Source organism: Gastrolobium bilobum, unplaced genomic scaffold (genome assembly GCF_033153095.1).
Source record: "Gastrolobium bilobum isolate Gb01-03AN ecotype WA unplaced genomic scaffold, APGP_CSIRO_Gbil_v1 utg5420, whole genome shotgun sequence".
In the NCBI taxonomy this organism is placed as follows: Eukaryota; Viridiplantae; Streptophyta; class Magnoliopsida; order Fabales; family Fabaceae; genus Gastrolobium; species Gastrolobium bilobum.
The window spans coordinates 1-134,579 of record NW_026898652.1 but is presented as its reverse complement, the minus strand read 5'-3'; the positions used below and the strand labels follow the sequence as shown (position 1 = coordinate 134,579).

Here is a 134,579-nt window from a genome sequence, read left to right as displayed (position 1 = left end):
CGTGATCCACATTGCAATATAAAGAAAATCAAAGGAAGCTGTGACAAAAGAAAAATCATATAAAACTGAACTTGGTTCATTCTGTAACGTCGGAATTTTATTTTTTCGGTTCAGTCTAATTTTCGTTATTTCTAGGACAAGATAATCATATATTTGTCCACATATCATATATCTGGGCAGTGGGCACTATTAATAAATCAAAATTTTAACAGAACCCCATGTTTAAACATTGAAATACTTAAATTAGAATGCTTACATTCGAATCACTTTTTTTTTTTTTGGTAGGCAGATTTGAAGCACTTCATCAAACCAAAAAATATCACTTTCTCTTACTTTTATATTATTTTCATTTCATTTATAGTAATTGGCCCACAATCACGTGCATTTTCATTACAGCTAGCTAGAGTCAGATGTGAATGTGATATCAACTTTATTCACAGTGTATTAAAAAATTATTATTTAAAATCAAATTTGAAATTGAATATACGATATGTCATTTGCATCCCAGCGTTAGTGATGTCCTTTTTTTTTTGTTCGAACATAATTGCAAATATTAAGAAATTATAGTTTTCAAGTATTGTAGAGGTAACATTATTTTTCTATATCGTGCCGCTTTATTTTTAAAAAAAAAAAAATTATGTATTTTGTAAAGTGAAAAAAAAAATCAATTAGTTTATTTTATATTTAAAATCATTGATGCACTAGATAACAAAACTCACTCGTTGTACTTTGGAGGACGAATGCACGAGTTAGTAGTCGAAAAAATGTGAAAAATATTAGTCAAGACTTCGATCCGCGTGTCTTAATTGCTGGCCGAAAAGACTCAACACGGTCTTGTTTTTTCTTTTTGTGTGTGTGAATCACGCATTTGACTTTTTTATATGTTCGTATGACTTGTAAAGTATCTATATGTATTGCAGTAGTTTAAATCTCTCATTTAGATTACCAAAATCATGCAAGACTGGAGTGTTTAATAATGTAAAGTAAAGTTTCCATATTATTGAGAACATTGTGTATGCTGTAAGCTTTAGGAAAAACTTCAAAAATTCTTCTATAATTTTTCTCATAATCATTTTTTTCTTTTTTAAAATTTTAAATCATTTATCTTCTGAATTTAATTTTTTTTTATCATTTATCCCCTTTATTTAAGGGGATAAGAGGATGTGATAAAAAATTTAAATAAAAGTATAACTAATTCAAAAAAATTGTGAAGGAGATAAGTGATAATTGAAAGAACCATCGGGAAGATTTGTGAAGTTTTCGTAAGTTTTATGTCAATTGGCCTAATTGTTGGAGTTACTTGCAATAAAAGCAAACGCATTATCTTTAATGGTGATAAAAAAAATGTATAAAAGATCATTTTATATAGGGTTTGTTTTTTCTGCAATAAGTCCAATACGACGTCGTTTTGAGGCGAAAATCATGGTGTTTATGTAATTTTAATTTATTTCAGGGTTATAATGATTTTTATATTTATAATTTTTTAAGATTTCAATACCAAAACGACGTCGTTTTGAAAATAAATGTAGATAATTTATCTGCAGTAACTGCAGAAATATTTTTCCCTTTTATGTAATCTTAACGATAAAGTATTTCTACGGTCAGTTCCAGCGACCTTTAAAACTACATTATTTTGAATTAATGAACGATATTTTTGTAATTTTATTTATTTTTTATCATATAAATTTTATTGAAACATCTTTTATTAATTCTCTTAAAATTAAGAAAACACCCTCTATTAATTTAAAATGAGGTGATTTTAGAAGTCGTTGGAGATAACTTATTTATTGTAATTGGAGAAATGTTTTACACTTAGTTTAAATGATAAGAAATTATTTCCCTACCCAGTGGGTGCAGCTCAGTTGGTAATTTGGCGCTGAGTTAGTGGGGTTGGATATGTGTTCGATTCCCGCTGAATGCATTCTTGGGGAGGGGGCTGAACCTTTAGCCATTACTGTTCCCCCGCACTCCGGATTAGTCCCATAGCCAGCTCAAAGAGTCGAAGCTCGTGGGGATACCGGAGGGAGCCAACTCGTCTCAAAGAGATAATTAGGGTTGAGTAACTCCAAAAAAAAAAAAAAAAATTATTTCCCTTAACATGTTTTAAGTTTGATAATCTTGAAATTAAGAACTATTCTCTGAATTTAAGTCATGACAATGAAAAAAATAATATTTGAAGAATTGCGCTGAGTGTGCTTGAACTGGATTAAATACACTGGTTAAAAAAGTAACAAATGTACAATAGATTGCTGAGAGAAATAAGATACTGTTTATTATAATCACAGCCAAATTACTGCAATTTCTAAGCAGTAATCACCGACTGATGCTCAAAAGTCAAAATTCAAGAATTCAGATCTTTGTAAATACATGGGCCCTGGGATACCCCAATGAGTCATAATGTTGTAAATTGATTTGATAGCGTGGCCCAGTGCCAAGTTCTAGCAACAGTTGAACTGTATCATGAGACCAAAAATATTAAGAAATTATTGATTACAAAAAACTAAAAAAAATTGATTCATGAGTTGCACGAGAAGCACTGTTACATATATGAAAGTCATCATCTCGTGGCATAGTGTATATGGGCTATTACTAATTCTTTCTGAAAGAACTACAAGCGCGCGATAAAAAATGATTTCGTCCCCCTCAAACATTGCATTCCTTGCACATCTTTGATATTCACAGCCCATTGACCGTGATTTGAATCACTGCCCTAGCTTAAAGATTACTCATTGGATTACCTGCGATTTCAACATCACAAATCCTCAAAAATCAATATACTTTTGAATCATTGTACACTGCCATGAAAGTATTAAATAAAACATAGAGGTCCATCACTTAACACAGGTTACTAAGGCGAATAGCTAAGTATAAAAGTTCAGATAGCAAAGTTTACGAGAAAAGTGTGTATCATTTTAAAGATGTAAAGTTGTGTCATTTTAAGTGAGAGAAAGAGATAGATAAAGGAGGAGAGAGAGTGGACAACAAAATATAACGATGTGGATATCATCACTTTGTGAGAGTGAAAGAATATAAATTGTGTCATCTGAAAGGATAAACACTTTTCTCAAAGTTTATTTAGACATTAAATTTGTACGTCACTACATGCATTTGCAGCAGGTTGCCACGGAAAGAAAATGGGAATACATTTTTGTGAACTAAGGTGGTGTTTGGTTGGGAGCTTTTTAGCGGATATCTATCTTTCTCAAGTATGGCTTTTAGAAATACCATGTTTGTTTCAACGTTTTTTCACCAAAAACCCATCTATCCAATTTGTCTGGATTTATGAGAAACATAGATATCCGCACTGTTTAGAAACCCAATTTGAAGGTGGGATTTTTCGGAAAACCGGTTATCTGGCTTTTAATGAACTGTTGATTTCATAAAGTTACCTAATTTTTCCAGTAAAGTTTTTCCCCACCAAACAACTTTTTTTTACATTTTTCTACCTATCTCACTTTATCTATCTTTCCAATCATTTCTCTATCTATCTCATTTCCCTACTATTCCAAAAAATTTCCTGAACCAAACGCCCCCAAAGCCTTAATGTTGTAAATTTTTCTTTAGTTGGATAACATTAATTAATTAGTTTTGTGTTTTAAATTAATTGAGTTAATGGGTATTCTACTTTCAAGAATTTTGATTAGTCTATTGTGATAAAATTGAGTTGGGTTTTATAATATAAGTTGGTATTAGGTTTAATTGGGTAGCCGTATAGGTTTTAGTATAACCTTAGTTTCTATGATAGATGGACTTAATGGACACAAACTCCTTCTTGGATAAATAGTTAGGTCTCTCTTTAGCTTATTTATATTAGGGTTAAGCTTCATGAGTCAAAATGCTCTCATCACAAAAGGACTATCATTTTCGAAATACGCAATAAAAAGAAAGGCGAAAAAGAAAAAGATATTATTATCTACTTCTCGAGCTTGTTTGCTACGGGCCCGACACACAACTCCTTTTCTAAATATAGAATAAAAAAAGGATGGAGGGAGAATATGGGAAAAAGAGAAGAGTATAAATGAGATAAAATTTTACCCAAAATGACAAAGGACCATAAAATAGTGATATGGGTCTGGATCATTGTAAAAAAATCCCTAGTTCTCCCCTTTCTTTCGGCTAATGGAGGGACATGTCCGACAATTACGTGCTTCATGTCCGACAATTTCCTCATGTCCCTCCATTAGCTAACCTCACTCCATCAGAGCTCCCATCCTATTGCTGTTTACCGCTGGAGTAATCATTTTGTTCTTCAATTTCCTTTTTCAATCAAGCACCTTACCATATTATTATAATATTTTTTTCCTCTCTTTGTTCTCTATCATTTACCGGTTAATATTGTACAGGTCATTAGTTGGGACTAGGCTGAAAATATCGTGGACTTTATGTTGCTTTATTCTTATTTTATTTTCTTTAAAAGATTAAATAAAATAAAAAAGAATAAGTGGAGTAGGACTTTTCAAGATGAAATTTGGCGCTCCACACAAGAGATAGAGTGGGGTGGAGGAGAGAGAGTGAAACAGAGATTGAGAGAGAGAGGAGAGAAGGAAAAGAAAAGAAAAATCCGTATGTCACTCCCTTAACGGAGGACCATCATAGTCCTGGAGTATGTTAAAAATTTTCGTCTTTTCCTTCTTGTCTTGGTTCTTTTGGTTAGATTTAGTGTGTAGGGTATAGACTAGTGTAAGGTTACGAAACACCGACTCTTCAAAAACTCTGACGTGTCGTATCCGACACTTTCCGACACTCTTCGATACTCTAACACGCGTTGTAGAGACTCAAAAAAATATTATAAGGATGCGTTGTGTTGTATTGCATTTTTAGTTCCAACTATTAGATTCGTTGGATTACGATTATCATTTTATTGAGTTTAATATAAATATTTAAGATATCTTATGTTTCTTTACAAAATTGATAGCTTTATAAGTTTTGCTTCATTTTTTTTAAATTATTGAATATTAAATATAATATACACAACATAAATTAAAAATATTATTTAATATCAAAACGTGTCCTCACGTGTCAAAATCTAACATTTTTTAGAATTAACGTGTCAGAGTGTCGTGTCGTGTCCCGTATCAGTATTGGTGCTACATAGGTGTAAGGAATAGTCTTATCAATTTGCATAACGTTAAAGTAATATATATATATATATATATATATATATATATATATATATATATATATAAAGATAAGGGGGAAAATAGGAATAATAGGTTAATTCAATTTCTAAGTTGTGCTAAGAGAGAAAAATCAAATTTCTATCATTTGATTGATAGGTTAATTCATCTTATCTTAACACTACTAGTTTCAATAATAAATACTGAATATGTATTCTCAGCAATGAAAATTATAAAAACAAAGCTTCGAAACAAAATAAACGATAACTTTCTTGCAAAATATATTAGAAATATAATAGAGGCAATGATAAACTTATATCAGTGTAGAAATAATAAATCTTATATTACTAAATTTTAATTATTGATTTTCGCATATCTAACCATTATAACAGTTAAATACACAAAAATTTACTGTTAAAATTTAATGTAAGATTTATTATTCTTATACTGATATAAATTATTCCTATTCCAATATAATATATCAAACTATTAATTTAAATTAATGTTTTACATATTCCAAAATTAAATTTGAAGGTTGAATTGACGATTTACAAATTTCATAGTTAACATCCTTATACTTCTTATCTGGTTTCCAAAAGCATATCCAAAAAATACAAGAAATAAAAAGGGTCATAACGGGGTTTTGTACAAAATGAGATTTATGTAATTGACTATCGCACTTTCTTTCTCTGTTTGTCCTTTTATCTCTTTGGATAACAAGGCTTTCACAAAATGATTAAGGAAATTACTTCAATTCCTATTAAACTCTCATATTGAGATCTTCAACATATCGATCACCAAATTCTCCATCATCAGCATAGCTTCTTCTGTAGAGCAGTACATCTTCCAGGTTTCTTCTCCTGCAAAACCGAAATTATCCAAATTGAGAACAATCACTTCCATTACTTGCTTAATAAGTCCCTGAAATATTCCTCTAGTTTTATTAGGTGGGGGGAAATGGGGGAGGGTAGAAGAAAGCATACCATAGAAAGATGGTGCTTGATCATTTGCATAGTTGGTACTAGGCAGCTTTAGAGGGCACGAGGAAATTGGAAGCACAGGTAGATTTTGACAATTGCATATTTCAATCATATATCCATCTGGGTCATGGAAGAATAGCTGATCAACTTGAATTCCACCCTCTTCTACAATTGCTGTCACATACTTAATATTCATTGCATCAAGTTTCTGCATTATAAGCTTCATGTCTGAGCATTGAAAGGAGATATGATTTTCTTTGGGGTTGATCTCTCCTCTTTTCGCCGGAACCTTGTCTGACTCAAGTAGGTGAATGCCAATGCCATAATTGAATAACCTGAATAATATTCATGTTATTAACCATAAAAGCTATCTTATGCACCGATAAGCAGAACAATAGTTCATCTCTAAGCTTGTGAGTGTTGGTGTGCAAAATTTCCCCCCATGAAATAGTCACCCCCATAGGCAAAAAAAATAAATAAAAATACACTGAGCTTTGGAATATCTTTAACAAAAATTTAATGTATTTTTCTTCTTATTAGTATAGAATTTTATTAATGTCATGTTAAATGAAATAGTTATCTCATGTCATAGAGATAAATTTTTGGGCTCCACCACTTGAAAAGAGAAAAAAAAAAAGTGGTACAATTATCAAAAGGTGTATAGGAGAGAAAACTTATCTCATGTAACATGAAAATAGTTTTTTTTTATTATTATAATGATATAAAGTATAGTGGGTGGGGAAAAAAAAGAAGGATGAAAAAGTAGGTAACGGTGAAGGTGCATTGGATGGATAGAAGGACAGAAATGATGAGGACCATTCGGATCAGAATTTGGGAGGGCATGGCCCAAATCCAGTGCATCAGTGGGCCATCGTACTACTGCGTGTTAATAATTGTACCATATGCATACGAATTATAAGCAGCACAACTTCTCAGTCTAGTCCTGCACAGAGTTTCTATCTATTTTTCTTTGTAATATATATGACTAATATTTTAGACTAGATCTATCTATATGTACTTATACTGGTATTCACCGCCCTGAATAGTAGTATGGGTAATTTTTTTAAATATATTTTTAGTTTCTATTTATAACCTTCGTATATAATTTAGTTATTATGTAAAAATAATTTTCAATTTTTTCATTATATATACAATAATAATAATTATTATTATTATTTTAAAGTTTTTTGTTTAACTATGCAAGAGGGGGAATAGTTTTTTTCCCTATAAGAGGAGAAAATTATTATCCTTGGCAGTAAAAGGGGGTTAAAGTTAAACTCATCAGTGTTGCCTTGGCTTGGCACTTGGCAGCAGTAGCAGTAGAACAATAAGATTGTACTTATGTAAATGGTAAGATTGAAGGGCTCATATGAAGGTAAAGGTAGCGAAAATTTAACATTGTAGTAAAACATGCATTTTATCTAATGTAAAATCTCACTCATTCATCTCTTAGTCCTTCCATTCTCAATCATATGAAGCAAATGGTAGATAATAAGTTAGATGTGATCCACCATCTAAAGAAACTGTTCGAAATATGTGGGCAAACTAGAGAAAGCAGAACACTCAGTTCAGGACATGAGACACCACACACAATATGAAAAATTTAACAAAGAGTAGTTGAGAACTTACCAAGCCCCTTCAAATTTGAAAGAAGAAGGCCTCTTGATGAGCACAAATCCCAAGACATTTTCATAGAATTTCAGAGACTCGCTCACACTCTTACATATAAAAGAGACGTGATTCAATGAAAGCAGAGGTAGAGGCATCGCTTTTGATGAAGCTGCTGCTAAAGCCAATGACTCTTTTTCTACATGCCCCATCTATGTTTCTTTCTCTGAACTTATCACTCTCTCTTTCTCTCAAGAAACACTCACAATGCAAAGGGAAAAACTTGTGTATGTGTAATTGTGCTGCTGAGGAAGCAATATCACAATGAGCTTATATAAAGGCAAAAAATTGTGGCTTAGAGAATTAAAAGATGTTAATTTTCTACACCTTGTAAATGATCTGTTCACATGTCATCAACTTTATTCACAACAACCACCTGTATCTGATGATATATACACTTGTCTTACAAAACGTGGTACACGTTTTAGAATTTCATTTTTTAGAGTAAATTATCTTTTGTTTTGTAAATTCTAAAATATTAGAGTGCTACTACATTTTTTTTAAATGTTGTTACTAAATTATTTTTTGAAAAAAATATAATGTCATTGAATTTTTTTCTTATCAAACAATCATTGAATGACCAATTTAATAACAAAGGTTTTTTAAAAACTAATGCGATGAGAGCTTTATTTTTAGAGGATCTAGAAAAGTTTTAATTTTTTTTTTTTTTGCTTCAGAAAACATGTAAATATAAAAAAAAAAAATCAAATACCATTATATATTTGATTTCTGCTATCATTGGACTATCTGTAAAGTGTTACTGTAATTCCTAGTAGGCTTCGACCTTTTTCCTCTTAGTTTTGATTACTTTTTATTTTTATTTTATATTTTATTATAGTTGGCCTACAAATTACTCATGTTCATTACAGCTAGCTGGGGTCGGATCTGATCTGAATATCAACTTTATATTCATTTCTAAAGGGTTCATTCAAAAAGTTCAACAAAATTTAAACTGACCTCAATTTTGATTTTTTTTTTTGTTAGTTCAAAATTGAAATTTAACCTACGACCTAATTTGCATAAGTGTTCTTGTATTAATGAATTCATATTTTATTAAACATCACATCAGTTTAAACTATGGTATGACGACATTATAGCCTTTATTCACGGTGATAAATTAAGAAAAAGTCAAAAGATATGGTCCAGCAACCGTGCCCAACCACATTCATATTTTTTTAGCAACAGTCATCTAGGTTAAAAAAATCTTAAACGAGAGAAATTTTCACTACCAAAATTTTTCACTACCTATCTAATCACCATTAGATTAATATTTTTTCTCTCTTCAAATTTTTTTTAACATTCTCTCTCTTTGATCCAATGATAATTTGATGAGTAGTAATATAATAGTGAAGTTTTTTGGTAATTAGAATATCCACACCTAAAATCCTAATAGCTCACATTTTATGTATATCACTATTAAATGACACGCTAATTGTAAGGGTTTTTATATATGGTATTACTTCAGATTTTTGGTATCTCCAAACTCACTCTTGAATTATTGTTATATGTCGTGAGTTTATTTTTTCTGTAGTTACTACAGATAAGTTATCTACAACAAATTCAATATGATGTCATTTTAGGACGAAAATTATGGTATTTTTGTAATTTTAATTTATTTCAGAGTTATTATAGTCTTTATAATTATAATTATAATTTTTTAATATTTTAATTCCAAAATGATATTATTTCGAAAGTAAATGCAGATAATTTATCTGCAGTAACTGCAGAAATATTTTTCTGATATATTATTTGTGCCTGACTCGCAAAAATTCACAAAGTACTTAACTCACGGACTACTTTAACTTATTTTCGGAGCAAGAAAAGCAACGAGGAAATATATTTATGACATACTTTTTTTTTTTTTTGTACATTGCCAGGAGGTATCCCCATTCAACCTTCTCCGGGCACCATGCCCTAGGGATACGGCCCGTTTGGGCTAGCCCCTCATTGTAACAGTGGGTATGACATACTTTTTTTCACATTTGATCTAAGAGAGAAGGAATATATTGTAATTTTTTTTTTCTAAACTTATGTCTTACCAGTAAGACTTTACTCAAGAATGTTTTATCGATAAAATATAATGTAGTTTGTAAGGTCAACATGTGGAAATTAAAGAGTCGCTCAATATTATTAAACTCTACCCGATCGAGGTACTAAGTCACTAGTGCAACCAGTGATCCACTGATTGAACTGCATAACCTGGTAAGTATATGCAATCTATAATTTATATTAAAAAACTATAAATATAATCAAATACTTGTAAAAAATGATATTAGTTCTAAATATTTTAATATGAAAAAATAATAAATCACACAATATTGTCCAACAAACAAAGAAACACACAATACTTTACTTATCTTCAAATATTTAATATCTATCATAAGTGACAGATGAAATCTTCACATTCATTAATTTATCATGTTAATTATAATTTTACCTTATTTTATAAGCTTCTTAAACTTTAAAAAAATGCTTGAAATGTTCTTTTTCAATTTATAAGCATTTTATTGATTTTTTTTTTTGTATCAATCGGGTCGAATCATCACTTTTCACCAAAATCAGCCAGATTTGACCAGTCGCACCGGTTTCATTGGATCAATCATACGCTGACTTTATCGGTTCCGACGGGACCCATCCGGGTTTGTGAACATTGGAGTCTCTCCTTGACAAGGGACATTGACCAAACTGACATCCTTTTGATAAAAATTTACCGGATTGCCACGCCAGGAAATTTTTTTGCCAAAATGCCACGTCACGATCACTGGTCTGACAAGCAGAAATGAATTGGACAAGTGGCAGTGTCTGAATGGTCAACCATTCTAGCTAAGTAGCCCAGCACGAATGACATAATGCTGACACGTGGCAAAAGTACAGGCATTCTCTGCAAAAGTACAGAATACCTGTATTTTTACCACGTGTCAGCATTCTGTCATTCGCATTGGGCTGCTCAGCTAGAATGATTGACCATTTAGAAGCTGCCACGTGTCCAATTCATTCCCGCTTGTCAGACCAGCGAAATTGTGACGTGACATTTTGGCAAAAAAAATTTCTAGCGTGGCAATCCGGTAAAAGATGGCAATATGATCATTGTCCCCCTTGACAAATGGGAGCATATCTTTGGTGCTACTGTAGTATATACTCCTTTACTAAAAGTAGAAAATGGTGATGGTTTTAGGAAAAATAATCATACAAGGAAGGGTAAAATGGTAAAGAAAATATATTATATTTTCTAAATTGAGTAAATGATGCACCGAGTCTTCAGTACTACTGTAATACTGAAGATATTTCCGACAAACGGGTGGGACATCCACACTAGCATTAGTCTTGCATCGTTGATTTAGATCAACGTATAGAATTGACCACATTAGTTTAAAATAATTTTAAAAAAATAATATTTGTTTATGAAACACAATTATTTAATTAAAAGCCAGAATATGAGATATAGGCATATAGCAATAGGGAAATGCTTTTCATCAGTTGCAGTGGAGAAACTATGCTTTCCTACTGAGTCATTAACAAGTGGGGGCCATCATTTAAAATAAAAAAATAAAAAAGAAAAGCTGGTGCAAAATCCTATGTATGTGTAGGAAAGAAGAATAGTGTTGCTGCAACATAAGAAAACAAAATCCCATAGCAATAAGACGTAGCCAAAGGTAACCATCTATGATAGAAAAAAGAAATCTAGTGTCTTCATGTCGTGAAGAAAGTACCTGTCAATTTGGTCGCCAATTGTTGACTAACGTTGGTATGTTCATATTATGAATTTCACTGTTTCAAAGCCATTTTTTTCATTTAAAAAAAAAAGAGATATTGTTATGAGCCCACAACTTGAGGAATCTTTGGGCCAGGAGGCTGTAAGCGTGGCCCATATAGGTGAAGACAGAGACGAGGTTGTTCCAGAAGATGGGCTGGATCAACAGGTTACCCCACGAGCTAGGTGGGCCAAACGTCAGAAGAATAAGCCAAAGTGGATGCGTGACTATTATGTGGCTTAGGATGAGGGATGCTGAATGTTCAAGAAAGATTGCATAGTTGTAATAGTTAGTTAGCGAGGATATCACTGCATTGTTAGTAGCTGGCCATTGTTTATTTTCCTTGCATTCTGTTATGCTTGTTGAAAGAGGTGGTGATCACCTGACTGTGTATAAAGGCAACATAGTTCTTCCATTAATGAATAAGCAATTTTCAGTATTTCTTTGTTAGTTTTTCTTTGTATTTGAAGGAGGTCCCTCACCCTCGAAGTGAGGTTTATCGTCTGGTGCTTTCATTGAGAGCACATCCTACTGCCATGACTGGCACACCAAATTCCAACGAAAACTTAGAAATTACTCTCAATCGTTTGCTTGAGGCCCATCTCTCAATGCAGACCGATTTGCAGAACATGACACAATGAATGGTGGCGTTAGAGACCTGAACCTTAGCTCTCACGAACACAATTCATCACACCAACTCCGAGGCCGGTACATCCGCGACTGGAGTCTGTACCACCATGAAATTGGATGTTCCCCGTTTTGATGGATCTGACCCATTAGGGTGGTCTTTCAAAATTTCCCAATTCTTTGAGTTTCACAGAACGCCCGAAGAACGACGCTTACGAATTGCTTCCTTTTATATTGAGGGGGAAGCCCTGGGGTGGTATCAGTGGATGCATGCAAATGGCCAACTCAACACTTGGGCTCAATTTCTACAAGCTTTAGATCTACGTTTTGCTCCTTCTTAGTATGAAGATCTTAGGGGGGCTTTGTTCAAACTTTGTCAGAATGCTTCTGTCCGGGAATACCAAACCCAATTCGAGTCTTTGGCTAACCGAATCGTCGGCCTACCACCGCCGTTTTTGTTGAGTTGCTTTATTTCAGGCTTGAGAGCTGACATTCGCAGGGAGGTTAAAGCCTTGACCCCAACTTCCCTAACCCAAGCTATTGGTCTCTCACGATTGCAAGAAGAAAAGGTGAACGATGTGGTCAAAACCTTACCCCACGGTGCGCTCAATCCCAAACAGCAAATTGTAACGGCTCCCAACACCAATGGGACTTGTGGAAATACGGGTTTTAAACCGAATAATCAAACCAAAGGTCGGCCACTGATCAAAAGACTGTCACCTGAGCAGATGGCAGAGAGGCGTGAAAGGGGGCTATGCTACAACTGTGACGAGAAATTTCATCTGGGACACAAATGCAAGCGACTATTCATGCTCTTGATTGTAGATCCAGATTCTGAAGCCGAGTACCAGCAATCTGGATTGGAGTTAACCTTAGATCCGAGCACGGTGGAGCCAGTAAGCCTAGAGAACCCAAAGGACGACACAGGTCAGATCAGCTACCATGCATTGGTGGGACACGGCGTACCATAAACCCTCCGAGTTAAAGGGCGGATTGCAAAGACGAAGATCTCATTTCTAATAGACGGAGGAAGTACGCACAATTTTATTCAAGACCGAATAGCTAAATTCTTGGGGTTAGAGACTCAACAAACCCAGGGATTCAAGGTTAGAGTGGGAAATGGAGATGAGCTTGATTGTTCTATGATGTGTAAGGTTGTGCCTTTGTTGTATGGGCCTCATCGATTTGAAGTGAATCTATTTGTTTTGCCCATCAGCGAAGCGGACTTAGTGCTTGGGGTCCAGTGGCTAAAGACCCTAGGGCCCGTGTTGACTGATTATGGGGATCTGATCATGAAGTTTGTCAAAAATGGTGAGATAGTGTTGTTATATGGAACCAAACTGAGTGGGCTCCAAGAGGTGTCCTTGGCCCAAATCAGAAGAATGACCACAACCCAATCCATTTTGGAGCTTTTTCATTTGCAGGTGGTCCCAACTACTGCTCCGCATTCAGAAAGCTTAGAACCTTCTTCCCCTTTGCTGATACAGCTGCTTGATGACTACGCTCAGCTGTTTGACACGCCAAGCGAACTCCCACCATCACGAGACATCGTCCATAAAATCAGAGGGATCCTCTCCAGTAAACGTCTGCCCTTACCGATATTTGTTCTTCCAAAAGAGGGAAATCGAGAAACAAGTTAATGACATGCTAGCCACCGGAATCATTCAGGGAAGTACTAGTCTGTTTTCCTCTCCGGTGTTACTGGTTCGAAAGAAGGACGACTCGTGGAGATTTTGCGTAGATTATCGCGCGCTGAATGCCATAACGTTGAAGGATCGATTCCTCATTCCAACCATCGACGAGCTCTTAGATGAACTCCACGGCGCACGGTGGTTCTCGAAGCTGGATTTGCGCTCTGGGTACCATCAGATTCGCATGGACCCATCCGACATTGACAAAACGGCTTTCAGAACGCACGATGGGCACTACGAGTTTTTGGTCATGCCTTTCGGCCTTTGTAACACGCCGGCAACATTCTAATCAACCATGAATAGGTTGTTTCGTCCCTTTCTTCGTCAGTTTGTGATTGTTTTTTTGATGATATTTTGGTTTACAGCAAAACAGAGGATGAACATGTGATACACTTACGAAAAACTCTTGAGTGTTTACTGCAGAATCAATTTTTTCTCAAGAAGTCTAAGTGTTCCTTCGCACAATGCTCTATTGATTACTTGGGCCACATAATTTCCAAAGGGATCGTCGGACCTGACCCAGAAAAAATTAGAGTCATGGTAGAATGGCCTTTACTTACTACCTTGAAGCAGCTGCGCGGGTTTTTGGGTTTAACTGGGTTCTATCGAAAGTTCGTCCAAAGTTATGCTGCCATTGCTGCCCCTCTCACTGACATGTTAAAAAAAGATGCATTTGAATGGACTGAAGAAGGCCGCCAGACATTTGATAACCTCAAGGTGGCAATGACATAGGCCCGTTTTACGTCTCCCTGACTTTGAGTCGGAATTTGTACTGGAGACAGACGCGTCTGGTTTGGGAATGGGTGCTGTTCTTTTACAAGATGGACACCCGATTTGTTTTTTCAGCAAGAAATTTTGTAACCGGTTGTCAACGACGTCTACGTACGTCCGAGAGCTGCACGTCATAACTGAAGCGGTGCGAAAATGGAGGCCTTATTTGCTGGGAAGAAACTTCACAATACATACTGATCAACGAAGCCTTAGGGAACTCATGACGCAGATCATTCAGACTCCAGAACAACAGTACTACTTGTCCAAAATCTTAGGGTATGATTATACCATTGCTTATAAGCCAGGTGCATTCAATCGTGTGGCTGATGCCCTCTCTCACGTGGATGTTCCGTCTGCAGAGTAGCTGGTCATCACGGTGCCCAATTCGAGTTCATTTCCAAGCTGAAGGATTCCTATCACAGTGAGCCTGATGTGCAACGAATTTTGCAACAGTTGGAAACTGACCCTCATTCTCATCCTCACTTGAGAGTCGTGCATGGTGTGCTGTTAGACAAAGATAATATTTTCATTCCATCCAATTCTCCACTTAAATAGTTGCTCTTACTGGAGTTCCATGCTTCTTCTTTAGCTGGGCATATGGGGATCAGCAAGACCATGGGGCGTTTACAAGAGAATTTCTACTGGCAAGGTATGAAATATGATGTAGTTACATTTGTTAAATAGTGTCTGGTGTGCCAACAGGTAAAATCTTCTACTCAAGCACCAATTGGATTGCTGCAACCAATTGAGATCCCAACACGCGTATGGGAAGACGTGTCCCTGGACTTCATAGTGGGGCTTCCTTTTTTCCAAAATCACACAGTGATCTTAGTGGTGGTCGATCGCTTCTCTATGGCGACACATTTTGGGATGCTTTCTACCCATTTTACAGCGGCCAAGGTGGCTAATATGTTTGCTCAGCAGCTTTGTAAACTACACGGTATGCCGAAGAGCATGATTTCAGACCGCGATCCCATAGTTTTGAGTCATTTTTAGCAAGAGCTCTTTAGATTCAGTGGCACCAAGCTACGCTTATCAACTGCATACCACCCCCAAAGCGATGGACAGACGGAGGTAGTTAATCGCACGGTCCAGCAATACCTTCGATTTTTTGTTCATGAGCAGCCTCGCCTGTGGGGAAAGTTTCTTCATTGGGCGGAATGGTGCTACAACACCACTGTCCATTCATCGACTGGTATGACACCCTTTCAGGTTGTCTACGGAAGGGAACCCCCAACTATCCCAGCCTATACTTTGGGTAGCAGTTCATTAGAAGCTGTGGAGGCTGAGCTCGAAACAAGGGAGATGATCCTAACCAAGATTAAACACCGTTTGTTGAAAGCTCAAGAAAGCGTGAAAAAGTCTGCTGATCAACACCGCCGGCATCATGAGTTCCAAGAGGGGGATTGGGTTGTGGTGCGACTCAAATCGTATCGTCAGACGTCGGTGGCAAGAATTCGTTCCCAAAAGCTAGCTAAACGTTTCTATGGCCCATTTCAAATTGTGCGTTGTATTAACCCAATGGCTTTCGAGCTGGGCTTACCACCAGGGTCTAAGATTCACCATGTTTTTCACGCATCTATGCTTAAGCCTTTTCACGCTGCTAATGCAAGTATCCTTGATCAGCCGCTGCCTCTCCCGAATGATGCCATTGACAATAAACCCATTGTGCAACCCTTGATCGTGTTAGGTGTGCAACCGGGATCTGAACCTACTATGACTAAGGTCTTAATCCAATGGTCCAATGGCAAGGCTTGTAACTGGAAGATGCTTCTTTGGAGCTGTTGTCTGATGTGCAGCACGCATACCCTGACTTCCACCTTGAGGACAAGGATTGTCTTGATGGGGGTAGGGGATGTTATGAGCCCACAACTTGAGGAATCTTTGGGCCAGGAGGCTGTAAGCGTGGCCCATGCAGGTGAAGACAGAGACGAGGTTGTTCCAGAAGATGGGCTGGATGAACAGGTTACCACGAGCTAGGTGGGCCAAACGTCAGAAGAATAAGCCAAAGTGGATGCGTGACTATCATGTGGCTTAAGACGAGGGATGTTGAATGTTCTAGAAAGATTGCATAGCTATAATAGTTAGTTAGCGAGGATATCGTTGCATTGTTAGCAGCTAGCCGTTGTTTATTTTCCTTGCATTCTGTTATGCTTGTTGAAAGAGGTGGTGATCACCTGACTGTGTATAAAGGCACCATAGTTCTTCCATTAATGAATAAGCAATCTTCAGTATTTCTTTGTTAGTTTTTCTTTGTATTTGAAGGAGGTCCCTCACCCTCGAAGTGAGATTTTATCAGATATTTTTTTTATATTTATGGTAATCTTCAAAAGGCATATTTACATTGCTAAATTCTTGACTAACTTAGAAATGGCATAGACTTGATTCTTATGAAAGAACAATTTTTAAAGAAAGTGAATTAAAATTTTGTAAATAAAGAAATATATATATATATATATATATAAAATTAAAATAAAAAATATATAACTTTGTAAAGAAACTAAAATTATATATATTTTAAAATTTACCATCAAAGTGTGATTATATACTAAAGTGAAATTTGGATTTAAAATTTGAGATATACCCTAATTCCTGATTCGGTCCATCCCTGATTTTAAGCAATATGCGCTTAATTATGTCCAAATCCAACCGATAGGTGATCGAGAGTCAGTCCTGCTAAGTGCTAATAGTGTTATAGGCCTTGATTAATTAAAATTTGAATTTAATTTGCAATTTTTATGCATTTAATTCATGTATTTTTTGCATTATTTTTATTTTTATTTAATATTTGCACCGAAAGAAATTAATATTATCTCCCCAAAATATGCTCAAAAATCCCATGTGATCAATCTTTTATAATTTCACCAGCCAAACTTATTTCTACCGATGTCTATCTATATGTCAATAGTTTGAAGATGAATCTGCTGCCACTGACTCAATGGCAAAGTGGCAATGCTATGGATCGATAAGAATGGTTAACTTCATAACCAGTTATGCACATAATTGCAAAATTATACAGGAACAGGAGTATATACTGTTCATCATCATAGTCTAATTTATCTTAAGCATGCTAGTCTTTGTACATCTGGCAGATATATTAAATAAGGATATAGATAGCAAAGATAAAGCTTTTGGCATTAGAACAATTAGTACACTACTATATTTGAAAATACCAATCATGATTTATAGCCTGGAAAGGATCTATTGGATACCCTCTTCTAATTGAATGCTCTGGAATCTTGATAGTGGATACCAAAAAGTAAAAGCTTATTAATTTTTGCTCCGAACTAATCAAAATTAATTGAGCTGAACCTAATTGAGTGTCATTGCTGTTTTTTATAAATGAATATCCATGTGCTACTACTCTTCATGATAATATCACGCAGCCTGGACCAGAAGCTAGAATGAAAATTGGAATTTTTCAAATACAGCATATACTAATTGTTTTTCAATTCAATTAAGTTAGACTCAAAATTGGAATTTTAATTCTAATATACACAACAATTTAAATTTCATGCGTAAAAAAAAATGGCACATACTTTGAGAGGATAACCATGCATGAATGAAAATAAGTCGTAACGCTGCTTGTTCCTCCTATGCAACTGATGATAGAATTTGTAAGTTGGAAGAACTTAGCGCTAATATGCCATGGAATACAAATTGAGTCATTTAGTATTTTCATATGCTATATACAACATATCATATACTGATGATATAATTAAGATTTTAATGTTTATTATTTTTTATGCCTATATACTCTGTAAGTGTAAACCATTATCGTTGTCATATTTCGTTCACCAATTTTGTAAACAGACACCTCTGATCAGTGTCGTTGCTGGCATTGCTACCGTACGTCTTTCAACCACTGTTGCCATTGGCGTTGTTCCACCACATTTGTTTCTATGTTCCAATTAAATTCAAAATTATGATTCTATATTGTTCTAAACATGAAAATCAGTATTTTAACCAATTTCAATCATGACAAAATTAAAAATCAAATTAAATTATAATTATATGCAAAAATTCCTAAATAGTAGAGGTGTAAATGGTCCGCAGGTCTCACCAATCATTATATTTAATTTGAACTAATATATTTAATAAAATAAAATAAGCTTAGACCTAAAAATTAACTTATTTAAAAAATCGGCTTTAAAAGTTCTAACCTACAAGCTTATAAACCAGCGTATATTGTATTTTATTATTTTACTTTAAATAAAAAATAAAAATACTATTTAAATAATAAAATATTTTTTTTTTCTTAATAGGCTAGTCCAAGTTTTAAATTTTTTAAAAATAAATAACGTCAAACCGGTTATTTAACTTACATCAAATCAATAAACTACGTTGGACTCAAAATATTCTGAACCCATGGCAATAAAAAAAAAAAAAAAAAAAAAAACATAGTCATGGTCCATGGAGCAAAGTTTAATATGAGTAGTTGTATGAACTTAAAAATAAAAATATTTGTAATAAGAATAAATGTGTTACTCTTATTATCTTTGAAAAATAACATGCATTGCAAAAAGAAGCAACCTGCAGTTCATTTTGATTTTTGGCACCAGAAATCAACTTTTTTATTTTAGCTTCAGCAATCAACATCATCAATTACGTTGATGTTTTAGCTAGAGTTTGGTCTCTCCATAAAATTTAATCAGTGAAAACTAGCAGTGAAAAAAGAAAAAAGACATTTTCTTCTTCCAGCAAACTACTGTGATTAGTCTAAAATAAAATCAAAATGACCACCTAACAGAGGTTACTAGTGGAATTAGCTAGTAAAACAATAAAAAACAAGTTGATAAGGCATTTGTCACTGCATGCATGTTAACAAAAAGAAAATGGGAATACAACATTGTCAACTAGAAACTAGGATGACTAGATTGAGGTTTTTATCAGGAACTAACTTATAAATAATGTCTCTAAAATCGGGATTTTGGTACATTCAAAATCCACCAATACGTGGCCACGCCTATCTAGCTAACAAAAGTACTTTGCCATAATTCTACAAAAGGCAAGGACCCAACTACAACGTAAGCTGGGGTGGAGAGGGCCTTCGATTCTTCTCACGAGTCATCAAACTTGAGAACATTAAAGAATTAGGCACCACGGGACATTTTCATCCTTGGCATTGCCTTTTTCATTTGACGAGCACGCTCTTTTGCTTCTTTCTTTCTAATAGCCTCTGCACCGAGCTTTGCCTCAGCCTCCTCCATCATTTTTTTCCTCTCTGCCTTTCTTCTCTGCATGGCCTCTTGTTGGGCATTTCGGAGTTCTTTTTGTGCCTCTTGAGCAGCCTTTTGTCTGGCAGCCTCTGTCTTAGACCGAGCCTGAATTATGCACACCAGTCAATCAAGGACCAAAGCATAACATGCTCATAAATCACAACCCAAGCAATCATTGGTAATATATCATACAGCAATTTCACGCACCTGGGAACTTAATTTATATCTTCCGATCAAGTCAATATAATACGGAACAAGGGCCACGAGTCGAGTCATATCAGCCATGTTTTTAGCAGCTGGAAGCACAAACTTGAACAACAATACCTTCTTGTGTATGCCAGGGTGCTGGTCTGAGAAATGCAATGAAATCAAACCTTTTCCAAATTTCTCAAAAGCTTTGTCACCAAAAACCTGCAGTATATCAATAATATCTCATTTTGAGTCCAATGAATAAAACTTTAACTATGACGGAATGAAAATTGTGTCAATGATCCAAGACATGCATTTTGCATAACAAACTTTAAACTTGACAAAATCCGGAATATGATTGCATGTATTAAGTGAATCCAAGTGTAATAAGTACTTGACAGCAAATTGAAAAACCTGTGCATGGCCAGTTCATAGATATGGCATCAAGAGAATATAGAAGGATTCCAAGTTACATCAGAGAAACAACCATATGAAGTGTTGAACAAGATACATAATATTCTTCATAAAATCATAGGATATATAATTATAGTTAGTAGCAGTCCTGTTTTAGCAATCTCATCTCAACAAGTAACACAATAGACCAAAATAAATACAAAGATAACAATTACACATAATAAATTTGAATAGCTTAAATAAGGTTTAAAGCTTCAACTCAGACTTTCACCTTGGCCTATAGGATATATTATGCATTAGGGTGTTTCATGTGTTTTGCAACCTAGCAAAAAAGCTAATGATTGCTCTGCCTCTTCAAATAAATGACAGCAGTCAACAAAGAGAAATAGAATACAGACAATAAGAACAATGACTAATGGGTATCCTGAGGGGGACAAAGGATAACATAAAAAGGTCATCTGATGGATTGAATAAATAGTATTGATCAATAAATATCATAACTTTTCTATCAAAGAATAAATATCATAAAACATTTTCCAGAATGAATAATGCTCTATAAGCTTTTGGACCTTAGCTTTCAGGGAGAATGCATGTATCAATTAGAATCTGAATAGAGAATTCATTTTACATCAAGTGAATAAAGATAGGTCAAGACAAAACTTGTAGAAAACTATTTCTCTTCTGTTCTCTCTCCTTATGCAACAAATTAGTACTTATTTCATTTATATATGAAGGTATTAGGAGTGTGCAAAAAAACCCAAATGAATCGAACTGAACTGTGAACTGATCCAAATTGCACCAAAAGAATTACATTTTTTTGAACTGGTCCAAGAACTGAACCATTTTATTCAAACTGTTTAAGAAAAAACAGTTTCATTCAAGAACCAAACCACTTTAGAAATTCGGTTTGGACTAAAATCTGAACCGAACTGAACCATAACCATTTTTAGGAGTGTTAGAAAAACCAAATGAACTTGAACTAAACCACGAATGTAATTGAACTGCACCATATTTTTCCAAACTGGTTTAAGAACCAAACCATTTTTCAAAGTCGGTTTGATTCGCCCAAACGAGCCACTTTTCTAATTCGGTGTAGAAAACCGAACCGAACCGTGAGTAGAAGGTATTAGTTTCTGTCCTTTATACAGACATGATATCAACTATGACCTTCTTACATAGCTAAAACTTCTAATTATGATCAATGCAATACGGATACCGTGTCGGAACTAAAGCAATCATATATCATCATCACCCTTCAAAGCAGATTAGCAAGGACAATGTTGTAATATGGAGTTCAGAAATTCATAATATAGATGTGAAGTGATTGACTAAAGAGGTGGCAGTGATTCCGGACCTCATGAAATTGCTTCTTTTTTGTTTTGATATACTTTAGTATCCATTGCTCATCATAACAATGAAATTGCTAGCATTTTAAAAAAGTAATAAAAAAGAAGAAGAAGAATAGAATGAATTATATTCACCTGGTCAATAACGGCATCTGTGATCAAATCAGCACCGACTTCTTTGGACTCAGAAATAACAGCCAGGTCGTCAGCAACCCACTTCTTCCCATTGGGAGGGGAGATAATATTCGCAAACTTCTGCAAATCCTTCACATCCTTGTGCATAGCTTTCGCAGCCTTCTTCTTCGCCATGGCAAATACCACGTGATCCATGGCGTCATCGTTCATGTAAACCTCAAAGCTAATCTCATCCCTCGCGGGAACGATCATATTGTAAATCCTAGCAATCAGATCGTGCCTGCTCTTCAACTCCAACGTCGCCAACAAACCCTGGCAATGTCTTCTGCCGCTCGCGTAAAACTTGAAGGTGGTTTGGCCTTCTTTCAACAACAAAGGGGCATCATCGCCACCGTCCCCGATCCCCAAAAGGCTGAAATTCTTCTCAAAGATGGAGTCTTTGGAGGCGAATTGCGCTGCCCAGGAAAGGGCTAAGCTCTCATTCTCGCGCTTTCCGGTGAAGTAATTGATAGCGAACATAATCAGAAAACTCCCGCAAATGATCTCCACAGTAAAGGAACGCGGAGAAGCCTTAACGTTTTGGGGTTTGTGAGGGGTAGTGGGATCCGAAGAATTATCGAGGGATTTGGGATCAGTGGGAAGCTCAGGGTGAGGTTGAGGTTGAGGGTGTTCGATGGGTAGGCCTTCGAATTCTTCGTCGTCCCAGAAATCGAAGGTGGTGGTGGTGGGGATGGGGGTCGATGAAGGATTCGGAAGATCCGAAGGAGGGGATTGGGGATTGGGATCGGATTTTGGGGTGGTGGTGGTGGTGGTGGTGGTGGTGGTTGTTGTGGTGGTGAGGGGTTGGGAGGGCGGTGATCGGAGAGAAGTGGGATCGATAGATGGGTCTTCGAAATCATCGTCTTCGGCTTCGAAACCTTCAAAATGGGAATCGGAGTGAACGAAAGCGACAAAGCATAACAGAACGAAGAAGACGCACCACAGATTCAGATTCAGATTAAGATTTGGATTTGCCATTGACGAATTAGGAGAGGTGCTGCGCTGAGCTTAGCTTTCGAGAGAGAGAGAGAGAGAGAGAAAGAGAGAGAGAGAGAAAAATAAAAGATAATAAATTAATAATTGGATTATCACTTACCAGAGAGTCGGAGTTCATAATACCGGTTAATAGGAATAAATCTTTCTTATACCTTGTTATATTGATGTTTCAGGTTCGGTAACTATCAAATCAAAATTTTCTGTATAGTGTATAATTGAGATAATATTAAGATTGTAGGTACATAACTTATGTAAGTCAATAAGTAAGTAACAGATCACTCAAATATATCAATTATGTTTTTTTTAAAAACCCAATCCAGGTCACTTTTTTCACCAAAATCAGCCGAGAAGCACCGGATCGCATCAAGTCTAATAGCTAACCGATTCAATGTAATAACCGAATCAGTCAAATGACGAGCTTATTGGTTTCAGGTCGACCTAACCGGTCGGTTTGATCCGGTCCAATTTTCACAAGAATAATTTTGTGCTTCCATCCTACCATGCCTTTCTTTTCTTTCTGACTAATGCTGGCAAATGTACTCTCTTTCAAACTTTTTTCAACACTTTTTTTATCTTTTTGATAAATTTTATAATAAAAATACATTAATAGGAGTGTGTAAAAGATTTTTTTTTTGCCTTTTTTTTGGTGAGGGAGCTATAAATGAAATAGAATAGAATAAAATAAAATTATAATTATAATGGTATACCATTTATTATTAAATTACATGTGAACTTATATATATCAAACAAAAAAAGTTATGGTTTCGTTTATGGGAAAAATATATCTTTTTAAAAGACACACATTTATATATTAATTCAAGAGAAATGGAACAGAGAAAATGAAGAAAAAAAATTATAATTTATAATTTAAAAAATACACCACATTTATCTAAGAGAACTATCTTTTAAAATGACAAATATTAAACATTTGGTTTATACTCAGATATACAAGTAAAATTTGCAAGTTAAGAAGGAAAGAAGAAATGCAATTAGTTAGGGTTGAAATGAAAAGTAGGAGTTCAAAGGTGTCAACAGACATATGTGGCCTTTGCTGGGCAAACCGAGACGGATATCTTGGATGTGGAAGAGGAAGATGGACATCATTGTTACCGTTGAGTTTAGTATAAACTATGGGAAAATGGTTTGTGATGTTACATAACAAGAATCTAATTTTCCTACACACACAAGCTGAATTTCACCTTTAATTTTTTTTTTCTCACTTCACTATTTAATGGACCCTACATATATTATAAGTGTGTAGGAAAATAGCCTCTTGTCATGTAACATGACAAAAACAAAACCCATAAACTATTAGCTTCGTCAACGTTAAATTTTGTTTATTTTTTGAAGAAAGAAAGTAGTGATACTTTAGTTTATTAGTGTATGAAGTTTTTCTAGGTCTATTAATAATTAGAAAAAATACATTTTATTATTCAAAATTATTTGAATTTAGTTTAGCCACCAATCATCAATATTGATAATTAACTTAAAATTTAATTTTTTAAAAATTTATATGATAAGAACATATTTTTTATTTTTAAAATTATTTATGGATTTTAATATAATTTATATAAATTTGTAACATATTAAAAAAATTAATACTTTAAAATAAAAAATAATATGTAAATAAGTAAAAAAAAAAGTAATTTCAAAATATAATATGAAATTTTGTTGAAAAATAATATTTTTTATCTATTTATATTATATCATGATATCATATGATCACATTATCTTTTCTGATTATCTGATTATTTATCTCATATCCTCTTCAATAAATGGACCCTTAAATTTATTAAGCTGATCAACGCTAATTTAGGTACATGTTAAAAAAATAATTATGCTCATATAATATCAATTGAAAAGAAAAATAGTAAAAGTAGTTAAGATTTTGATATAACGATATTAGAGAATAATAGAAAAAATAAATAAATGAAATAACATATTGCTTAAAATAAAACCATATGATAAAGGCTGATTAATAAATTTGGGTAATATTTATCTCATTTTACATGAGATAAATAACTCTCCTACACACTCAAAAAGGGGTTGGGTCTCACCACTTTTTTTTCCTCTCTCCTCTTACCTGTGAGTCTCACTTATACTTTTATTTCTACAACATGAGGTAATTTTTTTCCTACAACATAAGAAAAATATATCTCAATAAATTTATAGACTAGGTTTTAAAAAAAAAAAAAAAAAAAAAAAAAAAAATTAAGATGTAAATTTTATTAAGAAAAGATTAGGTGGTCAACTTCATGAATCATTGGTTCATTGGTTTGGCCGTTCGTTGGGTGGTCAACTTCATGCACACCAACACAATCTGATCATTTATGTCTTAGCCTTCAAAAAACAACCTGCGTGTCATGATGTCTGTCTTTCACTCTATCTTATATATGTCTTTCTTCCAATATCAACTTTGAAGTACAAGCAAAGAAAACAAAAATGGACCTAACCCAATATTTCCTCAAATTTCAAATACTATACCTCTCTTTCACATCCCCGCATTCCATTCTCATCCTTCAACAATGGAACCTCAAACCTCCCCTGCCCTTAATTTTAGCTCCACCGTCGACACTTCTCGTCCTTTCAGTTCCGTCAAAGAAGCCGTAGCCATCTTTGGTGAACGTCTTCTTCTTGGAGAAATTTACTCTCCAAAGCCATTCTCAGACACTAGTGCATATTCTCCTATTAAGCGAGAAGCATCATGGAGGTTCTCATCACCATCAACCCCACCAAGTCCCATGAAGCCTAAAGAAGACGAAGGTGTGAATGGCAATGCCCTTTATGAGACACTAAAGAAGCTGGAGTCAGAGCTTGAGAAAACCAAGGTTGAACTGAAGCTGCTGAAGGAAAGAGGGAGTGAAACAGAGGTGGCATTGGCTACGCTCAACGCCGAGCTTCACAAAAACATGTCCAAGTTGGCTCAAGCTGAGGCTGTAGCGGCGGGGAAGGCTGCGGTGGCCACAAAGTCGGTGAGGTTTGAGATTGAGAGAGAAAAAGAAGAAGGCAAAGGGGGAATTATTATAAGAGAAGATGAGAAGAAAAGGGACCATATAAGAAGGATGGAAGACTCTCAAACCTTGGCTAAGATACTGAGTCTTGGAGAAAACGACCACCTTTTCGGAGGGAAAAAAGTGAGGAAGAACATGAAGCATAAACCTATCATCCCTCTTGTGGGGGATTTTTTTTTCAAGAGAAAGAGTTCTTCAACTAATCACCATAATCCTCTTTATGCTTCTCCCTTTTAGTGTATGTGTTTCATTGTTAATTTCTTATTCATGTTTGGGGTTGGACTTAATTAGTTGGGGAGAACAAGTTCAAGAATTTGTATTACTTTGGGGAAGTGTGTCCTTTTTTTCTTTTTCTTTTTGTTTCCTGGGTCTTTGGGATGTGTCGTGCTTGTAAAAATTGAAGTTTGTATCTATCCACATGAAGTTAATGATCAGGCCCTTCAATTCTGCTACCCATTGAAAATTCTGCATATGTAAAAGGGGACCGAAAATATAAGAACATAAACAAAACAAAGGAATCTCTCGCGTTTCAATCAGATTTAAAGGAACACACTAAAGGAATTGGATTATTTCATCAGTAAGTCATTAATTAGGATATCTGTTAAGTTCTTCCTTTTTTAACTTTTTCTCATAAATAAATAAAAAGATTTCAATATTATTATTATTATTATTATTATATCTAAAAAATAATTTTGATAAATAGTCAATTTATCGTACCATAATTACAAAGTAATTGAAAAAAATTAGATTATTAAATCAAAATTGATCATTGGAATATATAAAATATGGAAAGGTAACTTATAATGAAGGATAAAACCAAACAGTTGTTAATCCGTTTAAAATGAAAGTAATCGAGTCCAATCTATTTTAAGTTGCCACGTAAAGTAACAGGCCGAAAAGCTTGGGCTTAAAGAAAAGGCCCAAAACGAAGGAAATGATTCGAATGGCTGGTGGTGGTGTCGTGTTTGGGTGGTGAGAAAGAGAAAGAGAAAGAGAAAAAGAAAGCAAGACCAACGAAACCGTGATTAGCTTTGTTAGGTCATAGAATTTCAGAAACACCACACCGATGCAAGCTGTGGTGCTCAATACACAGTCCTACTGCAGAGGCCTTGAACCTCCTTCATGTTCTCCTTCGTCTACCTTCAAAAAGGTTTCTTTCTTTTTCATTTTTTTCTTGGGGTTTTCGCGTTCTATTGAAATAACCCTTTTCTAATCTAATTTTGCAATTTTTTTGGCTTCGCAGTGTACAAGGTTTTTGGGCAGCCATGTTCCTCTCAGGAGGAGAGGTAACCTGTTCCGTCCTTCTGTTCGGATTCATTTACCGCACTCTACACGTGGGTTTGGTCAGTCACTCTCCATTTTTTCATTTCAACTTTTCTACTTTTTCTCAATTCTTGTTTCAACTGAATTTGAGAGTTTCAAAGCTCAATACTTGGATTCGAATTTTTCACCATTTTAATTTGTACAGAATATGCACATAGTTAACTCACTATTTCGCATTGTCCTAGTATTTTAACATTTATATATATGATTATGATAATCTTTTAATCATTCATGAGGCCTTAGTTTGTCAAAAAAAAAAAAAAAAAAACTATTTTAATTCCGAATTCAGCTTGAAATTTTCTTTCTTTTTGTTTTTTAACAATTGGGACCCGAATGTTATCTTCATTGTTATGCTTGCACAGTTGTAAAGGCCGTTGCTACTCCAAATCCAGCTGTGGAATTGCCATTAACGGCTGAAAACGTGGAAAGCGTACTGGATGAAATTCGACCATACCTCATTGCAGACGGTGGAAATGTGGCTTTGCATGAAATTGATGGCAATGTTGTACGATTGAAGTTACAGGGTGCATGTGGCTCGTGCCCAAGTTCTGTTATGACTATGAAAATGGGCATTGAGCGTCGATTAATGGAAAAGATCCCTGAAATAGTGGCAGTTGAACCAATCGCTGATGGAGAAACTGGTCTTGAGCTAAATGAAGAAAATATAGAGAAGGTTAGTTCTGTGTAACATTATGACTATGTATATGCTTCACTATTTGTTCTGCATGATTCATATTTTGAATAGAATATTCAGGATTTTTTTTGTCTATTGAGTAACCTTACTAGAATAATCTCTTTTCTAATATAGCATTGCAACACACGTTCAGGCTTTGAGACCAATATAACACATAATGAAGGTGGTACTCGAGTCTGAGTGTACTTAATTGAACAAAGAATCAAACATAGAGTGTGAAAAAGATAGTTATTCAAGTTTCTTTGGATTTCTTTGAAACATTATTGCTGATGTACTTCTATGAACCAAAAAAACAAAAATGAATGATAAATACTACTAACTATTATATAATTTTATCATAATTATAGAAGTTGACGGAGATCATTTGTGAAATTCAACCATTTGGGAAATAGATACCCTTTTTTGTTATAATAAAACTTACATTTAAATTTTTTGTTATCCGAGTTTAGATCCCTGGGCTGTTACTCATATTCGTAAACTGTTTAATTGAAGGGACGGGATTTGAGATTGAGTACTAGCTGTTAATATGGGGTTTAGACCTCAATATCAAGCCCTGCATTTCAGTAAAAGAAAGATGCATTGTCCCTTTATATTGTTTAACTTTGAATGTTGCTCTTCATATTGTTGTATGTATAGGATTATGGTTACTGAGACTGGTCTAAGATCTAAATTAGCTTATTTTTCTTTTCATTGGTATACTGAAATTGTAGTGTATCTGCCCGTATCTGACATTCTTATATAATATGGCAAGAAATGGGACAAAAATGGACTTTATTCTGTCTTTATTAATCATTATGTCAAGGTTAATATCATTCTCAGCTGGTTTAATTACTGTCGCCATTGAGAATACCAGGACCTGTTCAGTTCTTGTCTTGATGAGTACATATTTGTGTAAAGTTCAGTAATTTTAGTATGAAATGTTCGCAGACTTTAATATTTAGTGACTGCTTCAGGTTCTAGAGGAAATAAGGCCGTACCTGGTTGGGGCTGCTGATGGATCTCTTGAATTGGTTGCCATTGATGAGCCAATAGCAAAGGTTCGAATCACAGGTCCAGCTGCTGGTGTCATGACTGTACGTGTTGCTGTTACACAAAAATTGCGAGAAAAAATACCCGCCATTGCAGCAGTTCAGCTTCTATGAAATTTTGGTTCAAAACAAGAATAGAACTATCATGGCATTCTTGTAATTTTTCGTGAACAACACTAATAGAAATAAAGTGTTACATGTGATGTATAGTATATATGTAGCCACAGGATGAAATTTTCTTTTCTTGGGTAAATTCCATATATAAATGCTTTTACACAGTGAAAGAAGGCTTCTCAAGCTACTCTTTATTTCATTGTTATGTCTGTAGCTCGGTAATGTCGTGATAATTTTGATATGGCTGCCTGCTTTACATTGACCAGATTTAAGGAAATTCGTAAATATATACTGAGATCATGAACATAATGTCACATATCAACACGCATCATGAATACCTTGATAAAGGTACTCTAGATTCTGGACTGCCTAATTTTTTTTAGAAATGAAAGAATTTTAATGTATCTGAGCAATTATTTGGTTTTTTTATCTATCTTTTCTTTTAAACAGTCAAGTGGCTGGAAACATATATAGATTAGATGAAAGAGAGATTTTTTCTTTTAATATTACCTTGCAAGTTTTGTTTTTCTCCTTTTACGTCACCTTGTTTCAATTTACGTAAACGAGTGTGTTTTAACAGTTGCGCTCAATTCCCTGCATAATACACTCGAGCAGAATCATTGGTTCAAATACAGTCGAGCAAGAATATAAACTCTAACTGGGAAGAGATTCCTTTTCTGCCAACGATTGTATCTTAATCGTAAAGCTTATCAGGCTATCATTCTATGAGAAGAGTAAGAAAAAAGTACGTTAAAATATCTGAGCTGTAGTCAAGTGGCACTACAACTCTATGAGATTACTTGAAAACGAAATGATTGCATGTTTTAGACAACTATCCAGGTCCCATGTTCGAATCAAGAGTTTTTTGTTTTTTTTCTTTGGACGGGAGAACGGGGAAGCTTCAGTACAAAGTCAAAACTGCAAAATGCTTTACATAGAGTCAATTTTAGTACAACAAACAGTAATGTCACATTCAATCTCACAAAAATAAGGCATTCATTAGATGCCCTAAAATAATTGGCCCCTAATAGGCATACATAAATTGCATCAAAATTACACTTCCATTTCAATCGCATCGAAGTTTTTAAAATATAAATCCCAGCAAAGATAAATGAGAAACGAGGAATACAAATTTTCACACTGTATTATATATCGAGCGATTTCCCACAAGCATTTCAGAAAACTAGAGCCATAAACACGCTCACCAGGTGCCTTCATTCGGGCCAGCAGCGCTTTCTATTTAATGGAGGAACAAATTTGGTAATGAAGTTACGAGCTTCCCTACTGTATGTTATCCGCCTATCACATCCATGTGTTTAGTAGAATATCCATATTTATCTTAATGACAGTAAAGTTTAATCAGTTTATCGGCACCAGACGTAAATAACCAGGGTTGTCTCGGGTGAAATTTACAGTCCAATATTCCTGCAATGCAGACAACTTCCAAGTAAGATTAAGAAAGATCTTTTTCAAATGTTAGCATATAGCTAATTATTTTCAAATACTTTGTCAAGTAAGAAGGACAAGATGCATAATGTAACAGAAAAATGAAGAGGACAATACATCAAACATAAATACTCAAGGTTGGTTGATCAAACCTTTGATAATTATTTCAACAATTACACCTAGAAAGACCATATATCTTACAAGCTGAACTCAACTTAGCCTCGAAAGCTGATTCAATTACTTGGCAAGATTGGACTATTTAATCAAACTCTATGTATATCTCTTTTTTGTGGTATTTTTACACATAGTCCAATCATCTGCAGGATTTTTTTCATCTTTCTTTACTTTGGCTATCCCAATGAATCAATCATCTATACAGCAATTTATAAGGACAGAAATAAATGTACACGAAAGCAGCAAGTAGCATTATATCTATCCTGAGGACAAGGCTACGCCAATAATAACAAATCCTACTGATATTGTAGTTAAAATACCTAACTGATTTTTTTTTCTAACGTTGACTTGAAACAAGATTTGCACAAAACTGAATCTCAACTTAACACTCAAAACATAACAAACTCATAAACAGCAGGTCTCACCTCTGCCATTTGAATGGGTATGGCCTCGTAGAATTTCCAAAGGAACAATAAGAGGGTTTTGATTGAGATCAGAATAAACCATTCCGTGAAAAATATATGCAGAGCAATCATCTGAGCATGAAGCAAACAAGGGGTATGAACGATGAAAGACCACATTGTTGATATCTTTTGGGTGACACCTGCATTGTTACCAAATTATTAACTACAGTCTGTATCATGGCAATAAAAAAATACATAAAGTGAGGTTTCTTATCCAAAATGTTGCAATCAAATAACTAATAGGTCATTCAGGCATTGAAGACGTTCACCAAGAATCTACAAACAAAACACGGTAACCCTTTCTGTTCTCTACTAGTTGTTAGTTTAGCCTTTTCAAATAACATTTGTTCTTCCCCAGACACGAGTCTTGCTAATGCTAAAGCACTGGTTACGGTGTCATAAATCCAAAATTCAATCAATAATTGACTGAAAAAGTAAGCAGACAGCACTATTTTCAACATAAACTAAATGCAAAGAAACCAATATAGAAGTCAAACTTCCATTTTTAATATATAAAAAATTATTACCAGAATGTAATATCAACAGTTAACACAAAAGTTAACGCATTCATCATAGTTTACTAACCAGCACATACATGCCCACACAAAAATTGGTAATCGACAGAAATAATAAACTCAAGTTCTACAGTGCATAAAGAATTTCTCACAGGTCCCTCTTTCAAGCAATTTCCTATTGTTTCAGCCTTAACGCAAATTATTTCCTCCTTGCATTCAAAAAACCTTGTAGCACACACAAACTGTATGATATAATCTGCATTAGGAAGCAAAGAACCACTCTGGCACAGAGGAGTGCCATGTAATGGGTTTGGTGTTGCTTTCAATTAACTAATACAAAAAAGACTTACTTAAGAATTTTATACGGTTTAGATGAAAGGTCCATGTCAAACCAACACATCTTCCCTTCTTTGCTCCCTACAATCAAATTATCACCTGCATGGAATGCAAACAGACAAACAATTATGATGATTAATATTCTGTATTTATGACAAGAAAACAGAATAATAATATAACTTTTTCATAACAATAACCATACCTCCAGGATGAACTGCAATAGATGAGGCTTCACGGAGCCCAGTATCAAGCTTTTTTATGAACTTGGTCTTCAATAAATCATACACACGAACACTCCTTTTTGTACAAATAAAGAAGATGGAACGGGATGGATGGAAGGTTGTTCTAACAGCCAGTCCATGTAACTTAAATGGAAGTTTTTGTGTAAGCTTCTTGGATAGCTGGTGGATCAGAACTGCTCTTGATTCACGTAAAGAACGAGTCAAGGTAAAAAAAATAAAAATGAGCCAAGCCCTATTTTATTATCAATACTAGGTTTCCGTTCATCCACTTAACACAATAAATCAGCTAAAAACTTGATACTCAAGAACCAGTTAATATAGTTTGTTTTCTATAAGGTCCATGGATCAAGTATCCACACAATCATGAATGGTTGAAGATATGACATGGGATGGGTGGAATGTCATTACAAATAACACCTCTAAGTCTAAACGGTTCTATTTATGCTAATTAGATGGTCAAAAGCCAGCCATGCATCATGCTGTACTGAACAAGATAAGACTACTGACTAGGTATATTGCAATAACATACATGTGCAATGAAAAGCATGTGCACCTTCATGTGCACTATTGTCATTTCAAATTATAAAGAGAAGTCAGATGGACACCCAACAATAAGCTTATGAAAATTTCAAAAGCATAACGATTATAAAAAAAAGGAAAAAATGTGTGTCCTTTTAAAGGACAATAATTTAGGTCCTTTTAAGAGAGAGATAGACGGGACTCACACCTCTTTGTGTCTATCTCTCTCTTAAAAAGACCTAAGTTTGTGTCCTCTAAAAGGACACACACTTTTCCCATAAAAAAATTGCACAAACAATCATCATCACTTTAAAATATGTTTTTGCAATTTTACAGCATTCGAAAAGGATATCTGCTGGCATTACTGTCGAGAAGTAGTCACCTTTCCGGTGCCATTCAACTGCAGTAACAGTCTGCATGATCACATCCACTAATGTTTAATACAATTATACTCAAGAACTTCAATCAATAAGCAAACCAAAATGAAAATGAAGACAAGTATGGAAATACCTTTAAATGCCTTAACCTTATACCCGCATGTTTATCATCTTTAAGCCAGCTTACACTAGGTACTTTGGTGCCTGTAAACACAAGTGTGGTCAGAAAAAAAAAAAAGAACAACCAGAATGGGACATCAGAAATCATGAGCATTTCTGCAAATATCAAGTCAATATCATCCCACAGTGACTAGTTAGCTTTAAATTCTGAGCTGACCTTTTTTTTCTTTAATCAGAAGTTTAGTTAGGGTACATAGGTCAATTTGAGAGTTGGGACCCCTTGGATGGAGTTTTCTTTTGAATACATGTTTATACTAAAACCAAAGAAATAAGTCACAACAACACTAACCAGAGTCATCTGATGCTATTGATGAGTCAATCCAGAGAAGCTCCTTAATCCTTTTCTGTTCTTCTTCATCCCCCAAACAAGTGTTCAATAGAAGTACATCTTGTCCCCTAAAAGGATGATTTTCCATTGATTTATTTTTACAATCAAGCCATATGTAGATTAAAGAGGAAAATTCTAAGATATTCATAAATAAATAAAAAATAAACATGAACTTTTACACTTATAGACAATGAAACCAGACTTACAGAGAAACAGCCAGAATATGAATATCAGGCAGAGGATTCCAAGCAACACAATTAACAGCTTCACCAACCTCCCACCGCCTAAGACATCTGCCAGTTTCAACCTCCCAGATACGAACAGTTCCGTCACTTGAACCTTTGCAGACAACAAAAAGTGAGGAGATCCACCTCCATCCCTTCTTAATTGAAGCCAAAATATATATTATCAACATCCATACCTGAAGCCATCCACTGTCCTGAAGCTTCAACAGAAATTGATGTAACTGCATCTTCATGGCCTTTATATTCGATATAACAAGTTGTGGGATAAGGCTTAAGCTCCTTTCGACTAGGAAGCTTTGGCTTTAAAGATTCAGGATCAATATTAAGCTAGAACACAGAAAGAAAGAAAAAATTAAATGAATTGTGCCTATTTGAAAAAATAAAAATAAAAACAAAAAATCAGTTAATTAGTTCTTCAATATGGTATTTGACTCACACGTTTTTTCCGAACTCGAGGGCACAAGTACAAATCCAAACAGCGTTCAAAACAGTCCTTCATAGCATTATCATATGCAGGGATGCTTCTCATAGAAGTAAAGCTGACCAAATTGATATTTATTAGTTCAACAGTAGAAAGAGGGGAGGAAGCAAAAATGCTTACTGTGAAAGCACAGTACCTCTTTGGAATAAACTTAGGTCGGTCTTCCTCATACATCAATTGATAAGCATTAATCTCTTCTTGGGTTGGAATGTACTCTAAAGGAGGATTATATGACTCCTCATGGCCTAAGAAGAACCATGAAATTATTAACACTGAAGATTTATTGGTAAAATTTTTAACTCCAACATTTATGTCACATTTAATACCAGGGAATTTCTGCTTTGGTGCAGGAATGTAAGCCAAATGATTTGCTTTTTCTGCTGAACCAGAATCATCCCCCCACAAGAGATATGGACCATCTTCCTCCTTTGGCTTGTCAAAAGTTATTAATCCCTTGCGAATTGCTCTAACATACTGCACAACCTGTAGAATCATGGAAGTATACAAATGATAAGAGAAACAAATTTGCTTTCTGTATCTAACCAGAACCATCTCCACACTAGTTGACTCATTTCACATTATGTGCCAACATTGAATAAAGGAATACCTTTTTAGCTTCCCACTTCGAAGGAATAAACCTTCTTTTTGGTTCAGGTGCATTAGACAATGGATGCTTGGCATCATCCCATTTAAACCAGTCTACGTAATTCTGTACATTAGAAAGGAGAGATGAAATTAAGGAACAAAATTATGCATACTGATTGTGTTTAAAACCTTAGCCAAGAGCCTAAAGAAAAAGATAAAAACAGATTGAAAGTAACTACACACTGGATATGGGTCAAAGTCAGGATGTGGTGCCCGATTCTTGAGCAGTCTACGGACAATTTTGATTTCATCTTTTGTCAGCTCCACTTCCTCATCATTGTACTCATCATAGATCTTCCGCCTTAAATGTTTAAGAATGCAGACAAATCAAATATGTTTTCTGTATAGGAGATAACATCAATAAAACTAGCAAGATTTTCCCCACAGAAGTATATGTAACAACAGAAAGAAAAGGAAACCATTGTGAAATAACATCACAACAGGAATCATGCAAAAACAAACTAAGTAGATCTATCTTTGTAACCCAACCAAAAAATATTGCCTTGACTATCTATCCAGAGAAAGAAAAATGAAACATTTAGAAAATTAAATACAGAAAAAATTGTCTGTTCATAAATTTTAAGTTGTGAATTTTTTATTAAAAATATTGTTAGATTGAACTTTCTATAACAACAAAGAGAAGCAAAGCCTTTTACCACTTGCTGGGGTTTGCTACATGAATCAAACAGCATCATGTGTTCTATCCAAAATCACGTATTCAGCATTTCAGAGAGGCCATTTAATTCTAGATCCTTTTTAATAGTTTCACTAAGAGTCTTTCTTGGTCTACCTCTGCCGCTACACCTCTACCTCTAATTATTGAACTATCCTCCACCTGATCAACTCTTCTAACTGGAGCCTCTATTGATCTTCTTTTCACACATTCAAACCAACTTAGGACTCCACCAACTTTTCCATTATTGGTCTTTGATAGACATATTAATTATATTGAAAAATATCCAGCTTAACTTTTTATATATTATAAGGCATTTTTATCGTAACATACCAAATCGAAGTATTCAAAGAATATATTGTACATATCGCTGTGCGTGTACTGTGCTGGTGGATGGCAAGTTGCGTCATAAACATTAGGAGAAGAAAAGAATGCGATAATGAAAATCAAAATGAAGAAAATAAGTTGACGTAGAAATATGAAACTAACCAATTCTTAGAATCATCAACATTTGCAAGAAAGTAACCCAATTTGTCTTGCTTTTCTTTTTTCTTAATCTTCTTGCCTTTGAGGTCGTATCCAATATGGGGTTCATCCTCATACCACTTCAAGGGGACATCTCCAATGGTATTTCGGGGAGCCACCTATGAAAAGGAAAAACAAAGTACGCAATCTCATCTTCATACATAGTATGGAAGCTGAATCAAGTATAACAGAAGGAGATGATGACCACCTCATCCTCAGAGGAATCACTCTCAACTCCTTCCTGATGGAGGTCAGAGATGTCACTTCCACCATGTTCATCGTCTGCGTTGACAACGTCCTGCCATGATTACTTTTGAGCATATCAATTATGGCCGAGTTAAGAGAAGAAGCATTTCAACACCAAAGACCTAAGTAAAATGCTAGGTTATTAAGAACAATATCGATGTACCTCATCCTGAGATGATCCAGATTCTGCAGGTTCAAAATCACCGGAGCTATCGTCGCCAGATGAACCATCTTCTGACTCGGATTCGGATTGAGAATCCAGTGTGTCAGAAGAGTTATCGTCATCTGCAGAAGAGTCCTGCAACCAGAAGAGACAAGTGTGTGTCTAGCATTATAATAGCTAAAATTATACATACTCTTCATGAATTGAAGACAATGAATGAAGAAACTGCGAAACTCATAATACCCTGAGGACAGAATACCTCGTAACTAGAGTCGGAATCGGACACCGATGATGAATGATCCTTCTCAGATGGAAATACGGCTCCCTCGTCGTCGTTTTGCTTCATCTCTGTCTTCTCCTTCATCGGTTAGAGAATTAGGGTTTACGAATACTGTGATGTGAAGAGTGTGGAGGGAAAGGGTTTTGCAGTTGCAAAACTAATTCAGCCGCAAATACTTTGGGCTCCATTCATCAGGCCCAATACATACTTCTTTTTTATTTTAGTTTTTGCTATAAATGTATTTTTTATTCTAAGTACCAATGTAATGTGTTTAAATATTAATATTAGCTACTTACCAAAAAAGTATATTGATATTGGCTGTAATAGGTTGGGTTTGGTAGAGTTTTTTTAACCGGTCAAATTTATATAAAAAAAAATTGAGTCTCACCTATTAGAAAAATAACTAACATAGTATTGTTTTATTGTTTAAAATTATAGAATAAATATTTAATTTTATTCTATTTAAAATAAATAATATGATGTAAGTCTTTATCATATTATTTATCTATTTGTCTTAGTTATAGGTGAACTAATAAAAGATATTCAAGAGGAAGTGTTATGGTATATGCTTTACGCAGATGATACTATGTCTTTTGATGGGACCAAAGACGGTGTTAATGTAAAACTTGAATTGTGAAGAATCACGTTGGAGTCTAAATAATTCACGTTAAGCCGGAACAGGACTGGGTGTGAGTTTTCTCTTGTAAGAGATTTAGATCAAGATCTCGTGCATCTACTTGGTCATAGGTACTCAAGAAATATGCTTTTAGATACCTGAGATCCATTTTACAAAAAAATGGGGAGATTTATAAGGATGTAAATCATAGAATTAAAAGATTTTTATGTAATCACACAAATTCCCAGTTAAAATGAAAATTTTATAGAACAACAGTAAGACATGTAATGTTAAATGGAGCTGAATGTCAACCATCACATAGGCAACGTGAGTATAAAATAGGAGAAGCAGAAATGAGAATGTTAAGGTAAATATGTAATTATACGAGAATAAATAAAATAATAAATGAAGATATTTGATGAAAGGTAGAAATAGTATTTGTGGCTGAAAAGATGAGAGAACATAGATTGAGGTGGTTTGGGATTTAATGAGAAGGCATCTGGATGTTTCCGTAAGAACAAAAGTTTGATACCAAGAACTCGACACAAAGAAAGGTAAAGGTAAACTGAAACTTGCTTAGGAGAAGATAGTAAAACAAGACTTGATGGAGTGGTATACAGATTGGCAGACGATGTGTCTTAGGACAGAATGAAAAAAAAAATATAAGAATATTGGAAGGTTAGACCCGTTAGTGTTCCTATATTTCATATCGTCCCTTTTTAGTCATTTTCCTCTTTATCCCCTTCATATCCTTTTTTTGGTAACAATGGATCTCTCCCCTCCTTATTTTCCCATTTTCCATTTTTTTTAAAAAATTGTTTTTTCCACACATTTTTTATTTTTACTTATATATACATATGAGATAGGTTATTCTACCTACTATTATTTTCTGCCTACCTTTGCCTACCACTCTAAAAGACCGTTAGATAATAATCTAAAGAGGAGAGAGAAAAATAAATATTAATTATAATTATAATCTAATGGTCTTTTAGAGTGGCAGGCAAAGGTAGGCAGAAAAATGATAGGTAGAATAACATATCTCTCTCTCTATATATATATATAGACACACACACACTTAAATTTCATTTTTATATTTTTTTTCAATCTCTTCGTATCTTTCATTTGGATTCATCTACCACCGAGCCCAATTAGTTTGGAATAAAGGTATTGTTGATGTTGAAATAATATGATATAGGTCCACAAATAAACTTATAGGTTAGACCTTATAAAAAAAGACATGACATACTTTTTAAATAGATATATTAGGTCAGATTTGATTTGACATAGGTTAAACAGTACTCTCTTAATCCATGGTCTAATCTATTTACGTCCTTATAATAATTATTATTCAAGAAAAATAAATAAAAAAATTAGCTTTACCTTTAAAGTTATTCACAAAATATTATCATTCACACCTCAATTCAATAAAATGTGTAGTCCTTCGTAGATATTTTAAATAACAAAAATTTAATGGATTTGTTAATGTATGAGAAAAAGTGTGTAACAATTAATAAATGTTCGACAATAGGTTCAAAAATCATAAATCGAATTTACTTCATCCAATGATAATTTGGTTCTCGGTACTGTAATATATCATTCTAGAGGGGCCATAGAAATTCTTGAGGAGTGGGCTGAACCTTTAGCCATCACTGATTCCCCGCATTCCGGATTAGCCCCATAACCGGCTCAAAGAGTCGAAGCTCGTGGGGATACCGGAGGGAGCCAACTCGCCTCAAAGAAGTAATTAGGGTTGGGTAACTCAAAAAAAAAAAGGCCAGAGAACATAGTAAAAAAAAATGAATTGACATATACCTTTTTATGAGAAGCATATGTTTCATCCACCAATGATACCATACCAACACATTCATAGCATTAACTTACTCAACAACTACATTCAAAAATAGATTGGCAGACGATTAGAAAAGACATTGAAATCACGAATATGCTTATAATATTTACAATTTTATTTTAATGTTTTCATTTGATTTCATGCAAAGAGAATTTTAAGTCGCACATCATATAAATTAAATATTGAAGCCTTCTAGAGCATACTTGCTCACAGGTTTGTCTAGCATGGACAAAATAGGCGAATCCAAATCTTTTGAAATTAAAATTATGGATTTGGTATTTGTCATTTTAAATGACATAAGTTATGTCATTTTAGGAGAGAGATAGATACAGAAAAACGGAAATCATGGAAGAGAGAAAGTAGGTGATTTTTTTAATTTAAAATTCAAATTTTCTGTGTCTGTATCTCTCTTAAAATAACATAATTTTTTATCATTTAAAATGACAAACACTTTTCCTTAAAATTATTACATAATAATAACACAAAATTATATACTATAGAAATTAAAATTAGATGAGTGTTATTGTATTCACGAAAACTAAAATGTCTTCTGAACTGATTAAACTGATACCAGTCTCAAAGACAAATATTAGAAGTTATATATCCCTCGCCCTCACACTCACTCTATGTGATTGTAGAAAATAGAAAGACATGTTCTTCGAGTAAGGAATATGAGGGATGGGTGGGAGGGGCTACCTAAGCAAAGGAACGAGCATTACGAACCTGAAGGTTCTCACGACAGGATGAAAGTAAGTCATATTTATATGCTCACGCTAAACAGAATGTTTTCTGGGATTTTCTATGCTTGGCTTCGTTATCATGGTTAATTAGTTTAAGGAAATATTATTTTTCATGTTACATGAAATAAATTATATCATGTAACACATAAAAAATGGGTAAAACCCTTTTATTTTTTTTCTCTCTATTCTTTTTAGTGGGTATCACATTTTTCTTTTTGTATATTATATAAAATAAATTGTTTCATGCAATATGAGAAATAATATCTCCTTGATTTAATATGGCTCATCAACATTAAATGGCGTTTGGTAAAAGAGAAATTTTGTATACCCGGAAATCATAATTTTTAGGAATATGCTGGGAAAATAAATTTTCCGAAAATGTTACCGAAAACTGTTTGATAAGCTAAAATATTACCGAAAATGTTAGGACAATTTTCCTGAGGTTGTTTGGTTGATTTTAAAATATTAATTAAAATAATGACAAAATTTACAAAATTAATCTTAATACCAAAAATTTATTCTTTTTTATTTTTGATATCAAAGGAAAGGATAAAAACAAAACAAAAACAATAAAACCAAACTGAGGTCAAAGAGCAATGTAATATAATCTCTGTGAGGAACAAAACAAAACAAAGCGCAATGTAATCTTGGGGAACAAAACTGGGGTCTGTGCGAGTAACAAACACAATATTTCAATGCGCAATGTAACCTAAACTGCAAGTAGTGAAAATATTTGAAACAAAACTGGAGGAACAAAAATGGGGTCTGCTGCAATTTTAAAATGGGAAAAATCAAACAAGAGAAAAGTGGTTTGTAAAGAGGCTGTGGTCGGTGCAAGTAAAACATTTCGATGGAATCGTTGTAGGAAGTTTGATGTTGAATCGTTGATGCCCACAAATGTTTCCATGTAATCACTACAAAAGATAAGCATGTCCATTTTGTATGTGAAGGTGGGATTGAAATGGCTGAGAGAAGAGAGAGAGACGAGGGTATTTTGATTCAAAAATATTTGAGAAATTTTCCCATTACTTGAGAATCCAAATGATTCATTAGCCATATTTCTATGATGGGCGTTCTCACAAGTTCATATAAGCATATGCATCAAACTTCATTTCAAAGATGTCCAAGTCATTGAGGTACATTAATAAAATCCACTAAAAAGATAAAAATTACAAATCCGAATACAAATCCAAGTATCCATCAGCAATTGAACTTAAAATTTCAACCCCCAGTTACAAAAAAAAAAAATTAAAATAAAATAAAATTTCAACCCCTATGTAATAATAATAATTTATTCAGCAAGTTGTTGAATGAAATGTGTTGTTTAGATATACTATTATAAAAAACTTTAACATAAATAATACATAGTTAAATGATATGATTATGTTATGAGTTACATATAGCACTTATTTATAAAATTACGTTCACCAATTAAGTAACAATATGACCATAATTGATTATTTAATAGGGTATAAATTTCACAAAAATTGAACCTAGAACTTGAACCCGTAGTTTGCAAACAATAAAAAAATAAAAGACTAAGAAAACATAAGAGCCTGGTTAATTATTCTTTTGGTTTTTAAAATATTTTTCATAGATAAAATTATTTCACAAAATAAAAGCTTCAAAAAAAACATTTTTGATAAGCTTTGTTCTAAAAATAAATTTTAAAAGTTTAAAGCTGCTCCAGTAATAATTGTGTCAAAAGAGAATCCATGAAAACAAGTTAAAAGAAAACGAAAGATAGCTAAAATATTTCTTATTTATTCTAAAAATAAGAACAAAATTTTAAACTAATCATATTAAAAATAAATAACCAAGTTTTTCTTTTCTTTTCGAGTCTTAATTCTTGAAAACAAAAGACCGTTTGTTTGTTCTCTCTATTGTCAAGAACACAAATCAAATAAATCCAAAGTCACTTTTCTAGCCACTACTAGTCTTCCGGAGAGAACCAGAGGAAGTAAATACAGGCTTGCTACAAAATTTTCTATAATAAAGCAATGCAAAAGAAGCAGCAGCACCTTCTCTACCCACAGTTTTGGTATCCTTGTCTTTTCCAGATTTCCCCATACACTCAAAGCTCTTCTGCGTTAGGGAGCAGGGGGCAGCAAAAGACTCTATAAATTGATCATAAATGGCTATAGCCCAAGTTCAGATAGGAGTTGACGCCATCGTGGAGTTTCTTCATCAAAAATATAAGTTAAGGGTGATATAAGAACTCCACTGCCTCCAATCTGCATCATATGATAGTCAACACGAATCCAAGTATGAGAATGATAGATGAATATGAAAGAAATATGGTCACTGTTTTTCATGCAGTTCAAAATAGCCGGCATAGATTTAGCTAGAATTTTATATGCAATATGAGAAGCAGAAATTTTCAAAAAATAAATCCACTAATTCCATGGAGAAACTCAGTCACATTTGCCACTAGCTGGTGACTACTGGAATCATATAGATGAATAATTTACCCAGAACCGATACAATTGGGTTATCTCCACTCTGTTTAATCAAACAATTATACCTTCCTCCCGTGTTTCCCCACAAGCTCTCGAATATCTTCACCAGATTGATAGAAATTCAAAAAACAACTGCATAGACATTAGTTCAAAAAACTTACCGCTCTCAGTTGTTGTATAGACTTGTATAGTGCTTTCTTGGGCACACATATGACCATGGCATAGTATTCTACTGTTATCTTACCATCACGTTTGCAGAAAACAGGACTTATAGTGGGTCCCTGCAGATAAACAATCAAGTATGACTCTTAAAATTAGAAAACAGTTGTATAAAAATGATAATACTATTCATAATTACAATGTGTAGTATCAATCAATTTTGCCAGTGCAGAAAGCAAATGCTGAAAGGGTGAAGTTCCTCCCCCAAACTGGATTAGGACAGGGGCAAATACTTCATTCCATATCTCACCTGCAACCCAGCTAACGATGGTTGACTCAGTACTCTCTCAGCCACTTCTTCTGCACTGCTTCCCCTCATGTTTGCAGTAACCTGCCAAGTCGGGCATTAGAAAATGAAATACAAAGAACAGCAGACATTGAAGTTAGGGGGTGGGGAATTATAAATTCTATATATGCACCGTGAACTGCCCAATGGCCCTCAGATGTGCTTCCAATCTTTCCAGCATCTCATGTGTCGTTTCAAGTACTCCTTTCCGTTGGATCATCGATTTCCTGCTTGCAACAAGAACAGCCTGAAGAGCATTCAATTGTCAGACAGACAAAATCTGACCAAGCATAATGAGGAAGCAGTTGTCTGATGCTTTTTTTCTTTATTTCTTTCCAATTGTAAAACCAACAAATCATCTTAGTAAAGGTCAGAAAAGTCAATAGTTGCTAACCTGGCTTTCCAAAACAACTCCGCCTTCAATTTCCTTCAAGTTGTTTTCCTTCAGCGTGGTGCCGCTACTTACAAGATCCAAGATAGCATCAGCTATCCCCATCTAAACAGAGCAAAGACAAACAGTTACCTAGATAAATATCATGTTCGCATATGGTGGCAGCATCACTAAAATGGATATGACAGCAATTTATCACTTCATTTTATGTGCAAAATCCAAAAGTTATAAGCAAAACAATAAAATGGGAAAGACTTTGTATGGAAAGAGGATATAATTTCTAACAAAGGGTTCATTATTTGCACCATGAATTCATTAAAATCCTAATGGAAAATCAGACTATAGATGTCGTCACAGACAGAACTCAAGTCTGTTTTGTCATTTCACTAAGACCAGAGTGCAAAGCCAACAGGCCTTGGGCCCAATAGTCAACCACAGGTTCCATCTCGTATCCCTACACTCCTTCCCATGGAGTAAAACAGAAAAAAGAGCACAATGCAAAAACAGAGTTTCAAATGCCGACTAGAAATTTGTAATTCAATCAAACTTCTCAATTCAATAAGGCACCGTGGAATTTTTTTAAAATTTCCTCATTCTCCTGCAACAGAATAAATAGAAAAACAATCTACTTATGCTAGCAGTGACATCACCCATGATCTCATTTTTTACTTAACAAAGTAATGATATCATCAAATCTGAAAACTTTAATAAATGCAGGTCACCATGTCTCTTGCATGAAAAAAACACATTTATAAAGAACATTCAAGGAACATATAATATGCAACTCTTGACACCATATTTGCCAACATTGAACGCAAAACATTGACTGATCTATGCATATCTAGCAACTAATTAATCAACCAGACAGAGTGTATCTGCAGTTCAACAATCTTTAATCCTAGAGATGAAATTTGAACATCATCTGTTTCAGATCCCAGACATTCACAAAATGTTTATCTAAATTTTGGGGATCAAGATAATATTCAACCATGATGATGACTATGGTTGGATGAATCAATTGAGTTGAAGAAACAGAATGAGAAATAGACATAAAGAACGGAATTAATATAAGTAAAAGTATTATTGCTGAATGAGAGATGCATACTAGAGGTAATCCTCTTACAAGGGAAAATCATCACTTGCACAGAGTAAGTCTCAGGAACCAATCAATAACCAAAAGAAACCCTTCAAACAGTAAGATTCCCTCCTAAATACGAAAATATCTTCTGTACTCCCATATTACTGAAGACTAAGTACATCATAGCAAAAAAAAAAAAAAATACACCTAACTTTACTTATTTCACCCACCCTTTATGGTTAATGACACCTAAGTCCTATTTTTTCCTATTTTTAGGTAAGGAGTACTACTCCTGTAGCACTGAAGATATGCTCCCTAAATACATTGACTAACTGCCTCTATAGCAGTTACAATCATTTAGAAACTAAATCCTAAATCCTAAGTGCCTCTATAGCAGTTACAATTATTAGAAACTGAATCCTAACTGCCTTTGTAGAAGTTACAATTATTAGAAGCTGAATCCTAACTACCTCTGGCAGTTGTAACTTCTCACACTATTTTCTTAGTCTATCTATTCCTTGGAGAGTACGAATTCTATGCTACTGGTATATTAAAATACTGGTGGTATCACATGACTAGTATATTAAGATATACCACAAAGATATAACACATATGAACAACTATAGCAAGCAACCTCCTCCCAAACTCCAGCCGTGACGGGGGCAAAAAACAATTGTTATAACACACAGTAGTCAATTATATGTTTGATAATTAGAAAACTTAAATGAACAGCTTATAATAAAATAAACAGTGTCTCTTACCGCAGGAGCTGCCTCCAATGCTCCGTCAGCAGTTGAAAATACCACGTGTTTAAGACCATTCTCTTTCATAAATTTAGGACCAAGCTGAACATTAAGAATGAAATTCAAATCAAATATTCTTTTTATAAAAGCTAACAATAGAGATCCTTCCACGGAGATAAAGATTAGAGACATTAATTGAACTTGAAAACATACATAGGTGAATCCTGTAGCAACTCGCAGAGGCTTATCTTCTGTCCATTGAGGCATTTTTGCTAGCTCCTCCAGTGAATTTATATTTTCAAATATTCCATATTGGGGAATCTGAAACAACAGAGATTACTCTAAGACAATTGATTACACAAAACAAAGACGGCGGCAGAATCTAGTAGTTTCACAAAAATGAAATTTTAACTCACCGCAAGGGATAAATGGCAATCTCCATACTCCAGAGCCTCATGGACAAGGATAAGATCTTTATTACTCTGATAAAGGAAAATTAAAAGATAAAAATTGTGATTCTCGTGTATACCTTAGAGAATTAATCTGCAATCACAATTAAGCTCGGGGAAAGATAAATTTTCATGCTGGAAAATTGTGATATAAGTTAGTTAGGCCACATACAACAATGAAAAAAAAATGTACACGAAACACTCAAGGAAAATGTCAGAAGAACAGTGAAGTTTTATTACTCTAATAGGCGAGAAATAAAAGTCGCTATTAGATGTAAGCACCAATAAACACAAGGGAACCTTTGCTTATATTGTGCAACAAATAAATCATTTATTGAATATAAATTGGGAAAAACTATTCTTATGTCACATGACATAAGTTTTCTCTCCTACACACCCTTCGATAACTGTGCCATCTTTTTCTTTTCTTTTCTTTTATTTTTTCAGGTGGTGGAGCCCACTAGTTTGTCTCTATAACATGAGATAACTATCTCCTTTAACATGAGATTAATAAAACCCATATAAATTATTAGTGAAAAATCAGGAGTCCTCGTTTTAATCAGCCAGATAAAGTTCGTATACATGCTCACCTGGCCATATTCACTGACAGTATCAAGTCCCACGATACCAAGGTCTAGATCTCCGGATAACAATTTTCTTACAATGTCTTTAGGCCTTTGAAACCAAACTTCCAAGTTGGACAGCTGCAATGTAAGAAAATTGATTTCTGATCATGTAATTGTAGAGCACGAGGGCAAATAATTAAATCTACATGTGCTAATCAACACGACAGGTATGAATAACTTTTTAGGTTTCTTATACCAAAACAGCTTCAGATAGCATGACATGAAGTGGCACAGTGGGATAGGAAACAGCCACATCAAAAGCCTACGCTTAATTTAGTAACATATAAGGAGGATTTGTAAATCACACGTGGGCTCTCACATGATAGGTGTGCTCTTAAACTATGCAAAACATATTTGTTGGTGTAACATTAAGTTATTAAGCTCGAAACTATGGAATCTTGAAAAGTGAAGGGAAAAGGAGAACGCACCTGAGGAATTTCGGCAACATACTGTCTGGGATTGACATGCTTCACTGACAATTGACAATCCTTCAAAGGCAAAAGCAGTTAAGAGTGAGTTACAATTAGTGTAGAAGATAGAAACTGCGGAACTGAATAGAAAAACTCAAATTCTGAAAATTGTAATTGCACAATAAAAGGCGCCAAGTCAACCCTAAACATGCTCTAATTAATTAGTTGTACCTGATCCCCGATTTCATAGTAAAATTTGGAAATGTAAACAGTTAGGGTTAAAAAGAAGAGTACCTTGAGAAGTTCAAGGGTGTCAGAAGACATGCGACCTTTGCTGGGCAAACCAAGACGGATCTCTTGGCGGTGGGGGATTCTATCAGTACCATTAAGGACTTGAGCCTCAGGCATAGAGAGTGAGGCATAGCAGCACCAAGTGGCAGACTTCACGGACGCGTGGAGAGGAAGAAGAAGGTGGCTCATCGTCAACATTGCCACTGATTACAATAATGCCACCAAACGCCGCCACAAACCTTTGTTATGATATGATGTTAGTGAACAATAATGCCACAGTGCCAACATGTGGATATCCCTCTCCATCTTGTAATTTTTTTTATTATTATTATTATTACGAGAAATAATTACGAGAAATAATTATCTCATGCAAAAGAGATAAAATAGAAGAGTTCATATTGTTTTTTTTTTTACAAATAATGGACTCCATTATTTTATTTTTGTTTTATGAAGTAATTATATCATGCAACATGAGATTAATAGATAGTGTACTTTTGGCATCTTGTTAAATGAACTATTCACTCACACTCCATTAGGTTAATTAATTTTTTATTTTTCTTTTGGACGGAACGTTGGGATTCTTCGTGCAGTATATTCGCCGTTTGAAAAGCATCACATATTTCACCTGTGGCCTACTGTTCATTTCTTGGATTGTGGAATTATAAATAATTTGGTTATCCTGAATAATAATCCAATCAATACTTAATTTTTAGTTTTGAAATTATTAAAATTTTATTTCACCTGATCCTTGGAATATGATGGTGTGTAATGTGTACTCATTTTTATTTCTATAATATATTCTACTGAGTTCAAAAAATATATACATTATTTCACTTATTTTAAATATCTCTGTTTTTTAATAGATTCTCTCATGTTGCGTAACATTCTTAAGATGATATGAATCAAGGAAGCACGGACACTTGTAAAAACAGAAGAGTCGGGTCCGACACGCTCTGACACAGCGACACGGTGTCGGACACGCGGTTGACTTTTTCCGACACGTTGACCATTCCGACACGCGAATTTGACCGTGTCCGACACGGTCAAATGGCATTTTCGTAAAATTTTTATTTTTTTTTAAATTTTTTTTTAAATTTTTTTTAAAAGTTAAAATATATTAATAAAGCTTTCACCTGATCATATCAATTTTTTCCTTTTTTATTTTTTCCCCTTAAGTAGATAAGAGATCATCTCAGCATCATTGTTGTCAATTCCTATCACGCTCTTGTTGTATCTTCTTCTCTCTGATCTCTCTCTAATATGATTTGATCTCTCTATCTGATATTATATCTCTCTCATCCCAGTTCTTATTTTTTTTATTAAAGCTTCCATCTTTATAACGTGTTGATGGGTATTATTAATTTGGTTTCATTTGTTTGTTAAATTATTAAATATTAAATGAAATATACACTATATAAATTAAAAATATTATTTAATATTAAAACGTGTCCCAACGTGTTGAAATCCATAATTTTTTAGGATTGACGTGTCGGAGTGTCGTGTCGTGTCGTGTCGTATCACGTGTCGCGTGTCGTATCGGTGCTACATAGATATGAATTATCCATTAACAAATTAACTGTAAATATATGAGAGAAAAAATATTAAAACAACGCGTCACTATTAATTTATTTATGGGATTATGGGAAATCGAGTTTTATATTAGAAAAAATATTTATCATTTTAAATTGTCATTTGGATATGTTTTAGATTTTCTCTCATCCACCAAATCAAGGGGAGAGAGTAAGAGAGAATATTATGAAGGAGTGAGAGCATGTGTTCAAATCTTTCCAGTATCATTTTTAGGAACGGTTTAAAGTCTTAATCTTGGACTCGCCCTTAATCGAATTAGTTGTGAAGTAATGAACCGATTGAAATATTTCAAAAAAAAAGAATGAAAGTAAAAGCTCACAAAATATAATTGTTTCACTTAAAATAATATAAAATGATGTCATTTTAAATAATAAATATTTTTCCACACATATTTTCTTAAATATTAAAGAGGAATTTTTAACTAATTGATAAATAATTGATTTTTCTTTTAAAAAAATAAATAGAATTATAGAAACACTAAACCAAGCCCTTCAAAGTGGAGTTCAAGCCCCTAGGGTGTATGGACTGTATGCAACATTTTTTCAATCACAATAGCACTTAAAGGGGACTCGGTGGAGAAGTTGGTAAATAGGATATTCCAAAGCCCAGCATCAATAAGTGATATCAACCAAACATTGATTTGCCTAATCCCGAAGGTTGACATACCGGAGAAGATAAAACATTTTAGGCCGATAAGTCTATGTAATGTAGCTTACAAGATTATCACAAAGCTTATAGCTGACAGGATAAAGGAGCACATGGTCAATCTCGTGATGCCCAATTAGTGTAGCTTTATCAAAGGAAGACATGGTTCAGACAATATTATTATTACTTAGGAGACTGTTCACTCCATGAGAAACAAAAAAGGGCATAAAGGATGGATTCCTATTAAGCTCGACCTGGAGAATGCCTATGACATAATTAACTGAGAGTTCCTTGAGGAGACATTGAGGGACATTGAACTGCATGAGAATGTAATTTCATTGATAATGTGTTGTGTCTCCACATGCACTATGAACGTACTATGGAATGGAGCCATAACGAAAGAGTTCAAGCCTACAAGAGGATTACGACAGGGGACCCACTGTCTCCATATTTATTTGTGTTGTGTGTGGAAAGATTAGCGCAAATGATAAACTTGGCGGTGAATCATAAAGCTTGGAAACCGATCTATTTAAGAAAGACTTGTCCACCCATATCACATTTGTTCTTTGCGGGTGATATTCTCCTCTGTGGATAAGCATATGTTGAACAAGCTGAAATTATCACCAGGATCCTGGATTGCTTTTGCTCTTCCTCTGGACAGAAGGTTAGTCATGAGAAAAGTATAGTGTTCTTCTCAAAAAATGTTAATCATATCAGAGCCAATGAGATTTGTCGAGCCCATGGAGTCAACATTACAATTGATCTCGGTAAATATCTCGGAATTCCCTTGCATCACCGACGTGTTGGGAGAGCAACCTTTAATTATATAGTTGAAAGTGTGAGAAATAGGATATCTAGCTGGACAAAATCCTCCTTGTCCATGGCTGGAAGAATAACACTAGCAAGGTCAATGCTGACAATGATCCCAATGTATCCTATGCAGACCTATCTTCTGCCTATCTCTACATGTGATGAGATTGACAAAATTACAAGGATTTTTGTGTGGGGTTCGTCATCTTCTAGTAGGAAGCCCCATCTCGTCGCTTGGAATCATATTTGCCAACCTAAGGAGGAAGGTGGCCTGGGGATGAGAAGCATGCGCGGAACTAATAGAGCACTCCTCATGAAGGTGGGCCATGATCTCTTGACATATAACGATACTATTGGGTAAGATTGTTGCAGTCAAAATACAAATTCCCTCATGGTATGATCCCTGCATACCTCAACCAAATGATGCATCAAATCTTTGGAGAGGGCTGATGTATGTTTAGGAGGATGTGATGAAGTGCTCAAGGACCCTTTCGGGAGTGGTCAGCTGGTGAAGTTTTGGTCTAATCGTTGGGTCCCAGGTTTTTCTCCTCTTGAAGGCTTCGCATTGTTACCAATTCCCCACGATGAACGAGATTGGACAGTATCTAGATATGTGACACAAGATGGTGCGTGGAATAGGTTTTTCTACTCTTTCATTTTTTTGATCCCATGTTGTACAAGAGTAATTCTCTCTTACTAAAGACACAATCATAGGTGAGACCCACTCATTTTAAAAAGGGAAAACTTCAAAAAACTCCTATAAATTTCTTCAAAATCACTTACCCCCTCCCCAAAAATTTTAATCATTTACACCCTTACTTAAATTTTTTTACCACTTACCCCCCTAACTTGATTTTCCATCCAAATTAAAGTTAATGGTGTTAGTCTTTTTAAAAAATACCAAAACTACCCTTAAAAAAGAATTAACCCCTCGACACCTTATTGCTAGCAAGAGATAACAAACTATCGTCAATGATCTACTGAAAACTACCATTCAAGTAACATGGATTTGTTTGTTATCTTGTAATTTTTTTCCTGCCCCACTATATGTTTCACCTTTCGTTTGTCAATGAACCGATTTTCAATGCTTCCATATATTAATTAAAGGACCAAAGGTGTAAATATTTTCAGCAAGTAAAAAAAATGGACAGCAAAAAAATCAATTAAAGGACCAATTTCATTAACTATTATTCATAAGATAACATGTCTTGACAGCAAAAAAATGGGTTTCCAAAAAATCTGGAAAAATAACAACAAGCTTATTGAAGAATATATACACCAATTTCATTATATATACACCATTCGCTGATTGAAGAATATATATACCATTCGCTAATTTATATATATATACGCTTATATATATATAGACGCTGATTCAATATATAAATATATACGTTGATTCAAGAACTCGTACGCTTATATATATATACGCTGATTCAATATATATATATACGCTAATTCAAGAACTCGTAACAGCGTCTATATATATATATATATATTTCGCAGATTCAAAATTTCACATAATTCGCAAAATCAAAAACTCGCAAATGGTATATATATATATTCAAAATTTCACATAATTCGCAGAATCAAAAACTCGCAAATGGTATATATATATATATATATATATATATATATATATATATCAGTCCAAATACTCAGATAAAATAGGCTATTTGAATGACATGACTGTTCGTATTCCCCACAACTCTTAATTGCTAAGCCTTTTCTTAAACCAATAGCCTGTTGATTCACCAATGGACTTTCTCTCCCATCAATATTTACCATGCTGATTGAGAATCCCAATAGTCATCAAGGGTATTCGTCATTAAAAGCCCTTTCGTTTCCAATGTAACATATACCAATACGAAATTATTGCAAAACGTGAAACAAAAAATGAATTTGTATTGGTTGTTGGAATTTTAATTAGTTTTCGAAAGACATAACTTGAATCGTCAATGTGTCATTATTATGATACAAAAAAAACAAACATGTAAAATAATAGATTTCCAAGCGAAAATAAAAAAACAATACAAACACATAGTTCAACAAAAAAAGAAGACCAATACAAACACTTAAACTCTAAACACATAGTTCAATAAAATTAGACTGCAGACATTGTACAAAACAAATGAACTTCAAAATCTGCCTTGCAAAACAAACACGTAATCCCAATACCATTATTCATTTCATCATCATCCCACCGTGAACGTTCCAATGATCCATTTTTTATTTTGCACTCGTTTGAATGGCAGAATTTCAACATATGGTTTTGAACAAATTTTTGACACGCCCATAAGCCTCTGAGAAAAGAATTCACTCGTTGTCTGCATTGTGGTATACTGTTTGACTTATCCAGAGAACAAAATATTTCAAATCCATAATTTATTTAACCTTGATCAACGCAACACATCAATAGCGTGCAATAAATATACTTGCCATCAATGTAACCCTTGAGCGCTGCAGTCCTCAAGGCTTCAAAAGCCCACATCTGTGTCTTAGAATTGGACGTTTCTTTGAAAAAACTTACCATTCCATCACGTTACAACGTTTTAAGAATATTAGTTGTTGTTCTCGGTTGAACGCTTGCTGTGAATTGAAAAATATCTCGTACATTTTTCCTTTGTATTCCAATCCATTCCCATCTGTTCGATGAAAATTTTTATTTGCATGGGTAACCTATTCCAATGGACCTGGGGGACACTTCTCAATTGAAGCATTTTCGTAAACGTAATCATCTTCTGCGAGATGAAGATATTCTTTGCAAGTGAGTTTGATGTTGCAAATATCTTCGATGGAATGTGATGCTAACTTTCCAAATATTGTCAGCATTAAATCGTCTGGGAGATTTTGCAGCGACCTGAGTCCTTGAATGCCAATCCTTTTTCCGTTTGGTAAAAGATGACTCGACCATTGAAGTTTTTATAAGAAGGAATGAAAATAAAAATTGAGAACTGCACAATATATAAAGAACAATGATCCGGTTGAAGGGCAGACGCAATGATTCGAAAGTTCAAACGCCAAACGAAATAATGCAATTGGTTTAATTTTTTACGTCGATTCATATGAACAGGCATTAATGGAAAAACTGAAATCATTTGATTACACCGTCGTTCAATTTAATGATACTTCTCGTGAAACAAACAGATTTAATACTGCTGAAAAAACATTTATCTATCTAATATCTGCTCGTATTCTACATGTTTGCTGTTCTTTTTAATGATTATGAAGTAGCATGTTTAATGGACGGTTACATTCCCCAGAAATCCAACTTATTTTTTATATTTAAAAAATAATAACAACTTAACTTATTTAATGGGAAACAACAAAATCTCTGACCCTTCGTTTTCTTGTGGTGCAATTGGCCAAACGTGTAGTTAATGTCAAAATCATAATCTGTAAGCAATGCCCAAAACCCAACAGTCTAGTACAAAAATTAAGTATTTGTTCTTTACAGAAGATATATGAATCGTTTCAAACTTCATAGATTACCTCGAAATAATTACTAAAAAGAAATTGCAAAGGAGACTGATAAAAAAACAACAAAGATAAGCAAGTAAATGAGAAACTTAAACAATATTGATACCATTCCTCATGTGCATCGCAGGGTTGCCACTCTCATAGCAACGTTTCAAGAAATGAACTTCTCGCTACTTGTTGAAACTTTTCAGTGGACACAATTCGAACGCATACAATTCAAAATCGTAGATTCTGACACCGATATTTGATTCATCTTCATTATTCCAACGAAACACATTTTGGGTAATCCATTCCAAGCACGATGTTGGAAAAATACTCAAGGATACATGCTGATAGATAAAATCATCTTCCAAAATTTCTTGAAAATATTTGCAAACTGATTTTAAGTTACATATATCCTGAATGGAATGACACGCCACATCTCCAAAAATACGTTACCACAACTCCTTTGGAAGGCGTCTGATGTCACTTGTTGATTTCTGCATCTTAGTTTTTTGTTCAAACGTGTAGAACTCTTTCTATCATAGCAGTGCGTATCTAACAAAATGCTCAACAAAGTGCAACCATTTATAATCGATTTGAACCATGTTCGCTGAAGCACACAACTCTTGGCTATATTAATTACTTTTTGCAAAACGCAATTCCATTATCAAGAATTAACAACTTCCAATATGCTCCCATTATTTTGATTTATGTGCATTTAATGGTTTTTCACTTTATTACAGGGAAGTTTAAAAGACATCACGTTTAAAAGACTCAAATTAGGTTTGAGTGTACAATATGGGAACACCAATAACTTTAATTATAATAATAACACAGACTATAAAACAATTTTAATATAAAAATTATATAATTTAAGATTATTCATTTGAATACAAAAATGATTTTCATTTTGTACTCCAAATACTAAAAAGCTACTGAAAAAACCAAAATATTTGAATTTGCATCACTTCGGTACCCACATCCCATGCATCATAATCCACCGCTCTACCACCATGTCTCCATCATGATATCTGTTGCACGCACCAGCAAGAAGGTATCCCTTGCAATACGGCGAAATTCTTTACAACTTAATTCAACGTTGCATATGTCAAAAATATCATTAGCCGCAACAAGTGCAAAAATCTTCAGCAAAATATCGTTTGGAAGAACTTTTAGGGATTCATGTCCCACCTCCTTTATCTTTGCAGGCTTAAACCGAGAAGAATCAGCTATTAATTCACGGCTGAACCCAACACGTTGCATATGTCAAGGGTTTCACATTACACGTTGAATATATAGCCTAAGATATGCTGATAATGCTTTATATGGTTTCATCCTTTGGTTTTCCCACTAACTTATTTGTTTTCCCATAAAAAAAATGAATGCCAAGAGGCATACGTCCTTCCAAACGACATAACAACATTGCTTTAAAAGGGCTGCATTTTCCAATACAAAAAAGGGCTATACAATGATTACACGTTGTATATATAGCCTAGGATATAATGATAAAGCTTTATATGGTTTGCGTCCTTTGGTTATCCCACTAACTCATTCGTTTTTACATAAAAAAAATGAATGCCAAGAGGCATACGTCCTTCCAAAAAACATAACAACACTGCATTTTCCAATACAAAAAAAGGGCATGCAATGATTTCGTCACATTCCAAAATATTTTTTAAGAAATATACTTTAATGACTATGCGATTGGATAGATATTGGAAACTTTCTGGTTAAGCGTCGATTGAAATTATCACTCACTAATTAAAAGCTAAAATAATTTATTTATACGATATATGTTGATATTTAATTATATTTGTTGTTCGATTTAATGACTAAGAAAGTGAAACGTCATTTGAAATATTTACTTGGAAATAAGAACAACTTATGCATTGAATATCAGCAAGCCAAAGGTTTCTTCACATATTTCTAAAATAAATGATAATGAGATAGGTATAATTTCTGACCATTCGTTCTCGTTTGTTACAATTTGCGAAACGTGCAGACAATTACATAAAAATCATAATGGGTAAGCAATTCCCAATACCAACAATCTAATACAAAAATTAAATATATATTTTTTATATAAGATAGGTGCATCATATGAAACATTCCTAGAAATAATTACTTCAAAGAAACTACAAACGATACTATTAAAACAACAACAAAGATAAGCAAGGAAATTGAAATCTTAAACAAAGACAGTTCATTATTTATTCTAAAAAAAACATAAACACTCGGAGTTCACCAAAAGAAGCAAGTAGAAGCTCGATTGCACGTGTCCACAAGTATTCATCTTCAACAATACGACTGAATTCCTTGCAAGTCAGCTGAACGTTGTAGATTTCTACGACTGTATCATGAGCCACCCTTGCAAAAATCTCCAAAAATAATTCGTACGGAAGAGATTTCAGAGAACTCTCTTGGTGATTCTCATTCTTCAAACGCTTTTCAGACGAAGGATCCATTGTTAATTCTTCTTGTATGTAGCATTCTAATATATATAGTGATAGCCAAGGAATTCAGTCGACGACATGACCTTTTACTATTTATGATTTTAGAAATTTGTAAAGACATAATTCAGGTTTGACTATAGCATATGGAACCACAATTAATAAAGGGTATGTTTCCCTATGTATCCCTTTTCCATTCATTTATGCATCCTTTTGGAAAAGATTGCTGATAAAAATACCAAAAATTATAATTATAGTTATAATAACACAAAAAACTGATTTAAACGTCATGCATTTTCCAATACGAAAAACGGTTATACAATGATTACATCGCATTCCAATACATTTTTAAAAACATAGACTTTAACTTTTCACATTTTTCTATAACCCCATTGAATTCTTTACACATCAATGTATACCATAATTATACACAAAAGGCCCTCTAATTGAATGAAGAAATATTTTAGTACACATATTTTCCTATAACACCATCGATCTCTCTACATATTTTGGACGTAAAGAGTGCACACGAATCTGGAATTGTTTGTCATGTGTAAATTTTACTGCATTGAATTTGTTATCTCTGACAATTGGAAAAGCATAAAACATTCCTCAATGCCCTGGTTATTATATGAATATCGACATTGAATATTAATCATAGGAAGGAACAATTCTTGGACTATAATTTCCTTGCAGCCATAGATTCCCAATCTTTGATAACATTCAAATTGATTGGAGGCATATAATTTTTTATTAATTTTGTTTAACGTCTTTTGATACCATTCCAGTTGTGCAATTATACCAAAACAACATTAGACAAACATTCACATTCACATAAAACAAAACCAAAATCATACAGAAGATAAAGGATCATGGGAACATTTAAATAAATCAGTAACCATTGTTCACAACAACCTTGTGAGCCGTATACAATAAATCAGCGCACAATAAAATTGCACAAAACATAGATAAAAACATTTGGAAAACACAGTCATAAGCCATTTTCAAAAATTCTTCACGATATGTCCAGATATCCTTTTCGTCTTGCAAGATGAATCAACCTTTCGCATCAAAACCGTTTCAAAAGGAAAAGTATCATCTTGTTAGTATAATGTATAACAACACTAAAACAAAATTGAAACAAAAAGTCGATTACTTAACTCCTTCTACAATTTAATCTTCTTAAGAGGACGCACAGATGAACAGTTAGATTTATCCTCAATGGATTTCGCAAGATTTACAGCAGGAGTCAACAAAGAAATTGAAATATCAGCATCACCGGTACTCTAGTAGGTCTGACTCTCAACATCCTAACGAGAAATTAAAATTACATGGATTTAAAAATAAGTTTGATATCCTAACTATTGGTGAACTGTGATATGATCAGTAACTTTAATACATACCACAACTTTTCCTGTGGCAGGCGATAAGATATCACTGTCGAAAGCAAGATCGAAGTTTTCTTCGTCCTGTATTTATTTGTCAAGACACAATCAATACGGCAAATACCGCACATATGTAACAATATAAAATCAGCAGGTTTACAACTCTTTATAAAAAATAACATACATTCAGATCAAACGAAGACTTAAGGAAGGAGGTCACAATGGCTTCGCTGCTACAAACTCTCGAAACTTGGTATCTTGGCTCATTCTATGATTCCAACTTATTTTTTGTAATGTTTAGCTTAAATAACATGGACCTCTCATTAAGAACATCAAGTTCCAATGGATAATGTTCCATATTAGCACCCTACATTAAGAAGTGAATTAAATTCAATTGTATGAACCCATTAATAAGGAGCACAAAACACAAATCAAGTAAAATGTCAAACAATGAGATTCAAACCCGCTTGAAATGTTGCTCACGCAATTCAGCAGCACTCATTTCTAACAAAGCAGCACAATCTCTATCGAACACCAAGAAAGATGCAGAATCTGTGTTATCAACGACTCTTACTTGAACACTGAACTTGTGGCAATAAAACTGCATACATAAATGACACACAATTTTATATTGATACATATATATAAATACATAAAACAGACAAAACAACTTACTTTGGATAATAATCTTCCCAATATTATTGGCAGCTTTTACAATACCATTTTTCAAAATCTTCACACATTGGGTATGGACATTTCTGACATGATTTATACCACCAATTGTATCTACTTTCAATCAATTTTATGGTTCCATACGTAATGCATGTTGTGACCTCGCTGCAATTCTTAATATCACTTGTACATTTTCGTTCAGTGTCTTTCAGAAAATCATTTTCAAAAGAATATGATGATTGGCCAGACAACTGACTGAACTTCATATTACTGTCTATCAGATCATACGAAATCCTAAACATAAAATTATAGAGAAAAAATGTCAGTTCATATAATAATAATAATAATTGGTACAACAACTCGAATAACGCAGACACATCACCGAAGGATGTCCTAAACTACATCAGCTCAAATAGCAAATCACACATTTTTTTTGAAATCTACAACAGCTAGCACATTGGAGTCAAAAAGAATCTTTGTTGTATATTTGGTATTTGTTATTCCAATTTTACCTTTAAAAAAAACACACAAAATAATTAAAAGAGGAAGATGGACATGTAGAATAACAGTTTAATAAAAAAAACACCTTTGAAAAACTTTATCTTTGCAAGCTGGACTACTATCACATTCTGGGAAGACTGATCATTAGCCAAGAAATTTTGCACTTCGTCCACAAAATGTTCCCATAAAGGAAGACTGGTCACATTCTGGGAAGACTGATCACATTCTGAGAAATATTGGGGTTTTTTAACTATAACCAATTCAGTCACTTTAGTGGAAAATATCATTCTCACAGAATAAAATTTATAATAAGAAAATAATATCAAAAACAATAAATATAAGCCCAACCTATGTTCTTTTTTATCATATGAAGCTTAGTGGAGCAAATTAATAGAAAGAAAATATTTCTAAATAGTTTAGATTATGATGTATTTCTGATGTAATAGTGAACTTGACTTCTGTATAATTAAAGATTAATAATATTTTATCATATGTCTTATATTATATCTGCTGCGTTAGAATTTCACTTAAGAATTAATGTGATATCTTATATCCTAGTCAGTTATAAAGGATGTTACACACCAAAACACGATTATTTCACTTAAAATAATAAAAAAATTGTTATTTAAAACCACAAATGCTTTTCCTTTAAATTATACAATCTTAATTTAAAAATTCTATAAAACTATATACATGTACGTTATGATTTTACAACGAAATATTATACTTTTGATCTTTAATTTCAAAAACAAATAAATAAATTACGGGCTCCCTGGTTTTTATCGTAAAATTGTTTTATCATAGTTTGTAAATGAATACAATAGATAATATCAAAATGGAATTAATATTTTTTATATTATAAGAGATAATTATATCTTCCATACACACACAAAAGCATGTAAGATCATGTGAAGGGAAGAGATAGAAAAAAAAAAGATCTCCATATATTTTTGTGTATATATAAAAAATAAAATTATGAATACGGATCCTTATAACAACTCATATCGGCACACGAATGAATAAAAATAGATAGATACATCATCTTTAAACAAGTACAAAGAAATAAATATAGTGGTTAGCTTAATTAAATGAAAGTAATAAAGAAACTCAATCAGTGCAATTTAAAGATCATAAATATATGGCTATCAAAAAAATAAATTATAAATATATACGATCAGGAGTGATTATTATATTTTTAATTATTTAAAGTAGTTAGGTTCAGTGATAAGCGATTTATGATTTCATAAACTGAAGAGTCAAATCTTATTATAACCATGGCCTTTCGAATTAATGTTTCTTATATTATAAGAGATAAAATTATTTTTTATTCATATATTAAAAAAATATGAGATTCACATTTTTTTTTCTCTTCTCTTCATATGCTCTCTCATACACTTATATATATATATATATATAGGAGGTAATTTTATCTCATATAACATAAAAAAATATTAATTCTAGAACCATTCCTTAAAAATAACTTGTCTTAAACTGCACTGAATTTGGCATTCATACCTAACATTATTATGTAAAAAAAAGAAATCATGAATTTGTTTAAAAAATAATAATGCAATTAAACCCATAAGGAAATACAGGTGCACCAAAAAATTGTTACCTTGTCCTTTTTGCCTTTTGCTTGGTCAATTAAGTCTGAAGTCCACTTCATTTCGCTATCATCATTAATCCATTAAACATAAAAAACGACGCAAAAAAGCAGCATGGATTTGATCGCCAATTTTGGAGCCTAAAATAAGTAAAGGTGGCAAACCCTTTTTGATTATTGGTGGGCTTCAATAGCTGTTAATTGTTTTTACTACTAACTATTTTTTATAAACGGTGTACGTAAATTATAATTTTTTTGAAAACACAAGTGAGTCTATTAATCTAAGTTGCACATTTAAAAAAGTTGCAAATTTAAAAATTTAAAACAGAGATCGGTTTCCCTTCCCCAGTAAAAACGCAAAAAAGTATATATTTATTCTTCATTTGAAAATGAAAGTCACTCAGTGCTTATGCGAGGAGAGGTGACATTGCAACCATAATAATAGTTATATTATTGAATAATAATAAATAGGATAGATTATTTTACTTATCATTTTTTCTGTATATTTTTGCATACTATTCTTCAATACTGTTAGATCAGAATCTCAAAAAGAGAAAGAAAGATAAATGTTAGTTAAGATTCTGATATAATAATATTAAAAAATGACAAGTAAAGACAGAAAAATGATAGGTAAAATAATATATCACTCCTAATAAATAATAATAAAGAAAAAGTAAGGAAGAAGAGAACAAGGGTATTGGGCTTTGACATTAGAGAGAGAGAGAGTAATTTCGAATCAAGTAGGGATTAGCAGAGAATCAACAATGGAGTGTAGTACTCATCAACCTTGTTAGTGATCTCAGTCACGCTGTAAAATTGGTTTTGTTTTGTTTTGTTTTTATCTCTTGTGCTCTTTCTCTTTCTCTTTTTCTCTATATGCATATGCATATGCGAATATTGGAACTGCAATTGCAAAGCATTTCCGATCCAAAGGAAAGAGAACCTTTGTGACAGCTGTATCCACCGAAAGAAAATCCCCTTGAGAGATTAGATATTTGAGTGTTGTGTTTCTTCCGATTCGCAAGTGGCGAGATCCCTCTGTAAACCTAGGGTTTTCGCTTGTGAGAGCCATGGCGACTTCTTCGAGTTCTAGCTGGCGCGAGGGCATGTCCGCCGATAATATAAAGGGTCTATGCCTTGCTCTATCCTCTAGCTTCTTCATCGGTGCTAGCTTCATCGTTAAAAAGAAGGGTTTGAAGAAGGCCGGTGCTAGTGGAATCAGGGCAGGTATGGTGTACATTCTTTTTTCTTTTTCTTTTTCCTTCAAATCCATGTTCAGAGGAGTAAATGTGGGAATGGAGCAATTCCAGATTTGTTATGCTCGTAATGGATCCCATGAATAGTGGTGTCATCTTTTCCACCTCATTTGATTTCAGGTCTCAATACTAGTAAGGGGCTTTCAACTAGTAATTTTTTGTCGTGCTCCACTGATCTTTAGCTCCGAACTTAGTTGATTAATTTTGTTTACTTCCCACTCCTTTAATTTAGTGGATCGTGCGGGAAATGGATTATTATATTTTCTAAGGATCTTGAAGTTTTCTACTTTTCTTGAATAGCTAATCTCAAGTTTAAACTCGATGCCTTGCGTTACCAAGCTTTTTATATGTTCTCCTGACATTTTACAACCCAGATAGATGTAGAACTGGTGGATTGGGTATTGCCTTTGAACTTTTCTTTTGGGCTTGAGGCAAAGGGAAACAAACAGTTTGGGTTCTCATCCGTTTTCATGGAACTTTTTTGGTGATGTTGTTAATAATTCTTTTCTCGTGCTCCTTGGTATGGAGTGACTAGTGGTGAAAGATTATTTTAGCGTTGTCTTAGTTGTCACACTAGAGATGTGCATTTTATTTAACCTATTAACATTGAATATGAACATAGTTGAAGTCAATTTAAGTGGTTAATATTGGGGTGTTTTGTGGTTTCAGAAGATACAAGAATTGCTTGGCATAATTACTTGTTTATGGACCTGAACAGAAAATGGAGCTTGACCTGACCTGATCCTGCTATTAATGTTAAAAATATAGTGACTGGGCATATTTTATGTTGTTAAACATTTTCATTTCTCTCCAAGTTAATAGGACATCTTCTATTCACTTGGCTTGATTTATATATATGAAGTGGGGGTGGGTTTTTTTCCCATAAATTCATTTCATCTATGAATGAGTTGTTACATGCTTCATGTTTCTGTGTCTCGTGCATTTGCTTTCTCTGTCAAGATGGATATCATATACGTTAGTGCACTTATATTATCTTCCTGATATTAGTTTCTATTTTTTTGGTTCATTGTCTCTGATGGATCATCATGCACAGCAGCGACTGACTTCTCAAAAAATTATTTTTGACAGGAAGTGGAGGTTATTCTTACTTGTATGAGCCACTTTGGTGGGTGGGCATGATAACAAGTGAGTTGTACATGATTATATATGATTGTTTGGTTGTGGAATGATTAATGAATTGAATGCTGACATTTATTTTCATTAACAATCGTTGATGTGAATGCTTATTGATTGACCGACATTGGTGAACTGTAACATTGATTTTTCATTTTCCAAGCGTATCCCTACAGCTTCTGCTCTTTTTTCTTTTCCTCTTTTTTAAAAAAGTTCCTTGTTATTTTATAACTGCAGAAAGTAATTTAGTTACTAGATTTGTATAAATTGAATCCTTTGCAGAACCTTAACAAATCCAAAGAGGGGCATTCTTCTGTATGTTTTTCCCTTTATCCCTGTATGATTTTCAAACTTATAGCAAAAAGTCTCAAGTTTTAGGTTAAGTTATCTAACTTTCTGTAACTTATTATCCATATTTATGTAAAAAAACAGTAGCTAAAGTTTGTATCTTTTATATCTAATTTGTCTAACTTTTTTTTTTTGCTTCACACATTTTCCAAGGGAATATTTCTGCTCGGACACAAAAGCCTGCCAAAGAGACTAACAAAATTCCCACTTACAATTTATTGATCCGAGTTGCTTACAGCTAATGATATTAATCAGTGGACCAAAATTCCTATTCTAACACATTTGCAATTTCAACAGTGATTGTTGGAGAGATTGCCAATTTTGCGGCTTATGCGTTTGCTCCAGCTATATTGGTCACCCCTCTTGGTGCTCTTAGCATTATTATCAGGCATGATAAAAATTTAGCTTCAAATTGATGCTTGATTGACTCTTGTAAATTTTGATTTGTGATGTTGTCTTGCAGTGCTGCTCTTGCTCATATTATTTTACGGGAGAGGCTACATATATTTGGAGTTCTTGGTTGTGCTTTGTGTGTTGTGGGGTCTACGACAATTGTTCTACATGCACCTCAAGAACGGGAAATTGAATCAGTGACAGAAGTATGGGATCTTGCTATGGAGCCAGGTAGCCATGTTCCTATCTGAAATATTACTCTCTTTACAAAAATATCATATCAGATTACTGACCAAGACATATTGATTCTCTTGCAGCATTTGTCTTTTATGCAGCTTTGGTTATAATAGCTGCCTTCGTTCTTATCTTCCACTTCATTCCTTTATATGGCCAGACACACATACTGGTTTATATTGGTGTTTGTTCTCTTGTAGGTTCTCTATCGGTATGTCTCATCATAGAGTTGTTCATGAATTTCTACTAGTATTTGCTCTCCTCTTGTTATCTTATTATTATTATTTTAATATTGTAAGGTTTCCTTTGATAGGTAATGAGTGTTAAGGCTCTTGGAATTGCAATAAAGTTAACTCTGTCAGGGATGAATCAACTACTTTACCCTCAAACTTGGGCATTCACTCTAGTTGTAGCTGTTTGTGTGCTTACCCAAATGAATTATTTAAATAAGGTATGATACCTTTTCTCATTAGTCCCTAGAATTTATATTTATTTGAAGTTCTATCTTGTACTTCTTTTTGTCAACAATCAACAAGTTCCATCGTGCACTTCTTTTGGGCATTTGCTTTAGTTATAACTGTTTGTGTTCTTACACAGATGAATTATTTAAATAAGGTATGGTTGCCCTTCTTGTTAGTTCCTTGGAAATTTATATTTATTTGAAGTACTATCATGTACTTGTATTTGTCAGCACTCAACAATTTCCATCGTGCACTTCTTTTGGTCAACAAGTATCATGTACATGGAATTGGTTTAATTGATTTTCCATTATACCATTCAGTGAAATCCGTGGACATATCATTTATTTTATGTTTATGCTTTTTGTAAATGCTTTTTTATTTTTGAACAATTAATTGTGTCCTCTTTTCTTGATTTTGTTGATAAGAATATAAAATTGTTCAAGGGATAGTTATTTATCTTCTCATCTGAATTATGCATGATTTGTTTCTTGAACCATAAGTCTGTTTCGTATGGAAAACCTTTAACTCAAATCATATTACCATCACATATGACCCTGGGATCTTTAAGTGAACTTCTGTCATTGATTGGGAATTTTATCCCTTAATGTAAAATAAAGACTGATTTGTCATATCCACTCTTTAATGAGTAAATAGCATCAAATATGTAAGCAAGTTGAAAATGTAAAATATTTGTTTTTTTAATGATAAAAGCAAGTCCCAAAAACTTGATAGAAGAATCGACATCAAAATGAGAAAAAAGGTTCAATACGGAACACGAGGAGTTTGAGTTTGACTCTCTTGTTTGTCATTTGGCCAAGAATTCCTATTCTTGTCTTTTAATGCTTTTGGGAAAACCCTTAAGCTAAGCCCCTTCCCTTCCAACTCTAACCTCCTATATTATTACTTTGTAAATAATTCCATAACTTCCTAACTTCTTGGGCCCTATCAGTTACCGCCTCCGAGAAATTCCACCTTGTCCTCTGGGTGGAAAGTGGGGATTCCCCCTGCATGAGAATTCCCACTGTTCATCTTCCCAGTTCCCACAGTGTTTTACCCGCATGATTCTGGGCAATCTTCCCTGTCTTCCTTCAGTTGATCATCCTCTACCAAAATGGTAACTCATATCCTCCTTTTTGGATAGCAGTGCATCAGTCCTAAGGGTTGGCCACATTGGATGCTCCACTTGTCGCACTTCTCTGTTTTGAGGTGGGTATGAGCTGCTACTGCTGGGTTTTATTGCTGTTTGATTTGGAAACTCCATACTCCTTGCACACATCAAATTGTTGCACATATTCCTCTATCATCCCTGTTTGTCATAACGTGGTCAGCCTCTCGTAAACATTCCCCACACAACTTTCACCAAACCTCTGGATCAATGCTTCTGTGAGCCCTTCCGATGATAAATACGGTGTTTTTTTCCCCAGAAAATGAAATCAATGCCATCAATGCTAATACATGCTAGCCGCATTGGTGAGCCCTTTGCACGAGTATATAATAGAAGGAAGAAGAGGGTGAGGGCTGTATCAGTGAGCAAAAGTCCAGAGTAAGCAAATTGATTATAAAGGGCAGAGGAGAAGGGAATGAGTTAGTTAGAAGAGGGGACACGCGGCTGAATGAGGTGGAAAAAGGAACATGTGAAGGAATGACGGTTTGTGGGCAGGATTGAGGTTATTAAGTAAAGGGGGGAAATTGAGGGAAGGGTCTTGTATTGAGTGAATCTTGGGTGGGTTTGGCAGTACCTATGAATTAGGATGAGACTTCAATGTACTGTTGTGTAGTCATGGATGTCAATTTGAGCATGATCCTGCTACTTATTAATAATGTGCAATTACTTTTACATATTGTCATTCCTCTCTCTCTCTCTTTTGGTTTGATGGCTAATTCTTTCTTCTTTATAATTCATATGATAATGATTTTTTATTTCTGCAATCAGGCACTGGATACTTTTAACACTGCAGTGGTGTCTCCCATATATTATACTATGTTCACAACACTAACCATCGTGGCTAGTGTTATCATGTTTAAGGTAAGTTTTGTTGCCTATCATTGGACACCGCTCATTGCTTTACTTTTAAGGCTCTATATATTATGTTACAACAATCAGATTGACTACATATTGTATAATCTTTTTTTTTTCTAAGCCTCTTGGCCAACAATTATATTTAAGTTTAAAGTGTCTTTCTTTATACACTATGTTTTTGTTTGAATTCCATTGCTTTTATTATAACAGCATAATAGAAAGCAATTGTTAAAAAAGATATTAAGACATTCAGATTTAAGATTCTTTTACGCTTTAACCTGTTGCTTTAGATTGCTTCATCACTCACTCCTTAGTCTTCGTTAGTCACAGAGAAATCAAGATTTAAGATTTCTTTTATGCTTTAAACCATTGCTTAAATTGCTTCATTAGTCACTCCTTAGTCTTCTTATAATTTAAATTCATGCTCGATTTTTGTCAGTCGTCATTGGACTCTATTGTGGACTCCCTTTCTTACTAGTTTGTTAAGGAGCTGTCTAATATCTTCTTAGTTTGTTAAGGAGCTGTCTAATATCTTCTTGTTTTTGTGTTGAAACAAGATCCTTAATGATGCTTATCTACTGGTTGTTGTCTAGAACTGTGAACCTAATATTATTTGCTAGTCAAATTTCTCTTAGTGGGTCCCACATAGTCCATCCGTGATGAACTGCTTGCGAATGAAGAGGGAGACGAATGTTGTTGTGAGTAAATGTCTGCTGAGACATTTACATATAGAAGATGTGAAAATTGTATGCAAACTCATATGTTCAATAGGGTGTGAAGGTTCTTTTGCTCTTTCCCTTAACCAAGCATACAGACATGCAAATCCTGTGGTGCACAAATAAGAACTGGTTTTCTTTTATTTTCATAATTTTGATCGTCTTGTATTTGATGTGTAGATGCATTAGTTTAATTGTTATTTATACATTCAATGTCTGTTCACTATTTTTGAAGGTTGACCTTTGATTTGAGAATTGAATTTGATATCAGGACTGGGATAGACAAAGCCCAACACAAGTTATCACGGAAATATGTGGGTTCGTGACAATACTTTCAGGAACTTTTCTTCTGCACAAAACTAAGGATATGGTTGATGGTATGCTGCAGCAATCGAGTTATAGTAATTTCACGTGACTTTAGATTACCCTCTTTCCTGCTCACATGCACTTTCTGGTGTAAGGTCTTGAAGTTTTAAAACATGGTTTATTGATATTATCTTTATATGCAGGTTTGCAATCATCTATTAGACTTCCTAAGCATTCAGAAGAGGATGGCTTTGATGATGGGGAAGGCATTCCTCTTAGACGGCAAGAATCCTTGAGATCACCATGATATGTTCCGCGCATAACATCTTTCATATCTTGACGAGCTTGAGGCACTGGGGAGGGACTTTGCCAAGGTCATCGTGTATTTTACTGATTATTTCCCTCCCCATCATATTTTTTTCCCGGTACAGTTGGAGTGGAAGGATGAAAGTTTCATATCATTGTTCTTTTGGCGTCCTGATGAATATGGTTTCTGATCTTGCCTTGTATACCCCTTCACTCCATTTCGAAGACAAAGGCCAATGTAATTTTCTGCACGCTGTTTTTATATAGTGTATCTCAGTTAAATGAAAGTATTCATCATCAAATTTTGAACTGGATAGCGTAGCAGTATTATCAGTATCTGCCATTTGAACTCGAGCTGACCTCGATATTCCTCTTTGCACTTATCAGAGCAAAATATGGAAATCAGATATGTAGATTTTCAGGTCCAATGAGTTGTTCAAAACATGCCTGAGGGCTCTGTTTTGAATTTTAATAACCATATAGTTTCAGCACATGACACCCCTGGAGCGGCCCTTGCGTCTTGCTGTTGCCGCCGCCGCTGCTTCTTAACGGAATAACAGAATTCAAGGGCCATGGCTTGTTTTTCTTGTCACTTGATTAATATATTCTTAACATTCATCATAGCCTTACCTAGATGATGAGGGAGTTTTATAACTTGAATTCCTTTCGAGTTAGTTCGGCTAAACTTGAAGAATCGAGGAGGATTTTTGGGGTACAAAAAGAGTAATTTCATGCTAAATTTAAAAGGATTTGTTTTCTTTTATAAGTGATCATAACCTCAGCGTAAAATAATTTTAAGAGTCGACTCATACTCATCAATTCTGGAGTAAAATAATGATGTTTTATAGGATTGGGTTAAGTGCATGTCGTACTTCACAATAATGAAAATAATGAAAATCGTTTCATTTGTAAACAGCTATTAACATACGTTTAGAATTAATTTTGGGAAAATTATTGTTCAGTTCGTGCTAACGGTAATGTTCATTAAACACCACAGATTTCATACAAAATCCAATATAAGCAGCATATTTTTATTCTTTATTAAATTAAAAATTATATTAACATCTTGATTCCTGATTACTCGAACTTAAAAAAGATTAAGTCTTTAAAATGTATTACAGGATAAAAAAAATGTAGGGCTAATTGATCAAATTGTCCCCTTTTAAAAAAATTATTAATTTGACCCGGTTTTTAAGTTATATATTATTTTGCCCCTGTTTAACCAATAAATGGTTTACTTAAACAAATGATAGATAATGGCATTAAATTAAAAAAAATGTTCAAATTAGCATTAAATTAATATTAAATTTATTAAATAAAATACTATTTAAAATTATAAATAATTTTTGTATAATCTTTTGAATCCTGGAAAAATTAAAAATGTTATTTTTCAAAAATTCCATGTACTCAACTTTTTTAGGCAAAGAAGGGAAGAATTTTTTTTTCAATAATCACGTTATTTTTTTGAATTTATAAGAATTTTTAAATAGAATTCTCATTTATATGGTGATATTTCAAAATTCCTTCAAGTTCAAATATATTAAATTTATCATTAATAATGATAATTTGATTATAACATTTTCCCTTTTCATCTAAAAAATTCAATGTACTCAAGTTTTTGGTAAATAAAAAAAAGGAAAATCAATAATCAATGATAATAATATGTCTGGTGCCACCTGAGCATGGTGATAGTTTTTTTCTTAGAGATCTCGACTCTTGGCTTCATTTTAATTATAATTTGCAGTCTACAGATAGTACTATGCTGAATTGGTTGTCCGTCTTTTTTGTAGCTTGTTGGAAATCTTAGGTGTGGAGAAATGAAGTTTGTCATGGCTCTACAATGCCTTCGGTTATTGATAGAGTAAGGTTTATTAGAAATCTTGTTGATGATATTCAGCATGCTTGTTCTACTCAATCAAACCGATATGTGAAAAAAAGAACTATGGTTTTGGATATTTCATGGTTCATGATTATGGTATGATTAAAATCAATTTTGATGGTGCTGCTCATGGTAATTCTAGTTCTGCTGCTTGTGGTGGTATGATGAGGGATGCCAATGGGAGATGGTTGGGTGGTTATGCTTATCGATTGTGTATTTGTAATGCTTTCAGAGCTGAATTATTGGGGGTGCTTAGGGATTTGGAGATGGCTTGGAGCTCAGGCTATCGCAATGTGATGATTAAAAGTGATTCTTCTAGTGTAATCACTTTGCTATCCATGAATGGTATAGCAATCCGTGAGTGTCATCTAATATCTCGCATACGGATTTGGATTCAGAAAGATTGGACAGTTTCTTTTCATCATACATTTCGAGAAGGCAATACTGTTGCTGATTGGTTGGCCAATTTTTTACTTGATTATCAAGAGCAGCCTGATAAAAGAGTTTGGTGAAATCCTCCTCCTGGTGTTTATTTTTTGTTGCTTGCAGATTTGGCTTCTGTTTATAGACCACGTGAGGTGGTTTGTAGTCCTTAGGTGTTCTTTCTGTCTATTTTCCCTTTTATTTCTTTGGGCTTAGGCCTTTTATTTACCAAAAAAAATATGATTATTATTTAGAAATTTTTATGAATTAAAAAAATATCAAATTTATTATCAATAATAATAATATGATTATTAATTTTGCTTTTTCTTTTCTTATTTTCCAAAGAAAAAAAGAATTGAATTTTTTGATTTTTCAAAAAATTTTATTGATTTCTTTTTCTTTATCATCAACAATATAAATATGATTATCGATTTTTTTTTCTTTATTCCAAGTAGTCCAACTCACTCCTCTTACATCTATTCATTGATCCAAAAAATACATAAATTTACTTAAATAAATATCAAATAATGAATGGTGTCACCACACATGAGACTTCACCGGTCTTATTTAACCGTATAAAGATAATATCGCAGCGTATGTGTTCAGAGATATCTTATAGATAGACATTTTGATTGACTTATAGCTAATATCCAATCATTGTACACAATTAATAGACTTATAACCAAGACGTGGGTATGTGCACTGTGTGAGTAAAAGTAGTAAATGAGTTCAGAATGTGTACATGAGGATCTTTATCCTTTTATTGATAGGGTTTACTTCTTGAGCTTAGGCTGTGTAGATCTCCTAGTTGATGTAGGATTCAACCTCTTATTTGTAGAGATAAGGGTTTTATTTTTTATTATCTTTATTATTTTATGCTGTTAAGATAATTATATCATTATCCATTAAAAAATTCATGGATAGATAATTAAAATATGAATATAATTCCAGACTATTTTATTAACTTTCGGTAAATGACTAAATGAGAACAGATTGTGATAAAATTTGGAATGTGAGACAAATCCGTTACTTTTATTTTATTTTTTTATAAAAAAGCACAATTCGATCCATTAGCTAAAAATATAGTGTTGATGAATATAAAACTCATTTAAAATAGTAATATCGTAAAATAAAACAGGAAACGATATTAATAAGTATTTGAAACATTTACGAAATACGATGATAAGAAAAGGAAAACAAAAAAAACCTTTGTACTTGTACTGTTGTCTGGCGTAGGTGGTGGGAAGATAGAAGGAGTTGGGTGATGAAGTCAAAGGGTGTTGCGATTGCGAAGTAGCGTGTTGTTCCCTTTTCCCAATTCCGAGAAATGGAACGCGTGAAGGTAGCATGTCTTCTGTGGTTGCGGGGTTTCAGAGAGGCTTGTTGCCTTCATCGCGTTGTTGTTCTGTGTCTTAGGTCGAGAAGGCTTTTGGTGCGAACTGGACAGTGTTTCCTCTTAAATGGTTTCATTTTCTTAGGAAGGTTATTTCTTTCCTCCACTTTTATATTCAATTTTCATCTTCCTCATTCATTTCCTATTTCTATATTTTCTTACTCTTTTGTTTTTACAATCAACAATTAAATCACTATAATTCGGCACTGGGAATTCATATTTTGCAATCCAATGAATGTGAATGTTTATTAGTTGCGTTGTGTGTGTGACTGTATTCGGCACAAGGAGATGTTATCAGAGATAACAGAGGTGGATTTCGATGGTTGAACTGAACAATTGACTGCAGTTTAAGGTCCTTAGTCTCCTTTTTCTCAGTTGTTGCAGTAGTTGTCTAAAGTTTATACTTATAGTCTCAAAACTTGCGTGAGTATTATTTTTTCTCTTCTTGTTTCTTTTGTAGCTACTATCTTATATATCCTACCAACTTGGTTATTATTCATAACAAGAAAATAATATTTTTCTGTTTTTCATTCACTTCTCAACCAAGTTATTATGGATAATGAAGTCCGTGGTTTTGTCCGGCTTTAAGGATATTATTGTCTTAAGAGTTCATCCATTCCATCTCTCTTTTGACCTGTTCTTTATGGTATTTAGTAATATATTTTAATTTGGGATGATGAATTTTGAGATCTGAAACATTGATAATGATAGCCTTTTCCTATGGCACTATTCCATCAAAATCAATTTTTTTTCCTCCAAATTCTATGAATAGACATCTCAAATTGAGCTCTTGTGAGTTTTCTGTTCTTGGATGAGGGGGCAGGATCTGCAGAAGGATATAGCTCATGAACAAATATGTATACTTTTGACGTAATGACAGTTTGAAGATGACTGGAATAAATGTGATTAATGATTATTGGTTGTTGCCTGCATATTTTTGTCGTCCGTGGATTGTCCTTCACAAATCAAGCATCTACAATCTACTTGTTTGATAATAATTTGAACATCTTTAAATTTTTGTGCAGTCTATTCGTCCTAAACTCGTTTGTGATCCCTGCATTGTGGTGGATATTACCTGATCAATGCTCACAGTTTGTTTCTCATAAACCGTGTGACACAGCTGGCACTTTGAAATTTTATTCTTTCTTACGTCTTGCACTCGTTCAGCTCTTTTATGTAAGTATGAAATATACTGTTTTTAAAGTGCACATTGACCACAAAAAATATCTTAATGCTGCCACTTTCCTTCCATGTTCTCCATATAGAATTTTGTTTGCCTTTGTAACTTGAATGTGATATAAATGCAGAAACAAAAATATTACTTTGGCAATGAATGTGATAATGTATTTTCTGCAATATAATTCACCAAAATAAGGTAATTCGGTTCCATTAATATCTTGCTTTGAGTCAGATTTTTACCAATAAATTACTCCACATGATTTGTTAGAAGTAAAATGAACTCATTGACCCAAACATTGATTTAGAAAAGCATGGAAGGTTTACTAGAAGTAAGAAGTTTCAAAAGACAATACTTGGAAAGCTAGTTGCATACTTGCTCAGAGGATTTTTCTCTTTTTCATTGTTAAAATGGATTTGAGATATCTTTCTGCATCTAGATTGCATGAGAAAAAGCTCTGAAGTTGAATGTTTTTTTCCAACTAATCTTTTGTGATTGTCCTTCTGATTGTTCCCTGCAGGTGCTTTGGTTTTACCCATTATATGTGTTCAGTATTGTTCTAAGTGCCATCTGGTAATATTATCTTTTCAATCTTCTTTTTCCCCATCTTTATTGTCATGTATACATCATCTTTACTCAGTAACGAACTTTTTTAAATCAGGTAAAACAAGAGAAGTCCTTTTAGGAGGATAAGATATTCTCCAAAAGATCGTAAGAGCACAAAAAGTAGACATAGTATGGCCCTCCTATCCCATTCTGTACCCATATAAACAATCCTACCGAAATAAATATTCTGGGTTGCTTCTTTTGCTATCCAAAACCTATGCTGGACTGAAATTCTCTTTGGGAATTCTAGCTTATGACTCCAACATAAATGTCAAACACACTGATAATGCCAAATAATGTTTGGCTCCATAGGAAAGTTCTTTGACTTTGTCATGTTCGCATTGCAATAACAAGCAAATTATTCTCAGTTTTTGATATCCATCTCCAGTAAACTATTATATAAAGTGGATATGAACTAGTATGTTATTTCACTTTTTGTTGTCTAAATGAGAATTGCTAACAGAACGTTTTTAGGTACAATGACATTGCCAAGTTTGGGTATGCTGCAATGGGAAGAACTAAGTTTACTGTTGAGAAAGGTTCGGGCCAAAACAACGCACCAACTGTACAAATTGCTTATGATGCAAAAAGACCATCTGGCCTGGGAGGGTAAGGTTCTAATCAATACTTTCTTCATGCTGCTATATTTTTCTTTCCCCTTTTCTGATTGCTATTAGTTCTTAGTCTTAATAGCTAAATCAGTGCTAAAGTGTTTGCTTAACCCAGGGTCATGATTGGAATAGGAGAGCAGGTGTACTCGGTACTCCTTTTGAGCGTTTTCTTTCTTGAGGTAATAAAATCATTGTAATTTCTGTTTCCATTTTGAGAAGATAGTATATATGCCTTGATATGCAGTAAACTATGTTTTGCTTCATTTTATCTTTATTATTTAGATAACAAGCAATTTCTAATGTTACATGCAGGTCTATGCAACAGGATTCATACCGTACATTGGGAAGGTGCTAAATTTTTTACTCCTTTCCTGGATGTATGCATATTACTGCTTCGAGTATGTGGTTCATATACTCCTTTGCTTAATGTCCTCCTTTAACAGTTGGGTATGCTTTTTAAACGTATCCTTTTTTATTAGGTACAAATGGAATTTCAACGAAGTGGCTCTTGATAGAAGGCTGCACTACTTTGAATCTTACTGGGCGTTTTTTGCTGGCTTTGGTAATTTTTTTTAATTTTTTTATCACATTAACTTTATCAAGTATACTTGTTTGTTTAACTCGAGAAAATTCGTATATTCAGATCATGTTTTATATTGGTTCTTCTGAGATAAAACAACTTATGATACTAGCCTTAGGAAGAAGAGCTGCTCTATTTTTTCTGTATATTTGCTAGTAAGAAATAAAACATTAATAAGTCTCCGTAATATTATGTGTGAGAGACAATGGTATGGGTTGTCTGTGAAAGGATAACTGAGGGAATAGGGATGAGGGTTGAGGATTTTCAACTTTGTGGAGTGTGAGTGAAGATATTAAGCAGAATGTCATATAATTCCATAAATGCTGCCTTTGTGGCCTGTTGAAGTTTAAAATTCAGTCTAACATTATTTATGTTGTTGAAAAATGTTGAACTGTGGAACAATTTGTATAGTTTGTATTATACTTTATCCTCTGCTTCACTTCATGTTTGAGATTAATTAGTAATTTATGTCCTTACAGGAAGCCCTTGCGTTTTAGCCATATTCTTTTTCTCGCCTCTTGTGGGTTATGGCATTATGGCTATACTTTTTCCACTGGTATGTGCTACTGTGCTGGTTTTTCCCTTCTATTTCTGTTTCTTCCTCCCACGTTGAATTAACTTTTTGGTTTTTTTTTTTTTTTTTTGCATTTCCTTTTGTTATTCAAAACCTTAATATCATGTTATATTATTATGAATCAATGATTGTAAATTAGTGACATGAATTGTATATTTCAGTTTGTTCTAACTGCAACTGGGTCTGAGGCTGAGCAAGAATCCTTTGAAAAAGACAAATGGCGAGCTACAGGAGTCGATAGACTCCCAATATTTTATGTTGCAGATAATGTGTCGTAAGCTCATTATTACTCATCCCTTTGCTTTAGACTGACATTGCATTATTAAACTCAGCTACTAAGGCAAGTGACCCAGATGGGCACTCGTGTGGTGATTAATGCCTAATGGCCTTATATTATAAATTCGCCAAGTGCTATAGTAAGTGCAAGTTGTTTCAACTATGATGCAAAATGCATTTATCTGTAATTATTTGACAATTATGATGTTGTCAAATCCTTGTTAGTTACCATACACTTTTTTCACCGTACTCTGCTCGTATATGCTGCCTCTAAATACACTGACTTATGTAGTTGACGATATATATGAAAGTCATTAGGTATTCTGGTCTGTTTAATTGAAATTTTCACCATATGCTGTGCTATAGATGGAATATGCTACTACTCATGAACGGAATTTGTTGGAGCTCTTTCTTAATATTATTGTTATTATTGTTTGGCTATGAGCGGATATTGAACTTTACCTTTCCTTCTCTATTTTTATTTTTTATCAAGAGAATTGGAAAAGGAATTGTATGACATTATACTGTTATTCTAAATCTAAATAAATCTTGAGTTTCAAGTGAAAGGTCAAGCGTCTTAACAAATAATCCTAAGACGTTCGTTAGTTGATCTCATTTTTCATCTCTGAGCTAAATTTGGGTGGTCAATATATATCATAAACCTCTGCTATCTCTCATTCTGTTTTGCTGGTGAAGTTAGGATATAGAATGCTGTTAAGGGGCTAAAGGAAGGGTGATGATAAGATATCTTTCTTAATCAGATTTTCTAATTAAATTAGGATGAGATTCGTTTATGAAATTACTCACTATTATTAGATGACCAAAATGTCTAATAATGACCAATGGTAATGGGCTTGCATGATTGTATTATGAAGTACGTAAGGAGTTATTAGTTTTTACTAGTAGACCTGACCTTAGTTATTATCATTTTAGCCACATATTTTGATTATGTTTATATAGGATGTGGATGTTATCTCTTTTACCCCTGGAGAAACGGGACCAGATGCAAGACAGAAAAGAACAATAAGATTGTTGTAGTCAATGATTCTGGCATAACTTATGATTGGTAAGAAAACTAACTGTGTCCGCCGATGACATATTTATTTTATACTTTTTACTTGCATTGTGATTTACTATGCAACATTTTTTCAGCTTATATGGAATTTCCCACCACCCTCCCCCTTTCTCATTTACTAAAAGTTGGTTAATTTGTTTTGTTCGATATGTCTTGTCTCCTGTTTAATGCTGCAGAATAAATGTTATGTAACAAGCTGATGCGGTGGACTACTCACTTGGGGTACATGACTTCAGAATTCAGATGCTGAAGGTTTAAGCCACTAACTGCTACCACACCCAAAGTGGACCACGTCGTTTGCATTTTAGGAATCCTTCCACCACTACCCTTTACATCGTAGAGATTATACTGAATTTAGGTTACAAGCTACGTAAGTCTATGCATGCTAACAACCGTAATCGATATATTATATTTAGAGTGACATGGTCATTGAAATGTGCAGTGTGTTAATATATCCATATTTTCCTGCCTTACGCTGTTAGAATCGTATAATGTGAATCTTGATGTGCAGTGATGGGATACAAGTCTTTGAAACTTTTATCATCTAAACAGATGTCATGGTAGATCACTTACGGATTTGAGATTATAGACTTAAAAAAAAGAAATATTGGAACTTTTGAATTGTTGACGTTTCCAAATATGAGTTTGGGTGAAGTAAGAATTTGTTATTTTGCGATATATCTACATTTTCGTCAAACACTAAGCATTTTTTGAAAGAAATATTTAATATAAATAATTTAACTCCAAATCTGTTTTAAATAATATTAATTTTATAAAATTAAAATTATTCAAAAGTAAATTTGGAAACACTCATTGAAACCCACATTAAAGAGTTGGTTACATAAATATTAGTCAGATTTGTCTATTTTACTTAAAATAATGAGAAAGTATATTTATTATTTTGTCAAATACAATTAAATATAAATAGGGTTTCGTATTAATTTTAACTAAAATAACAATCTTTTAAAACAACATATATTTCTCCCCATATATATTAAAACATCAAAGCAAGACATTTTGGTCACTTCTTAGTATGTGAAATAGCATATTATACTTCTAGAAGGGAAAAAAAAAACATCATAGGATACCCTAGTTTCTATTTTATTATCAGCAGACCAAACTAAACTTTCACCCACTTTACAAGAAAAATTAATTTTTTTATGTAAATAAAGAAAAAAATGGAAGCGTCCATGGGTTATCTTTATCCCTTTGGCATTGTTTAGAGATTAGCTTTCCTTGCACCAAACCGCAAATCCCGCTAGGAAAACTATCAAATGGGATTACTAATATTATATAATAATAATAATCATTTTACAAGACTTTTAATAACATTTTTAAGAAAGGGAAGCACAAGTTTTGACCTAAGAGTTAAAATAATAGAAAAAAAAAGTATTTTGTTTATTTAGGTGCATATTGAAATATGTGTTATTCAGTGTTTAAGGAAAGGACATGAAGGAAGAATGATGATAGAGGCAGAGAGGATGATTATGATGGTGATCTGAATAAAGAAAGCGACGGCCAGGATGAATTGTGGTCACGGATGTATAGTGTACATCAACTTTGTATTAAGTATTGTGTGGGACCACCGACCCCTCTTCACCGAATAAGTGAATAGCGAATAATAATAATGCAATGAAGATAAAGTACCACGCGCTTCACGTGCTCCAATCGTAAGGCTGCCAAGTGCGGGTTTGGTTTGCTTGCAAGTGCCGCGCGTGGACTTCAATTTAGGGGACAATGATTCTCTTCTTCCCGCCCCCGATCTCTGTCTCTGTACTCTCTCTTTTTTTTTTCCCTGTATTTCTTTTGGGTAAACCTTCTTCCACTGTTTTTGCCACCACATAACAAATATAATAAGAATAAAATATTTGTTCTTTTAAAATATAATTTTATTTATTATTTATTTAATATTTAAAATAATTTTTTTAATTTTCTTCTATCATAATTTTTGTTTCTCTTTTTATAAAATATAGTAATTTTGATTAAAATAACATAAAAAACAATATATATATATATGAGATGTCAAACTTTAAATTTGACACTGATTTAAAGTATCATACCTATATATATATATATATATATATATATATATATATATATTTGCCTCCAATTTTAGCTGTGGTTTATGGTATAGATCTTCATAAGTCAGAAATAATTACCTGTATACGGTATTTGGTTCAAAAGGAGTCATGTCATGTGCAACCATTTTTGAGAGGAAGTAGAAATATTAGTTTAAAAAATATTTGTAATAGTTTGCAAGAGAAAACCAAAAGAAATAATTACCTGTATACGGTATTTGGTTCAAAAGGAGTCATGTCATGTGCAACCATTTTTGAGAGGAAGTAGAAATATTAGTTTAGAAAATATTTGTAATAGTTTGCAAGAGAAAACCAAAATAAAAATAAAATAATACTATTTGTAAAAAAATATAGCTGATATATATATATATATATATATATATATATAATGTAAGATCCTTTAACACTGATCATCTGAGAGTCATTAGATAAAAAAAAAAAATCAACGACGTTGATTTGTAAGCACGTGACACCATTGATCTTTTTTGATCTAATGGCTCTCATAAGAGGTGTCGAATTTCAAATTTGACACCAATGTCAAAGGATCCCACCTCTCTCTCTCTCTCTCTATATATATATATATATATATATATATATATATATATATAAAAGTAAAATAATTTCTGCAGTCACTTTATGTACACTAACGACAGGTGTATGGTTATGATTCTCCACATTTAATACTGTCACACTTTGTATGGTTATGATTTTTCACATTTAATTTTGTCCTACTTTGTATAGTTATGATTCCCCGCATTTAATACTTTTAAGTATATATATAGCAAGTATTTGATTGCTCCACGTACAGCAGCTGCAGAAATATAAATCCTATATATATATATATAGAAAAACATTTCTCAAGCAGCTTGAGATAAGTTTATCTCCGGCTATCCCAAAACTACGTCGTTTTATTTATTTATTTATTTTCTTATATTAATTGATTCACCTTTGAATGGTTATGATTCTCTTTTTCTCTCTTCCTTTATCACCATTGATTCATCTTTGTACGGTTATGATTTACTAGCCGGAGATAAGATTATCTCAAGCAGCTTGAGAAACGATAAGCTCATATATATGGTCAGGATCATTTTACACCAGTGTAAGTTACACTCTTAATCTTGTCTGTTGATCCCACTTATATATAAGGGCTCTAATTTTTTAGTAACGTGAACCATTGGTTACAAGTGGATCAATGGTCAAGATTGAGTGTAAGAATATCCTACCTAGGGGTGGTAATATGGGTTGAGCCTGGCGGGTCAACCCGCCAAAACGGGGCGGGTTGAGTTGAGATTTTCAACCCACCAACCCACCTCAACCCGCCCCGTCTAGAAGTGGGTCAAAACGGGTTCAACCGATGCAGGGCGGGTTGACCCGCCGGGTTTTAAATTTTTTTATTATTTTTTTTATTTTTTTACAATTAGGTAGTATTTCATTAGTACTTAAATTTTTGTGATATTCAATTTTTTTTATCTTAGTACTTTCTAGAAAAAATAAAGAATAACAATTTTATTTATGACAAATGTTATCTATTTATAAATTCCTGAAGAATGCTTGACAAATATTAGTATACATTTAAGATTGAGACTAAAAAAAATATAGAGAAGTGTGAAATAAAATAAAATAATATTAAAAAAATTCATAAAATATAATTTATTTTTGAATTTTAATTAATTTTTTTTTAATTGGCGGGTTGACCCGCCAACCTACCATAAAACGGGGTGAGTTCATTTTTACAACCCATATTTTTTGGCGGGGCGGGTCAACCCAAATTGCCACCCCTAATCCTACCCCCCCCCCCCCCCCACACACACACACACACACACACACACACATATATATATGATTTGCTCTTTCTGCAGTTACTGCAGATAATTATCTGCAGTAAGTCCAATACGGCGTCGTTTTGGGACGAAAATAATAGTGTTTTTGTAATTTCAATTTATTTCAAGGTTAAGTCTTTATAATTATAATTTTCTAATCTTTCAATTCCAAAACGATGTTGTTTTAGAAGTAAATGCAAATAACTTATCTGCATTAACTGCAGAAATATTTTCTGATATGTATATATATATATATATGTGTGTGTGTGTTGGGATAAGTGTGTATCATTTTAAAGGACGCAAAGTTGTGTCATTTTAATTAAGAGAAAGAGATAAACCATGGAAGAGAGAGTGGGGGAAAAGTTTTAAAGATGTGGGTCTCATCTTTTTGTGAGTAAAAGGATGTAAGGTGTGTCATTTAAAATAACACCAATATATATATATATATATATATATATATATATATATATATATATGAGTTCGCTTTTTCTGCAGTTACTGCAGATAGGTTATATGCAGTAAGCTCAATACGACGTCGTTTTGTGATGAAAATTATGGTGTTTTTGTAATTTTAATTTAATTCAGGGTTATTATTGTCTTTATAATTATAATTTTCTAATCTTTTAATTCCAAAACGATGTCATTTTTAAAATAAATGCAGATGACTTATCTATATATATATATAGTTTTATGATAGATACATAAAATTACATCTGAAATTAAATTGTCATGTTGAAATTTCTATTTAAAATTCAAATCCAGCTATAGAAACCGCTTTTGCAGTACAATAAATAGGGAATCCAAAGTATCACTGTTCTACATATAGCAAATAAGGGTAAATGGTTAAAAGTGTGAAGTGATGAAAATGGGGGAAAAAAAGGAAGAATGATTGGGCAATGAACAGAGGGAGTCATCCGAAATTGACTGTTCAAGTCAACACCGAAGTCATTTTCGTTGCCGCCCTGGCTTATACACAACGTTACCATCGTTTTAATTATTCACCCTCATTTTTCTTCCTGATTTTGAAGCTACAATTGATTTTCTCTCTTTTCTTTTTGTCTTTTGCCCATCCCAATTGAATGTTTCAACTTTCCTGTTTTGACAAGCCATCCACTAATCATCTTATTAAAAGATAGATTTTTGTTGTTATATTCTGTGCAATTATAACCAACATATACCGCTAGAAAGTGCATTAGCCAATATATAAATCATACAACGGGTCTTAATATTTACATGAATAATTCATTTAAATATTATAGTATTCTAAATGTCAAAGCATGCTATCATGCTAAATACACACATAATAACGAATATGATAGGTATAATAAAGTAATAATTGACTGCCGTCGTTCAATAATTTTTTTTTTTTTTAAATTATGACAACGTATATTTTCTTTCCTTCATACTTTCTGATAATCATCGCATCTCATCTTTTTTTATTATTTGTTTTTTTGTAATTAATCATCTCTCGTCTTTAGTAATTAACAAAATAAACATAAAAATATGGTGTGGCCGGGATATAAAAGAAAAAATGATTGAAATTTTTAAAAATATATAACTAACAAATATAAAATAATATATTTAAAGGAGAAAAAATAAATTGAAAGGACAGAGAGAGAGAAGGCAAGTGGGGGAAGTTAATGCCTTGCTGTTCCTGACATCCCTTCTGGAGTTATCTTCAATGGCACATATAAGTAACTGAGATTTGTATACTCTAGCTTAGATGAATTACTATTTATATATTTTGGTCCCTCTCTCCTTACCTGGCTATCCGATTTTGCTTAGTTGGCTACTTCCAGTCTAATCTTTGATTATCATTATTATTGTTTTGGGTACAAAGTCATTTATTTTATATTGCCACATATATCCTTTCCTGTCATGAGAACAAAATGTATACCATTTCCTTTACTATGATTAAAAGGAAAACAATATATTATTAGCATAACATAAGCTAATACATGTGTAAAAAAGATTTGAGATATAAAGGGAAAGAAATAAAAATATATTTATATGCAGCAACGGAAGGAAACTAATGAAATTTTCCCTTTAAATCCTTTTGAGTTTTAATTGTTTTTCATATTGTCATACATAGAGGAAAAAAAATAAAATAAGTAAATTAACAATACCAAAGACCAAGTTTCCTCCTATACAAACTCTCTCTGTCTGCTAAGTCCCTTTGGACCAAAATCAAACTGAAAATCACATACCAAGGACCTCCAAATCAAGCTAAAGAAATAAACTCCCTCAAAAGAGAAGGACAATTAAAAAAAAAAAAATTAAATAAAAGCATCACTACAGCAACATCTAAGAAACTCATCTCGGATGAGTGTGATGAGCACCCATGGATTTTTCAAAGCACTCAATTATAACAAATTCAACTTCCAATCTGCAAAAGATAAAAAAAAACAAAAACAAAATAAACTCCGGTTACTGCTCCACAAATCACAGAAGGGAATGAATATATATATATATATATTCTTGCTGTTTTATACAGATGAAAAGCCAACTAACCAATAAGTTCAGGTTTGGGTGAGTCATTGGGAGCTATTAGCACCATCTTCTCCACTCTCAGTAGGTTGAGGTTGGTGTTGGTGTTGATGATGATGCTCCAAGGTATGAGTTTGGTGATCAGAATTCATATTGAAACCAGCTCTAGTGTAAGCATTGAGAGCTGCCAACATACCCAAGTTGGTGTCAGACATGCCCAGACCCAGATGCTGAGATGGTTGCTGCGGCATTAACATGGAACCCAATTGTAGAGTACCCCCAGGTCCATGCCCACGTCCACCTTGGAATTCAAGACCACCTTGAAGGTTGAATCTTGGCATGAAATGTAGCGGAGTATTTGCAGCAGCAGCAGCAGTTTGAGTTGGTGAAGAAAAAGGCCACATGTGAGTCTCGGAAGCTGCAGAGGCAGCAGAAGGGGCACCAGCACTCACCGGAAGCATCCAAATTGTGCTTCCAGCAGCAGTTGCCGGTGCGGGTGTCACAGCCCACATGGCAGTTGCTGGTAACAAATTTGAAGGCCGAAGAAGCCCTGAACCAGATGAACCTTCTTCTTGTTGTTGCTGCTGCTGCTGCTGCTGCTTTGGCATGAATGCCTTGGGTGAAGGAGAAGACCCATCACCGCTTTCATTTTGTGATTGTTGGTTGTTATCCTCTTTGAACAGATCTTCTCTGAAGCGTTTTCTCATATAGTTCTCGCTCGAGTCACCACCACCACTATTAGGAAGTGCTTCTGCTATTTGATCAGCGGTCATGATTTGTTGTTGTTGTTGATGATGTTGATGTTGCTGCTGAGAGTGGTGTGGATGAAACCCTAGCAAAGCTGTGTGCTGGAACGCTTCCTCGTAAGGGTGGTGAGACAGTGCTAACGCCCCATGAAACGTGTGAGGTGCCGACTTTGACGGCGGAGCCGAAAGCGTCGACCCGCTACTCCGAAGGGACACGTTCAGGGTAGAGAAATTCGCCGGGATTGTTCCCGTTCCGGTGGCCGCGATGATCGCCGGCTCCGCCTGCTGAAGCAGCCATTCGATTGTCTCTCCGTCCGACTTGTGCCCCAATTCTCTCGTCAATTGGAAAACCCTAGCCGCACACGTCGCCGGCATTCGAATTCTACGACCGCGACCGTCGACCTTGGTGTGCCTGTCCTTGGTGGATCGCTTCGACGGGTTCACGACGGCGAGGGCGGTGGCGGCGGCGGCGGAGGAGGAGGAGGATAGTTGTTGTTGAATTTGGGTAGTTTTCTTGGCGGAATCGAGGAGGGGTGGGGAGCGAGAGGGGTCAGATCTGGTGGCGATGGCTAGGGAGGCGTCGATGAGGTGAGGAGGGGTGGTGGTTGTGGTGGGGGCGGCGGAGGCAGAAGCAGAAGCAGAAGAAGAGGACGATGAGGAAGAATTGGAAGAAGAAGAAGAAGAGGAAGAGGAAGAAGATGATGTGGTGAGGCCAGCTTGGATTGAGATGGAGCCCATAATGAAGGGTGATGGCCTGCCATCAAAAGGGACCACAAGTTGTTGTTGTTGTTGTTGTTGTTGCGAAGAAGAAGAAGAAGATTGTTGTTGTTGGTGTTGGTGTTGATGGTGGTGATGGTGGGGATGTTGATGACTAGTGCCTGTGTTGCTGCTCTGCTTGTTGTTTTGCAAATCTGATAGTTCCATTAGGTGGGGAAGCCTCTCTGAGGGTTTCGGATTTCCTTTTTCTTTTTTTTTTTCTATTTTTTCTATTTTCTATTTTCTTTCTTTGTTGAGTAGTATCACAGATGATTCATCAACCCCATCTTTTCTTTTGTTCATACTCACTCATCATCCCCCTTCTCACTTTCTTTCTTTTTTAGATAGAGAAAGATGGGTCGGGTTGGGTCGGGGTTAGAGAGAGACAGACACACGTATTAACACATAGAAAGATAGAAAGAGAAAGTTTTGAAATTTGGAGTGTGTTTGGACCCAACTGAGACTGTGAGTTTGTGGGGTTCTCGGTTTTTGATTGACTGTTGTGTCTTGCTCTCTGCTCAGAGCGCAACAGACATACAGACAGAGAGAGAGAGAGAGAGAGAGAGAGAGAGAAGGGTAAGTGAGTAGGTTACAACTTTCAACCTAAGAGAAGAGAGAGAAAGAAACTAAGAAAGAGTTTGTTTGGAGACCTTGCTTTTGCTTAGGTGGAGGAGAGAAACAACAACAAAAAAAAAAAAAAGTAACAGAAGCCCACTCGTGGGGTCTCGTAAAGGGGATGCCAAAAAATGGCCTTTGTTACACACATAGATGCCTGCGAAATAATAGCACCTATGTGTGTGTGTGTTTGTTTTTGTATCCTCATTCACTTCAAAGGTGAAAGTCAAGGGGCTCTCTTTTGTGTCAAATTACTAAAGTAAAAACTGTCCACTTTGCACACTCACACCCCCCCCCCCCCCAAGCAAAAAAAATAAAAAAATTTGGAGTTTATTAGTCTGGATGGATCTCCTTTTGAAGTAAAAAGAAATTATGAGAGAATCAGAATGATTCAGTGTTAAGTGTTGTTTATTGATGCGAAGTTTTAATGAGGAGGGATAGAAATTAGATTGAATAGAAAATAATAATTGGAGGGCTTGCAGTGGGTGGGTGGGATGGTTAAAGTAAAGAGGATGGGATGGGATGATACACATAACATAACATAAGAGAATAAGAGAGGAGAGGAGAGAGTGCAGGTGAGTAGCTAGACAGCACAGGTGAGCATCAGACAAAGGCATCTAATGCACCACGACAGCTCATCCCAACCCAAACCACATTCTTTCCCTTTCTTTTTCTCTTTTTTTTTTTTTTTTTTTTTTTTTAAATTCTTAATTCATACCTTTTCAAAATTATTTCTTCTTTTATTTTGTGATGGTCAAATTTGGTTGGGCACCCTAGCTTTTGATAAGTGGATAGTATACAAAGACAGAATTGCCCTAGCCCGTCGAAATTTCAATTTCCAAATCTAGTCGTTGCATTTCATCAGTTACTGCATAAAATTTGGCTCTGTGTACCAAAATCAAATAAATAAAAAAACCGCTGGCTTTGTTTCACAGTGAAAGGGGGGGGGGGGGGGGGGTTAATTATCTTTTACAAGAAATGTAATGTATTATAGTGAAACATAAAGGGGGAGAAATAAAAAAACAGTTTTAAGTTGCACAGTTTTTTTTGTTTATTCACAAGACATGATGAAAAAGAGAGAAAGAAGTGAAGATGTCTCTTTTCCTTCATATATGATATACGAACCAGCTATTGTGGGTTTGCATATATTTCTTAATGAACAATACAGTAGTCATTAGTTAGTATGCAACTATTCTATCACCACATCATATTGTGACGTTAGGAAACGGTTAAAAAAAGCTACAAAATTGCTCACTGTCATGTACTGAAACATTGAAAGGAATAGTAGAAATTAAGAGATTTCACCGTGAATCATTTCATTCTTGATTGATTTTCTTTTAAGAGGAAATATATACACAACATTAATTTTCTTTAATTTAGTATGTATTTACAGTAATAAATCATTTTCTAATTTGATTGATATTCCCTTCAATTATATCAATAATCATTCTGTTTTATAAGGGAATCAATTATTGATTAATTAACCTAGTCATATAGCTCTATTTTAAAAATAAACAATTATCACTTATCAGTAATGAAGGCAAAAATGTTTAAGTACTACATTAAAGCGCGCTCAAACATAATGATTTTTCTTTTTTTAGTACATTTTAGCATACATAGTGTGCACTCGAAGATCACTTTTAGGAAAAATAATTATATGGTCATTTTCTCTCTCTTCTTTCTTTCTCTCTTCTCTGTATTCTTCTTTCTCTCTACCCGGCTCACATGAGTCCGGCTCACATGAGTCGGGATCACTCAATATTTGCTCCACTTTTTAGTACAACGGAGATACTGATCACTCGATATAATAGAAAATTTTATATTATGTATTTTTAGAAATACAAAGTATAAAATACTAAAATTATTTTTCTTTCTCTCTTCAAAAAAATATCAACTGATGTGGCGTACTCTGATTGGTCCAATATACCTCCTACGACGACGGAAGTAATAAAAAATTTTCGACCCAAACATTTTTGCCTTTATTAGCACATTTTAACTCAATGCGACGTGCTAAAGTATGTTCTTCTTAAGCATCTCCACATTATTTTGTGTGTATTATCATGCTTTAGCGCCATAAGTGAATGCTTTAGTCTTTTTTTTGCTCTCTCCAAGTACTTTGTAATCAATCCTTCCTCCAATTCAACATAATTTACTTACAAAATTAGTAAGGATTATTCACATAAGTCAAAAGAACGAAGTTAATATTGTTTAGCCAAATAATTTAAGTTTTTATACTTTAGACTATATTTTAGAGTGATTTTGGCCCTTTAAAACATGATAAAGTACAAATTTATCAAATAATTCTCAAATTTAATATATTGGTGTTCTCAGCAGCCAAATTAAAACAAAACTATGAGAAAAGAGACGAGTTCATGTGCTCAATAAATTTTCAATAGGTCAATCAATCAGTATTACAGTCAATGAAATATGCAGGCTTAGTTTGTAAAAATAATAAGACACCAAATACTCATAACCCACAAGTCATAGAATTGCAACGAGAGTTCTCAAGAAAAAAGTAGAAAATTTAAACCAAGACACTCTATCATTAGGATTTTTAATTCATTAACACTCAAGTGTTTGAGTGTATATGTTTCATTCATGATTCACTGAATTAACACTAGCATAAATTTGGTTATATTTTTACTCATCATAGTCTTCATGTTATACACAATAGATCAAGATTTTTTTTTATCAACTCTTACTCCATAGTCTTGATTTTTTTTCTTTTTCATTCTTTTTTCACATTTTTCTTCAGTAATTGCACTTTTTTCAGATTAATTTATCAATTAATTCGATTTGAACTAAAACGAAAAAAAGTCTATATCAATTTCATTTTAAACTTTCATAATATTTTCCAGGAGGAGATATAATTTGAATTTTATATTTAAATTTTATAAAGAGAATAAAAGGTTTCATTCGTCATATTAAGGGGCATTTGGTACAAAGATTTTGGCCAGATTCTCGAGAAACTGGATTTTTCTAAATTTTAAACTTCTGAATATTATTGTAAACTGAATATAAAAATTATATTTTTGAAAATCGAAATTCCCCGACAAATTTTTTTTTTTCCTCTAATAAATGCCCCTTTAAGGTAAAATGAAGTTCTGTTTCCTTTTGAGTTTTGAGTTGTTATTTAATGAGGCGTGTACAATTTTGTCCTGTCACTATTATGGTGACCAGACGTGGAAGGTTCCTTGATGTGTGGCTGTATCATTTTTACTCTCTTTATAATTCCAGCCAGTAGTATTATTCATGCATTAAAAATTTAAAACTTTCAATACAAAGAAATTTTTTTTCAAAAGACTAGTCAACCAACTAAAAAAATATAAAGAAAAAAAAATGAATTTACTAACCAGCCAATTGAACCAAACAAGCCAATCTGGACCCCCTTGCTTTTGTTATATTATTTTAGTTTGAACAGATAATCATCATATATAATTAAATCTTCTAACCCCACAAACCCAACCTGCATCTTTATCTCTAATATCTTCACAATATTAAATTGAACAAATCAATTGCCATTATCACTCGGATCACAATTAATCCATAATTAATGATCCAATCCCTCTTTTTTGCTACAGTGATGATACAAGAAACTTGTGCAATTTAACATCGATCGGTTTTAATAATAAACTTATGGATATATTTGTAAATAACTAAAATGATTCCCTATTAATTTCACTGTAGCGCCTGCCACGCAAGGACAGTCACAGTGAGAATTACTATTCATACATCACACCCTCTTTGTTTGGTTCTCCTTAGTCCTTATAAAACAAGTATTCTTGACAGAGACTTCTCCATTTTCTTTTTATTTAAAAATAAAATACAAATTCAAAAAATTATTTTTTCTTAAAAGTGAAATTTATATGTATTACATCACATTCCAAAACTAGGGTGTCACAAGATTGTCAGCAAATTTTCAGCCCCACTCACACTGTATTTGAATCTGTCAGGGTCATTAATTAGAAGTCTCTGTGTTATTTAAATCTGTGCCCCGCTGCTAAAATAAGTTTATCATGTCCTATCAATGGTATTTCAGTGCCAATCTTTATTTCTTTCTGTTCCCACTTGCTTTCCTTTTTTTCAATGTGATCGTCACTCTAATCAAACTTTTCTTGCCAAAGATAGCTATACAAAGACATTTAATAGATAACAAAAAATAAACCCATAACTTTGATAATTCTTAAGAATATATTATTTTCTAACATTGTTTTATTATTAAATATATTTTATGTAAACTTTGCTAAATAGAAATAGATTCAAGTTATTCAGTTTGACTAATATAAAAACTATCTCAAAATGAAAAATATGTTAAATATAATGTGTGTGTGTGTGTTAATATTTAATAATTTGAAGTATTTTTTAATAGTAGATTAACCTATTATATTAATTTAAAAGTTTTTTTTTAATTCTAACTACGTCATAAAATTATAAAACGAATAAAATTTGGTAAATTAAAAAATGGAAAATTTTAATATTATTTTTCATGTTTATATATTAATTTATAAGATATACATAAAAAATAAAAGTATAAATTAAAATATAAATATTTATATGAGAATTGTTACATTTACCAATTCAAAGTTTACATATTAAACACTATATATTATGTGTATGGTTATATTGATAAACTTTTTTTTACAAACTTACAAATTATACTATGTCTTATCAGTAAGATTCTACTCAAGAGTTTCTTACTGTTAAGACATAAATATAATGTAGTTTGTAAAAATTTAAAAATAAAAAAAATATATAAATATAACATTTCTCATATATTACGAATAATACATACTATTTAAATATATATTATCCATAATAGATAATATAATTTATAAGAATTTATAAATTTTGAACTGTAAATATAACTTATTTCTTTTTTATTTTTAAAAATTTTCAGTACAAAAGCCGTGCAATTCAGTAATAGCAAGTGGCTAACAATAATTATACGAAGAAAATGTGCATGGATCCAAGGAAACATAGGGTCAATAAAAAATTGTAAAGCTGCAAAATTTCCAAAACTTTTCAGTTGTCACAGTTTGAGTCCCCTGTACTGTAATTTTATAGCGGAGGTAAAGGTAAGTTTTGGGCAAAGTCAGCTTTGCAGAGCTTCTCTGCTCTTTGCTTTGTGTTTATTAGTATGTTTGTATTTGTTCTTTTGTTATTAATATATATATTTGTATGTAATTAGAAAGTTACTTGCTACTCGTTATCCACGTTGAAAGGGGATTTTCATGTGCCCTTTTTAAGATTTGCTGCATAGACTTTTGCATCGGAACCACTCGCACTTGAGATTACCTTGTTTTATGCAGTGATGAATACAATTAAAGTTTAATCATTTTAACGTAACAATCATAAAGAAATGCAAAATTACGTTTTAATTATATTCTTTTTACTAAATTACCTTTATTTAATTTCATTAATTAATTGCTCCACTTTATTATATCACGCTATCGTTATCTAGTGTATTAGAGTATAAGAATAGAGCTCGAAAAATGACAATTGATCTTTTTATTAATATATAAAAAATATCACATATAATAGATCAATTTTTTTCATCAAATCACACTTAAAATAATATAGAGAATTATAGTTTAAGACAAAATAATTAAATAACATAATAAGGTAACAATTAATGCTTTTATTGAGCTTGCTCGTTTTTTCCTTCCTTACTTTTCGTCATTTATTGTATTTTCTCGTGTTCATATTATGTGTCATAACGATGATAATGGAATTCGAATTATGTTATTTCAATTAGTTTGGTTTATTTTATTTAAAATAATTTAGGTTATCATAATAAGTTTAGTTTGAAGGTGAGCCTTAAAAGCATAGTGAGCTTGCTTTTTGTAAGTCGCGGATTTAGGTATGATAAACAACCTTTTCTACAAAAAAAATAAATTAAGGATAAAGTTATATACAATCTATCCTAATAGAATTGGGCATGGTGGTGGTGATCACGAGAGTAGTGATTGCGATGATAGTAGTAATAGTGGTGTGGTGATTGTAGTGGTAGTGGTGATGATAGTGATGGCGATAACGTGATGATGGCAATGGTGATAGCGATGATGATAGTGACTGTGATGATGGTAATAATGGTGATGACGACAATGTTGATGGTGACAACGACCGTGTCGGGATGATGATGGTGGTGGTAATGATGGTAGTGGTGGAAAATGATTGAGAGATATAAATATTTCTCATTTTATGTCCGGAAACAAAAAAGAAAATTTATTCTTTTTTTTGTTTCCTAACACAAAAATTAAATTGGTTCATCTAGGAACAAAAAAATAAATCGATTTTACCAAACGAGTTTTCTATTCATTTCTGTTCTCGGAAACAGAAATAAAAAAAATTGATTTCAGAAAGATTGTCATACGTATCCTAAAAAAGAGATTAAAATTCATTTTAAACCCATACTTAAAAATAAAATAAACACTTAAACGTAAATAATTACTTCGACATTAATATCACATCGGTGAAATGATAATTTTTTTTATACCTCATTGAAATGATATTGGTTGCATTAGTTGTTGTAAGTTTAGTATGCACACATGTCATCTCTGCTCGTGTGTATAATGTGTGAAGTTTTTGTTCGAAGTTTTGAGATAAAGAGATAACTGAAAACGTCGGCGTAGATAAGGGTGTTTATCCCCGGATTTGGGAATGAATTTGACTGCACGTGCACTTCACGTGTCACCCCATGCAGAAAATTATATATATATATAGAAAATATGTTGGATTATGTAACAGGACAATCGAAAACTTTCCTGCACAAAGAACAATTGGGAGAGAGAAAGAAATATAAGGAGAGAGAAATAAAATTTAATAGGCCCCATATCAATTGTTGTTTGTGCTGGACACTTTTAGTTTTTTATGTTACATGACCAATATATATATATATATATATATATATATATATATATATATATATATATATATTCAACTAAAGTTAAAGTTATCCCATTTTTTTCTCCTCTTATTATAATGGAATTCACTTGCTATTATGAGTGCGAAAAAAAAGGTTTTGTGTGTAAAAATATAAATGTTGAAAAAAATATTTGTCCTTTTAAAGGATATAACTTTATGTTATTTTAGATCTTAATCGTTAATTTTCGTCAATCAATGAAAATAATTTACTGAGTCAAACTTATTAATTAATTAGTAATTTACAATAAAACTCAATAAATATTAACTGTTGATTTGACTGAAATTAATGGTTAGTATTTAAAATGACATAAAATTATATTATTTAGAAGAACAAATATTTTTTCATTTTTTATTTATTTGAAAGAGAGAGAGTTTATATTTTTTGAGGGTGGTTGAGAATAGCAATTGATTGCATAGACGTGAAGTTGATGAGCGTGGGAATAAGTCGCCAATTATAATTGCCCGGGGGAGCAAGTGAAATGCCATATTTATTATGATCCACAATGGATTAGTTTATGTTATGTCTTGAGCATAGAGATGTCTAATCTAATAGGTTAGTAAATTACTTTTGAATATATGTGCTCTCTAAGGTATTTATGAATTAGATACTTTTGAGTTTAGTATATTACTGTACACAAAGAATAAAGAATAATTTTTTTCAAAGGGGTGGTGTGTGTGCACAGTGATAGCATAACAATAATAGAGAAAATAGTCATACCTGTAGGTTTTACCTCATATTTATAGGGTTTACCTGTGAGTATTAGGATTCTGAACCTTCTATGTCTTTTCTAGCAGCACAATCTCATGTTTAATACTGTCATATTAAGATTAATATTTTTGATGAATATTTTTCTTTGATTATATTATATCATATTTGTATTTAGATTTCTCCTTATTAGATTTTATATTAAATAGGCCTCAGTCCATAACACAATCTTCTTATCAGTTATTCCCAAATAAATGGAAGAAATCACGTACGTATAATCCTCCTAACCAATACAAATATTAAATAGTTTAAAAATATTTTAGTTTTACCATTCAGTAGTTAAGATGATTATTAAAAAAATAAGTTGGAGGGATTTATAAATATATTTCATGCATAGATTTAGTTTATACAATTGTAAATTAATATTTAAAAAAATGATGCACATCATTATATCTTTGTTTTTGTTTTTGGTAAATAAATAGATTTTGTTTTCTTACCCTTTCATTTCATCTGTTGTTACCAGAAAGTATATTTGTTAGCTTCTCTTTCATTTTCACACCCCTCTTGCAGCTTTTGCACCTTCTAGTATGTTCGTAGGCGATAAACTAGTGTCCTGATGAGGAGTAGATATATGCTATTTTTGAAGGAAAAAAATAAAATAAACCGTGACAAAATGTTTTTTTACCTGTCAAAACTGTGACTCATACTCGACTTGTTGTATATGTGAGGGGGGGATATAATCAAGCGTTTTTTCCCCGTATGGGGTACTATTCCTTACACATTAGGGCAATATCTTTAATGGGTTGGAGAGGGGCTATCTATCTAGCTTAAGATAGATTCTGTAGTAGCCGTCAATGTTTGTTCGTTGATAATCTGAATGTAGCCCATATCTCTTTGGACCACTGACTGAGCCCAATTCACTACATGAAGTGCATTCTTCTCAGCACGCCCATTCCTCCATAAAGAAAGACAGAAAGAAGAAGGAAAGAGAGGAAGAGGGAATTTTTCTTTTTTCATTTTTTTTTAAACGGCAAACTCATGTAAACATTTTTACTTTTTTTGCGTACACGAAGAAAAAATACTTACGGTAAATTACCACAATATTAACTCATATGGGAAGTGAGAAGAATTTCAGTGTTCGCGGATCACTATTTACTCAGTAATTCGAATCAATCAAAATCATACAACTAATAAAAAGAGAGGAGAGAAAATAAATAAAAAATATTTTTTTGTCCAAATGTCACCTCTTGAATAGAAGGATCATGTAGCACAAAAAAATTCCCCTTGGAAGTGGGAAGCAACACACAGAGTGAATGCAATTCAGGAAGGCAATGATCATTCACAGGTTTGTGCTTCCTGCTGACAAAGAGGACAATGGTCATTATCAACGCGTGTCAACGTTTTGAGCCAAAGGCAAAGAGTCCTTTAAAGTTGAATAACATTAGGGTGACGCACACAAACTTTTTAAAAGATATATATATGGATCCTAAGAAAACTTTTTTCAAGACCAAATCCTCTTGCCATATGCAATTGTATTTTTTCCCCCTTATTTCGTGGAAATAACTACATAATTAAGAACTACAAAATAAGATTTGAAGGGAATAAATTCTAATGATCTTATGTAATCTTCTGATGGATAGCGTAGTGTTTTGTTACTCGGGCTGTTGAACCTTGGTGTGCCTCTCTGATTATGGTTAGAACTTAGTAGTAAATGTAAATCAGTGCGATCCATAAGTGAACAACACGAAGTTTACTATTTACTAATTATTTTAACTTCATTGACAGTTTAGTTTGGTTCCAATGACAATTAGATTGAATTTGAAGACTTATGGAAGTACTAAAAGAAAGTCAACATTACTTATTTCTTAAAAAAATTCATTGAATTTTTGAATGTGTATTGGATATATATTTTCTGTTTTTCTTTGTGCTCACTGAAAGATTATATACTATAACTTATTTTTCAAAATAAATTACATATCACACTCTATTACCCGGTTAATTAGATTAATATCTAATTTGCTAATAAAATTGGGTTGACGTAACCGAGTTGTCAGGATTAAATTAATGATCCCTCCCTAAATAGCGTATTGTATTATTCTCTTTAAGTTATATATTGAAGCGTAATGAAAATGTTACTATTTTGTCTACAAAAAATAAATAAATTATATTGGTATCTTGCATTTGCAATATTTTAATATTATAATTGACTAACTATCACAAGATAATTTGACGCCACTAATAAATATTGCATAAACAAAAGAGTTTGCATTATCTCATTCATCTTAGATATTCAAATCTCTCTTTAGATACCCTTGCTTATCTTCTTCTTCTTTTTTATCAAAAAAAAAAAAAGATTCAGTATTTAAGCTTATCTGTTTAATACACTTCAATATAATAAGATAGAGTTCTCCATTTTTCTTTTTTGATGGAGGAGTTCTCCCTTTTAAAAGTGAGATAATGTTGTATTATTACTATCATTAGTAATCTCTTTTTTTGAACAAATATGAAACTAAAAACAGAAAAAAGATTATCCTATATAGCTACTACAGCAACTGATGACTTTTCTTATTTGTTAAAAACTCTTGAACTATTAATTACTTTTTGTTTTTCTTTTTTGATACTATATGAAGGGAAAGCCCAACAAAACGACTAAACCAACGAAATAGTCCTAGCTCTGAAGACAGCTGAGCAATCACCTAATTAAATACAGCAATCTACAAATTACTTTTAATTTACTCCTAATTATCAAATATTTTTAATTTTTATTTGTTATGTTAAAACTTCTCATATTTCACAATTCTCAATTGTTTATACTTTTAAAATAATTACTTTTAATTTTTTATTATTACATAAATTTCTTTTCTCCCCAAAGCTCCAATCAAAATATGAGAAGTCAAGGCTTGTGATTGGGATAATCAAGGATTGCAACAAATTTGTAAAGAATTATATATCACATAAGTTTGTTCTTGTGATAAATAAAAAATGGGTTTTATATTTATCATTTAACATGATATAACTTCATTTTCCTACACACACATTAAAGAGGTGGAGTTCACATGTTTTTCTTTCTCTTTCATCATTTTACTTTCTCTCTCCTTTTTGATGTAAGAATTGGACACAACACTTACATCACGTTACATAAAACTAATAAAGCCCATAAAAGATTTACATGCAAATATAGAAATGATAATAAATTTGACGAGAGTGGGAGAGGAAAAAGTTTGAAAAAGTAAGCAAAGAAGTGAGAAATGGGGCCCAATATCCAGCTAATGGGTATCCCATATTCCCATCCCTCCTCAGAATCCTTTCCTTTCTTTGATGAGAGTGTGTCACGAACTCTGTCGCTTTTTCTTTTGCTTTTCCTCTTCTCAATAATTTTTTGTTTTAATTATTTCTTAGGTCTCCAAAGCACCTTTATTCCCTGGGTACTACAAAAAGCTATATGATACATGTGCGCATATTGAAATCCTCAAGGGCCTTTTCCACTCAACCCAATCCAACCCTCCATTGATGTATAGTATTATTTCTCACATGCAAAAGAATTAATACTAACGAAGAAGAACATGGCAGAGTTTGATTATGAAGAGGTTGTAAAAGCAACAGATAACTTCAACCCAACAAGGCTCATAGGCAAAGGAAGCCATGGATGGGTCTACAAAGGTGTACTCTTCCAAGATAACAACAAGTTGGTAATTGCTGTGAAGAAGCCATCTCAATCTCTTCATCAAGAAGACAACTCCAAACTCGAAAACGAAATTCAAGGGTTATCCTCTTTACGTGAAAGCCCTCACGTGCTTAAACTTGTAGGGTCGACGACGAGTCATCGTCATCGTCATCATGATCATGATGATGATGAGTACAGCTCGTTCAAGCTCATAGTAATGGAGTTCATGCCCAATGGTTCACTCCATGAGTGGCTCCATGCTTCTAAAACCCCACCCACATGGCTTAAACGCTTCGAAATCGCCATGCAAATAGCTCGTGCCTTGAAATTTCTTCACCAAGGTAAGCCTTTGGTCATTCACAGAGACATCAAGTCATCCAACATCTTGATTGATTCACAATGGAACGCAAAGTTAGCAGATTTTGGACTAGCCATCGTCATAGACCGAATTGATGAGCCAGTAGTGCCGAGTCAACCCGCTGGTACAATAGGGTATTTAGACCCGAGTTACACCACACCGAGTAAACTCAGCACCAAAAATGACATGTTCAGTTTTGGGGTTGTGTTATTGGAAATCATGAGTGGTAGAAAGGCCATTGATGTGTGCAAAACCCCTGCGTCAATAGTGGAATGGGCAATTCCATTAATCGAAGATAAGCTATTTGATGAAATATGTGACAAGAGAATTGCATTGCCTCCAGCTGCATACATGGTGAACAACATCACTCATTTATTAAGAGAGGCTGCACGTTGTGTGTCACCGAACGAAGATGATCGTCCATCAGCGGAGGAAGTGATAATGGGAATGGAAAAAAATAGGTTGGTGGAACGAGTCAGGTTTCCCATTTGGACAAGCTTTTTGAAGAGCATGGTGAGGTTGAGAAAGAAGAGGAGGAAACTAGTGATGATGAGTACTGTTACAACAAAACAAGAGGGTGAGGTTGAGGTTGACAGTGATCATAAGTATAACCATATGTCAATCACCATAAAGGAGGTTTTGGCTCATGTTAGCTAGCTAGATTGGGCCGGGTAATAGTTGACTCGTTCTGAAACAGGTGACTCATCAAACTCGTTTTGGTCATTAATGGTTGTCTGTTTAATTTCCAAAATATAAATTGAATTTTATTTTTTGGTTTCTTTTTTTGGCCCGCAGACATTCCGTAGGTGTTTGGTACGCGATATTCTTTTTTTTTTTGGAGTTACCAACCTTAATTATCTCTTTGAGACGAGTTGGCTTCCTTCGGTATCCCCACGAGCTTCGACTCTTTGAGCCGGCTATGGGACTAATCCGGAGTGCGGGGAACAATGATGGCTAAAGTTTCAGCCCCCTCCCCAAGAATGCATTCAGCGGAAATCGAACACATATCCAACCCCACTAACTCAGCTCTAAGTTACCAACTGAGTTGCACCCATTGGGTTGATACGCGATATTCTTCAACATTCACGGGAAATTAATTTTTTTTTTAAATTTTTAATTTTCAAATATTATCTTAAATTGAACGTAAAAATCATATTTTAAAAAATCGAAATTCTCGACAGAAGAAAATTTTTCTTCTGTCAAATGCCCCAAAACTTCGGGATGCCCATGTTTAAGTTTTTTTTTTTCTAGTTTAATATGATATTTCTACGTCAAAATCTTTGAATTATTTTTACATTTTATTTGTTTAAAAAATAAAGTGAAATGTATTTACTAGATTTATTTATGGTTCTCCTCCATTTATTGGATTCTTGATGGATGGATTGGTGTCCGACTTGACTTGCTGGGGAGTGGGGACCTTTGCCTTGTATTTGTATTGTATTAATTAATACTATGAAAATGAGTTATAGAATAGTTATCTTATTCGACTGCTACGTTTTTGTTTTATTTAATTAAACAGATTTGGACATTTCGCTTTCATCGCTGGTATCTGTCTTGTATACTTTTTTCTTGGTATGCCATAAGTGAGCCTTGGTAATTAAGTTCATAATGATATTAGTCCTGTTATTAATAATATTTAATTTTTTCAATTAAGTCAACCCATTTTATCAGCATTTTTAATTTAAACAGCGTACTCTCGTATTTAATAATTTTAATTCCACATGAATTTTAAACCTAGAAATGCTATACGGTAGAAATTTCGCACAACCTACGTTAATTCATCATGCCTATATATATATATATATATATATATATATATATATATATATATATGTTTTATTTTACTTTTGTCAGTCACTTAACGTACAATGAATATATTCGAAGAATCATAATTATACAAAGGTGGATGAAAGTATTAAATACAAAAAATTATAATCAATTAACGATGTAAGATTCATTACTGGACGTCCAGCTGTTCGAAGAAATAATTTTACATTCGTGTGCATGCGTGTGTAATTTAAGAGTTCTTTTTCAATGACATCTTCTCTCGATAAATAAATGATAATTACGAGAATGTTTGGATGTCCTTTTTTTTCTTCCAAAAATTACTTTTTATAATAAAAAAATCATTCTTGATATGTATGAGTGTTTAGATATCTGTTTTTAAAAAGGCAAAAGTCACAAACTAATTTTAATTTTTTTTCCCAAAGCTAAAATTTATGAATTAAAAAAAAAGCAAAAGACAAAAATCAAATATTGTTTAAAAATTCAAATTTGCCTCAACTCCAATCTCAATTCCATCAATTTCACTTTTGTTTGTATCGTCGTCATCACCACCACCATACTCTGCCATCACTTTCATCTCCAACTCCACCATTTGGGTCAGCAAAACGGATTCGGCTTGGCGGGCCGACCCGCCCTCCCCGACAAATAGGACGGGTCAGGACTGACTGACTCATTTTTTGGCAGATTAATGACAGGATGGGGCTAGTTAGTGTAAAACAAGTTCGGTTGGGACGAACCGAATTTTTCAGCCCACTTTCAAAAACGGGGCGGGACGAAATGGGCTGCCCGCTTTGCCATCTCTATACACCATTATCACCACTAGATTATCATCCTGTTTTTGCCACTACTACCACCATCATATTTGCTCTTAGTTTTCACATATTACTTTTAGTAATTTTATAAATAAAAAATACTTTTAAATTTTAATATTGAAATAATATATTTAGTGAAAAGTATTTTTTTTTTACATCTAAATATAAAATAATTTTAACTTAAAATAATATAAATCTATATATTTTAAAAGAATAAATACTTTTTTTTTTCCATTAAGTAATGTATTTTAAATGCCAAAATTAGTAGGGTGGGCAAGTGGGCATGAATGAAGTCAATTGGGCCCAAAACTTTGGATGGGCCAATAGTTGCAAGTACAAGAAACGCTTCAATTTCTGTTTGTGGTGCTGCAAGTGCAATCCGAATCCGGTTTAGTCCGGTTCAATCTCCGGTTTTAGAAAAGCAGGAATCCGACATGAACATGGAAACCCAAAGCTTCATACTCCTTCCAATTTTTTCTCGTCCTTTAACTCCTTCTATACCTCCTTGAAACCCTAACCCTAAAATTCTTCTTTCGTGGAACAAAGAGTGAGAGAGCGAGCGAGCGATGGAGACTCACTTCAATCACAGTCTCTTCGAGAGGCGCCCCTTCCTCAAGTCCAAGGCTCCCGCCGTTAAATGGGTCAAAGAATGGTACTACCACTTCTCATTTATCAATTGTTTTATACTTTATGATATTAAATTTTCTATCTTTTTGTCAATTTGTTTATCATAATTCTTTTTGTTTTTTTGGGGGGTCTGAAAATCATGGAAGAAGCTCTTTGTCATCTTTTTCTTGTTGGTTCTTCTAATTTAAGGGAATTTTTTTATATTTCGAGCATAATCGTATCTGACCGTGTTCTATATGTTATAGAATTGGTATTTGTTGGATTTCTATAGTGAAAGGCAACATCCAACAAATGTAGAAGTAGGCAAAAGGAGTTATCTGGATTAAGAATTTTATTCTTTCTGTTTTGAATTCAATAATCGTTTTTTTAATCAGGTAGCAATTTATTACGCTTATAATCACAGCAATGTTACTTGCTACCAGGGTTCCCCAAGATGTTGTAGCAACCGGAGGGAAGTGCATGCTCTTAAGATGGGTAACAGGTTCGTCCATTTTGCTGGCTACCAAGCTTCACTCCTGACCCATTCTCTGGTTGCCTGTCTGGTCTTTTTTATGTTGCTATTCTGTTTTATTTGGTTTCTGTATAGAGCCAGTTGCGTATATGTCAAAAATAAATAATAATAATAATTATTATAATAATAAAACAATTAAGAGATCTCTGATTGACCCCCCTTCCTTCTGATTAGACACCACAGTATGGAATGAGTTGAATTTAAATCCCACAAATTAAGCACCCATAATTTTCCCTTGAGATATAGTTTGTATCATGTGTAATTGTGTTCCCATGTTCCTTGTTAGATGATATCCTTAATTTAATGATGATTCTTAACTTGCTCCAAATAAATCTACATGTATGAAATGGGACCTTATGAAGAGAAATTATTGGGATCTTGACCTGCACCTTGCAGATGGTGTCTAATCTGTTCATGATTCTGCATTTCTGCATTGGTTTATGGTTTGAAATCTTGAATCTTTGTATGCCATGTTTCTGTTTCTGACTTGCTGTAACATTTATTTTTACAACACATTCATATCATTAAGTATTTTTAAATGCTTGTACTAATTCTAAAAGGAATGAAGCTTTAAAGCATGTGATTAATTGAAGTTTAAGGATGCCTTGCATCTAAGGGACTATTGTATTATGTGTAATTGTTGTTTTATCTTGTGTTTTGTCTAACATTTTTCTTTCCGTAGAGGATACTTTAAAAGCCTTGAAAGAGAAGGAAAAAGAACCTTCAGCACCCGAGCCAGAACCTGAGCCAACTACAGAAGTACTTTTTCTTTGCAGCTATGAAGGCTGTGGAAAGACATTCATAGATGCTGGTGCTTTGAAGAAGCATTCTCACATCCATGGAGAGAGGCAATTTACTTGCCATTATGAGGGATGTGGAAAGGTAGTGAGTTTGTTACTTCAGACAAACACACACATGCGCGTGCACATCACACACCTATGCTGTGTATTATCTCTAGGATCAAATCTCCTTAAAGTTTGAATTGTTAGGTGGAGGCTTAGGAATGGGATATAAACATATGCATGTGTTTTTTTGTATGGTTTTGACAGACAAGGTTCAAGATAGATCCTTGAACAATTTTTCCTTTTGATTTCAGAATAAAATTTTTATTTATTTTATTTATTTATATAATGCTATTTCTCACGTTACAGCTATTCATAGTTTGCCATTTATTTTAACGTCAGGTCTATTTAGAAAATGCTAAGAATATTTTGTTTCCGTTGCAGAAATTTCTGGACAGCTCAAAGTTAAAAAGACATTTCCTCATTCATACTGGGGAGAGGGACTTTGTATGTACTTTTGAAGGCTGTGGTAAGGTGATAAATCTTTCCATTGGAAGGGTCTCTTCTATTTTTATGTGATGGTTTCCTTTCCTTAGCTGGTGTTGAATGTTCTGTTTACTGATCTCTTAAGGTTTGCATGTTTGGATTTTCATTTAGCTTCATGTTTGGCATATTCTATCATGCCCTGAATATGAAGCAACAATAATTTTTTTTCTGTTCGCTCTGAACCTGACTACTGATCTGTTTTTTTCTCCCAATTGGAATGATCAAATACTTAAGCAGAACCGACTGCGAATCAAAAAAAAAATAAAAATACTTAAGCAGAAAAGCCCAAGCCGTTTGGTAATGAGGTAAACAACAGCCCTGCGGTGGGTTATTGAACCTCTGATATAGAGGATGACCAACTGGTTTGGAAATTTATCAGTTTAAAACAATATACAGCAAATCCTGTTTGGTGGTTGACACTTGACAGTATTGTTACTGTTTAATGATTGTTACCTTTGTCATCATGGTTTGTGAATAAAAAGTGTCTTTCTCAATATGAATCTTTCACTTAACAGCCCTGTGGACGAATCTGACATGAAGTTGGTTCTTGACTCAAGATAGATGTGAAGATGTAGAGAATTATTCAAACCTTTTTAGTATTATTGTTATCGAAGCATCTTAAAAAGTCTAAACTACCACTTACAAAGGATAACTTTGGTATCATATTGTCTGGATGCATTTTTCACTATATTATTCATTGATGAGCTCTAAGATTCTTTTGTGTCAATATGCAGGCCTTCTCCCTGGATTTCAACCTGAGGTCTCACATGAAGACACATTCACAAGAGAACTATCATATATGTCCATACCCGGATTGTGGAAAGAGATATGCTCATGAATACAAGCTAAAGAATCATATTGCATCTCATCATGAAAAGGTAATATTTTCCTTTTTGTGTAGAATATCACCTTAAACAAGCTTTGATTCACAGTTTCGATCTCATCTTACAGAATACACCAGTGGATGTGACAAAGTATACACCGCCTTCGGAGAAACAAACAAAAACTACTAAACCTTCCGGGGGAAATTACGGTTCGGCATCATCTGATCGCCCACATGCATGTCCTTATAAAGGGTGTGAAAAGGCCTACATTCATGAATACAAGCTTAAACTACATTTGAAGAGGGAGCATCCTGGCCATATGTCTGATGAAAATGCTGTGCATGCCCAGGCTAATGTTGACAACGAAATGGATGAAGCAAGTGACCAAGATGCCTATGGCAGGAAACAATCAAATGGTAAAAGTCAGAAACAAAGTAGGCCCAAGCCAAACCTGAAGTTGCCTCCTCCCAAAATTGCCCAACGAAAAGGGTCAGCTCCAACTCCTGCCACTTTGAATGTGATTAAAAAACCTTGGCCAGTGAAAGATGAAACATACGATGAAGACAGCGAAGAAACTGAGGAGGATGGCGACAATGTTGAAGATGGTTGGAGATATGCTGGAAACAACGAAGATGATGATGAGGAAACAGAATATGAAGACTGATATTTACCTATGGCATCTCCCTCTCTTATTTCTACTCTCCTCTAAGGTCTGTTTTCTTTTTATTTACTTTAAGAAATGCCATTTTCTTGTCATACACAGTATATTGGTTATTGGAAGCATGAATTATGCGGTAGGATGAATTTATATTAATAAAAGTTGATGTAATATTCTTATGGTTTCGATATTTTCTGCTGACGGCATAGTTTTTCATTTTAATGTTCTGACGCTTTTTTTTAAGACCATGGTTGATGAACTTTCTTCCTCTTAATATCATAGCAGATGCCATATTATATAGAAAATAAAAAATTAAATAAAATAAAAGGGGTAGAACTCTGTTCACTCTTTTTTTTCTTTATATTCAAGCGAGTAAAAAGGGACGAATAAGAGTAGTGGTAAAGTTGTTTTTTTATGACCGAAAATTTATGGATTTGAATTCATGAAATAGTATTTTTGCAATTATGCAAGGATAAAATTGCGTATTAAGTGATTTTTTTATTAAAGCAAGTAAAAATTGTAAGCAAATGAAAAGGGGGAGAGTATTGAATTATGTTTTCAAAAATAATTTTTTGATTTAAAAAAAAATCTGTTTGATAAGGCTTATTTGTTAAAAATAATTCTAAAAATTACAACTTTTTCTATTTTTAAAGTTAAATTCAGAGAAGATATTTGAATTGTTTTTGTTTTATATTTTACCTTTTGACTTTCAAAATATAAAAATTATAAAAAATATATATTTCATTAATTATTCTGCAAAACAATTTTAAGAATAAAAAAAAAACACTACCAAACAAACCCACTGTCTCTCCCTCATTTTCTTTATTTGGATTTTTTATCCGATTTCCAAACTTAATTTAATTGTTTTATATTTTATCGTATTTAAACATATATTGATACTTAGATAGATATCTAATTTATATGAGATTGATTAAAATATAAGTTCAATTTATTATGTCTAAATCTATTTTTTTTCAATGTTTTTTATATCTTTGAAATTAATTCAAATAATATAACCTTTAAAATAATTTAACTTTTACATAAAAAAATCTATTAATATAATGTACTAAAAAAGAATAAGATGAATGTAATTTATGGGCAAGTTTAAATTTTTTGATAATTTTAAGGTAGTAAAATGTAATTTTTCCTGAATATATTTTATATTAACATCACATTGATTTTTTTTTTTTCTAATAAATATGAAAATTCACCTTAATGTTTTGTTTTTTCCTCATGAATTTGGATATAAGTTTTTTTTTTGAAGTTATCCAACCCTTTGAGACGAGTTGGCTCCCTTCGTGTCCGCACGAGCTTCGAATTTGAATATAAGTTTAACAAACTGATATTTTTATTGAGATTAATAAAAAAGAGAGAAAGATGAAGGAAGGAGTGAGGTAGGGCAGTAGTTGGTGTCGCATTTAAAAGACCAAAAAGCAACGCAACGCAACGCTCCGCTCTCTGTTTCTCTTCTGCTCTCCAAAGTCGGCTTCTTCCTCACTCCTTTTTTTTCTTTGGTAAAGTTTTCGTTTTTCTTCATCTTCTTCTTCTTATTCCTCTTCTTCCCTTCTTTGTATTTTAACATTTTTCGAATCACATCGCATGACATTTAGTTTCCCCATCAATCGTGATCTGTTTTGATTATATCTTATGTTGGTGCAAGAGCTTGACTTTTCTAGGTTTACGTGTAAAATTCTCAAAACCATTTTGGCTTTTAGCTTGAGCGACCGTTTGGTTTGTTCGGTTGCCTGATTTTCCTGGTTATGCGATTGAATTCGTAATATTATAGTACTTTTCAGCTTTCTTTCGTTATTCGTTTGGTTTGTAATGATTGCAGTAATGTTTCTTATGAACGAGGAACTGTTGTGTTATTTACTTCTGGGCTACAGCACTGTCCCTGAAATCACTAGACTTTTGTCTCTCTGCTATCCAGTTAATTGTTTTTCAATGTGTTTATTCTATGCTTTATCCTTAAGGTGCAAGAACTATAATGTGTATCCCTTTCTCATTTTAGTCTGCTGATTCTATGGTAATGATTTAGCTGTAAAGATCTGCTAATTGTATAGTTTTGGGAGGACATTTTAGATGGGAATATGCTTCATTCTTGGAGGCCTTTCCTTGCCTTTTTTTAATCTTTGTGCTTTGCTTAACTTGCCCATAAGCTACTTACTGTTTGAGGTCATTCTTTAAATTGGGACATTCATTTTGGCAGATATTCCAATGACAGATAAACTAGTGAACTACAACCCCTAGTCATTGCACAGGGTGAATCAATGGCTATGTCACTGTGGAGACCTCGCACGGCTTCTTCGGCGCTTAACTTGTTCTCCAATGCTTTTCGCCATTTTTCTTCCGGTACTCTCTCATTCCACACTTTTCATTTGGATAAATTGAACATTTCAATTGTATGTTGTAGCAGACGGAGAAAGATGGGGAAAATTAAAATTAAAATCTTAGCAGATTTGGGGTTTCCTGCGTGTTCACTATTTTTAATTTCATTTGTTATCAACGATGTCAATTTTTTCAGTTGAATTTCACTGCCCTTGCACACTAGATCTGGAATGGAGATTATGGGTTCTCTATTGTTTGTTTTCAATGTGCTTGTTTTGCTTTGGTCACAGATGTTGCAAATAGCACTCGTGATAGTGCTCGCGAGAGTATGATGAATCAAATGATGTATTCTGACATAAACTCACAAATTGGGAGTTGCATGCCGCTGTCTGCAATGCGAATTGGAACAATCATTCACAACATTGAGTTGAACCCGGGGCAAGGTGGTAAGCTGGTTAGAGCAGCTGGAACTAATGCAAAGATCTTGAAAGACCCCACATCAGCATACTGTCTAATACAACTCCCCTCGGGTGTTAAAAAGTTGATTGATTCTCGATGCAGGGCCACTGTTGGTACCGTCTCTAATCCAAGCCATGGAGATCGCAAGCTTAGGAAGGCTGGACATAGCCGATGGCTTGGTCGAAGACCTGTTGTTCGAGGAGTGGCCATGAACCCTGTAGATCATCCTCATGGTGGAGGAGAGGGTAAGAGCAAGAGTAGTGGCCGATGGAGCAAAGGATCTCGCACTCCTTGGGGCAAGCCAACTAAGGGTGGTTACAAAACTGGACCCCTCAAGCGCAGAAAGTAGTTAGGACACAACATTCTCATGCTATGCTTCCTTGTAATAAATAATTGCGGAAACTCTCATCCAATTGATTCCATTAGGTTCAGCCAATTTGTGAGATTATATTATGGGTGCTGAATTTTGTACTAGTGAAAGTAGAAATGTTTGCATTTGCCACTGCAAACTGGGCTTGCACTCAGCTTATACAACTCCATTATTCACTAGATGAAGTTTGCAAGACAGTCTATTATGCTTTTATGAATTAGTTTGAGATTAATTTTGTTGACTTGCTTAAATGTGTGTGAGAGTCTGTTTGTTGCTTCTTTCTTTTCTTCTTCCGTATGGTTATTGATGAGAAGAAAATATTAGATGTTCTTGCTTCGGTAACATTATTGAAAGGGAAATGTTTGTTGCGCATAATGTGAGTCTCACATAACCAGCATATTTCAAGGTGGCTATTGATGATGAGGAATAAAAAGAACAAGAAACAAGGAAAGAGAAAGGGGAATATGAATGATACAGGGATGAGAGTTATGTGAATTAAGTGAGAAAGCTTTGTGTTTTTTATTTCGGTACAAGATGTGGCCTAAGCCCGCGTTTAAGTACTAAATAACATTGTCCTATTGAGAGATGTGTCAGAGCTTAAATTAAGTATATTTTATCTGCATACTTTTTTCTATTTGATTCCTTTTTTTTCCCCTCTCTCTCTTAAATTGATGTACACCTTGCTTAGGAGTTCCATATTATTGTACGTACCTACTGAACCTCTAAACAAGCCAAAATAATGAATTTGGACTTTTCAACCCTTTTCATTTTGGAAGAAAACCTGAACACCAAGACCAGGAACCTACAAAACAATCAGGTAGTGTTTGGTTCGGGAGAATTTTTTTTTACTAGAAAAATGTAATTGATAGGAAAATGGTTGGAAAGTGAGTTTGGTAGGAAAATGTAAAAAAAGTTATTTGGTTGACCGAAATATTACCAGGGAAATTTATTTAAATATGTAAAATCTATATTCGGGAGAAACTTTGCACCTGTTTTTTCACTTTCCCAGTTATCTCAAAATACTACATCTGAAGTGGTATTCTGTAACATTGAAATTCATCCAAAAATCAACACAAAAGTCATTTTTTCATCTATCCTATTTGCCTAGTATTTTTTGAAAAAACCTGAATCAAACGTGGTATTTTCCGATATCCATTTACACTTTTCCATCAATCCCAAAATAAACGTTGTGCTTTATAAAATCTGATTAGATTTTATCTTGTTTGTTGCTTTCAGTCAGTTTTGCCAACGATTTTCATGCTATTGGCAAAGGTTTCGGCCAAGACTGATTGCCATTTTAGTCGTTGTAAGTGATAACAAAAAGGTTGCATGAGATGAGTTTGCATAGTTTGAGAATTAATTCGTACATTTTATTAAAAACTATACTATATTGGGCCGGCTAGAACACCAGTATTATTAATTCATTCATAACGTTCAATATCTATTTCAGTAAAAGGTATTTTAGAAATCATATACGCAAATGTTAGATGCTTTGAGGTATGTTGGTCATCATCTTCAACCATTACCCTGCAGTTAAATTGTAAGCTCATAATTGTTGTGTGTGTATATATATATATATATATATATATATATATATATATATATATATATATATATATATATATATATATATATATACAATTTTGTATTAAACTTTTTAGCCAACTAACATATAATAATTGAATATAAAGGCCGAGAAAAGAAAATAAATAAAATAAAATAAAATAAAATAAAATATCTTCGGTTTCCCAAATGCAGCCTTAATTCTTTTTATTTTATTTTATTTTATTTTTTTCCTTTTTGATTGTGTTTAATGCTGAGGCATAGGATATAGTATGAACATGCATTCCCATTGGCCATTGTTACAACTTTTAACGTTTCCTCTTCTTAATTAGCTGTACATCTACATTCCAAGACTCAACACTGAATAAATAATCACAACACAGCTAGCCACCATTTTGTTCAGTTTCACTGATCCAAATTCCAAGAGTGTCACACCTAAAATCCAAATCAACTTTTCAACTGGTTTTGTTTGTTTGTGAAGGAAGATCAAATATCTCTTTCTTTGAATATGAATCCGTTTTTCGTCATCGATCAAAGATCAATGGGCAACATTTCGATTTTGATATTCTTCTCCATCATCATCATCTCCATATCACCCTCTTGTAAGCACCTCAAAAATTTTCTTTAACATCAATTCCATGTAACGCTTTTTATTTTCTATTTATAAATAAAAATAAAATAATTTTATTTCTTCTTCTTCATCCTCATCCTTTTTCTTCTTTTATGTTTATTTATTTATTAATGGGTAGAATCTGACTGAGAATGCAGATGGATACGATTCGTTGGACCCTTTAGGCAACATCACTATCACATGGGATTTCTTGTCTGATAATGGGGATACAGTCGATGTAAGCATTTATAGTTTTGATTGTTCAATATTTTTCTTGTTTATTTATGGAATTTTTATTAATTTATGTTCTGAGTTAACATTATTTCTGGGGTCAACATTCCCCATTTGTGAAGGTATGAAAGTGGCTGAATCACCTTTACGTTTAAAAATCTTAAAAAATCAAACAAAATGGTATTTTTTTTTTAGTACAAAAAAGGTATTTTATTTCACTTCGATGAAATAATTAAATAAATAAATACACTGTTCAGAATGTCTGCGGGTTTTCGATAATATTAATGAAAAGAAGAAGATGGTGCGATTATGTTCAGCTGCGGCTAAGTTCACGTGCTCAACACTGCACACTACTAGTTCTCTCTCTCTCTCTCGGTTTACTTTCAATCACTTCACGCCACGTCACCAAAGCTCAAGAGCATTCGAGTACTTCACCATGTGAGAATCTGGTACAAAGTTGTGTCTTGTTTCTGTGGGTCGGTGGTTACGTTAACATGAAACAACATTAACAAATGATTCATAATCCAGTGTTTTTTTTTTTTTTTTTTAAATCCACCAAAAACCCAAAAGTGAGCCATTTGATTTCGTTTTATTCAACTTTTTTTTAGCATAGTTAGCCCACAATTTAGTTTCCTTGTTCAGAGGAGCGTACATGCATATAGCAATCAAGTATCAATTTTGTTTTGAGTATGTTTTTCTTTTATCTATCTCTTACTTTTCTCGAGGAAAAAAATTATATTTACAAATTTTTTGTTTATAAATTCTTACAAACTGTATTATGTCTGACCAGTCATAGTTATTATAATTTGTAAACGAATCATTCCCGACGACAAGCTGACATTCTCTTATTTTCTTAATTCTATCTAAAATGTAAAGGTTTTTGTTATGTTGGTATTTGATTCTTAATGTATTGCTTTGAAATGAACAAAGTTTCATCCCAGCACAGCACTTATGCAGTTTGCGTAAATGCATGCCAAGTGCTCTTATGTATAGTTTTCCTTGACTTGGTATAGGTGAGGATATCAGTGTACAACTTCCAACTATATCGGCATGTGGAGGAGCCTGGTTGGAGATTGGGTTGGGCTTGGAAAGGTGACGAGGTGATATGGGCAATGTTGGGAGCAGAAGCTACAGAGCAAGGGAATTGCACAAGATTCAGAGGACAACAGAAACCCCATTGTTGTGAGAAGGAACCAGTTATTATTGATCTTATGCCTGGAAGCCCATATAATCAACAAACTTCTAATTGCTGTAAAGGAGGGGTCCTAACATCAATGATACAAGATCTTACCAAATATGTTGCCACCTTCCAGATGAATTATATGAAACCATCAATCTACCTTTCAAATAGCAATTTTAGCATGCCTGAAAATTTCACCCTTGGAATTCCTGGTTATAGCTGTGGGACACCATTTCAAGTCCCACCAACAAAGTTTACCAAAGATGGACATCGATGGCAACAAGTCTTAGGTGAGTAGTGCTCTTCCTTTTGCTTTTTCTTGCACGAGAGTTTTCAATGCGGATGCTCAAGAATCACAAGCTATGGCCTTTTTGGGCATAATATTTTGTGTATGTGCTAGCAAACATTCTTTGCAGAAGCAGGATTTTCCTTCTTTTTCTGGTGTCTTAGCTTTACAAGTAAAATATAATGCTTATTGCTATAAACCTTACTCACTGCATTTTCTTTTTTGACCTTTGAATTATATCAATCGGGTTGGAGTCTAAGAGTGCTTAACATAACATATTTACACAAAATAATGTGAGTTAAGACTGACTTTCGTGCTTATAACACTATCTCTACTGACAGTGTTTCCTTTGCACTGTTAAGTAGTTCAAATTATATGTGCTTTATCTTTATCTTTGAGTTGTGCTATTTCAGAATTCAGATATACTCAATGATAGCAAGAAAATAAATGCTGCAAGTTCTTGTATATTTCAGTAACCTGGTATTTTATTGTCACATTTTTATGGATTAATTGCAGAGACGTGGAATGTGACATGTATTTACTCCCAGTTTCTAGCATCACCTACCCCAAGATGCTGTGTATCCTTGTCTGCATTCTATAATAGTACCGTTGTTCCTTGCCCTGTATGCAGCTGTAACTGTCAAGGGCTACCGGGGGCACATTGTATCAAGTATAATTTCTTCCCACCTTGAGTTCATTTTTTGTTTTGTGCTTGCAAGCTGCTTCTCTATTTTTATGGCTATGTATTTACCTAGTCTAGAATCTAGATTAAAGTCTTTTCTTCTTCGGCCAATAATTTCGAAAAAGAGGAGTCAATTCCCATTTAAAGATGAGGTTTTTTGTTTGTTTGGGAGGAGTCATTTACTTTACTGAGAATGCAATCATTTATTTGTATGACTCCATTATGATCATTGTGTCCAAATTATGCTTCAAACTTTTAGTTTTACTTGCTACATGAAGTGCTTAAACTTGGAGCTGCTTCTAATGGACGTGGTGGGGTTCCTTATTCTACTTTTCTTGTTAATTTGCACTGTTGTTGAAAATTTTCAGTTCTGAGAAGTCTTCAAAATTGCAACTGCAACAAGCACATGGTGCAGATTCACCAACACCAGTAATCAGGTGTTCAAATCACATGTGCCCCATTCGTGTTCACTGGCATGTGAAACAAAGCTATAAAGAGTATTGGCGGGTCAAGATCACAATCACAAACCTTAACTTTGTCAGAAACTATTCCCAGTGGAATTTGGTGGTGTTACATCCCAACTTGAGAAGTGTAACCCAAGTTTTCAGTTTCAACTACAAGCCCCTGCCAATTTATGGAAATATCAGTAAGTTACTGCATTAATGCCATCTTTCATTGAACATAATATGTTGGACCTAATAGTAGTTGATTCAAATTGGAGACCATTCCATTTCTGTTCCTAATAAAGAATGATTCTGAATTTGGTTCCTAAATTAGGTTTATTACAGAATAGCTGAACCAAATAATCACATTTAATCACAAAACAATATGTTTTAAGGAACCAAATTGAAAAACAGTAAAACAGTTGAATAAGTGTGATGACTTAAATTTCATGTTTGAATTGTGTATGAATTTCAGATGATACAGGGATGTTTTGGGGGATAAAGTACTACAATGACATGTTGCTGACACATGGAGAGAACGGGAATGTACAAACAGAAGTGTTGCTGCACAAAGATATAGGAGACTTCACCTTCAAAGAAGGATGGACTTTTCCAAGAAAAATTTCATTCAATGGAGATGAATGTGTTATGCCATCTCCTGAGGCGTACCCTAGGCTCCCAAACACAGCTCATATTGCCACAACAACCCCTTTCATAGTTTTGTTCTCAGTGTTACTGCTCTCAGTATTGTTCTAAATATTTAGAAGGAATGACTATAGGCTATAGTTCAGCATCTCACATTTTAGCATATTCGTAGTTTAAGCTTAGCTACACAGTAATATTGTTAGCTCACCAGCTGTGTAAGTTCGTTGCTGTAACTTCAAATTTTATACCAATAAATCTTTAGCTATATTTTTTTAATGATTTAATCAAAATAAGTCTTTAATAATAATACAAAAAATTCAATGTATATATATATATATAATATACATATTATTCTTACATCGATATAAGAATATGAAATATTATTATTTTCAGTCATTAATTCACTTATATCAAATGATTCATATAATTTATCAATTAGAGTCAGTCATTAAATACAAGTGAGATCTGATTGACATCAATATTAAAAGTATAATTTACACTAAAAAATAATTTTGACCATATATATAGCACTCATGAGTCATAAGTAAATCGGTCAAATATATAAAAACTTAAAAAACGTTTTTCTTTGGAACTTTTAGTTTTTATTTTCGTGATTCATTATAACAAAAAAAAATTATAATAAGACTTTTTATAAAAGTATATTAGACTAAATTTCTACTTAAAAAAGAAAGAAAGAGAGAATCTAAAATTAAAACTTCCCACACAAAAAATCGTGACAAAATAACCTTTTATGTTTTAATATTTGGTACCAGCTAAATTTTTCTTGGCCCTAGTTAGGTTGGAAGGCTGGCTCTACCAGCGGCGAAAATCATAATCATATAAAGGGAGAGAGAGAGTATTGAGATAAGTAGCTATAAAATTATCATCATTAATTTATCTATATAAGATTTTGATTCACTTATATTACATAATCATATTAAATAATGGATAAAGGATTTCTTCAGTCATCGGAGATAAAATTATCTCCAGTGAGTTCAAAACGACGTCATTTTGAGGCAGAAATTAAAGTATTTTTGTAATTATAATATATTGCAAAGTTATATAGTCTTTGTTATTATAATTTTTTAACTTTATAACTTAAAACGACGTCGTTTTAAGCTCGCTGAATATGATTTTATTTTCAAATATAAGCATGCACGTTTCGTTTCATTTCATTCCCTCCCTCTCAATCATCTTATCCTAATCCATCCTGACAGACCTGACTTCTTAAATAGATGAGATTATTTGAACTAAATTGGAGTAATCCACGCAACCATAAAAGTTTGTTTTTCTTTGGACAAAAAAAATTACGATATGTCACCCAACATAAAAATATGCAAAGTAAGATAAAAAAGAGAGAGACCTATCACCTTTAGGAAGACGATTTCTCTCAAATAATATGTCTAACCTTTAAAAATTACTAATTTTTTTTTATCATAAATAATTGATGACTTCAACTTATTGTATCATTTAGAAAGGATGCAAGCAACATTTGATCTATTTAAGACCAAAAACCGAGTCGAATCCAAGTTTCATTACTGACAGAATACAATTCGACATTGAATCGAGGCAAACACAAATTTTTTTTTTTTTTGGTAGATAGGCAAACACAAATTTATTGATGGATAAAAGTACATTGATATCTTGATAAGATTTAATATAACACATGACCCCATCCCATCAAATGAAAAGTTGATGTAACTTTGCCTGAAGCCAGCCCTTCACTTTGTCTATAAACGAAGGTTGACCTCCGAGGGAAAAAAATGGTAAAAATTGTGTCAAAAGAACATGAACTTGCTGCTTACACTAGGCTGAATTCGACAACCATGGAAATTCACCAAGAGATGGGATATATAATAATCACTAAAACAAGCTATTACGTTTAGTCTAGTGATAAAGAGTTTGGGTAGATTATATTAGATTATGTGTTTAATTATCACTTGTATAAAAAAGAAAAAGGGGAAAAATATTTGTCCGTTTAAAAGACATAACTTTTGTCATTTTAGATTCTAACCGTTGAGTTTCGTCAATCAATGGTTATAATTAATTGTGAATAACTAATTAATTAGTAAGTTTAATCTAATAAATTATAATCATTGATTGACAGAAATTAAAAGTTAGGATCTAAAATAACATAGAGTTATATTCTTTAAAAGGACAAACATCTTTTTCAAAAAAATAATAATAAAAACACCCCTACGATTTAGTCTTTTATCACTTACCCTCCTTATGTTATTTTTTTTTTATCTCACGTTCACATTTTACATGTTTAGTAATTATATTAACCTTTAGCCATCACTGTTCCTCCGCACTCCGGATTAGTCCCATAGCCGGCTCAAAGAGTCGAAGCTCGTGGGAATACCGGAGGGAGCCAACTCGTCTCAAAGAGATAATTAGAATTGGGTAACTCCAAAAAAAAAGTAATTGTATTAACTTGCCCATTTTATCTCTATTTTGCCTGTATTAAAAACACTAATATATGGTTGAAATTTTGGCAAAAACCACTAAATCATCAAAGCCTGTTTGTTGTCGTGACCAAAATCTTTATCTCAGATTAGCAAGTAAAATAAGGATAAAATGAACAAGTTAGTTCAAGTATTAATGATGTTAAATGTGAACTTTGGTGAGAAAATCATAGGGAAGGCAAATGATAAGAAAAAAAGCACAAAAAAATAAGTGATAAATCATAAAAGAATAAACCAAAGCAGAATTTTTGAACTCTTGCTTCTAATATAATATAGGATATGATATTTGCCTACAATTTTTCATGTTTAACCTACCTATACTTTTCCAACACCATCTGATCAAAATCTTAAGAGAAAAGAGAAAATGTGAAGAAACGATGTTATGAAGGAATAGGTAAAGTAGGTATAGAAAAAAGTAGACATAACATGGTATTCCATATAATGTATTATAAAAGGGGATATTTTTACTATAAAAAAATCCGCTAGCAACTCACTATGAATCTAATCATCGTTGGATCAAAGAGAGAATGATGAAAAATTTCTGAAGAAAAAGTAAATACTGATCTAACAGTGACTAGATAGGTAATGAGTTGACATTAAATTTTTTTAGTAGTGAGAATATTCTCCTTATAACATAAAAAGTTTAAAAGAATTTTATTATAAAAATTAAGATAATTTTACTGCAGTCTATTTTATTATATTTAAATATTTTTCTATCCAATTTTTAATTTTTAAATTTATTATTCATATATATTTTTTTATATATTGATATTTAGATAAATATAAATTTTTTAAAATTGATTAGAAAATAAAACCAAGTTTATCAGGTTTAATTTTACTTTCTATCCAATTTTTAAACTCTAATTCTATTATTCTTACCATATCTTATTCGTTATATTATTAATATTTAGATAGATATCAAATTTATATGAGATTCACCAAAAAAAAAAAAAAAAAAAGAGAAAGAGGAAGGAAGGAGTGAGATAGGGCAGGGCAGTAGTTGGTGTCGCATATAAAAGACCAAAAAGCAACGCTCTCTGTTTCTCTTCCGTTCTCTAAAGTCGGCTTCTTCTTCTGGCGATTCCTCACTCCTTCTTTTCTTTGGTAAAGTTTTCGTTTTTCTTCATCTTCATCTTCTTATTCCTCTATTTTTTTCTCTGCTTTGTATTTGATCCTTTTTCACATCACTTCGCATGCCAGTTTCCCCATCAATCATGATCTGTTTTGATTCTATCTTATTGTGCTTCAAGTGCTAGACTTTTCTAGGTTTACGTGTAAAAATCTCACCTTTGTGTTTATATATGTGAAACCCTTTTGGCTTTTGGCTAGAGCGACCGTTTGGTTTGTTGGGTTGGGGTTTTTTTCGTTGCCTGATTTTCCTCGTGATTCGATTGAATTGGTAATATTGTTATACCTTTAAGCTTTGTTTCGTTATTCATTTATAATTTGTTTTGTTTTTCCCCATCTTATGTGGCTTCATATTTGAATTTTTTTTAGTTTCAGGGTTGGCATCTTGGAAAATTAAATCCATAAGTTTAAGCTAATTGTCATGTGTAATAAAAATATATTATATTCTCGGAATTATATTGCATTTTTTTGGGGATTTTAATTCTCATACTTTTGAGTGTAACGACCGGTGTTCACATTGAGAAAGTGCATTCCTGCACGGTTATAATATGAGTTATTCTTGCTAATTCAATGACTCTTTTTGATAGCTTTTGGATTATGAACAATAGATTGCACCCGATGTGTTCTTTTCTTTAATTTTTCTTTTAATGGTGTGATATTTTTTTTGGGGGGGGAGGGGGGCGGGGAGGGAAGGGAAGGGAAGAAAGGGTAATGCTATGCATATCTGAGTATGTAAAAGCAATGCCATAAACTTTTTTTGCCTGGATTTCGAGAATTGCAGAAATTTTGCAAAGATTGCAGAAATATTTCTTATGCACGAGGAGCTGTTGTGTTATTTACTTCTGGGCTGTAACATATGTAGATGTGTTGCTAGTACTAACCAGACACAGTACTGTTCTTGAAATCACTAGACTTTTGTCTCTCTGCTATCCTGTTAATTGTTTTTCAATGTGTTTTTTCTATGCTTTATACTTAAGCTGCAAGAACTATTATCTGTACCCGTTTCTCATTTTAGTCTGCTGATTCTATGGTTTAGCTTTAAAGGTCTGCTAACTGTATAGTTTTGGGAGGACATTTGGATGGGAATATGCTTCATTCCTAGAGACCTTTCCTTGCCATTTTTATCTTCGTGCTTTGCATAACTTGCCCATAAGCTACTATACTGTTCGAGGTCATTCTTTACATTGGGACATTCATTTTGGCGAAGATTCCAATGACAGATAAACTAGTGAACTACAACCCCTTTTGGTCTGAACTTCTTTATTGGTCTCTTATCGAGTTCTGGTAGGATAGTTTTGATTTTTCTATTCCTTTTAAGAGGTCCCTAGCTAATATTTCTTTGAATTTCTAAATCACACTCCTAACCTTCCAAGGTTCCTTCCATTTGGAAACCCAAAGCTTCCTCGAAGTCAAGTCTATTATTTGAACAACAGTACATAGCAGGATAAAAACAATCAAAGTGGAGAACTGGAGATCTAGCTCAGACTCAGAGACAATATGCCTTTTTTTTTTTTTTTTACTTTTGTGTGTATGATGACTACTTTCCCATGAAACAATTGTGATTCTAGGGGTCTTCAAGAGGAGCAGTGGGTGCATTGATCTACCCTTAATCAATTTTTGATTGTTTGTTTTAAAAGCTTCTGTAAAAGTGAAGAGGCTTAAATTTTATGATAGTGCAATTTTTTCTATCCATTGGTGTGTGATTGCAGTGGGCACTGCTCTTATTTTTTAGTATGCTTAGCTTTGATGTTCTGTTACTTTGTTCATATCTACTTCAATGAAGTTGATATCTCCATTATGCAGTGAGTTGGGCAACCATGCATTCTTAGCTTTTTCTTTTAACTTCATTGTACATAGACATTTTGTTTGGAGGATCTCTCCTTGTCCTACCAGTTGTACTTCCGCACTTTACTCCCTAATGTAATATCTTTTATTAAAAATAATGTTTTGATTTATTATGTTCATGGTAGCATGAATTTCTCTGATTGCAGTTTTCCTTGAAATGCAGTTTTGAGTTGTTATAAAATCAAATTTGAGGGAGATATTGTATTGAAGTTAAGCTGTTTCTGGTTCTGTTGGCCCCCATTATGGCTGTACATACAAAACCCCGTCTTATTGCTTACTCAGACGAAATTGTAGATGGGCAGTCTATTTTTGTTTCTTCGAACTGTCTTCCTATCAAGGCTTTGAAATATGAACCTGCTGGTCACGCCTTCCATTGTGCTGCACTTAAACTTCGTGGTGTTCAGGAGGATAATAAAGATGCTGATAATAAAAAAGTGGTTGGTGAAAAGGAACAGACATATCTCCCATCTGATTCTTATAGCAGCAAGAGCAAAAAGAAATCTGGTGATGGGGACAAGCAGCAAGACCACTATGCATTATTGGGTATGAGCCATCTAAGGTATCTTGCTACAGAGGATCAAATACGTAGAAGCTATCGTGAAACTGCCCTGAGGTTTCATCCTGACAAACAGGCTGCTCTACTTCTTGCTGAGGAAACTGAAGCTGCAAAGCAGGCAAAGAAGGATGAAATAGAAAGCCATTTTAAGGCAATACAGGAAGCATATGAAGTGTTGATTGATCCTGTGAAGAGAAGAATTTATGATTCCACAGATGAGTTTGACGATGAGATTCCGACTGACTGTGCTCCACAAGACTTCTTCAAGGTGTTTGGCCCCGCATTTATGAGGAATGGGCGGTGGTCAGTCAGTCAACCAATTCCAACACTAGGTGATGATAATACTCCATTGAAAGAAGTTGATAATTTCTACAATTTTTGGTACTCCTTCAAAAGCTGGAGGGAGTTTCCCCATACTGATGAGTTTGATCTTGAGCAAGCTGAATCTCGGGACCATAGGAGGTGGATGGAAAGGCAGAATGCAAAACTGTCAGAAAAAGCTAGGAAGGATGAGTATGCACGGGTACGCACTCTTGTTGATAATGCTTATAAGAGAGACCCAAGAATATTGAGAAGAAAGGAAGAGGAAAAAGCTGAGAAGCAAAGGAAAAAGCAGGCTAGGTTCCTGGCAAAGAAGTTGCAGGAAGAAGAAGCAGTCAGAATTGCAGAAGAGGAGAAGCGACGAAAAGAGGAGGAAGATAGACGAGCTGCAGAAGCTGCTTTACAACAGAAGAAGGTGAAGGAGAAAGAGAAAAAGCTCTTGCGAAAGGAGCGAACGCGTCTTCGAAATCTTTCAGGACCTATTTTGGCACAGCATTTACTTGACATTTCTGATGATGGTATAGAAAGGCTTTGCATGTCACTGGATATTGAGCAGCTGAGGGGTTTGTGTGAGAAAATGGAGGGCAAAGAGATGTTAGAGCAAGCAAAAGTTGTAAGAGATGCACTGAGTTGTAAGGAAGATTCCGTTGATGAGAAAGATGAGAAAAGTAATCAACATAATGGTTCCATCAAGTCTAATGGTAGTGCTTCACTAAGCAACATGGAGAAGAAGGAGAAACCTTGGAATAAAGAAGAGATTGAGCTATTGAGGAAAGGAATGCTAAAATATCCCAAAGGAACTTCACGTAGATGGGAGGTTATTTCAGAATACATTGGTACTGGAAGATCTGTTGAAGAAATTATGAAGGCAACTAAAACTGTTCTCCTCCAGAAGCCTGATTCGTCCAAAGCTTTTGATGCCTTTTTAGAGAAAAGGAAACCTGCTGCACAATCAATTGCATCTCCTCTGACAACCAGAGAAGAATTGGAAGGGTCTGAAAGTAGTGCTGCTGCTGCTGCTGCGGCGGCCGCTACGGCCACCGCCACTGCCGCCTCAACAACAAATAACTCAGAAGACTCTCATACAGATAATCAGAACTCTACTGCAAATGCAAATGGAGTTTCCGAACAAGATGTGTGGTCTGCAGTGCAGGAAAGAGCACTGGTTCAAGCTTTAAAAGCCTTTCCAAAGGAAACTAACCAGAGATGGGAGCGTGTCGCCACAGCTGTCCCTGGGAAGACTATGAATCAGTGCAAGAAAAAATTTGCCGTGATGAAGGAGAGTTTCAGGAGCAAGAAAAGTGCAGTTTAACTTATAATTTGTTGGATTTGGCATGATGAGATACATAGGACAGGAGGCAATACCATACCTGTGGAGTTGCTTTTTAGATTTTACAGCTAAAATTTTTTAGGAGCTCGAACTCAGGATAGGTTAGTTTCATATTCCTCCATGTCCATAGGAATTGGTTCTGCCATTTTCTTATATTATTGCCTTCTTGATACCCTAGTTTGAACTTGGAATACATTTATGTTTACTTACTTGTATTGATTATTATGAGAGAGCAAACACCCCTTTGATATTTTAACCATTTTTAAAACAACCAATATTCTATCATCCAACGGGATCTATCTGGTTTGGAAGATTCTTTACTAAAACAACTACTGAACCACTTTCTTAATTCGCAACTGTACTAAGCTTTCATGATGCTTGTGCAGTTATGTAAAACACGTTCAATATTCCTTTGGGTATATTTCAATTTGCACATGCGGTGGTTTCTGGTATAAGATTTTTGACTTGCAATAGCTGCCAGTTAGCTCAAGTATTTATAGTTTGGCTCAAAAGTCAAGATTATATTTTTCGGGAAGGTTATGTTTACTATCATTTTATATATACTACTCTTATGATCTATTTAATAGAAAAAATTAGCTGCTGTTCATTTTGAATTAATTTAATAATAATTAAATAGGTTAGTAAGAATGATAATCCTAAAATGATAATTATTATAATGTTAATATTGCAATTGAATGAGTAACAAAGTAACTATTTAAATTGGAAAATATTTTATTTGTATTTTTGATTATTACTAAATTATTAAATTTTTGAACCTTATGTTTAATATTGATAAGTGAGAAAGAAAATTAATGGAATGGTAATAATATTTTGAGTATTCTAATAAAAGATGATTCAGTTAAAAGAATTTTTGTTATAATCAAGATTTTGTAGTAATTTTCTTAATTATTACCTAACCACATTTGACACGAGCTGTCGAACTCGCGCAAATTAAAAATTATTTTTTTATTAGGGTTCAGAAAATTTGTAGTAAAGTGGAAACCCTAAGTCGTCTCTCAAGGAAATTGTTTTGGTAAAAATCGCGTATGATGACAGAAAATTAAAAGGGGGGGTTTTGGATTTTGAGTGAATAATTAAAAAGGTAGAATATAAATTTGGAATAAAAATTCGTAATTAAAAATTAACCAACCTAAGGTTAGGGTTCCATGAACGTCTTTCCTCGGATAAAAAGATATCAGAATCGTGATTGATCGTCAATCGAATCAGAATCTTTATTTCCAATTGACCACCTCTCTCTAAGCGATCGCTTAGCATTTGATCAAATACGGTGCTTCTACTCATACAATCGCAGAGTATCAGCCCGTTTGATTTAAGGTCATAGGGTTAATCAATCTAACCATCAAATCTGATGATTAATCCCTTTCCATAATCGCAATCGCGAACCTCAGATTGAATATCCACGATCGCACGATATCAATCTGAGTTGGGAAGGGAAACAAAACTGATTTAAAATAAAGCGCAGACCCTCAAGACTAATCCATGGAATCTGTTACCCTTAGGTTGATGAAAAGGTTCTTAGCCACGCATGGCTAAGGTAAACATGATTAAAATAAAATAAAAAGAAGAAGAAGAAAAAGATGAAGAACGCGAAGAACGCTCCAGAGAAAGTGCTTTGATCCCAAAATATCAAAATTCAGAATCAAATAAATTACCAAACGAATAGACACTATGTAAAGGACTCGAACAAACAGACTCAACAGACTCGGACTCAACAGACTCAGACTCTAAGGTATGCTTAGGAACAACTCTACTGTAAGTAAACCTACGAATTCTATTAGCAGCATGCAATGATCTCTCTATCTCAGGGTCATATGCATATAAATCATCAACACTGATGGTACTCCTAGTCATGCATCATAGGTACGCATACAGCAGTAAAATCACAAAACATACGATAGGACACAAATTTTTTTTTGCCGAAAATAGCAAACAAAAGCAAAATAAATCTACTAAAAATACCAAATGACCTCAGAATGCTATGTGACCAACTCTCCTAAACTCTAATTGACCCTACGGACTCAAAAATCAAATAATATTTTTTCAAAAAAAAAATGAAATAGTAAACGAACGAATTCGGAGAAAATGCCCCACGACTTTTGACAGGGATGATCGCCTTCTTCAGGTCATCAATTTTCAGATCGATCAAAGTAAGTCGAACAAATCCAGAAATACCCGACACGTTCTGAAATGACAAAGAAACACCAAAACGGGTTAGTAAACGACATAATTTGGCAAAAATAAGGGTCACCTCACGCCTTTTTAGGGCGTGACTTATGCTCAGAAGATCGAATTCCTTTGGGAATAGAACTCCCGAAGCCAATCTCTCAAACAGAAGTTTTACCGATTTCTCAAATTGCCCAAAATTGCCCTAAAACGTAAACCGTAATGTAAAATATTCAAAAACTGAGAAAAGATGCATGTGCAGAATCAAATTCCGATGCAGAATCAAAGGTGCAGAAATCGGAATCAGAAACACAAACGAGTACAAACGCAGAAACAAGACAGATGCGCAAACATATTTTTTATTTTTTATTTTTTATTTTAGAAACAGAAACGAAAATTAAAGAAGAAAAAGAAGATGATCAAATTCAAAAAACGATTTAGACCGATGCAATTAAAAGACAAATAAAAAAGAACGGAGAGAATATTTCAAGAGATGCAACCGGGATGATGGATATAAATTGTCTTATGTAACAAACAAAAATAGACGAGATTCGTTCTTTTCTTCTTCTTCTTTTTTCTTTCTCTCTCTTTCTTTAGTGGGTCTTATTCATTTTTGTGTATGTTGCATGAGACAAATTGTTTCATACAAAAAAAAAAAAAAATCAAACCCATAATAAATGTACCTAATTTATATCAATACATTTTCTTTATGTTTTATGTAACCCAATATATGTATAGAATGAAGGTACGGACAACATTTAGATTAAATTTATTAATATTTGTTGATGTTCTTGAATTAAAAAAAAAAACGTGTATTATGAAAATACTTAACATCTATTAAATTAATATAAAATAATCAGCAAATTCTTATGTTAAGAAATCTCCTTTCTCAAAGTTAGTAAAATTAGCATAAAGAGCACGTAGTGTCTACAGGAATTCAACTCCCAAAAACAGTGATCAATCTCACCAGTTGAGGCAAACAAAATTTCTAGACGTGGGTGTTTAAAATAATTAATTTTTAAACTAATTTATGTTTAATTTATTTGATATTAAAAATATTTATAATCAAAATCTTATTAAAAAACCGTTTGAGAAGAAAAAAAGAAACAGAAGGCACTTTTAAGGGCTTTTTCACCCTTTTGCTCCTTATTAATTAATTAATAACCATTTTGCTCCTGATTCGAAACTATCTACCAATCTCCCCTCTTTAATCAACTACCTTGCATTTTTAATCGACTAAACGGTTGTTGGAAGATTTAATCGACTAAATCTCCCTACTTAATCGATTAAAATCATACTGACTTATTTTTTTTTGTTGTCAAATATAAAGATTTAGTCGACTAAATAGGGAGATTTAGTCGACTAAATCTCCCAGCAGCCATTTTTTGTCTGTTTTGACCATTTAGTCTATTAAAAATACAAGGTAGTCGAATCAGGGACAAAATAGTTATTAATTAATTAATAAGGAGCAAAAGAGTGAAAAAAACCCACTTTTAAGTTTTATCTTAAAAATTAATCTGATCAAAATATTGCTATCTAGTCACAGGTCCGGGTTCATAGTGTTTTCGAAATATTAGAAAATTAAACTTTGATTTGCATTATTTTCCACCTAAAAACCCATGACTTCAAACTAAAGAGTTATGTGGATTAATCATAGAGCACATCTAGTCATAAATGAGGATGATAAACCCTCCAATTATTTGAAGGTAAAGAGAACACCAAATTAGAACTCGCAAGCAAAAGATCCATATTTGCCAACATTTGGTCATATCTAGATTAAAAGGAAAATGTTAAAATATAATAAAGAGGACATTGGGGCTACCACCAATAAAGATGACATCCTCCAGCGAGCGAAACAAACGGAAAATCAATAGGCTATAGTAATTAGTAAAGTTACGCTACAGCATTGGTGGTGGTGGATACACAACAAAAGGGAGAAAATAGCAGAAAAACCTGTAAACACACAAGATGCTCAATGAACTTAAAATATGCAGAATAACTTAAATTAAGCTTTGGACATCCATGAATCAAAGCCAGTACATGCCCTTGAGTATCCAATTAATAAAAACTGAATAATAAATTAAGATTAAATGATTAAACATTTGAAATAAAAATAAAAATAAAGGAGCTGGAATGTTGTGTCAAAGTTCATGTTAACGGGAAAGTAACTACATGTTATGATAATTGTCTTAAGATGGTGGAGTATGTTTTAATGTCATGAGCACTGCCATTTCACCTTGTCAAGACAATAAAAGGAGAGGAAAGAACTACAGTGCAGGTAGAGGAATTGGCTTCACAGAAATTTTAATACGCCGGAATGCTGTTCTTACTCTTTCCTTAAGGCCTTCATTTTCACTCTCAACCTCCCCACTTTCTTTGTCGAGCTCTGCCACATTCCCATCAATGTTAATTATCAACTTCCCATTTTCTCCTACCTTCACATCTCCAAAGAGTGCAACGAGGAGGGCAACCATGACCTTCTCTGTCTTCTTCTCATTCTCTTCCTCAATTTTTATGGCATCCGATTCATCCATTATTTTTGGGGCCTCACGGCTCATATTTAAAACTAGAGAAACAATTGAATCTGACACCATGTCACTAATGGGGTCTGATGACCAATGCAAGGAGATATGCTTCTCAGACTCATGCTTCACTGTCACGCACCTATGGACATGCAATGTTGGAACTCCAGATTCTTCATCCACTAAGGGCTCTACACTCTCATATAGGTGTTTGAGTCTATGCTGTATGACACAAAAGGCACCTGAATAAGGGATGGTAATTCTCTGACTAATGTTTGCTGTTGATAGCTGTGAGAAGACATGGAGATCTTCAGGTGCCATTATCTGATATGTGAAGCCTTTTTTTACTAGCAAACCACTGACAGTTTCACCAACTTCTGGTGTCTTTTCGGCCAGCTTGCCAATGGTTTTTGCCATTTTCTGCGAATTGAAATACATCTCAACAGACTGACAGTTTTTTGGAGTGAGGATTTTGGTGTTACGATCAGCAAATTGACCCATGAGCTTCTGTTTGAGCCTCCCCATCTCATTAGCTTCCCCATGAACGAGAATTATGTTGGGAGGATTGAGCTCTTCTAAGAAAGCACTTGTTTGAGCAGAGTCAGCATGAGCAGAAAAGGAAATGTAGTGCACCTGCATGTTGAGAGGTGCAGTGAGTCCATTCATGAGAGTAACTTCCTTGGGTTCATTGATGATGGTTTTTGCCAGTGTCCCTTCAACAACATACCCTGGTATAATGCAAGCATTTTTTTTGTCAGAGCACCACATATCAAAAAATTGCCGTGACAACCCACTCTGAAGTCCACTAGGGCTTGCCATCATCACAGATGGTCCAACATCCTTGAAAACTTCAATGTTACTTAAGGCCGATATGTACTTGAATGAAAAAGGATTGGACTTTGCATTTTGGATCCGGTCATTCATGGAAAGGGTGTATGTCTCGTACACAGTCAAACATTTTTTAGCAAGAGGAGAAGCATAATAGATTGGTATATTCTGGAGCTCTGGATGATTTGCCCAGTATTCATCAAGAATGAGGAGGAGCTCCTGTGCACGACCAAGCGCGAATGCGGGAATCAACACACGACCCCCTTGAGAAATGGTTGAGTGGATAACATCAGTGAAGCGTTTTTCACGCGTGTGGCGAGGCTGGTGGTGCTGTACACCATAGGTGGATTCTATAATGCAAACATCAGGGGAAAACTGTGGTGTTTCAGCAGCACGGAGATGTCTGTCTTCCTCGCGTGAATAGTCTCCTGTGTATAGGACTCGAACACCTGCAATGTCAACCATAAACATAGCAGCACCAAGGACATGGCCTGCAGTATAACACCAGAATCGAATACCGTTCACTTCAACCGTTTGATGGAAATCAATAACCTGCAGTCAAGTCAGTAATTACAGTTAGTGTTAGGAAATCAAGTCAACAACATGCATATTACATATATTAATAACAATACATAAAATATTGAGGTTATTGAATACTTGCATCAAACAGTTGGAGTGCACAAGTTAATTTTAACAACAACATCAATAAATAAAACCATGAAAACATACCTCAATTTTATCCATGGAGCGGTTGATGTCGTGTTCATCGAAGAGCATATCTTCAATAGAGACCTTGCTGACTTTGACAAAATCAGACAAGAGGAGTTTGTAAATGGCCTTAGTGGCGTAGGTCATGAAGACGCGACCTCTGAAGGTGGTTTTTTCAAGAAAATAAGGTAAAGAAGCAGCGTGATCCAAGTGAAAGTGAGTGATGAGAAGGACATCGACGGTAGAAGGGTCAATCTCGTCGAAGTATGGCAAAGCAGCCATGCCGGAATAAGCAGGGTGTATTCCACAATCGAACAATACTGTTTTGCCTTTGTATGTCATGTAAACACATGATCGACCAACTTCGTTTCCAGCACCTAATGGCGTCACTATCAGTTTTTCTTCATCTCTATCTCTGTTGCTGTTGCTGTTTCCACTTTCACGTCTCTTCACTGAACCCATTTCCTAATTCGATGAATCTCTGATTCACTCTCTCTCTCTCCCCCACTTCTACTCAGCGTTAGAAAAAAGCCCTACTACCACTATTCTCACCCTTTAAAACGACGTCGTTTCGTCCCAAATTTCCAGAGAATAAAATGCAAAAAGCCGACCACAGTGGGAGTCGAACCCACGACCTTCTGATCCGAAGTCAGACGCGCTAATCCACTGCGCTATGCGGTCGTATTTGTTATGTCACTTCATAAAAGTTGCTTTATTATACTTCTCAATCACTAAATATCTTCCGGTGTGTTGTACTAAAAAAAAAAACTTCCGGTGTGTGCTCAAAAATTGTACCAAAATGTTTTTTTTTTCTTTTAACTATTATAACACCGCAGTTATTTTATTTTTTATTTTTTTAAAAAAATATTGACTCAATTACTGGAAAGCCTCATCAAACCATGCTTCCTGACGAACTTCAGTGATGACTGATGACCTTAACGAATCTGATACTTTTATGTTTCGTTGCCCAATTGTATTGATTATTATTATGAGAGAGCAAACACCCTTTGATATTTTTAACCATTTTTAAAACAACCAATATTCTATCATCCAACGGGATCTGTCTGGTTTGGAAGAGTCTTTACTAAAACAGCTACTGAACCACTTTCTTAATTCGCAACTGTACTAAGCTTTCATGATGCTGGTGCAGTTATGTAAAACACGTTCAATATTTCTTTGGGTATATTTCAATTTGCACATGCGGTGGTTTCTTGTGTAGATTTTTATTTTTGACTTGGAATAGCTGCCAGTTAGCTCAAATATTTATAGTTTGGCTCAAAAGTCAAGATTATATTTTTTTTGAGAAGGTTATGTTTACCATCATTTTAGATATACTCCTCTTATGATCTATTTAATAGAAAAAATTAGCTTCTGTTCATTTTGAATTAATTTAATAATAATTAAATACGTGTTAGTAAGAATGATAATTCTAAAATGATAATAAGTATAATGTTAATGTTGCAATTGAATGAGTAACAAAGTAACTATTTAAATTGGAAAATATTTTATTTGTATTTTTGATTATTACTAAATTATTAAATTTTTGAACCTTATGTTTAATATTGATAAGTGAGAAAGAAAATTAATGGAATGGTAATAATATTTTGAGTATTCTAATAAAAAATGATTCAGTTAAAAGAATTTTTGTTATAATCAAGATTTTGTAGTAATTTTCTTAATTCTTACATAACAATCTTAAAAGACAAATAAAAAAGAAGAGAGAATATTTCAAGAGATGCAACCGGGATGATGGATATAAATTGTTTTATGTAATACACACAAAAATAGATGAGATCTGTTTTTTTTTTATTTCTCTCTCTTCTCCTTAGTGGGGTCCTATTTATTTTTGTGTATATTGCATGAGACAAATTGTTTCATACAACATAAAAAAAATCAAACCCATAATAAACGTATCCAATTCTTATCAATACATTTTCTTTATGTTTTGTGTAACCCATATATATATATATATATATATATATATATATATATATATATATATATATATATATAGAATGAAGGTACGGACAACATTTAGATTAAATTTATTAATATTTGTTGATGTTCTTGAATTAAAAAAAAACGTGTGCCACACCAAAAAAAAAAAGTGTATTATGAAAATACTTAACATCTATTAAATTAATATAAAATAATCAGCAAATTCTTATATTAAGAAATCTCCTTTCTCAAAGTTAGTAAAATTATCAAAGCAGAATAAAGAGCACGTAGTGTCTACAGGAATTCAACTCCCAAAAACAGTGATCAATCTCACCAGTTGAGGCAAACAAAAATTCTAGACGTGGGTGTTTAAAATAATTAATATTTAAACTAATTTATGTTTAATTTATTTGATATTAAAAATATTTATAATGAAAATCTTATTAAAAAACCGTTGGAGAAAAAGAAAAGAAACAGAAGGCACTTTTAAATTTTATCTTAAAAATTAATCTGATCAAAATATTGCTATCTAGTCAGTAGTCACAGGTCCGGGTTCATAGTGTTTTCGAAATATTAAAAATAAAACTTTGATTTGCATTATTTTCCACCTAAAAACCCATGACTTCAAACTAAAGAGTTATGTGGATTAATCATAGAGCACATCTAGTCATAAATGAGGATGATAAACCCTCCAATTATTTGAAGGTAAAGAGAACTCCAAATTAGAACTCGCAAGCAAAAGATCCATATTTGCCAACATTTGGTCATATCTAGATTAAAAGGAAAATGTTAAAATATAATAAAAAGGACATTGGGGCTACCACCCATAAAGATGACAGCCTCCAGCGAGCGAAACAAACGGAAAATCAATAGGCTATAGTAAAGTTACGCTACAGCATTGGTGGTGGTGGTGGATACACAACAAAAGGGAGAAAATAGCAGAAAAAACTGTAAACACACAAGATGCTCAATGAACTTAAAATATGCAGAATAACTTAAATTAAGCTTTGGACATCCATGAATCAAAGCCAGTACATGCCCTTGAATATCCAATTAATAAAAACTGAATAATAAATTAAGATTAAATGATTAAACATTTGAAAAAAAAAAAAAAGGAGCTGAGAATGTTGTGTCAAAGTTCATGTTAAATATAATAGTCCTAACTCAATTAATTAGCAAATTACATGTAGTTAAATAATTAAGCATGTTTTAGTGAGTAAAATTAAGTATAAGGCTTAATTAAATGAATCTGAGTCATTTTGGAGTTAAAAAGTGTACTCAGTGAAAATTAAGGGGTATAAATTGGTACTGGCAAAAGTGCCCAAATTATAAAAATAAAATTGTAAATATTCCAGACTTTTGGGTAAAGTTTGGTAATTATTGGAATTAAATAGATAGATGAACCGATACCCACATATTACCACTTAACCTATGTTAAGTGATAAAGTAACTAAAGAAAACCCATCTCCCCCCAATGACCCGTCGAACAGCAACAGAAAGGAGGAGAAGAGAAGAGAGTGAGAAGAGAGGAAGGTGAGGGGAAAACCTAGAGATTGTAAATCTCAATCATTTTGAGTGATTCAAAAGCCTAAATCGCTTAGAATCTCGCCATCATCATTAATCCAAGCTTAGTTCTTAGTGGGGAGCTTTGTGTGGTGAGATATTTCCCCAAAAAAATTCGGCCCTTTGGAGAAATTGAGGTGTTTGAGAGTTTCTACCTCCATGGAAGCTTGAGGTGCCATCAATCCTTGGTTGTGTGACCATTGGTGGTAAGATTCTAACCCTTGAACCATGTTTTCTTGGAAATTTCATGATATAGGGTTTTGAATGAATAGTGTTATGGGTTTTGTGAGAATTGGAGTAAATTGGCTATGTTGTGGTAGAATTGAGACTTAGCACATGTTGAGAAAAGTGCTAAGGATGACATTTAATCGGTGGAAATGAGCCGAGATAGTCATTTGATAATTGTTCATAATATTGGAAAATTCATGCTTGGATTGGTTAGTATTCTAGCATGTTGAACAATTAGTGAGTTGAATGATTGATTGTATCCTTGTGATGTCTAGGATTGAGACATTTGGACCGACCGTGAGTGATCAACCATTGGAGCAAGCTATGGAGCTTGATTAGCTCCATTGGATAGGTGAGTTCATGCTTATGTTTGGTATGAATTGTATAGCTTGGTTGATAGCTATGAGATGCTATTGGATGCAATATGTGTTAATTGCATTAAACCTTGTGTAGGTTTTGGTTGAGAAATGAAGTATTGTAATTGAATGACTGTGGAACCTGTTGGTGGTGAACGAAGGGAGACTGAAGCATTGAGGTAAGCCTTCGGACCTTGAGTGTAATTCCCTTGATTGTTCCACCAAGCCCTGAAAGGGTAGTGGTTGTTGATAGTGTATATAAATGCAATGAAATAGTGTAATGCTTTGTTATACATATGTGTATGCATTTGGTGTGGCATAGTGTAACACCCCGTTCTAGAACCGGTTTGTTAACATCGCATTATGATATTAAGCGCAGTTACAATCACATTGGCTCAATTAAAATCCAGATAAGTTTTTCTTTTTAAAATGACGCCGAATTTAAAATAGCCAATTGCGTGATCATAACCATATTACCTTGCGGAATCAGATAAACCAAGCTTAACATCATGTTCTTATTCCATTTTTAAACCATTAATTTACTTCTTATTTATTTCCCAACTTCTACTATATTGTAGATCTCTTCGTTAGCTACGCGTGGTTTCAAACCGCTCCTCATTTGGAGCTCTGTAGCTCAAGTTATGACAATTTTACTAACTCAGGTGTATGCTGAAAAACTACGCGGGTAGGGCGCTTAAGCTCGCTCCAGGGCGCTTAAGCGCCCACAGACAGAGGGAATTTACATTTTTTAGCCACCAAGGGCGCTTAAGCTCGCTCCAGGGCGCTTAAGCGCGCTACCTGGGCGCTTAAGCCCCCATTTTGGGCGCTAAAGCCCCATGCGGCAGAAAGCTTTTGGTCTTCACAGGTGCATCAGGGCGCTTAAGCCCCCTCATGGGCGCTTAAGCCCCCTGAGCAGGCTTAAGCCTCCATTTGCAGGCTTAAGCCCCCTCTTCTGGGCAATTTCCTATACTCATATTTTTCATGCATCTTTCTTGGGGAATCAATCCTACACATTTTACAACCTATTTAACAAGCTTGTGATATCCCTATATCATTGCTCAACTCTCATCCTCTCATCATTGATTTAACGGAAATTGGGCAGCATAATCTTTGTTTTCTCAACGTTTCCCAACTTAGCACAAGGTACCTAATTGACTTTCCAGCTCAACATATCCAATACATAAAAATACATTCATGCATTTAACTTACAGTAAGCATCATACACCAATATCTTCATTACTTACAATATTACATCATGTCTTAATTACAAATCTCATATACATGCCAAAGGACTTAGCTACAAAATGAACATGATCAAAGCAAGTAACCCTGTATCAGATACCCATTACTACTACAATGATCATGCACTAAGTCCTCCAAAATACATCATGTGGCATCAAAATATACATATAGCAATGCTAAATGGCATGCAACTCAACATGTCCAGCTATCAGGTACAGTCTACTCACGCTTCTTGCCTCGATCAACCTCACCTCTATCAGTACCTGAAATGATGCCCCACAACACGGGGTGAGATATACGAATATATCACAGTAAACCAGAGGTCCTTGGAGATCACTCCACCCTAAGGTTCACTTTGATGTACACATAATCATAATAGCTTAACACATTCTTATCCACAAGCATCACATGGACTTCCAAGAGAGATCCACTATGGGCTGTTTCTCTTAGGCTCTTACCACATGGAGATCCACATAGGGCTGTTTCCAAGGGAAGTCCTTTCCTCAATCTAGGAACCTCCAAGAGGGATCCACATAGGGCTGTTCCTCTTAGGCTCTAACCACATGGAGATCCACATAGGGCTGTTTCCAAGGGAAGTCCTTTCCTCAATCTAGGAACCTCCAAGAGGGATCCACATAGGGCTGTTCCTCTTAGGCTCTAACCACATGGAGATCCACATAGGGCTGTTTCCAAGGGAAGTTCCTACCAATCATCCTCATCATAATACTATCACGCATAACCTCAATCACAATCCTCAACCATTACCTCATTCATTATTGCTACTTCTATAATCATTCCTCAATTACTCTTAAACAATCAAACATCAACCAATAATCATCAATCAATCATAACATGTATCAATGCATGAATCAATGCATGAGCATACAATCACTATCATAATTACATATCACATCTCATAAACCATTTCTCCTCAACGGAGTATGGTGGAACACTCAATGGGATCAACCACAAGGTCCAAAGGTTTACCTTGCTCTTTGAGCTTTCCTCAATTGCACACAACCCCAAGGGTTGGTCACTCCACTTGGTCCTCTTGCCTCAATCCTATCAACACAAGGAATACAATCAAACAATGCTAACAATGCAAGGAAATCCATAGTTCCAAGCCTAGATTTCTCCAAACATCAAAGCATACTAAAATAACACTATAAACTCATTTCTACCGATTAAATGTCATTCCTAGCATTTTTCACAACATACTCTAAGCCTCATTCTTCCTTGAACATAGCCAATCTACTCAACATTTCATAAAAACCCTAAAACACTATTCATTAACCCTAAACTCATGCAAATCTCCAAGAATCATGTGAAAGAGAGTGGAAACTTACCACCAATGATCACACAATAGAGGAATGAGTGTTCCTCAAGCTTCCATGGAGGTTGAAACCCCCAAAACCCCAAAATCTCACAAAGGGCCGAATTTTTGAGGGGCAATATCCCTCTCCACAATGCTCCCCACTCAAAACTAAGCTTGGATTATGAAAGAGGAGAAGATTTAGAGTGGTTTAGGCTTTTGAACGGATGGATTTGGTTGAGGATTGCTCCACCTAGGGTTCTCCCTCTCCTTTCCTCTTCCTTTTCCCCTCTTCTCCTTCTTCTCTTCTTTTCCTCTCTTCTGCACGACGGGTTGGGGAGGGACAATTGGGTTTCTTTTGTTGCATTGGTCACTTAACTTATGTTAAGTGACTTTAAGCGGGTATTGGTTCGTCTATCTATTCAACTCCATTAATTACCAAACTTTACCCAAAAGTCTGGAATATTATTCTAGGAATATTACTATTTTATTTTTATATTTTGGGTACTTTCGCCTGTACCCATTTATACCCCTTAATTTTCACTGAGTACACTTTTTAACTCCAAGTGACTCAGATTCATTTAATTAAGCCTTATACTTAATTTTACTCACTAAAATATGCTTAATTATTTAATTAAAATTAATCAATTAAATGCTTAAGTTCGGGGTATTATATTCACCCCACCTTTTTAACGATTTTGTCCTCAAAATCGACAAAACCACTCATTCAATCATCTATGGATTTATCGGAGAACTCTTCTTGTGTTCCCGAAGTTACCCTATTAATCAGTTCCTCTTTTCCTCATCATCTTATCATAAGATGAAATGTTTCATTCATGATTCAATCTATGTTTTATAATTAGGTGATACTAATATGTTCCAGCACTTTTATCTTTCATTTTCCTCAAGGGTCATACCTATTCACTTGATATTTAACCCTGACCTTCTGCGGTCCTACTAATAACCTCATACATAAAATCTCATCTGATGGAACTTCCAAGAGAGATCCGCTATGGGCTGTTTCTCTTAGGTATCTGACCACAAGGAGGTCCCGAAGGCTAACTCCAAGGGAAGTTCCCCTCAATATAGACCTTTCATGAGAATTCTCTATCTCATAGGATACTATCCTCATGGAGGTAATACCACTACATCCATGGAAAGGTCATTGCATACAATTTACCATCTTTTAGCAATCAATACATAGTCTAGTCTTTAATTACTAGACATAACGAATCACACAATCATAATTGAGTCCATAGTCTAAGCATGTGTGGCTCCAACCTCAATAAACTATGCATGTCATATTAATCTACATGCGTCATACCTCCCGTCAAGCGTGGGAACCTCTCTAGCTGGGGTTGGGTCGAAGTGCTAACATTTGCCGCTGCTGAAGGGTCATAGACCACTTGCACATGAGCAACTCGTCCCACGATCTGGGGACAATCCCTCGCATAGTGACCAGGTCTAGCACACTTGAAACATACGTTTTGACCCATCAAACAAACGCCCTTGTGATGCCTCCCACAGTTGTCACACTGGGGCACAAGAGGTCTTTCATTGTCCCAACTCTGTTGACTCCCGCTTCTCTTAAACTTTTCCTCAGATTGTTTAGCTTGTAATCTTTCTTTAATACTCCTGTCATCCATCTTCTTACCCTTTTCTGAAGTAGAGCCAGTTGCTCCACTAGCACCAGATGCTTGTGCCTCGGAAGACTTCTTACTTTTCAGCACACCATAAACTTCTTCCACCTTCCGGCATTGGTTCACGAATCTACCAAACTCTCGGATGTCACAATTTGACATCTTTCGAGACATCTCTCATTTAGACCCCATTGAAATTTAGAGGTCATCTCGGCCGGAATGGGTAAGGCTCTCCCATAGTTAGCATATTTCACCAATTCATTGAACTTGGCGAAATATTGGTCAATTGTCATCGACCCTTGCTTGAGATCGTTATACTCATTCTGTTTCTGTTCCCTAGCCTCCCTAGGAAAATAGTTATCCAAGAACAATGTCTCGAACAACCGCCAGGTGATTTCCCGGCCTTCAGCTTCTAATGGCTGCACGGTATTGGTCCACCAATCTTCCGCTTCCTCTTCCAGCATATAAACAGAGTAGATTAACTTCATTGCGTCAGGGCATCTCATCACCCTGAATATCTTCTCCATAGCTTGGAGCCATTTCGCAGCCGCCATTGGCTCATAACCTCCCTTAAAAGAAGGAGGTTTGTGTTTTCGGAAAGCCATCAATCTTCTTTCTTCAGCTTCATGCTCGTCAACACGCTCAACACGTGGTTGACGGACCTCAGTGTGATGGCTATGACTATCAGAATGGTGGCTAGCCTCACCTTCATTGTTACCCGCTACACCCTCTTCCTGTGAAGGAGGTGGAGAAGGCGTAGCAGTGTGAGGAGGAGGAGTGGGTTGCCGGTTCACGGGCCTAGGACCCCTCAACGTCCTCAACTCGGTCATCATCGCGGCCATAGCAGTCCGCGAGTCTTCATTTGTCTTTAACAAATTTTCATTGGCTTGCCTGCTAGCAGCCAACTCTCTCTGAACGGCT

The 134,579-nt window shown here is 33.9% G+C and overlaps 15 protein-coding genes, 1 long non-coding RNA gene and 1 other non-coding gene across 20 annotated transcripts; 9 read left to right on the top strand and 8 right to left on the bottom strand.

Moving 5' to 3' along the window:
• Positions 1-5,701: 5,701 nt before the first annotated feature.
• On the bottom strand, positions 5,702-7,987 carry LOC133318085 (glyoxylase I 4-like). Its single transcript, XM_061520033.1, has 3 exons — positions 7,727-7,987; positions 6,101-6,432; positions 5,702-5,977 (listed from the first exon to the last, which is right to left on the bottom strand). The coding sequence occupies exons 1-3, from the start codon at positions 7,915-7,917 to the stop codon at positions 5,886-5,888; spliced, it is 615 nt and encodes a 204-aa protein (XP_061376017.1). The 5' UTR covers positions 7,918-7,987; the 3' UTR covers positions 5,702-5,885.
• Positions 7,988-19,379: 11,392 nt separating this feature from the next.
• On the bottom strand, positions 19,380-23,006 carry LOC133318048 (uncharacterized protein At5g49945-like). The gene is made up of 3 exons (XM_061519984.1): positions 21,910-23,006; positions 20,033-20,236; positions 19,380-19,930 (listed from the first exon to the last, which is right to left on the bottom strand). Exons 1-3 carry the CDS (start codon positions 22,924-22,926, stop codon positions 19,700-19,702), a joined length of 1,452 nt encoding a protein of 483 aa, XP_061375968.1. The 5' UTR covers positions 22,927-23,006; the 3' UTR covers positions 19,380-19,699.
• A 2,359-nt stretch (positions 23,007-25,365) lies between these two features.
• Positions 25,366-26,434, top strand: LOC133318049 (WEB family protein At1g75720). Its single transcript, XM_061519985.1, has one exon. The coding sequence runs from the start codon at positions 25,470-25,472 to the stop codon at positions 26,190-26,192; it is 723 nt and encodes a 240-aa protein (XP_061375969.1). The 5' UTR covers positions 25,366-25,469; the 3' UTR covers positions 26,193-26,434.
• Positions 26,435-26,928: 494 nt separating this feature from the next.
• On the top strand, positions 26,929-29,304 carry LOC133318080 (nifU-like protein 2, chloroplastic). The gene is made up of 4 exons (XM_061520025.1): positions 26,929-27,105; positions 27,199-27,298; positions 27,641-27,951; positions 28,926-29,304. The coding sequence occupies exons 1-4, from the start codon at positions 27,022-27,024 to the stop codon at positions 29,112-29,114; spliced, it is 684 nt and encodes a 227-aa protein (XP_061376009.1). The 5' UTR covers positions 26,929-27,021; the 3' UTR covers positions 29,115-29,304.
• A 669-nt stretch (positions 29,305-29,973) lies between these two features.
• LOC133318050 (ribosome biogenesis protein BOP1 homolog) lies at positions 29,974-37,070 on the bottom strand. Its single transcript, XM_061519986.1, has 18 exons — positions 36,933-37,070; positions 36,674-36,808; positions 36,473-36,562; positions 36,229-36,383; positions 35,250-35,367; positions 35,029-35,130; positions 34,748-34,904; positions 34,558-34,666; positions 34,377-34,479; positions 34,117-34,267; positions 33,902-34,034; positions 33,657-33,763; positions 33,321-33,391; positions 33,163-33,223; positions 32,252-32,479; positions 32,064-32,148; positions 31,160-31,338; positions 29,974-30,539 (listed from the first exon to the last, which is right to left on the bottom strand). Exons 1-18 carry the CDS (start codon positions 37,035-37,037, stop codon positions 30,454-30,456), a joined length of 2,175 nt encoding a protein of 724 aa, XP_061375970.1. The 5' UTR covers positions 37,038-37,070; the 3' UTR covers positions 29,974-30,453.
• Positions 37,071-41,976: 4,906 nt separating this feature from the next.
• On the bottom strand, positions 41,977-47,367 carry LOC133318074 (ATP phosphoribosyltransferase 2, chloroplastic-like). Its single transcript, XM_061520017.1, has 11 exons — positions 47,114-47,367; positions 46,838-46,897; positions 46,374-46,487; positions 45,751-45,816; positions 45,548-45,655; positions 45,353-45,436; positions 43,517-43,618; positions 43,256-43,369; positions 43,087-43,167; positions 42,779-42,898; positions 41,977-42,392 (listed from the first exon to the last, which is right to left on the bottom strand). Exons 1-11 carry the CDS (start codon positions 47,306-47,308, stop codon positions 42,297-42,299), a joined length of 1,140 nt encoding a protein of 379 aa, XP_061376001.1. The 5' UTR covers positions 47,309-47,367; the 3' UTR covers positions 41,977-42,296.
• A 13,575-nt stretch (positions 47,368-60,942) lies between these two features.
• On the top strand, positions 60,943-67,770 carry LOC133318090 (probable magnesium transporter NIPA4). Of its 3 annotated transcripts, none has more exons than XM_061520039.1 (9): positions 60,943-61,455; positions 62,574-62,630; positions 63,264-63,354; positions 63,430-63,590; positions 63,677-63,804; positions 63,907-64,044; positions 65,988-66,080; positions 67,062-67,167; positions 67,300-67,770. In XM_061520039.1, the coding sequence occupies exons 1-9, from the start codon at positions 61,299-61,301 to the stop codon at positions 67,401-67,403; spliced, it is 1,035 nt and encodes a 344-aa protein (XP_061376023.1). In that variant the 5' UTR covers positions 60,943-61,298; the 3' UTR covers positions 67,404-67,770. The 3 variants fall into 3 exon arrangements, with proteins under 3 accessions (XP_061376023.1, XP_061376024.1, XP_061376022.1); XM_061520040.1 differs by having other exon boundaries at positions 67,062-67,185; XM_061520038.1 differs by having other exon boundaries at positions 67,062-67,191.
• Positions 67,771-70,870: 3,100 nt separating this feature from the next.
• LOC133318073 (protein EI24 homolog) lies at positions 70,871-75,987 on the top strand. Its single transcript, XM_061520016.1, has 10 exons — positions 70,871-71,186; positions 72,123-72,273; positions 72,795-72,847; positions 73,355-73,489; positions 73,607-73,670; positions 73,804-73,889; positions 73,971-74,053; positions 74,551-74,627; positions 74,807-74,919; positions 75,882-75,987. The coding sequence occupies exons 1-10, from the start codon at positions 71,032-71,034 to the stop codon at positions 75,946-75,948; spliced, it is 984 nt and encodes a 327-aa protein (XP_061376000.1). The 5' UTR covers positions 70,871-71,031; the 3' UTR covers positions 75,949-75,987.
• Positions 75,988-81,941: 5,954 nt separating this feature from the next.
• On the bottom strand, positions 81,942-84,480 carry LOC133318071 (transcription factor TCP8). Its single transcript, XM_061520014.1, has 2 exons — positions 82,406-84,480; positions 81,942-82,280 (listed from the first exon to the last, which is right to left on the bottom strand). The coding sequence occupies exon 1, from the start codon at positions 84,049-84,051 to the stop codon at positions 82,429-82,431; it is 1,623 nt and encodes a 540-aa protein (XP_061375998.1). The 5' UTR covers positions 84,052-84,480; the 3' UTR covers positions 81,942-82,280; positions 82,406-82,428.
• An 11,211-nt stretch (positions 84,481-95,691) lies between these two features.
• LOC133318054 (serine/threonine-protein kinase-like protein At5g23170) lies at positions 95,692-96,807 on the top strand. Its single transcript, XM_061519994.1, has one exon. It carries the CDS (start codon positions 95,692-95,694, stop codon positions 96,805-96,807), a length of 1,116 nt encoding a protein of 371 aa, XP_061375978.1.
• A 2,323-nt stretch (positions 96,808-99,130) lies between these two features.
• LOC133318066 (zinc finger transcription factor YY1) lies at positions 99,131-102,880 on the top strand. Of its 2 annotated transcripts, none has more exons than XM_061520008.1 (6): positions 99,131-99,399; positions 99,797-99,820; positions 100,566-100,767; positions 101,112-101,206; positions 101,941-102,091; positions 102,165-102,880. In XM_061520008.1, the coding sequence occupies exons 1-6, from the start codon at positions 99,314-99,316 to the stop codon at positions 102,699-102,701; spliced, it is 1,095 nt and encodes a 364-aa protein (XP_061375992.1). In that variant the 5' UTR covers positions 99,131-99,313; the 3' UTR covers positions 102,702-102,880. The 2 variants fall into 2 exon arrangements, with proteins under 2 accessions (XP_061375992.1, XP_061375991.1); XM_061520007.1 differs by having other exon boundaries at positions 99,797-99,855; positions 100,568-100,767; positions 101,112-101,201; positions 101,948-102,091.
• A 1,189-nt stretch (positions 102,881-104,069) lies between these two features.
• Positions 104,070-106,054, top strand: LOC133318088 (large ribosomal subunit protein uL2m). The gene is made up of 3 exons (XM_061520036.1): positions 104,070-104,209; positions 104,905-105,047; positions 105,314-106,054. Exons 2-3 carry the CDS (start codon positions 104,966-104,968, stop codon positions 105,829-105,831), a joined length of 600 nt encoding a protein of 199 aa, XP_061376020.1. The 5' UTR covers positions 104,070-104,209; positions 104,905-104,965; the 3' UTR covers positions 105,832-106,054.
• Positions 106,055-107,956: 1,902 nt separating this feature from the next.
• LOC133318053 (COBRA-like protein 6) lies at positions 107,957-111,603 on the top strand. The gene is made up of 6 exons (XM_061519993.1): positions 107,957-108,017; positions 108,184-108,263; positions 109,270-109,726; positions 110,239-110,392; positions 110,773-111,050; positions 111,323-111,603. Exons 1-6 carry the CDS (start codon positions 107,957-107,959, stop codon positions 111,601-111,603), a joined length of 1,311 nt encoding a protein of 436 aa, XP_061375977.1.
• Positions 111,604-114,937: 3,334 nt separating this feature from the next.
• LOC133318052 (uncharacterized) lies at positions 114,938-119,403 on the top strand. The gene is made up of 2 exons (XM_061519992.1): positions 114,938-115,061; positions 117,094-119,403. The coding sequence occupies exon 2, from the start codon at positions 117,173-117,175 to the stop codon at positions 119,117-119,119; it is 1,947 nt and encodes a 648-aa protein (XP_061375976.1). The 5' UTR covers positions 114,938-115,061; positions 117,094-117,172; the 3' UTR covers positions 119,120-119,403.
• A 3,945-nt stretch (positions 119,404-123,348) lies between these two features.
• LOC133318072 (cleavage and polyadenylation specificity factor subunit 3-I-like) lies at positions 123,349-125,879 on the bottom strand. The gene is made up of 2 exons (XM_061520015.1): positions 125,401-125,879; positions 123,349-125,223 (listed from the first exon to the last, which is right to left on the bottom strand). The coding sequence occupies exons 1-2, from the start codon at positions 125,839-125,841 to the stop codon at positions 123,589-123,591; spliced, it is 2,076 nt and encodes a 691-aa protein (XP_061375999.1). The 5' UTR covers positions 125,842-125,879; the 3' UTR covers positions 123,349-123,588.
• Positions 125,880-125,986: 107 nt separating this feature from the next.
• TRNAR-UCG (transfer RNA arginine (anticodon UCG)) lies at positions 125,987-126,060 on the bottom strand. Its single transcript has one exon. It is a non-coding gene; the product is annotated as a tRNA-Arg (tRNA).
• A 4,642-nt stretch (positions 126,061-130,702) lies between these two features.
• Positions 130,703-132,135, bottom strand: LOC133318039 (uncharacterized). Its single transcript, XR_009752423.1, has 3 exons — positions 132,053-132,135; positions 131,694-131,768; positions 130,703-130,969 (listed from the first exon to the last, which is right to left on the bottom strand). It is a non-coding gene; the product is annotated as an uncharacterized LOC133318039 (long non-coding RNA).
• Positions 132,136-134,579: the final 2,444 nt, after the last annotated feature.

Coding starts and splice junctions, on each gene's coding strand:
- LOC133318066 (XM_061520007.1), top strand. CDS start 99,314: ATGGAGACTCACTTCAATCACAGTCTCTTCGAGAGGCGCCCCTTCCTC. Junction 99,856..100,567: donor GCTCTTAAGATGGGTAACAG/GTTCGTCCATTT, acceptor TTCTTTCCGTAG/AGGATACTTTAAAAGCCTTG. Junction 101,202..101,947: donor CTTTTGAAGGCTGTGGTAAG/GTGATAAATCTT, acceptor GTCAATATGCAG/GCCTTCTCCCTGGATTTCAA.
- LOC133318074 (XM_061520017.1), bottom strand. CDS start 47,308: ATGTTGACGATGAGCCACCTTCTTCTTCCTCTCCACGCGTCCGTGAAG. Junction 46,898..47,113: donor ACACCCTTGAACTTCTCAAG/GTACTCTTCTTT, acceptor TTGCCTTTGAAG/GATTGTCAATTGTCAGTGAA. Junction 43,168..43,255: donor GGGCCATTGGGCAGTTCACG/GTGCATATATAG, acceptor CCGACTTGGCAG/GTTACTGCAAACATGAGGGG.
- LOC133318050 (XM_061519986.1), bottom strand. CDS start 37,037: ATGAAGGAGAAGACAGAGATGAAGCAAAACGACGACGAGGGAGCCGTA. Junction 36,809..36,932: donor ATTCCGACTCTAGTTACGAG/GTATTCTGTCCT, acceptor TTCTGGTTGCAG/GACTCTTCTGCAGATGACGA. Junction 34,480..34,557: donor CCTAAGTTTATTCCAAAGAG/GTACTGTGCTTT, acceptor CAATTTGGTCAG/CTTTACTTCTATGAGAAGCA.
- LOC133318052 (XM_061519992.1), top strand. CDS start 117,173: ATGGCTGTACATACAAAACCCCGTCTTATTGCTTACTCAGACGAAATT.
- LOC133318054 (XM_061519994.1), top strand. CDS start 95,692: ATGGCAGAGTTTGATTATGAAGAGGTTGTAAAAGCAACAGATAACTTC.
- LOC133318049 (XM_061519985.1), top strand. CDS start 25,470: ATGGAACCTCAAACCTCCCCTGCCCTTAATTTTAGCTCCACCGTCGAC.
- LOC133318053 (XM_061519993.1), top strand. CDS start 107,957: ATGGGCAACATTTCGATTTTGATATTCTTCTCCATCATCATCATCTCC. Junction 108,264..109,269: donor ATAATGGGGATACAGTCGAT/GTAAGCATTTAT, acceptor GACTTGGTATAG/GTGAGGATATCAGTGTACAA. Junction 110,393..110,772: donor CCGGGGGCACATTGTATCAA/GTATAATTTCTT, acceptor GAAAATTTTCAG/TTCTGAGAAGTCTTCAAAAT.
- LOC133318085 (XM_061520033.1), bottom strand. CDS start 7,917: ATGGGGCATGTAGAAAAAGAGTCATTGGCTTTAGCAGCAGCTTCATCA. Junction 6,433..7,726: donor TTCAAATTTGAAGGGGCTTG/GTAAGTTCTCAA, acceptor AATATTATTCAG/GTTATTCAATTATGGCATTG. Junction 5,978..6,100: donor TCAAGCACCATCTTTCTATG/GTATGCTTTCTT, acceptor TCGGTTTTGCAG/GAGAAGAAACCTGGAAGATG.
- LOC133318048 (XM_061519984.1), bottom strand. CDS start 22,926: ATGGCAAATCCAAATCTTAATCTGAATCTGAATCTGTGGTGCGTCTTC. Junction 20,237..21,909: donor CAGATGCCGTTATTGACCAG/GTGAATATAATT, acceptor GATATACTGCAG/GTTTTTGGTGACAAAGCTTT. Junction 19,931..20,032: donor GATATAAATTAAGTTCCCAG/GTGCGTGAAATT, acceptor TGCATAATTCAG/GCTCGGTCTAAGACAGAGGC.
- LOC133318090 (XM_061520038.1), top strand. CDS start 61,299: ATGGCGACTTCTTCGAGTTCTAGCTGGCGCGAGGGCATGTCCGCCGAT. Junction 63,805..63,906: donor CTCTTGTAGGTTCTCTATCG/GTATGTCTCATC, acceptor TTCCTTTGATAG/GTAATGAGTGTTAAGGCTCT. Junction 64,045..65,987: donor AAATGAATTATTTAAATAAG/GTATGATACCTT, acceptor TTCTGCAATCAG/GCACTGGATACTTTTAACAC.
- LOC133318080 (XM_061520025.1), top strand. CDS start 27,022: ATGCAAGCTGTGGTGCTCAATACACAGTCCTACTGCAGAGGCCTTGAA. Junction 27,299..27,640: donor GCACTCTACACGTGGGTTTG/GTCAGTCACTCT, acceptor ATGCTTGCACAG/TTGTAAAGGCCGTTGCTACT. Junction 27,952..28,925: donor ATGAAGAAAATATAGAGAAG/GTTAGTTCTGTG, acceptor TGACTGCTTCAG/GTTCTAGAGGAAATAAGGCC.
- LOC133318072 (XM_061520015.1), bottom strand. CDS start 125,841: ATGGGTTCAGTGAAGAGACGTGAAAGTGGAAACAGCAACAGCAACAGA. Junction 125,224..125,400: donor GCTCCATGGATAAAATTGAG/GTATGTTTTCAT, acceptor ACTTGACTGCAG/GTTATTGATTTCCATCAAAC.
- LOC133318073 (XM_061520016.1), top strand. CDS start 71,032: ATGGAACGCGTGAAGGTAGCATGTCTTCTGTGGTTGCGGGGTTTCAGA. Junction 72,848..73,354: donor ATTGTTCTAAGTGCCATCTG/GTAATATTATCT, acceptor GAACGTTTTTAG/GTACAATGACATTGCCAAGT. Junction 74,920..75,881: donor TATGTTGCAGATAATGTGTC/GTAAGCTCATTA, acceptor ATGTTTATATAG/GATGTGGATGTTATCTCTTT.
- LOC133318088 (XM_061520036.1), top strand. CDS start 104,966: ATGGCTATGTCACTGTGGAGACCTCGCACGGCTTCTTCGGCGCTTAAC. Junction 105,048..105,313: donor TTTTCGCCATTTTTCTTCCG/GTACTCTCTCAT, acceptor CTTTGGTCACAG/ATGTTGCAAATAGCACTCGT.
- LOC133318071 (XM_061520014.1), bottom strand. CDS start 84,051: ATGGAACTATCAGATTTGCAAAACAACAAGCAGAGCAGCAACACAGGC.